The following is a 143,831-nucleotide window of genomic DNA, read 5'->3' as shown; positions in this document are numbered from 1 at the left end:
TCACAGACTCACTTATCCCAAACTGAATGGCTGCCAGCAGTGCCTGGCTGTGGTTTGCATTTTCCTGGAGGAACCGGGTGCAGTAGGGCTTCATCTGAAAGTGTGAAGTCTGATGATAGGAATTCAGGTACTAAGTAACACTGAGCCAGAGGAAAACCTCCGAAACCCCTTTTGAAAGACAGGCCTCGGAAGTGACTTCCAGCCAGGTCTAACTGTTCTCTAGAGCCGCACTGTCCAATCAAAGTACCGTGTGAGCCACATAGGGAATTTTGTATGTGTTAGGATCTATCTTAAAAATGAAAAAAAGGGGCTTCCCTGGTGGCGCAGTGGTTGAGAGTCCACCTGCCGATGCAGGGGATGCAGGTTCATGCCCCGGTCCAGGAGGGTCCCACATGCCGCGGAGCGGCTGGGCCCGTGAGCTGTGGCCGCTGAGCCTGCACGTCCGGAGCCTGTGCTCCGCAACGGAAGAGGCCACAACAGTGAGAGGCCCGCGTACCGCCAAAAAAAAAAAAAAAAAAGAAAAAAACAGGTGAAACTAACTTTAATGATGTTTCATTTAACTCAGTATATCCAAAATATCATTTCCACATGTAATCAACATATAAAATACCATTGGTGAAATAGTCACAGTCTTGATTTCATACTAAGTCTTAAAAATCGGTGTATAGTTTTCCTAAATGACACCTTGATAGGGATTAGCCACATTGCGAATGCTGACGCCAATGACTGCTGTGGGGCCTCATTTAACGGAGATGACCAACTCCTAGGCCAAACCGCCTTCTGACTCCACCCCACTTCCTTGGGCTTCAAGAGCAACCCCTTCCTCTATGGCCTGCTGCTTGCTGCAGACCCTGGCCCGACGGGGGCCGTGGGCAGGCAGGGCCAGTAAGGACCCCACCTACCGAGCCAGCAGTAGAGACAGGACACTGAGCCCAGCAGAGCCTTGCTCTAAGCCCCAGGATGGGAGCACTCAGCTCACGGCTCCCCTTGGGTTCCCCAGGGAGAAGATCTCCTGGTCAGGAGCTCAGAACTCATCCACTCGGGGGAGCTGACTCGTGTCACACAGCCACAAGCCAAGAGCCAGCAGAGGATGTTTTTTCTCTTTGACCACCAGCTCATCTACTGTAAGAAGGTACCAGAGTCACTCTTCCCTGCTAGATGGACCTGTTCAGAGCAGGAATGGAGGGAGTGAGGTCGAGGGCTGGGAGCAGCTGCCCAGAGAAAATGAGACACACATACACACACATACACACACACACACACACACACACGCATGCGCGCGGTAGGGGGCTGACTACAGAGTGAGCCTAGTGGCCCAGGGACCAGAGGGTGGCCCTCAGAGTCTGACCCGCACACAGTGCTGTTAAGAACACCCTCCTTCCTGAAGAGCCCCTGCTCGCTTCTCAAGCCAGCTCTTCTCTTCCTGTAAACCTCAGCTCCCCCTTCCCAACCCTGGGAGCCTCTGTTCCAGCTGCCTCCAGGCTTCCTCTTTGCTGCTGGCCTCTACTCCCCTTTGAAAACATGGCACAAGTGGCTGGGCAGCCCTCCTGAGCGCTGGCTCTGGCCTGGCCTCGGTAGACTGATGCTCTCCTTTGCTGCGCACTGTGGGCCCTGGCCTGCTGCCTGTCTCCATGGCTGCCTCCCTGTGAGGCTGGGGGTGTTCAGAGACCCCCAGGCCAGCCAGTAAATGTTAACTCAAGGAGCGCCTCCTTCGCCATGGGTTCAGCATGTGGTCGTGGGCCGAGCCAGGCTCGCTCTCCCTCCCGAGATCACTTTCTGCAGCCCGCTGGCCCTTCTGGTCACAGGGCAGAAGGTGAGGCAGGGCCTCGGACGCGGTCAGGAGGATGGTTCAGGCCGCGGGGCCGGGCAAGCAGGCGGGCCGGGGGGCTCACGGCGTCTCTGGCAGGACCTTCTCCGCCGGGACGTGCTCTACTACAAGGGCCGACTGGACCTGGATGGCCTGGAGCTGGTGGACCTGGAGGACGGGAAGGACGGGGAGCTCCATGTGAGCGTCAGGAACGCCTTCCGGCTGCGCTGCGGCCCCTCGGGGGAGAGCCAGCTGCTGTGTGCCAAGAAGCCCGAGCAGAAGCAGCGCTGGCTCAGGGCCTTCGCCAGGGAGCGGGACCAGGTGCGGCTGGACCAGGAGACAGGTGCGAGAACCCGCTTGGCCTGGCCCCACCGCGAGGGCCCACCCAGCCCTCCGTGCCCCCGTGCCGGGGAGCCAGCATGACCTTGGGACTGTGAGAGGCCGGTCTCACACGGGCAGAACCTCGGGGTTTGGCGAGGCTGCGGGACACGTCGTGGCTTCGGCCCCAGGCGTGGGTCACTTCCCCCCGCCACACGCGTGCACACACTCCATAGGGTGGGAGCCTCTGCTCAGTTGGAGTGGGAGGTGGGCGCCGGCCTCCAGAGGCCTCCCCCTGCCCCACGTGAGCACGGCATTCTCCTCCTGTCCTTGGGCCCCTGGCCATCACGCTGGGTCGGTTCTGCATCTGGCAAAGGAGCCGCCTCCACAGGTCCGAGAAAGGACAGTAGGCACCAGTCACGTCGGTGAGCCGGGCAGGGTGAGCGACGGGGCAGGGCGACGAGGCAGGCCGCCGAGAGGTGCACCAGAGCGCCCCTGCGGAGCACGTCCTCCGCCTGGGCGGCCGAGCCAGGCTGGTGGGGCGGGATGCTGAGCCCCCGAGTACCGTGGGCAGGGCCAGGTGCACAGAGACTGCACTGGTGCCAGGACAAGAGGACCGTGGCCGGGGGGAGGAGGGGGGTGTGGGAGGGCAGCTGTGGCTCTCATTTGTGGCCCCTTCTCAGGCTTCTCCATCACCCAGCTACAGAGGAAGCAGGCCATGCTGAACGCCAGCAAGCAGCAGGCTGTCGGGAAGCCCAAAGGTAAGCAGGTGGTGGTCCACCTCCAGCCACGGCAGCCCGGCCCAAAGCAGGGTCAGCTGGGCCTGGGTCCTCAGAGGTGCCCGCTGCCCTTTGCAGGTCTGAGTTCTCAAAGGCTGGCGGTGAGGGGAAGCCTGCTTAGGCACGCGGTGGGTATTCCTGCTCTCCAGCCCCGCAGGCTCCGGGGAGCAGCACACTGCTGTCCGGTGCCAGCTTTTCCTTCCCCAGGCAGCGCTGCTTCCTGGCAGCCGGCCTAGGCACCTCGTGGCAAGGAACTAACAGCCTGTTCGTACAGAAACGTTAAACGCCCCCCCAAGAGCAGCTCCAGGCCTCATGCCTTCCCACGCCCCCTGGCTATCCCCCCTGCAGACCACGGAGGGCAGCCCAGGCCCTTGGGTGTGGTCAGCCCCAGGGGAGCAAGGGTGGGTGTCGGAGGCAGCCCAGGGACGGCCCGCTGCCCCCACAGGCTCTGCCCTGTGCCACCCGGCTCCCAACACACCTCCGACCCCTGCTCTCTTCCCCTGCCCAGCCCTCAGCCGGCCCTACTATCTGACACGCCAGAAGCACCCAGCTCTGCCCACCAGCCTGCCCCAGCAACAGGTCCTGGTGCTGGCAGAGCCCAAGCGGAAGCCGTCCACCTTCTGGCATAGCATCAGCCGGCTGGCGCCCTTCCGCAAGTGAGCCCATGCCCCGCCGATGGCACCATCTGGACCTGCCCTGCCGGCGGGCCTCCAGCTTTTCCTCCCCAGCCTTCCTCTGCCTGTTACGCAGACTGGAGGTGGGAGGTGCGAGGTGCCCCCATTCCCGGTTTCCTCCCCACTACTGGGGCGCTGGAGACGCTGGCTGGAGAGGCAGGCCCCCAGCACGTGAACCTCCCGCCACCCTCTCGGCCTGTACGGGGCCTCCTGGGAGCCACAGCTCAGAACCACCCACCAGGCCAGCACGTGTGAGAATGCCGCTTTGGACCCTCTTCTCGGGACATCTAATCATCCCTCCTGCCCCTGGTTTCTCTGGGCAGGAGACGTCTCTGCCTTCGGCCACCTGCAGAGCCAGGCTGTGTGCCCCTCTGCCCTCCTGTTCTCCTTGCAGGCCCCCAGCTGGTAGACCAGGCAGCCTGCGTCCCTGGTGGGTGGGAACCAGGAATTCTGCACACAGAAACATCTGGCCCAGAGCCCACCCGTTTTTGCTTCCCAGCCCCTCTCTAGACACTCCTGGCTGCTGGACACCCTCTCTTCACTTGTGATGTGTTTGTTTATAGTGGAAAGAAAACCATAGTCAGCTGAATACTTCTGTCAGGGTTTGTGCCCAGTCCACCTGTAGCTGTGGGGTGATTCCAGAACCTGGTTCCAGTATTTTTTGTTCAGATTTTGTTTTTCTAACGGTAGAGAAAAAGAATTGTTAGTGACACGGAAAGACTGCCTTACCCTAAGTGAGCGTGAGAAGCCATAAGGACTGAATTCTGTGGCCCGGCACCCAGGACTGACCCACCCAGAGGCTGGTGGGCATGTGGGTTGGAAGGAAGCCTACATCCCACAGAGGAGGGGCACCAATGAGTGTGGCCAGGGCCTGGCTTGGGGCACGGAGCCGCCCCTGTGGCCCACGGGAATTCAGCAGCATGTACAGTCACTCTTGCACTACACCTTCTCCAAGCCAGAAACCACATTTAATTTCATAAAGAAACTTGTGAAAAATAACCTGGCTGCCGGCCCTTGTTTTCTGTGCATTTTCTCGTCCCCTCGCCACGTATCTGTTTCTACCCAAGGCCTTTCCTAAGACTAGAGGAATGAGCTAGGCCCCCAGGGCTTTGGTGGACAGAGGCTTCAGAGAGGCTCTGGGTAACTGGGAGCTGTCTCAGCACCTCCCTGCCTGGCTGCTTCCAGAGTCAGTCTGCTTAGCTGAAGTGAGTTTGGGGGACAGGCAGTCCGTAATCTTTCTGGGTCTCACCTTCCTCCATGGTGAAATGGGGAAGGATGTGTCTTCCTCCCAGGAGGACCCAGGCCACAGGACCACAAGAGGAGGAACAAGGGTGGCTTCCCTCCCCTTCCCCACAACCTGCTACCTTCATACACGTACACACTGCCCAGGTCACTGGGGCTGAGCCTGAAACCCCTGGACTTCCTAACTTAAGAGACGCTACACCTTCCATCCAGGCCAAGCCACCTGGAGACAAAACCTATGGGGAAAAATCATGAAAATCACAATATGCAACACAAGTCAATCTTTATTGAAAACTGCAGTATTAATACATAACAATTCTTGTTACAATAAACGTGCTTTTAAGAATTTTAAATCTGAGCGCATCTACTCATCAGATTGCGTAAAAAATTAAAATAGTACGAATTTACACACAATGGAATTGGCTCAGGATGGGTGTTCCACTCCTTTGTATTGATTGACACCTTAAGTTCAATGCAGAGGTGAGGGGGGCCTTTAACACTGGAAGACAATGCTGACTTAAGTTTTTAAAAAGTACTATGAGAACGGTCTAAAAAAAAAAAAAACAGTATTCCGAAATCGTTTTAAAAAAAACAAAAACCAATTTCCTAGTCAGTAACAGTGGCTCCCTGGGGTCTCTCTTGAGTGGCCATCACAGTAACCCCGCCAGGAACACATGAGAGCTGGCCTCAGGTCCAGCCCAATTAGTCTACCAACCACTGGTCTGCACAAGGACCTACAGGAGACTCCAACAGGGCTCAGGAGGCCAAGCCAAGACACTTGTCATCTCCAACACACCAATCCTGGGAGCACAGCATCCCCTGAAGCTCACTGCAGGCTCCCTGCACAGAGATGCCAGCCTCTCCTCCGTCTCCCTTGATGTTTGATCCCGGGGATTCAAATAAGATTACCCCAGAGGTTTTCTGTTCAAGTGAATAGGGTGGGGAAAGAGACAAATCCTCTGAAACATGTAAGATCAACTCTGCAACTTTCTACCTGAAAAGATCAGACCCTCCTTTGCAGCGTGTCCTCTGCAGGCTCCTTTCAGAAAGCTCAGGTTGAGTAACAAACAGCTCAGGACAAAAAAACACACCAACATGTGAAATGTGCTAGAGAGGAGAGTCACGCGGGCCACCCTTCCCCTATGCCAACCACTCCTCTCTAGAGACACACCCGTCCTTAGAAAGCACCAAGAGAAGAACCAGAAGCTGCCCCCCACCTCAAGCCCCACACCCTTAAGCCTGACCTTGCACGGCCAGAGGAAGTCAGGCAGGCGTCCCGTCTGGGCAATGCCCAGGCTGGCAAGAATGGGCGTGTCCAGCCGTTAGCTGCCAGATAGGGAGAAGGTGGCCCAACTGGTCAGAGTAATACTGTTTCCAAATGTTTACAAAGGACAGGTGAAGAAGTCTGGGTTTCCTTCTTAAAAAGCAGGCCCCAATACTGATGCGTCTGGTGCCTGCCATCCTTTCTCCACCTGCTGGTAGGACAGCACTACCAGAGATTAGTACATCCCAAGCCCCAAGAATCTGTTTCCTCTTGTTTGAAGTGCCGATGCCAGCAGATGGAGCGAGGCACTGCATGCCCAGCCTGGGAAGGGCAGGGCGCGTACCGACCAGTTGTCTAGCCCACAGCTCAGAACCACATTCGGCTCCTGTAAATACTACACTTGCATAGCACTCAAGAAACAGTCACATAATACAACTGGTAGGCTTAATAACCAAACCGATAAGAATGCTGAGAAAAGGTTGAACACAAGAGATGTAAAAGATTCTGGAAGCGCTTCTGTGCTTGTCACCATGAATGGCCCTGGCCCGGATGCTGGCCTCAGTTCTCAAAGGCAGCAGGATGACAGGACCATCACTCATCGTGAAACGTTCAGTCACCTGGCCCAGATCCAAACAAGATTTCCCTAAGCAGAGAAACATACCTTCTAAACCTTAGGGGAAGGCTGAAGAATAAAATTTCTTAAAAATATTCATGAAAAAAAAAATATATCCATGATGATACCTATGTTTATAGGAATTAGTTCCTTTACTTGCCTGTCTCAACTTCTAAAATAACTGTAATTTAGCTGAAAGACTCTCAAATTAGGAATGTCACATATAAAAAATGCAAAATTTCTCTGAATGTTCTACTATTGTGCTTAGGATATCAAATTATGCAACTTTATAACAGAAGCTCTATTCCTTAATTTTACTGGAACTAAATGCTGCTAAAATTACAACATATGATAGTTTTGTTACTATTCATTATATCCAGATTCTCACCTGCTAGCAAGATCTACCTTCCATATTTGGTAGCTGATGCCGATAGTTTCAAAATTAAAAAGATTTCCACAGAGATGTATTCCATAATGCAAAAGTATCTGATGAAGTCTCCCAACTCAACTTCACAAAAGGGAAATAAGATTTTTTAAGAAATTACAGGGGGGAAAGTGTTTATAAAGCTGATGTAAATGGGGAGAAAACGAAACCCACTCTTTCCTTTCTCTTGAAAACACCATTTAATTCAGTGCTCGTGAAAACACTCACCCTGTGTGTGCCAAGTCTCAGGCAAGCTGCAAGAAACAGCCTATATAATTTCTCATAACTTCCTCCTGAATTCAAATGAGTCCAATCCTTACAGGTAGTGGCATGTGTGTTTCTGTGTGTGCGCACACTGGGACGTTTAAAAAGCATATCCTAAACTCTTATTTTCTCCTATCTTATTAGGCTAAACTGGGGAAACCAACTTCTCTGTTCAGCCCCTGGAACCCTTAGAACATATTGATATTACAAACCGTCCACTATACAGATGGAATTACCAACAAAGAGTTGAAGTGGAGAGTGTGCCTGGGGTAAATGGCTGCTACTCACAAACACACACACACACACACACACACGAATACACACACACACACACACACACAAATACACACATACAAAGGTGGGTTAAGTGCTCTTGAAGCAATTTAAAGTACTTATCAGTAAACACACTATGTTAACAGACATTAGAAATAAATCTTCTGTTTACAATGATCCATGCAAAAATATTCCTAAAACTCTTATAAAATAAAATGTGAAAAAGAAAACTATGAAGAGTACTTACTATAAAAAATAAGGTTACCAAAGGTTCAGGGGTCAGGTATCCACTCACCATCCAGGGCTGAATGCCACCCCAGTGCCGGAGCCCTGACCAGCTGCTCAGGGAAAGGCGCCCTCCCCACCTGAGGCCCACAGCGCTTGAAACGACGACGGGGTGGAGCAGGGGCACCCCCACCCCTGACAGACCGCTGAACGGGAACGGCCCTCACCCCCCACCCCCTCCAACTTCATCTGAGGACAGACACACACACACACCCATCGATACAAGTTGGGCACATTTAGGCAAAAAATCCTCTTGGTTTCTTATGTACAATATTCAGATTTTAAACACAAAATCCTTTCTGTGATAAGTTCTGGCAGGCAAACACGTTCTGATGCTGCCTGGCCCTTTGCTGTCCACACGTGCTTTGTGCTGAGTGTCCCCAGCCACGAGAAGAGATGGCCAAAGGGGCTCACAGACAACAGGCGCCAGCCCTTTCCTCACACCTCCCCACAGCCATCTCCACGAGCGCCCTCCAGGTGGTCTCAGAGGACAAGTCCCCATCAAGTGCATGGGCCGAAACACAGCCACAGCCCTGCCTCTCTACAAGGAACAATCAATATCCAATAAAGTTCTGTTCCCTTTTAAAAGTTCTTAAATATACAACTTTCTTCATAACACACAGCTGAATGAAGTCTTTGCCTTCTTTGTGAGAGGGAGAACAACAATGCCTGCATATGTTTTCAGGTGACTCAGACATTTCCCGGGGGGGTGGGGGAAGGGGGGAAAGGAATGATTTTTCTAAGCTAAATAAAGGAGAGGCCAATATCTCCTCCAAGTGTGGCTGGTTCTCTTTCACATATCTCCCATCCCAGGAAAATAATTTAGCTCTACATAGGACTTTTCCATTAAACATATAGAAAACATCATCTCTATCTGTAAGAGATTTGTAATGAAAATTTAGATGGCAGAGAAAATTGCTTTGCTGATACATAAACCACCTTGTGTCCCTAACTGGATTCACGGTAATCCCTAAGGACGTGCACATCACACTGACCCCACAAGCCTAAATGGAGAGAAAGCCATTAACCTGGCTGCACCCCAAGCAGCGGTGGCCTCCCCACACTCTCCCCGTCCCTGCAACTCTCTCCCAGTGCAGTCCGTGCAAAAGGAACAGATGGGTGGAAACTAGAAGTCCACGTTTCCAACTGGCAACCCACGTCAACCCCAAAAGGCTGAAGAATCATCAAAGAGATTTCAGATGCTCTATGAAGAAATTCACTTTAACACTTATAACGTTAAGACTCTGCATACATTACAACAGTGCATTAGTGATACAAGTTGTAAAATACTTTTCCATTCCTTTGGATTTTGCATATGATGGTTCTGCATCAGTCACTGCAGGTAGATTGAGCAAGCTTTGTTTTTGTGTTTGTTTTTTTTAACATGCATTCAACTAGATATGATTCAGAACAGATTAACACTCCCTTTTTATCATTACAGTTAGCTAAAAAATTGCCTGGCAGCCCACCAAACAGGATTTGCTTTAAGACCAACCCACAGAGTCAGCTGGAGACTGAGGGTGCTAGGACCTGCTGGGTCGGCCGTAGTAGTGTTTAGCTAAGTGTCGAGAGCATTAAGAAGAAAGTCCTGGTTGGAGGCACAAGGCCTGCAGCACCAGCTGTGGAACCTCCATGATGTGACTGCACAGCTCCATCCACAAACCTGGGGGGTGGGGAGAAAGATGGACACAGTCACACACAGCTCCTCTGGCACCACTGCTCAGAAAAGGAGGCATTCAACTGGAGGAGGAGATCCACTAGGACAAGAAAGGGCAGCAGCAAGAGAGGCAGCCGTGCTGGTTCCCACGGACCCCAGAGACTTCCAATTACAACTGGAGTCCTACTTCCTGCAGGAGGCAGGCAGGAGACTAGAGCACAGCCCAGGTAAGGGACACAGTGCAGAGGATGCACAGCAAGAACTCAATGGTTTCCTTCTTCTTTCCTCTGCAGAGTCCCAATAAGGACAAAAATTTAAACGCTGCATTGCCTTTGGATCATCAGGTAGCATTTTTCTTGGCAGTATTTAAAATGACACAGATCTCCCATTCTCCTCTTAAAAAAATGCACTTTAGTCACAAGCTGGCCTCGGGCTTCACCACTCACTTACGTTTGCAGGGTGATCACCACTGGGGGGGCACATAGCTGTAGGTGGGTGTTCCTGGGGCCCGATACGTGGGCACAGTGACGGGGTGGGGGGCGACAGGAGTTGGGGAGTGGGCAGTCAGCAAGGTACCTGGAAGGAAGAGCAGGCATCTCAGTGGAAGGCAGCACCCCACCACTGCTCCCTCTTACAGGGGAGCTCCCGCCCAACCCCCGTGGCAAGGCGGGAGGCAGACAGGAAGAGGGGATGGCTCTGACCCACAATGCTCTCAGAACTCTTGATTATATACAAGTCAAAGCTGTATAAACACAGCAAGCTCGCATGGATAGCATGTCTGCAGAAGCCTTTGGGCCTCCTCTCCATAGAAGCATACCGTATTATTTTTCCAGATGAGGTGATAAAAAGAAAACAAAAATATTATTCGGCCTTAAAAAGGAAGGGAATTAGTCACATGCTACAACACGGATGAACCCCGAGGACATTATGCTCAGTGAAATAAGCCAGTCACAAAAAGACAAATTCCGCATGAGTCCACTTATACGAGGTCCCTAGAGGAGTCAAATGGACAGTGACAGTAAGGAGAATGGTGGTTGCCAGGGTCTGGGCCAAGGGGAAGGGGGAGCTGTTTAATGGGTACAGAGCTTCAGTTCTCCAGGACGAGAAAGTTCTGGAGATGTGACACCACAGTGTGATAACACCACTGACCTGTACACTTGGGTTGTGGTGGTAATAAATAACTGGAAGAGAGGGAGAGAGGGAGGCGGAGGGAGATTCCCAACTACACGAGCTTCTGAGTACCGTAAGCTAAGCATGTTTTCCCTGAAACTGCAGAAAACTCGGCTGTGTCCATTCACGGACAAGCACCACCTCGAAGCTACGGCCTCACCCGGCAGCCCTCCTCTCCCCCCTCCTTCCTGCCTGCACCCACACCAGGGCACCCACACCAGGGCCTGCCATCCCCGCCCTCCATGTGCCGCAAACACGCAGTTTCTATCTGTGCCAGACTCTCCTCCGCCTTCACGGGTAAGTATGGGAAAACCAAATAAAATAGTGACTCTAAGCAGAAACACACATGGTATCCTGAAACACCATTCTCTCCTGACACGTTTTCCTTATACTTAAGTCTAGGAAAACAAAGAGGGAAATATATATATATATATATATATATATATATTTTTTTTTTTTTTTCTAAAGACCCAGCCATGGGCAACCAAACGCATTGTGTGTACCTGGCCCCTCACCACAGACAATTCACATGCCCACAGGAGGTAACCTAATCCCTAGACATTCAGTCAAGCCCCCAAACACTCCAAGGTTCCATGGAGACAGGCCCATTTCAGCCACGGGTCTCTTCTCTCTGTGGTTTATTTTCCAGACCTAGGGGAAGCCTGGGGAGATAAAATCAATGTACGCCAAAGGATTTCTACAGGCAGCTGTTATCTCTATGAACACAAGACCGGCTTTCCTAGATTCACAGAAACATTCCCGTTCAGACAACTTGGCCTGCGCTGGTATCCCACACTGAAGGGGAGGATCAACAGGGCCAGCCCCCAGATCACAAAGTACCCCCCCTCTGCCCAAGCTCTATGTGCTCGCCATAGGCATCTGGTCACTCCTTGTCCCTACAGCCAAGTGACTCAGCTCTCCAAAAAAAGTGGCCCCATCCCATTTGGAGAGGGCTACTCAGTCATGGTCTATGGAAAAGGTACTTGGTTCATGGTCTAAACCCCACACTCCAGTCTCAACTGAAAGGAGAGCGAAGAGAAAGGAGGGGAGGTAAAGAAAAACACAACATGCCACTTCTTCCCAAAAGGATCAGATGTCCTTCCACACAACCCTAGCCATGAAAAGTCAAAGCCAAGGGTCAGAGTACTGGTGAGCTCTCCCTTTCCCCAGCCCTCATGCCATCACAGAGCAGGCACCCCAGGGTCAAGGACTCACCCGCTGACATGGCCATAGTGGTCCCCGCCACCATGCCCATGGTGACGCCGTTGCCTCTAGGCGGAGGGATGGCAGCAGGGTACACCGTCGCCGGCATGCCGTTGGGCTGCACCACTGTGGTGTGGTGGATGACGTGAGGGGGTGCTGCATACAGGGGCTGGGGGTAGTACGTGCCTTGCTGGGGAAAGAAGAGAGACGAGGGCCACAGGGTCCCACACCCAGAGGGTCAGAGCCCCGAGGAACCGGCCATTCCCACAAGCACAGTGCCCAGGAGACCCCGTAAGACACCCACAGCGCGCCCCAGGCCTACCTGTGCGTACGGGCTCTGCTGGGGGTAGGCACTTCGCACGGGGTATACAGCGGTCTGGTAGGGGTTGGGGGAGGAGGAGTACGGTGGCACCGCCCCGCTGGTGGGGGAACAGGACACTTTGTAAGGTGTGCCAGGAGTGTAACCTGAAACAAAGAAGCCCAAAGCCTTAATTCAAACCCACACTCGGCCAGACACAGGGGACGGACCAAGTGTGCAGCGAGGAACGAGGCAGTGTTCCAGCCCCAACCACAGTCATATCTGACACCTCTGCTGAGATGTGGTTTCACTGTTTAGACTTTATGTGCAAGTATTTTTTTTGAGGGGGGGATGGGGAGAAAGTTCTACCGAGTGCATACTTACATAGGAACAGGAAAGAAACACTTGTCCTGTCGGAATTTAAATTAGCACGCCCTTGCTGGGGCACAATTTGGCATTAAAAGTATGTGTGTCTTTTAACCCCACCATTCTACTTCTAGAAATTTGTTTTAAAGAAACAAGCACGGCACATAAAAAGATGCTCAACATAGCTCGTCATCAGGGAAATGCAAATCAAAACCACAGTGAGGTATCTATCGCCTCACACCTGTGAGAATGGCTATGAATAAAAAGAACACAAATAACAAATGTCGGTGAAGCTGTGGAGGAAAGGGAATCCTCGTACACCGTTGGTAAGAACACAAATTGGTATAGCCACTATGGAAAACAGTATGGAAGTTTCTCAAAAAACTAAAAATAGAACTACCACATGACTCAGCAATTCTACTCCAGGGTATTTATCCCAAGAAAACGAAAACGCTAATTTGAAAAGATACATGTATCCCAATGTTCATAGCAGAATTATTTACAATTGTCAAGACAGAAAGCAACCCTAAGTGTCCATCAACAGATAAAGAAGATGTGGGAAACACACACATACATATGGTCGCACAGGGGAATGTTACTCAACCATAAAAGAAGAAGGAAACTTTGTCATTTGCAACATGGATGGACATGGAGGGTATTATGCTAAGTGAAATAAATCAGAAAGAGACAAATACTGTATGGTATCACTTATATGTAGAATCTAAAAAATACAACAAACTAGTGAATATAACAAAAAAGAAGCAGACTCACAGATATAGAGAACAAACCAGCGGTTCACTGGAGAGGGAAGGGAGGAGGGGGGCAACACAGGGGTAGGGGATTCAGAGGTACAAACTACAAGGACACACACAGGGAATATAGCCAATATTTACAGTAACTATAAATGGAATATAACCTTTAAAAACTGTGCATCACTGTATTGTACCCTGGTAACTTATAAAATACTGTACATCAACTACACTTCAATTAAAAAAGAAAAAAAGAAAGAAGCATGGATTTGAACAAAGGCTGAACTGTAAGCATGCTCATCACAGTGCTGTTAATTCCAGCAAAAACAAAAGGAAAAACTTGTCAAACACCAGGGTTTTGCTAAAAAGACTTCTGGGTCTAAGGTACAGCAGGCTGAACACATACTTTTGCCTTTGTCCCCACCCAAAATGACAATAAAGCAGATTAATAAATAAAAAGACACAAAGCCACACAGATCAAGAAGAGAGAAAAGACATTTTAGAACCTAATAATTTTGGAATCTTTTTAAAAGTACAAGTGGAAAATAATTTAGCAGACTCAAAAAAGCTGTACTCTCAGCCAGCAGTGAAGAGGGTCAAGCAGCAAGCAGCCTGACACCTGGAAAGCCCCTTCCCCTAGACCTAGAAGCTGTCAGCATGTGTTGCCAGGAAGTGACGAAGGACCACGATCTGGAAGAGGGATTCAGAGGCTACCTGGTAAGCAGTAAGATGCCTGGCTCCCCTGACTCCCCATTCCAATGGAGGAGTTTTTCTCCAGGGAGGTTAAGAGAGGGTCCCTGAATTGCCACGTTCATAGCCCACTGATTTATACAGTCTAAACCACCAGCAAACTGTGGTACAACCATACAACAAAATACTACTACTCAGCAACCGAAAGGATAGAACTGCTGATACACATAACATGGGATAAATCTCAAAAAAAAAGAAAAATACAATATGCAAAAGAAGTCAGACACGGTAACACATGATATGAAACTCTAGGAAAGACCAACATAATCTACAGAGACAGAAAATCAATTAGTGGTGCCCAGGGGCCAGAGGGCATGAGGGCATCTTTCACAGGAATGAAGTCACTTGACTGTTTGTGGTGTCACACATCTGTATACATGTCCAAACACACCAAACTGTGCGCTTATAAAGGATGGCTTATATGCAAATTATACCTCAATAAAACTGCTTTCTAAAAAGTCTGAGAAGCCATTTCTCATTCACTAGAACGGCTGAGATGGCAGAGTGCTCACACGAGTTCCATGGAACAATACAACTTCTCATAAAGCTACAAATATACTTCCCATAGGGCCCAACAATTCACTCCTAGATACTTTCCCTATAAGAATGAAAACATACTTCCACAATAGGACTTGTAAAAAATGTTCACCAATCTTACTCATAATAGCCAAAAGATGGGAAATAATCCAAATGTTTATCAAGAGGAAAATGGGTAAATTATGATACATCCATATAAATACTACTCAGTATCAAAAGGCAAAAGCATGAATGAATCTCAAACCATGCTGACCTCTTAAAAGACATCAGACACAGAGCAAACACTGCATGATCTCATTTTCAACACTTAAATAAACCTAGCTATGGTGACAGAAGTCAGGGCGAGTGGTGTATGATTTGCAGCGGGTGAAAGGAAAGCCTAGGCGCAGTGGTTGAGAGTCCGCCAGCCAATGCAGGGGACACGGGTTCGTGCCCCAGTCCAGGAAGATCCCATATGCTATAGAGCGGCTGGGCCCATGAGCCATGGCCGCTGAGCCTGCATGTCCGGAGCCTGTGCTCCGCAACGGGAGAGGCCACAGCAGTCTGAGAGGCCCCCTTACCGCAAAAAAAAAAAAAAAAAGTGCTCAGTATTTTGTTTTGGGTGGTGGTTACGCGAGTATGATAATTGTCAAAATCCATCCAAATGAACATTTAATATGTGGGTGATTTGCATAAATTATATCTCAAACTTAAAAATGAGCTGAGTATTAAAAAAATGAAAGTTTAAAAAATTTAAACCACTTTATTAAACTGTGTTTAGCGGTGTACTTATATTTTAATCTAAAAGAGAAAAAAAGAATGAATGACTTCCAGGATATACACTAGTTTTTTTCTGTTGTTCTTTTTTTTAACATCTTTCTTGGAATATAATTGCTTTACAATGGTGTGTTAGTTTCTGCTTTATAACAAAGTGAATCAGCTATATGTATACATATATCCCCATATCCCCTCCCTCTTGCGTCTCCCTCCCACCCCTCTAGGTGGTCACAAATCACCGAGCTGATCTCCCTGTGCTATGCAGCTGCTTCCCACTAGCTATCTATTTTACATTTGGTAGTGTATACATGTCCATGCCACTCTCTCACTTCGTCCCAGCTTACCCTTCCCCCTCCCCGTGTCCTCAAATCCATTCTCTATGTCTGCATCTTTATTCCTGTCCTGCCCCTAGGTTCTTTAGAACCATTTTTTTTTCTTAGATTCCATATATATGTGTGGAGTCTCAGGATTTGGAAAAGCAACGTTAAAGACAAGAGCAACGTTAAAGACAAGGCAAAAACAAATACGGTATTTGTTTTTCCCTTTCTGACTTACTTCACTCTGTATGACAGACTCTAGGTCCATCCACCTCACTACAAATAACTCAATTTCGTTTCTTTTTATGGCTGAGTAGTATTCCACTGTACATATGTGCCACATCTTCTTTATCCACTCATCTGTTGATGGACACGTAGGTTGCTTCCATGTCCTGGCTATTGTAAACAGAGCTACAATGAACACTGTGGTACATGACTCTTTTTCATTTATGGTTTTCTCAGGGTATATGCCCAAGTAGTGGGATTGCTGGGTCATATGGTAGTTCTATTTTTAGTATTTTAAGGAACCTCCATACTGTTCTCCATAATGGCTGTATCAATTTACATTCCCACCAACAGATACACCAGTTTTAAATGATCTTTTTTTTGAACCACAAGTCCCCCTTTCCTCCAAGGGGCCAAGTCAGTCCTGGAGATCCACTGAGAACCATCATGCACTTGGTGTGCCTGGGTTCACTAAGACCTTAAATGCCATGTTTCTCATTTATTCTCCAGACTGTCCCTCATGGTGCTCATGATGAAGATGCTGGTAAAGGTGTTAATGCCCCAAAGTCACACACATCAGAGCAGGTGCTCAGACAAACCCAGATCCAGCTGCACTGAGCAATGACTCCTTTGCCCAAACCAGGTAATTCCCAAGCTCAGCTCGTATCTGTTTTCAGGAGAAAAGACCCTCACAGGTTTCCCTATTTCTGTGTTTTAGAAAAAAAATTTTGTATTGAAGTACACTTGATTTACAATATTGTGTTAGTTTCAGGTAGACAGCAAAGTGATTCCATTATATACACACACACACGGGTTTTTTTCACATTCTTTTCCATTACAGGTTATTCTAAGATATTGAAATAGTTCCCTGTGCTATACAGTAAATTCTTATTACTTCTCTATTTTATGTATCTATTTGTATCTGTTAATTCCATACTCCTAATTTATCCCTCCCCTCTCCCTTTCCCCTTTGGTAGACTGAAGTTTGTTTTCTATGTCTGTGAGTCTGTTTCTGCTTTGTATATACATTTATTTGTATTATTTTTTAGATTCCACATATAACTGACATCATATATTTGTCTTTCTCTGTCTGACTTACTTCACTTAGTATAATATTCTCTAGGTCCATCCACATTGCTTCAAATGGTAATTATTTCATTCTTTTTTATGGCTGAGTAACATTCCAACATACACACATATACCATGCCTTTTTAAACCAATCACCTGTTGATGGGCACTTGGGTTGTTTCCACGTCTTGGCTATCATAAATAGTGCTGCTATGAACACTGGGTATCTTTTCGAATACGAGTTTTTATCTTTTCCGGATATATGATCAGGAGTGGGATTGCTGGATTATATGGTAGCTCTATTTTTAGTTTTTGTTTTATTTACTTATTTGCTTATTTATTTATTGGCCACCTAGCACAGCTTGTGGGATCTTAATTCTCTGACCAGGGATTGAACCCAGGGCCCCGGAAGTGAAAGCGCCGAGTCCTAAACACTGGACTGCCAGGGAATTCCCTATTTTTAGTTTTTTAAGGAACCTCCATACTGTTTTCCATAGTGGCTGCACAAATTTACATTCCCACCAGGTTTCCCTATATTATTTTGAAATTCATTAACTATTATGTAAGTAAAAACAATGTCAAAATTTGAAGACACCAAATTTCAATACCAGTTTTGAGCTGGAAGAGAGTAGAATAAAGAGTCTCAGGATTTGGAAAAGCAACGTTAAAGACAAGAGCAGTTAAATCCCTCTCTCTAGCTGCTCATCTTCTAGTCTTTAAGAGGGACAGAAAAGGAAAGTGATAGTTTCACAGGTATATACACGTTAAAACCCATCAAATTGAAGCTTTAAATACATGTACTCAATTGTACACCAATTATACCACAATAAGGTGGCAAAACATTTTCTTTAATTACAAAGAAAAAGGTAATTATGAAAGCCACTAATTTCTAACCCTGCATTGACACTCCCAGGAGACGGCTCAGTGATAGCTCCTAATTCCCCATAAATGACTGACTACATCAGAGGAGGAAATGAGGCACTGGTGCCTGGACACACTTGTGACCAGTCATGGTGATGGAAGCACTGCACCAGGGCAGAGTGCTGCCAACTGCCAGAGTGCATCACCAACATCACACGCCATGCTTGGGGCCAACAGGGCTTGTCAAAAGGTCCAGCCCTCTTGACAAGGTGTTGACTTCAGGGGAAAACCACAAGGGAAGAGACCACCAAAACAGCAGCACTGACACAGTCCTGGCTGGCAAAAGCAGGAGCAGGTCTCAAAAACAGAAGCTTGTGGATGAAGGCAAAGTAGGTCTGGACAGCTCCCTCCTCCGCGAGCTACCCTCTCCTTCCCACTTCTCGCAACCCTGCAGCAGCGGCATCGTTGAGTTAACTCACAGGGGAACACTGCTAAACGTGGTCCCACTGGCCTGAAGTAAGAGAGCCTCACTGGAGTCACTAAACTCACATCTGACCAAAAGGATATCAGGTTTTTATAAAAATGTCGGAAAATCAAAATATTCACAGAATTAGCATATTTTGAGAACAAGTGCTAGACTTCAAACTTGAAAATCACGTTCAGAATTTCTGGTGCTAGCCAGTTTTCATAGGTTAAAAGGAATCAACAAGTCCCCCCCCTTTCTTCACTGTACAATTAAAAAACATCCATGACATAGATGAAACAACTGGAAATATAAATACTGATTGTAGTATTGATAGTATTAATTATAGTTATTTTTTAGGTGTGATGATATATATTTTTAAATTCATCTTTTAAAGATAATACTGAAAAACCGATGAATGTGATGTCTGAGATGGGCTTCAAAATAATATAGGGGAAAGTGACAGGAGTACAGATGGAAAAGATCAACTGTAAGCTATTAACTGCTAAGTCTAGGGCATGGGCAGGTGGAGCCCGTACTGTGTACTTGTGTATACATGTAACTGCTGAGGCTAGGGTGTGGGTAAGTGGCCATCATCCTGCTGTGTACTTATGTATTTTTGTTATTTCAAATTTTTCATAATAAAAAGTCTTTCAAGGTGTTTTATAAAGGTTAGGTAGATTTATGGATTAAGAGAGACAAGAGACATAACAAACTCAACTTTATAAAAAATTCAACATGTAAATTTTGAATAGATCCTATTTCCAAATCTTTTTAAAAATTTTTGGGACAAATGGGCAAATCTAAATATGAAGTATAAAATGAAATGAGAGAATTACTGCTTCTGAGTATGGCAACAGTATCACAGTCATGCAGAAGAGCATCCTCATTATCTTATGTTGAGGGTCAAACTGAAGCCCACAGGACAAGTGCCAAAAAAGGCTGTAACTCTGAATTGCTTCAAGAAAAAACAAACAACAAAACGTACACACACACTCATCTTTATATGGTAGATAAAGCACATATGGCAAAATGATAACTGATGAATCTCGGTGCTGGATATTATGGACATTCACTCCACTGTTCTCTCAATTTTTCTGTATATTTGAAAATGTTTCGTAGTAAATAAGGTGAAAAAATTATAATGCCTTCTGATGGTGACACACAACTGAGAGAGGAGCTAAGAAAACCTTCCAGGAAACAACAGTCATGCAGGAGCTAAAGGGACAAGGAAGGAAGCGGCAGGGGTCCCCTGCTACTAGGAGAGGAACATAAAAGCTTTCTGAGCCTTTAAAAAGGCCATAAGCTAGGAAGGCATGGCTCTTCAGCAATCTGATCTGAAAGATAACCTGGCAGCTAGGTACTAGCTGGAAAGGCAAATAAAGGTAAAATATGCCAATGTTCAATACATGCAGCCAACCCTCTATAGAAAGTCATGGTTCTACAGGATAAAGTGATTCAAAAAAGAATGAGAAGAGAAAGGAGAACCTGTCTGAGGAAGTGAAAACACACAAGCAATGCATTCATGACCTGAATGAAAAACTGGGAGAAAACAGAGCCTCTAAAAAAGCCATCAATATTCCTAATAAGAAAGTCCATGACAATTTTGTCTCTGTTCAAACTGCAGAAAGAGCCTGGAGCTTGGACTGAAGAGAAGCTGGAAGCTGTCCACCTGAGTAAGCTTCCCAGGACACAGTATGAAAGCAAAGTTAGGAAGATCTAAGCATACAACTCTCCAGAGAGAGGCCCTCTGATTCAGAAGCACTCTTCTGGCCCACCATATCCACTAAAAAAAAGGTAAAGTCCCTTATTTACCACATTCAACGATAGGCCAACCTATGATGTCGAGCTTTTCTTTTAAGGGAGGCTAGAGGCCTACTGCTGCAGAAACCCATCCAGCAAGCCTGCGATCTCTTAATCATCTGAGATATCTTTTTAACACCTGCCTCATATGTACACTTTATTGAAGATAAAGAGATGACTCCAAGAAGCTACCATGTGTATGCATTTGTCAGAATACAATGAATGGTATATTTAAAATGTGAGCATTTCATGTATGTAAATTTCACCTAAAAACAAAACCTAAAAGAACTGTAAACAAATATTAACAATATGCCCACTGAAGTAGATGGGGAAAAGGGTCCTGACATCCACAACTTACTTCAAAACACATGAAAAAACAAGATGGACTGAAGGATGGATGGAGTAAAATATTTAATTTTAGAAGTTGATTTTAGGGACTTCCCTGGTGGTCCAGTGGTAAAGAATCCGCCTTCCAATGCAGGGGACTGGGGTTCGATCCCTGGTTGGAGAACTAAGATCTCACATGCCACGGGGCAACTAAGCCCGCGCGCCACAACTACTGAGCTCGCGCACCTCAATGAGAGCCTGCGTGCCTCAAACTACAGAGCCCACGCACCCTCGAGCCCGCATGCCACAACTAGAGAGAAGCCCGCGTGCCACAACAAAGAGCCCACACACAACTCAGATCCTACGCAGCCAAAAAACTAAAGAAAATAAATTTTTTTTAAAAAGTCGATTTTAAAAAGTTTAATTATAGAATCTTGGCAGTCCATACGTAGATGTTTACTGTGAATTTTTTTCAGCTTCTCTGTATGTTGGAAAAATAGTCACCCACTATTTCTACTAATTATAGCAACAATTTTTAATATATATTATCTTACTGCTTATTCTTGTAACTGTGAGCTATGTCCTGAACTCTTGAGAAAATTGATTTTGATTTTTTGTATGGGCATGAATATTACATCACTTTCTATCCAACACTGAGACAAATCAATTTCAAGGAAAGCAAACATGTCCTCCAGTCAATTAAAAACCAAGTGTGTATAGGCACTTTCCTTTTTGTTTTATATAACACCAGATCCACTGTCTCACACCAGAGAACCTCAACAGGAATCTTACAAACTTAAAATTAAAAAATACATAAATAAATATACATACATCTCATAGTATCCAAACTAGACACTTTGTGAAATAATATTTAGATCTGCCAACCATTCACAATACAAAACCAAACACACGCATTGCTTGGTCTTTCAAAAACACTAACAGCTTTCCAGATGCTCCTTCCCGAAAGACAATGCATAAGGGTGCCACACAGACAACACACTGGCCACAGCCTTCTTCCCCCTCGCTCTCAGCAAACATGCATCACCACAGGCTGACCTCCTCTCTGGGCAGAACTCATGCACAGGGCCACTGCTCTCAGACTGCTGTGAGGGGCCAGAAGCTTTTTACATCGGAACAGATCATTTTTCCCCAAAAGTACCGCATACCACACAAATTACGTATAGTAACTTTCTGAGTATAAGACATTTATTTAGAAAATTTGGAAATTCAGAAACATATAGTATATGTGAGGAGGAACGACCTGCACCAAACACAGCATCATGAAATTTCAGAACCTGGAGACAGAATTACTACAGAGCACCAAAGAGAAGCCCAGCTCAGTCAACCAAGCATCAGAAAGGTACCGACATTCTCAGCAGCAGCAACAACAAAACTGGCAAACAGTTCGGCAATGTCCTCAAAATTCTGAGGGGAAATAACTGCTAGCCTAAAATTCTATATCCAGACAAACTAACAATGAAGTGTGAGTGCAGAATAAAATGTTTTCCGACATGAAAAATCTCAAAACTGTGACTCTCCCATATTCTCCTGGGAGATTACTGAAAAAGATCCTCCACTAAAACCAAAGAGTAAACTACGAAAGTAGACAAGGAATCAAGTGGAAGGGAAGAGGAGAGAACTCCCTGGGGTGATGGAGGAGAACGACCAGTGTAAGGCCCAGAGGACAAGCAGCCCAGGCCAGAGTAGGAGAGAGGGTTTCAAAAAGACACCACCAAGAAAAGAAACCACAAACACCTTACGTGGCCTAAAATGCTGAGAAGAGACCCCACACCTGGGGGGAAGCTGAGGGTTTAATTAACTTTGTGGTTACAGAAATCTAATAAAGGACACTAGGTCCAGGGAAGAAAAAGTAACTGCAGAAGAAAAGAGCCACTCGTTCACAGCAGTGAGCAATGCTCACCGGGTCACAGTAACAGGGGTAGGAAGGAAAATTAGGAATCTAAATTTAAACTATGTGAATGTAAACCTTTAACTTAAGTGAGAGAGAGAAACAGAGGCCATGACCCCACAACCTATTAACACACTAATGCTCTTCTCTCCTGTGTGGCCCGCCTTAAGTGAAACTTAATTTTTAAACAAACCTGGGATCCTTCCTCATGGACATAATTCTGAGCTTAAAAAGAAAGAAAGTGACATATCGTAAAGCATTTCCACTTACTAAGTATCCCTCATAAACAAGTAATAAGACCAGTTAAACACTGAAATAAACCAACAGTTTAATCAAACCATTACTTTACTAGATATATCTACACGTATACATAAATATTTGCATAACTGATTATTCTCATTTTTAAGCTTCTTTCTATTATATTGCCAAACTGTCCTCCAAAAATGTTTCCCCAATTTATCCGCCATCCAGTCATGCATGGCAGCAACCAGAGAAGCCTTTCCATCACTCCTAGCAACGTTTTCATCTTTTAAAAATATGTGCCAATGTAATATCTAAATCACCTCTTACATAGAGCTTACTAAAAAGAACTGAATGTTTTCCTGATGATTTCAGATGATCAATGCAAATATTAGTTACAGATACTCCTGGCTGTAAGCGGGAATAGAACAGAAGCCTGAATGTGCATCCTTGGTGCCTTGGGAGCTTGATTGCGTGCTTGCAGCTAGAATCCTCAATTAACACAGCTGAGGAGATATAATGATTCATTAAACAAAATGCCCAAAATGAAACATCTTTCCCAGGAGTGACACAGTCAGGATTTGAGCCATATCTTGCTAATGCTACAGCCCAAACTCTTTCCAATATACTGTTCTGATTCCAAAAAAAGACAGCCCTCTCTGGCTGCACATGTACTCAGCCTACTAGGCTTGTTCATGAGGATGAAATAAATATCACCTCCATTTCCAGATTCTGAGTGATGGAATCTTTCAGCAAAAGACATGACATCTCACAAGGTTCTCTAAAACCTCCCTACGTCACACTTGTAAGAGCTAAGAAATAAGCAGTGTTAGGGCTGCAAAAGTGTATGTATGCAAAAGCTACATACACAACCCCTATACTATACATCAGCTTTGTCCAAAAATCTGGTGGTGAGAGAACCAGAACATTGAGAAAGCAGCAGAAATGGAGAAAAATTTTGTTTAATTTTTCTATAGTGACAATTTTGGCTTACTCATCACATAAGAAAAAAAGCCCACTGAAAAAGGAAATTTAAAAATTCAAGCTATGAAAATGCTGAGGATCCCAGAAAAAGAAGGGAGCACAGCTGTAGCCTAGACTCAGATCAGGTGGCTGCAAGCACTTGCATGACACCGGCAGGACCTTCCAAGTGCCTTTTATCTTTTTCACTCACAAATTTCACATACATCTTTATTCCCAGCTTCTCCTAAAACTCTGAAGATCTGGCAATGCTGGGCGAGCAGTGTGGCAGCCGACCACTATCCAGCACCCATCAGTGGACACCCCTTTCAACAAGGCAGGCCCTCTTGGCAGCCACCGTTCCCACCAAGACCACTACTCCCACCTGCCCGCCCCAGCTTCTGGATTAGAGGAACAGCTTGAGAGCAGTCTTGGAAAAGAGGCAAGAAAGGGCCCATCTCCCTACAAGAAAGGAAACACGCAAGAGAAGAGGAATGGCACCTGTTCTACAGGTGGGCCAGAGGAGGAAACTATCAGACACCAGCACCATCCTGATAAACACCAAACTTTCCCTTCAGGGGAGCACTTCACACCCTGGGCAAGGAAAACGGCTTCACCAGCCTCAAATAAACCTGAGGCTCTTTTTGTAAAAGAATAAGAAAGTTGGAAGCTTTTAGTACATTTTTACATCAATTTGTACCCCATAGAGAAAATGAGTACAAGTGAGCTACGCTGGAGAATTCTAGAACAGTGACATTTTATGGTGGTCTGCAGCTTGATCACATACAATAAAAAACAACTAAGACTTACGCAAACATAAACTGCAATCCATTCCTACCACCATATAGAAAAATTAATCCAAAATCGGTCATACACCTAAATGTAAAACCTAAAATTATAAAACTTCTAGGAGAAAACCTTTGTGATGCTGGGTTAGGCAAAGATTTCTTAAAAACGATACCAAAACCGTGATTCATAAAAGAACAAGATGATAAAGTGAACTTCATTAAATTTAAAAACTCTTGCTCTTTTAAAGACACTGTGAAGAGCCACAGACTATGAAAATATATTTGCAAATCACATATCTAATAAAGAACTCTCAAACCCAACAAAAAAAAAAAACTTTAAAACTGACAGGCAGAAAAAGATGTACACAAACACTTAACCGAAGACACACAAGTGGCAAACAGGCACATGAAAAGATGTTCAACATTATTAGTCATTAGATAAGTTCAAATTAAAACTACAGTAAGATATCACTACATATTCACTAGGATGGCTGAAATTAAAAAGAATGACTATATCATGTATTAGCAAAGATATAAAGGAACCTGAACTCTCCTCCACCGCTGGTGGGAACATAAAATAGCACAACTCCTTTGGAAGAGTGTGGCAGCTTCTTACAAAGTTAAACATATGCCTGCCTTAAGAGCCAGCCACTCCACTCCTCTGTATTTACTCAAGGGAAATGGAAGGGTATGTCCACATAAAGAATGTACACAAGTATTCACAGCGGTTTCATGTGTGACAGCCTCAGACTGCACACAGTCCCAGTGTTCATCACCCGGTGAATGGGTGAGCAATTTGTGCTATTTCTGTACAATGCAATACTACCCAACAATAGTAAGAAACGAACTACTGACATACACTACAACATGGATGTCAAAAATTATCCTGAAGGAAAGCCAGTCGCCCAGAAAGGGCATTCAATATGATTCACTTATACAAAATTTTAGAAACTACAAACGATCTGTAGTGAGAGAACACAGATGAGTGATTTCCTGGAGCCTAGGTGAGGTCACAAAGGGGCAGGAGAAAACTTTTGGGGATGAGGGATATGTTCACTCTAGACTGAGAAGGTGGCATACATCATATCAAGTACCCTTTAAATATATGCAGTTTACTGAACGTCATTCAGACCTCCAGAGAACTGTTTTAAAAAAGTTAAACAAGATGAGATGTTTCACAAAAGGAGATGGTGGTGCCATGTGGCCCTTAAATAATCTACTGAGTAATAACGTAATACTGCTTGTCCCAGGGAAGGGATGTCCCATAACAGATCCCAAAAGATGGCACAAAGTAGCAGGTTCTCTAGTTCTTGGGGGAGAAAGAGTGTGAATAAAAGCTATGCAAAAACAAAACAAAATCTCTTTTGGAAAGAACAGGTCAATGTGTCAAAGAGCTAGGGATTTAAAGTTGGGACTCTAGGCTTGACTGTGTCTTAGTTGTGGGAAACCTTCATAACTGTGAACATTACTCTGGTGTAAGTGCAGGGAACGTGAAGTCAAGGAGAGAAAGCTTGGGAGCAGGAAGACCAAGCTAAGAAGGTCTTTCTCTGGGTGTGAGCTACAGGGTAAACAAAGGCAGTCAGAGTGGAAATGGAATGCGAGTCATGGACAGAAGGGCCACAGAAGGAAGGAAGAATTTTATGATTATCAAACTGGAAGAACTCAAGAAAAGGACACTGCTGCTGTCTCCTCTCCTGTCAAGTTAACCATGTGAGGCTAGGGGTTCCGAGGGACAAAGAAGCACCCCAGCAGACCCGTGAGGCTGAGCCTTCAGGTCAGAGTGTAGGCCACCATTGCTGCAGCAGAATCACAAAGTCCATCCTGGGTGAATAAAGCCTGGAATGAGCCAACACCAAAATGCAGGCTCAAAGAGGAAAGTCCCATTAAAAAAAACTGTCTTTACAAGGACCAGACCCAATCAAATTCCACTTTCAATTGTACCACTTGATTTCTAAAATCTGAAACTATTCTCATGCACCTTACATAGAAAACAAGACTTTCTTTTAAAGCCATAATCAAGGTGCTCAAGTTCTAGAGAGAAATCAGTTATCTCTAAAAATGTTAGCAACATGGAAATTCTACTTATTAACATGGCAACATGATCTTTAGTTTCTAATAATCAACACTATTTCATAAATACATACATGTTCTGGCACAACTAGTTACCTGTAACAAGCTATGATTGGAATGAAGATCCGTGTTGTGGAAGGACGCCAGAAATGCAATATATTGATACAAAACTTTACGTGCAATAAGAATTAAGCTTTTATTGTACTTATTAAGAAGCCTAATTTTATGAACCAATAAATCATTTCAACCCCAAATCCCAATTCTATAACCACCCTTCTCAAAATCCATCCACTTGACATTCTCCCCCAGCCACATAGACAAAGCACTTTTGCCACCCAGCACATACGGCCTGCATACCTGTTTGGAAGGTAGGATTCGCTCCAGGGTACATGTTGGGGGAATAGGCAGGAGCTGCTGCTGCATAGCCCATGGGGAAACCAGCTGGAGAAAAACAAAGAACAATGTGATTTTAAAACCAGGGCTCCCACAGACCCAGCTGTCCTCAGCTTCTTCACCGCAACCCCCAGACTGACTTCAGGAGCCCAACAGCGCTATGGGTGCTGAGCAGGTGGTCTCTACTTGTCTCTCCTCAGAGCTGTGATGGGTCACAACCATAGACGAGTCTTTTAAACCTAAGAGTATAAATGCTTACAACTTTCTAAATTAAAAAAATTTATTTGACAGAAACTGAATTAGAATGAAGTAAAAAATATATATATCCTCAGCTGAAGTCAGAAAACTCTCAATTCTTCTGGCAGTTTTATTTTCGATTCTAATCGCCTAATTTATTACTTAGCAAGAGTAATAAGAGTGTTGCAAGCTTCACATGCTAAACGGGCTCTAACCAGCACCATACACAAATGGAACTGGGAAAAATCTAATCACACATTCCGTTTGCAAGCAACCTGACCTTTATTAACACAAATGAGGAATCCTTAATAAGACTAAACTACAACCACTAATTGATCACGTGAACACAACAGAACCATCAAGAAAGACGTTAGTGTTTCAGCCAAAGCCAGAGGGGCGGACTTCCCTGGTGGCGCAGTGGTTGAGAGTCCACCTGCCGATGAGGGGAACACGGGTTCTGTGCCCCAGTCTGGGAAGATCCCACATGCCGCGGAGCGGCTGGGCCCGTGAGTCATGGCCGCTGAGCCTGCGCATCCGGAGCCTGTTGCTCCGCAACGGGAGAGACCACAACAGTGAGAGGCCCGCGTACAGCAAAAAAAAAAAAAAAAAAAAAACAGGAGAGGGGCCTCAGTTATTCGCTGCAGGTCCCTCACATCTCTCAGCTCGATCCACTCACCACGCGACAATGGGGCCTTAAAGAGCCTTCTCTACATTCAGGGCACAGAGCCAAGATGACCCAGGTTTGCTAGTCTTTACTACCTACACAAATGGTTGCGAGAAGCTGTAATCCCTCCAGAAAATTCTAACCTGCAGGGTTCCAAATCAACATGGTTGAGAACCACTGTTCCCTCCCACTCCTGTCCATCTTCCCAGTCACAGTACTGTCCTCCTGAAAATGCCCCTTGGCGAGTACCATGGACTGTCTCCTCCAACATCGACTCTACCTCCTTTCTGGCAGGCAGAGGCTGGCAAGCTAAAAACTACACTGCCCAGACTCCCCCTCTTGCAAGAGGTTGGAAGTGATCCCAAATCCCAATCACTTCATAAAAACAAAAACTTAAATACCACTAGCTGTGTAAAAAAGACTTAGCTTTTTACAAGAAATATACTTGCCAATTATTTAGACAAAGGGAAAATACACTTAATATATAAATAACTTTTAAAGTTAAAAAAACAAAAACCCAAAAGAAAACGGAAGACATGGACAGAGAGAACTGCCAACTACCATTTCTAACTTCAGGCTGGCACAAATCCAAAAGCTGAGGACACGCTTTCTTGGCCAGGTTGTGGGGTAAACAACAGTCTCACACCCTTCTGGTAGGAGTGCAAAGCAGTAAAAATCCTACGCAAGAAGGGAAATCGGCAGTACCTTTAAAATTACATCTGCGTTAGAAGATGTGGTATACCTACAACGGAGTATTACTCAGCCATTAAAAAGAATGACCATAATGCCATTTACAGCAGCATGGATGTACCCGGAGATTATCATACTAAGTGAAGTAAATCAGACAAAGAAAGACAAGTATCATGTGGTATCGCTTATACGTGGAATCTAAAAAAATATATATACAAATGAACTTATTTACAAAACAGAAACAGACTCACAGACTTAGAGAAAGAACTTAGGGTTGCCGGGGGGGAAGGGTAGGGGGAAGGGATAGATTGGGAGTTTGTGATTGACATGTACACGCTGCTATATTTAAAATAGATAAGCAACAAGGACCTACTATATAGCACAGGGAACTCTGCTCAATATTCTGCAATAACCTAAATGGGAAAAGAATTTGAGAAAGAAAAGATACATGTATATGTATAAGTGAATCACTTTGCTGTACACCTGAAACACAACATTGTTAATCAACTATACTCCGATATAAAATAAAAATTTTTAAAAAGAATAACAGGAAAAAAAAATCACATCTGCATTTACTCTCTCCACTGGCAATCCCACCTCAAGGAATCCACCCTGAAGATAATTTTCACAAACACTATCAACTGCAGTATTACTGGAATAGCAAAAGACTTCAAACAACATACCCATGCAAAGACCTGGTTGAATAAAACTATGGAAACCCCCACAAGATGAAGGGTTACGCAGCAGTACTATGTATTATAAAATACAAATAAGGGGCTTCCCTGGTGGCGCAGTGGTTGAGAGTCCGCCTGCCGATGCAGGGGACACGGGTTCGTGCCCCGGTCTGGGAGGATCCCACATGCCGCGGAGCGGCTGGGCCCGTGAGCCATGGCCGCTGAGCCTGCGCGTCCGGAGCCTGTCCTCCGCAACGGGAGAGGCCACAACAGTGAGAGGCCCGCGTAACGCATAAAAAAAAAAAAAAAAAAAAAAAAAAATACAAATAAGAACAAGGCAAACCTTTGTGAACCGACAGGGAACAATCAAGAAGCTGACAAAGCCAAGTGACCACCACCACCTGCATCTCGATTCCAGAAAACAACCTGCCATTCGGCTGGGGGGAGGAGGATGTGGGAGGAGAGCCTTCAGCAGCAGGGCTTTGCAGGGCCACTTCTGCCTGCCGAGGCCTCCTCTAACTGCCAGTGCCGCCCCAGGGCTCCCCAATGAGCCCGCTGACACTGCACGCCCGGATCAGGCTCCCACACCCAGTACTGCTTCCACCCCACCAGATCCTTTCAAGCGTTACCCACCCCTACAACGTCTGAACTCCTAACTCCATCTCAGGGTCCGACACCCTCGTGCAACAAAGGCGAAATTAGAATACATGGACATAGTTGGCCTGGGAGCATGATATGTCTGTGTCCCCTCCAAAATTTACATGTCGAAACCCTAATCCCCAATGTGATGATATGTGGAGATACTTAATCGTGGTAATCATTTCACTACATGTACATACATTAAATCATCACATACACCTTAAAAAAAACCCATGTTGTACAACCTAAATATATACGGTTTTTATTTATCAATCATACCTCAGTAAAGCTGGGGGGAAAAAAAGATCAAGCAATGTGCTGTGTGGTTAACAAAGGAAGATATCAACCTGATTACCTATCATTTTTAATACACTTGTTTATTACATTCCATGAAAAAAACACTAGGAATGGCAAGACACAGGACCTTATGGGTGAAACAGAAAAAGATAAACTGAAAATACAGACCATGGGTGATCCACAGACTGCAGTCAGCCAACAAGGTCTTTAAATTGTGTATTTCTTATGACTTAGAAAACTAGAGCTCAGGTTTGCTCCAAGACGCCCCTGCCGTTTAGAAGAGCCGTGCGGGGGAGCTTTGGTCCCTTTGGTCCCTCGTCTAACCCCTGCCCTCCAGTGCTCCGCCAGTGGGTGGGGAGGGGCCAACCTGTGCATCCGGCAGGGAATCCAGGAGGGGGAGCTGCAAAGGACTGGGTGGGGTTGCGGAGCTCCTGCTGCTGAAGTCGGGGAAGCGAGGGAGGGGATGTGGGGGTGCAGGGTCCCAGAGCTGGACCCACTGCGGTGGGATGCAGCCTCCTAGCCTCCCCTCCCCCACCTTACAGTAGGTTCCAATAATATTTAATTGCATCTCGGGCTCTCGGGCTTAAAACTAACCCACAGGCTCGCAGGTCCCTTGACTGCGCTCCTTCCTCTATTAGATAAAGTATGGGGGGGGGGGGAGGACGGGACACCACAACAACAGGGAGGGGACTGGAGGGACCCCTGAAGTGCTGGCCTCAGCTGACTAAAGAGGTCGGGACCCACACTGTCACAGACCCCTGTCAGAGGACCCCTTAGGGCGGAATTGAGGGGGACAGTTAGGAGGTGGTCTGTGTCAAGCGAGCATGGATCACCATGGGGTGGGGAGCACGCTGACCCCTGAGAAGTACTGTTAGAAAGATGCGTTCCTCCCTCCTCTTGAAGGATGTGGGTGGGCTTTAAGGCTCCAGTCCCCGCCACACACTCTTTCCAGGCCCGACTGCACCTCTGGCGCCGGCCTTGTTAGCCTGGCTTCCAGTCCTAGAACTTGCCAGGCTCTGGGGGAGAATCTGGGCTGCTGAGAGGGTCGCTGGGGGCTCAAGCTACCCCTGGGTTTCGCAAGTGGAGGGAGGAAGGGTGAAGGCAGTAGTGGGGTGGGGCCGGGAGGGGTGAGTGCCCCGGGAGACCCTGAGAGAGAAACACCCCCCCCAAGCCCCTGCCCCCTGCCGCTGAGCCGGATGCCCGAGGCTTTCCGTGTCTCTGGGAGGAGCCCTGCTTCTTCACCCCTGTGCTCAGAACCCTGCGGAGGCAACTCCTCACCCTCCGGCTGCTGTGCCACGGTTTTCCTTTAAATGTTGTTCTTGGCTCATTTGGCTTTCAGTTCCCTAAACAGCAGTTTTGAGGTCTCCAAGCTATTTAAAAGTGTTCTCCTTAAAGTGAGACTAAAGCCCACTCTTCTGGAAAAACTACCTTCACTTCAGAGGAGATATTTTTTCCTCCCCATTTCTTCCTTCTACCGCCCTCTGAACAATCAAGCCAAAGTCAAGCAGCTCTGTGAGCACTAAGCACTAACAAAGAAAATCACATCTAGCCATTTCACAGTAAAAACAAAGATATTTTAAAAGCAGCGAGGTCGGGGAGCAGGGGGGAGCGAAGGGATATACTAACTCCAAAGAAACAAAAATAATTCTGACAGAAACGGGAAGACAATACAACTGCCTTTAAAGTGCTGAGAGAAAATAACAGCCAACCTAAAACTGTATACTCAGTATGGTAGGCAAACCCCGCCCCCCCCCGAAGATACATCATCAAATCCCTGGAACCTATAAATGTTACCTTATTTGGAAAAAGAGTCTTTGTAGACATAAGTTAAGGACCTTCAGATAAGATCATCATGGATTACGGGTAGTGGAGGCCTAAACCCAACGCCAAGTGTCTGCATATGAAACACAGACGAGAAGGAGATGATGTAACCATGGAAGTAGAAGCCGGAGTGATGCTGCCACAAGGCTATTCATGTCACGGAATGCTGAAAGCTTCCAGAAACTTCCAGAGGCAAGAAATGATCCTTACCTCGAGCCTCCAGAGGGTATGAGGCCCTGCCAACACCTGAATTTTGGACTTCTGGCTCCCACAACTGTGAAAGAATAAGTTTCTGTGGTTTTTAAGCCACAAACTTTGTAGCAATTTGTTATAGCAGCCACAGAAAACCAACAGACTCATCAAAAATATGCTCCAAAAATGAAAGCAAAATAAAAACATTTCACAAACTAAAACAAAATTCACTGCTAGCAGACATGCAGTAAAAGGGGAGAGGAGGGGAGGGGAGGAGGGGGAGACGAGGGAGATGGGGAGGGGATGAGGGGAGATGGGGGAGGGGAGGGAGGAGGGGGAGGGGAGGAGGGGAGGGAGGAGGGGGAGGGGAGGAGGGGAGGGAGGGGGGAGGGGAGGAGGGGAGGGAGGGGGGAGGGGAGGAGGGGAGGGAGGGGGGAGGGGAGAAGGGGAGGGAGGAGGGGAGGGGAGGAGGGGAGGGGGAGGAGGAGGGGAGGGGGAGGAGGAGGGGAGGGGGAGGAGGAGGGGAGGGGGAGGAGGAGGGGAAGGGGAGGGAGGAGGGGCAAGGAGAGGAGGGAGGGGAGGGAGGGGAGGGAGGAGGGAGGGGAGGGAGGAGGGGAGGGAGGGGAGGGAGGAGAGGGAGGAGGGAGGGGAGGGAGGAGGGGAGGGAGGGGAGGGAGGAGGGGAGGGAGGGGAGGGAGGAGGGGAGGGACGAGGGGAGGGAGGAGGGGAGGGACGAGGGGAGGAAGGAGGGGAGGGACGAGGGGAGGAAGGAGGGGAGGGAGGAGGGGCAGGGGAGGAGGGGAAGGAGGAGGGGGAGGAGGAGGGGAGGGAGAAGGGGAGGAGGAGGGAGGAGGGGAGGAGGAGGGAGGAGGGGAGGAGGAGGGAGGAGGGGGAGGAGGAGGGGAGGGAGGAGGGGAGGAGGAGGGAGGAGGGGAGGAGGAGGGAGGAGGGGAGGGAGGAGGGGAGGGAGGAGGAAGGAGGGGAGGGGAGGAGGGGAGGGGAGGAGGGGAGGGGAGGAGGGGAGGGAGGAGGGAAGGGAGAAGTGGGGGAGGAGGGGAGGGAGAAGGGGAGGGAGGAGGGAAGGGAGAAGTGGGGGAGGAGGGGAGGGAGAAGGGGAGGGAGGAGTGGAGGGAGGAGGGAAGGAGGGGGAGCGGAGGGAGGAAGGAAGGAGGGGGAGCGGAGGGGGATGGGGAGGGGGGAGGGGAGGGGAGCAAAAAGTGCTATAATCTTTAGAGTCATCACTAAATAGCAAAAGAATTTTTCAAAAATTAAAAGAAGGAAAAATTTAATGAAAAATACTTGGTTAATCCAAAAGAAAGTGAACAAAACAAAAAAACCCAGGTGCTATATCAATTAGAAAATAACAGTAAGATGGTGCATATGAACCCAATTATTGTCATTCCTCAGTATCCTAGGGGTATTGGTTCCAGGTCACAATACCCAAAATCCACGGATATGAAGGGCTGACCACATGTCAGTTACCATATTACTACAATTAAAAGATGAAGTTGTTGGGAAGTGTTTCTTTTTTCCCATTAAATGTAAATTTTAGAAAGTTATGGACAAGTCTCTCCATTTACTAGTATAAAAGTATAATATGGTATAAAAGCACTTTCTTTTCTTGTAATGTCTCGTTAGTTTTTGGTACTGAAGTTATGCTAGCCTCAAAATTCTGTAGGCACATTATTTAACTCCCACTCCCATTCAAAATACCTAGAGTGGTTACTAGTTCCTACACTAAACCCTTGCTGATCTAGAGAGTTTTATGAAAGTCAAGGAGACTAAAATACTAAAACCAAGAAAATAGTTAAGACAGGTATAAAGAAATGGATAAAATAAGAAGAAACGATAACATTTTAAACAGATTTAAAGTTGCAGAAATTTTCTTTTAAATGTAATTTTAAGACCAAAAAACCCCTAAAAGAGTGCACATGGGAGGGAGACGCAACAGGGAGGAGATATGGGGATATATGTATATATATATGTATAGGTGATTCACTTTGTAATAAAGCAGAAACTAACACACCATTGTAAAGCAATTATACTCCCATACAGATGTTAAAAAATAAAATAAAATTTTAAAAAGTGCACAGAACTGGTATGACAAGCAACCAATGTTTCATTATAGGTAATGCTAATACCATCAGGTTTTGCCTATTCCCTGGTTTCAGATTTACACAGGATTCTCTTCAGCTATTTAGCCTTCTGTTTAAACTAGTGTTAATTCGTTAAAGACAGTAGGCCTTATCACTAAATCACCTTTTATCAATTCTGGAAAATTCTGGCACTCCTTTTCTTCTAGTCTCTCTACTTGGTCCTTCTGCACCTTTTAATTCTCCTCAAAACTTCTCATCCTAACACCTCTATTTCTTAACCAGTCTGTTTCCCCCTTTCCTTACACTGCATTCTGGTCCTCCCTTTAGCAGTGTTTTATCTGCAGCTTAACTTGAATTTTGTTCAAATGCCTTTTTTTTTCCATTTAAGTTCCAGGTGGTTCTTTTCGATATGATTCTTTCTTTTGCATCTTCAGTAATTCTAAACATACTTGTGTGATATGGTTTTTACCTGTTTTGTTCCTGCTGTCTATCATGACTGGTGACTCTGACATGACGAATAACATCACAGTGTTCTGTAATAATTTTGACTTGTAGGTAACAGGCAGAACTTTGTGGGAAACCCACACAACCTGGGTTGAGAACATCTGCCTCCACAGCAGTTCTGCACCTGCTATTGTCAGGTGCTCAAGGAATAGTGCCGCCTAGAGACTTTTTTTATGTTAGTTTCTCGATGTATGGACCTCCTGGGACGGACAAGTAATTCAAAGTAGAGCCTGAAACATCCCTGAATAGTTACAAATTCTTAGAAAAGGGTTCTCCCTTCCCAGAGCCCAAGCAGAAACTGAACTTCCCCATGGAGCCAGTGCATGGATTGTTTAGTCTGCCTCTCCAATGTGAGTATCACCCCCTGGAGCAATCAGACTGATGAGGGGTCCCACTCCAACTCCCAGCCTTACAAGGGCCAAAGGCCTCAATTTCTGTCCCCAAATAGGTTGCTAAAACCCACAAATAACAAATGCCCCTAGGACAGGCGCATCAACTCAATGGCCCAATGCTCTGGTTTTTATGTCGCTTTCATATTCAGCGGCAGAAATCTCTTACTTTCTTGCAAGTTCAGTTAAACGTTTTTGAAATGTTTTATTTAACTTCCCAGGGGTTTTTAGCAACGGGGTTTTAAGAGTATCTGTTCCACCATATCATCTAAACCCACAATTGTAATACTACAAATAACTATTCCTTTCAATTAGGACGACAATTTGCTATTTTTGACCACCAACTCCTATTCCCCCAAATTGTGCTTCACCCCCTCCATCACAGCCCATGTTGGACGAGCAGACTTCAGTGAGGTGGGAACACGACTCAGGCCTAAATTCATCAGTAGACTGCCCTCCTGGCCCCGGGTGCTGGCGTGGAGGGAACAAGATGAGAGCCAGAGCCAGAGCCAGAGCCAGGTGAAGAGACTCACAGCCAAGGGAGGGGCTGAGCACCACAGAACCACAATGGTCAGAATGGGACCCACACGGAGAGGACACTGAGGAAGCGGAGCTGAGCACAGGAAGCAGAGAAACTAGACGCCAATCCCCACCCTTGACGCCACCAGATCAGCCTTTGACCAAAGCCAGACCAAGCTCCTGATTTTTCAGTTCCGTGAGCCAATACATTTTCTTCCCTATCTAAGCCACTTGAGCTGGGTTTGTCCATCGAAAGCATTCTTAGTGACACAGAAATTCACCACGTGTTCAAAGTTCAATAATGGAAACAAAATTTTACTTGCTTACCTGGATAACCAATTCCTTTGGCATTTGCATAGGGAACCCCAGAAGAACCCGGGCTATAAACAGGATTCATGATTTCAAGAACTAAAAAGGGAAAAAAAGTGATTTAGCCAAGCACTTTTGTTCTCAGGTTTTTCTCCATCATCAGTCTCAAAAGAACAAGAGTCCTTTCTCTAGCATATAATAAAACAAGGCATTTCATGCTGCTGCCAACCAACAGAGAACAGAAAAGGAACGCCAAAGTCCTAATGGGTGCTCACCAGGACACTACAGGCTTTCCTTTATAACTCTCTTCGGTCCATCAGAGGCTAAGGGAAAAAAGTGTTCTCGGTGTCCCTGCTTAAAACTGTGAAAAAATATCTATAAATAATCTAAATGTCCTTATAACAGAGAACAGTCTTAACCAGATCTATCCAGAGCATGAAATAGCATGCAGCTGCTTTTTAAAGTGTTTAAAAATACAGATTGATATCATGGTAATTGGGGGAAAAAACGGTACAATACTGTAACGCAGTATGCTCCCAAATTTGCACCTACACATATGGGCATGTGCACCTCTAGCACAAACAGAAAAAAAGTCTGGGAGGAAATTAAAATATCAACAGTGATTGCCTCTAGATGGGGTGGTTTAGTGTTCGCTTTGCACTTTTGTCTATTTCTGAAATAACTTAGGTTAAATATATGTCTATTTCCTAAAAAAAGACAGATTAGCACAGCCCAGCAACTCTATTAACCCATTCTATAATTCCCAACCTTTTTTTTTTTTTTTTTTTTTTTTTTTTTGCGGTACACAGGCGTCTCACTGTTGTGGCCGCTTCCGTTGTGGAGCACAGGCTCCGGACGTGCAGGCTCAGCGGCCATGGCTCACGGGCCCAGCCGCTCCGCGGCATGTGGGATCTTCCCGGACCGGGGCGGGGCACGAACCCGTGTCCCCTGTGTTGGCAGGCAGACTCTCAACCACTGAGCCACCAGGGAAGCCCAATTCCCAACCTTTATTGCCTGAAAAGTTCAAGAACTTGCACAGCTACAACCATGGTTTTATCCCATCCTCTGAATTTTTTATCACCCAGTGTATTCTTAAAGTGTGAGCTAAATTAAGACTATTCAGTATTCCCTGACTTACGTGGCAGTAAGGACAACAGGGATCTTAAATTTAAAAATAAAAACAGCAATGGGGGGGGGGGCAGGTATATGGGAACTCTGCACTTTCTGCTCAGTTTTGCTGTGAACCTAAAACTGCTCTTTAAAAAAAGTCTATTTAAAAAGAAAAACAGGCAGTTCCCTGGTGCATAGTGGTTAGGATTCTGGACTTTCACTGCCGTGGCCAGGGTTCAATCCCTGTTTGGGGAACTGAGATCCTGCAAGTTGTGTGGCATGGCCAAAAAAAACAAAAGAAAAACATAAAATGTACATGTATTTGCTTTAGTGTCTGCCTTCCCCACCACATCCTCAGCTAGAATGTAGATAGGGAACTGGAACTTAGCCCTATTTGCAGTAACTTCAGCCCCAATAACAATGTCTTACACACAAAAAGGTGCAACTACCTGCTGACTTTCTAAAAAACACATGCACCTCAAAACACTCTAGGTATCAAATTCCATTACAAAGGCAAAATGCAAAAACAAACCACTTCATATTTTCAGCTCACCTGACTCAGAATATTTACAACCAAGCAGTTCAGTAGAAACTATACCTGGTCAAGTCCTTAGCCTTTGTAAAAAGTTCTAAAGTCGAAATAAATTGGGGATATCAGTGATTGATATTGATACTCATTACCTAAGTAATTATCTTATTTCTTTAACTTCCAAACCAAAGACAGAGATACTTTTTGAAGCCATGACATCCAGAACCACAGCTAAGAGAGAAGTCTAGATCAGTGCTGTGCAACAGTACTTTCTACAAGGATGAAGATGTTCTCTATCTGTGCTGTTCAATATACCATCCGTTAGCTACAAGTAAACACTGAGCACCTGAAAAATGTGGTTAGAACAGGATCCAATTTTTTAGTTTATTTAACTTCAATCTAAATCTAAATAGTCACGTGTGGCTAGAGGCTACCACCCTGGACAATGCAGATCTACAGAACAGACTACAAAGAAACAAGGATAGGAAGGCATAGGAAGTAGGCATGAGAATCAATTGTATCTTACACCACAGTTTAAGAATAAACAAATCGGTGGGCTTCCCTGGTGGCGCAGTGGTTGAGAGTCCGCCTGCCGATGCAGGGGACGCGGGTTCGTGCCCCGGTCCGGGAAGATCCCACATGCCGCGGAGAGGCTGGGCCCGTGAGTCATGGCCGCTGAGCCTGCGTATCCGGAGCCTGTACTCCACAACGGGAGAGGCCACAAGAGTGAGAGGCCCGCGTACCACAAAAAAAAAAAAAAAAAAAAAAAAAAGAATAAACAAATTGGTAACTGCCAATCCCCATTTTCCTGCACTTTTAACCCATTTTTGGTGGACCTACAACATAAGGATATGGAGGTCTTCACATATTTCATCTACTTCTCTGGTTCGACTCTCATCTCTGGAGAAGTGAATACTTCCCAAAACTCTATTTCTCTATTCTGTGCCAGGATCTAATTTCACTTTCTTAATTGAATTTAAGATAAGTAAAGCACTACGCAAAGGCCACAGGGGAGAAAAAGTCGCAGTCCCTGCTCTGAGTTTACAATCTAGAAAAGTATTGTCCAACAGAACTTTCTGTGAAGATGGAAATGTATGTCTGATCTGTCCACACAGAGTAGTCACTAATGGCTACTGAACACCTGAAATATGGCTAGCATGAACAGTCACATGTAGGTGATGGCTACTGTATGGACAACACAGGCCTGTAAGACAGAAGACATAAATAATGGTGATTCAGGCCAAAGGGTGTTAAGTGCCATAAAGGAATAAAGTGTTCTGAGGGTTGAGTGGGGAAAGCAAAAATTCAAGGAGGAAGAAAGGAATGGTCAGGAATAACTTGGATTACGGAGGTACTGTTTCCAATAAGCTCTAAACAGGCAGGATCTTGAAATGCCACAGAAATTAGAAAATGCAAGATGCACTCTTTAGGGACACTACAACTGGGCTTGTTGGAGATTAGGCTACATGTAGGGAATCAGCAAAGATGATTATGGAGACATAGGTGAGACTGAAACCATGTGGAGACCCTTAAATGTGGGGCTGAGCAGATGTCACCTGGTAGGCCATGAAGCTGAAGAACAGCGTAGCGTAGCAGTTAAACACAGGAATTACCATTTGACCTGGCAAATCCACTCCTAGGTATATACCCAAGACAAGTGAAAACATACATCCATACAAAAACCTGTACATGAAAGTTTATAACAGCATTATTCATAACAGCCAGGAACTGCAGACAACTCCAATGAAGCACTGAATACCACAAGGCTCTCCTTTCATGACCTGACTTACATCTAAAACAGCAATACAATCCTACTCCACATTTGCCACTAAAAAATGTATAAAATTGCATTTGAATTCTAAATACCATAAGTTCCAAACTAACCAGAAGTTACGTTTCCTGAAAGCACTTATACTTCCCAAGAGGCTAATAATAACTATTTCCTAAAGTGATTAAGAAGTCATAATTTAAAATTATGAGTTAAAAATATAACAGGATTAACAAAAGAAAATGTTTGTACAACTTCTGTGAACAACTGTCATACAGCTTTTTAAATTACTTGTTCATATGATGAGAGATTGCTCAAAGACTGTGAGCCTCAAGGGCAGGGAAAATACCTTATTCAGCCCTGTCCCTCTGCATCTCACTAGTGCTTGGTCCAGAGATAGCTCATAAATATTTTCTGAATGTTCTTTAATAAAAGAACTGTCCAATGGAAAATACAGGACTCTTCGTAGCAATAAATATGAAGTTGAGACATTTATTTAAAATCTAATTCAGAATTGTTGAAACATATCTGTTATTGATTCGTGGATATGAATGCTGAACCCACTGATCAATCTTAATATCACTAACAGTCAAACTATTTATTATCTGCATCCTCATATGATGGAATTACTCTGCATCATCTGAGGTGTATTGCGACTAAAACACTAAAATCTGAATCCAATGCAGCCTATACATCTACCTCCCAGGTTACAGAAAAAGGCAGGAGTTAGAGGAATATGCTGAACACCATGAAGCAAGCAGACAAAGCCAAAAGGAGGGCATTCTAGAGGACAAGGGGGTCCAGTTTCTTCACTAAGTCAATGGTCTGGGAAAAGGTGGAAGGTGAAGAGAAGGATAGTCCTAGATTAAGACAGATTTGATAAAGGCCATAAAACACTTTTGTTTGGATCCTTATTTTAAGACGGAAAAAACTGTAAAAAAGTTATTTTAAGGATTTGAGGATACAAATGAATATGGGCTAGGTATCAAACGGCATTAAACAAACATTAATTTTGTTACATGTGATAACAGTATTTTGGTTATGTAAAGATGCATCAATTTTTAGAAGTACGTATTAAACTATGTAAGGATAAAAATGACATGAAGTCATAATTTACAGTATTTCTACATAAAAGGGATTGAGATATTGGGTATATGGCTGTACGCTGTATTTTTATACTTTTTAAATAATGAAAAATTAAGGGAAAAACCCACCATCACCACTCTGCCTGGGATTCTAGTGCCACTGGCCACCCAAAAACCACCGATTTCCCAGTCTGATTCGGTGTAGGCGGAAGATCACGATGCCAAGGCTAGATCCTAAGAGTATCACTTTTTTTTTTTTTAAGTTTCTCATTTGTAATGACTCAAATGTCAGAATCCCTATGGGTAGTTTGACATCTGCAGCAAAATAAGTTAAGCCTCAGATTTACCCTTAATAAAGAAGATGACAGCAAAAACTTCTCAATTTGAAAATCCAATAATAATCAGAGGGAAAGACCCATTTAAGACCCATCACTGTACTACTTTCTCTAGTCTCAAAATACACCATGACCTAAACAAAGTTCCCACACAAAATAGTAATTCTAAAACTTGAAAGGCCTTGTCTTAGTATTTCATATCAAGAAAACTAATGTCGAGGGGCTTAAATTCTCTCTCAGCAATATACAAGATAAATCCCTTTAATACAATCTAAACTGGAAATTCTCGGTAACATCTGATAACATCAAGAATATATAATAAGATAAAATTCTAAACTCCCCCAAACTCTACCTTCACTATCAAGGTTTGCAATCTATTGCAAAATTCACATTTTTCTGCACAGAACAACTGGAGAGACTTCAGTGATACAGACATAAAGTGGAACACAGACACAAGAAAAGTAACCATTAACTCTAGTACACTGGTGTACTGTTGCTTTAAAATTGCTCTGAACTGACCCAGGAAAAGAAGCTGTTTACATAAAACAAGTCTGGTAGACAAAAATTTGCCTGTAAACTACAGAACCTAAAAAAAACTTAAAATATTCTTTAATTGCACTTGTTTTCTTTTTTAATACTTCTAATCCTCTACCTCTGTGGCATTACCCTACACCTTTTCCCCATGTTTGAAAATTCAAATAATTCTGACATCACAATTCTGTCTAACCTTAAAATGGAAATGAGCTGAAAGGCAGTTGTAGAGCAGAATACTAACTAAAAATCCTAACAAGTATATCAGGGCCTGATAGGAGGGCAGAGGCAGTAATAGCAACAGCAGCAGATGGTGCTTCCTCCTTCCTCCTGGGTTGCAGGCACTTGCCTTACACACAGCCCAATCTTTCCACTATTCCCAAGGGCTGGAGACAGGAAGAGGGGACGCTACCTGCTCGGCCTGTCCAGTGACTGCAGCACAGAACCTAGAGGAAGCCTACAGTCTCCAACTCTTAAAGCCTGCATTTAGTCACAAGCGCGACTAAATAAAAGTAACTATGTGAACACTCGTACTAAAGCAAGCCCGATTTATAAAGCTTAAGAGACAAAAAAAAACTTCGCAGTGTGCAGCACAGTACCTTCAACTAGAAAAATTAGCCTTTAATTGTTCAATTCTTGGCTGTCAAAGCAAAAATAACCCACTACTTGTTTATTTACCAAAGTTCTAAAATGTGTCCCTACTATTATTGTCAAGTTTTTCATAGACTATTTGAAAAAATCATCTGATATTACACAAGGATGATTTGAGAACTTAAGGAGAGGAAACTAGACAAAGCTTTTCATTTAAAAAAATTGTTTTGCTTGGCAAAACACTACAAAATACTTTTATGTATGACTTTAATGAAGCATTAACTCATACAACCCATTAGACACATGCTTATATACACTATAAAAGACGACGACCCCGTTTGGGGGTACGTTATAAAGGCGCATCTCTCTCTCAAAGTTAACCCAGAATGGGCCACGACACGTCCTTTCTGAAGAAAACACTGAACCCGTTCAAGCTAAGCTTCTGCCGGGCAAACTGAATAATGTTTACTCTGTGAGTAGACAAAGTGAATAGTTTACACACTGGAAATGATGAAAATCCTAAGAACCTTAAACCTAAGTTACAGAAACACCACCCCACTGCTTCCCCATTTCTTGTTCATTTTCCTGATCTGATCACCTGGACCTTAAAAAGACCCAGAGAACATTCTTGTGCAACGAATGCTCCTCTCACCGGCCCCCAGGCAGCGTCCCCGCCGCCCACGCCGCACCTGCCCTAGCGTCCGGTCGCCCAGCTCCGCCTCCCTCGGGCCTCACCAGCCCGCCCGGCCCAGCGCGGGACAAAGCACCGCCGCGGGCCCGACCTTGGCGCCGCCCAAGTCGGCCGCACAAAGCGCCGCACTTCCGGCAGCGCAAGCCGCTGCCGAGCCCCTCGAGTGCCCCGCCCGCACTCACCGCGCCGCGGCGGCGGCCTGGGCCTCGATGACCAGCGCTCGCCGGCCCGGGGCGGGCTCGGGGGTCGGGCTCGGCGAGGGGCGCGCGCCGCGGAGGCCTGCTCCGATGCGGGGCTGAGCCGCGAGGCCCCGGTTGCCGCCGCCGCCTCCCCGGCCCGCGTTCCCGCTCGCCCCGCTCGGTCCGGTCCGCCTCTTCGCAGCCCGCGCTCCCCGCCAACGCTGCGCAGCGGCCGAGCTCCAACCTCACTTCCGCCTAGAGCCCGCCGCGGCGGGGGCGCCGGCACGTGACCTCACGGCACCTTCCGGTGTCGGAGCTGGCGTGCGCGCTCCCGCTGGCGTCCGAGAAGCTCCCGGATGCGGAGGCAGCAGGGAGCTTCGCGGCGCGGAGATCCCCGGGCCGAGTCCTTGGGCTCTCGGAGTTTGGCGCTTGGAGAGCTGAGTGCCTGAGAGGTCGTCAGCGCCCGGGGAGTATCTGTTGACTTTTTCGAACAAACGCTCATATTTTCCTCACGCTATCTTTGCGCTCTTCGTGCAGTGTGGAAAGAACACAGTGGAACATAATTATAGGGTTTTATTAACTTCTTAAAAAATGTATTTTTTTTTTTTTTCAAACAGCGCCGCACTACAGGCACCCTCGTGTAAATGCTGCCGCGGCGAAGGGGCTGCGCCTCTCCAGACTGTCAGGCTCCGCGCCCCCGGCCGGGGTGGTCGGGTGGCCTCCGGCGGGGTGGTCAGAGGAGCGGGAAGGCCCCGCTGCCGGCCGGGCATCCTGGGGCTCGGCGCTGGGACCGCCCGGGCTCGCGGAGACGCCACGCTGGCCGCCAGCGCGCTCCGGCGCTCTTTGCGTTCGCTGTTTTCGATGCTCTGCATTCATTAAGTCACTTAATACTAATAATAAGTTGTTTTACAAATGGGGAAATTAAGGCACGAAGAGGTTGACAACGTTCTTCGAGAGCACACAACTCCTAGGAAGCCGACCCGGGATTGAAACCCCAACGTCTGGCTTCAGAGCACTTGCTCAGAAAGAGGGAGTTTTGGCTTTGCGCTTTCCCAGACCTGAACTTGCTGTCTCTGCAACGTTACTCGGACCCACAGGTTCCCTGCGTGAGCTGAGAGCCGATGGGTCTGCCTTGGAGAAAGGTGAAGGAACCCTGTGGCCTGTACTCAGCAGGAAGAGTCCAGGCAGTCTACCTTGCCCTGACCAAGCTGAGAACATCTGCTACGGTTCCTAAAGACTTTTTACTTGGCATCTCTAAGATTTCAGTGCAAGTTAAAATAGTTGCAAAGGACTTGATTTTTGGCACGCTGTAAGTGATGATGGTTTTAAATAAAACAGGATGTTATTCTTTAAAACATACCCACCATGGTGATTCGATTCCCACTATTTTCCATTTTAAAAATACATGAATTAGCTCTGGGCTTCCCTGGTGGCGCAGTGGTTAAGGATCCTCCTGCCAATGCAGGGACACGGGTTCGAGCCCTGGTCCGGGAAGATCCCACATGCTGCGGAGAAGCTAAGCCCATAAGCCAAAACTACTGAAGCCCGAGCACCTGGAGCCCATGTTGTGCCACAGGAGAAGCCACCGCAATGAGAAGTCCGTGCACCGCAACGAAGAGTAGCTCCCTCTCGCCGCAACTAGAGAAAGCCCGCCGGCAGCAACGAAGACCCAATGCAGCCAAAAATAAATAAAATTAATTAATTAATTTTAAAAAATACATGAATAAGTTCTGTAACAGTGTGAAATTCCATTCCTGCTTTTTCTCCTTAAACTCCTGCTTCCATAGCACTGCCCCTGGAGAATTTAACCCTAATATATTGTCTGTTGAGCGTCATTATTTTTTTTAAGTCACTTGTATCTGTCAGGATAGCTAGGAAATGCTGCAGTAACAAGCCCCAAATCTCAGTGTCTTCACACAATAGAGGTTTATTTCTCACCTAATCAACAGATCCAAAGCAAGTGGTATCATCTAAAAAACTACACAAACAGGAGAATCCAGCAGCAAGTGATAATTGAAGTGAGAAAAAAAAAGATAGCTATCATGTATCTAAATAACTAATTAGACGATAAAATAGAAGAAAAGATCCATTTTATACAAGGTTACTTATAGGAAAAATAAACCAATATATAAATATAACAATATAATACCTAGCAATAAACTTTCGTAAGAGTTGTGCAAGATCTATATGAATAAAATTTAAAATTACCACCAAATGGCACAAAAGAACACTTAAATTCATGAAGAAAAACATCATATTCTTGGATAATTCTTCTAAATTTATGAATTTAATACAATTCCTATCAAACACCAATAATTATTTTTAAGTAGATAAAGTAATTCTAATTTACACATGAGGAAAAAATCAACAAGAAAAATCGAAAGCAAGAATATCTGGGAAAATCCCTGGCGGCCCAGTGGTTAGGACCTTGCGCTTTTACTGCCAAGGGCCTGGGTTCAATCCCTGGTTGGGGAACTAAGATCCTGCAAGCCGTCCTGCGTGACCAAAACAACAACAACAAAAAACAAAAAAAAGTGCCAGGAAACCTTTGAAAATAAGGAGTAATAGTGAGGGGGCTACTAAACCTATCAGACAAGAAAACATATTTAAAATCTTCAATCAACGGTGTATCACAGATGCATAAATAGACCAATGAAATATAACAGAAAATTCAGAAATACAAATTATTTTAGGAAGATGGTATCTGGTAAATGTAACATCTCAAGTCACTGGGCAGAAAGATGGACTGTTTAATAAATGGTATTGGGACAGAAATATAGCCATCTGAAAAAATGTAAAATTGAATCTATACCTTACACCATACCAGAATAAAATCCAAATGAAAAAAGATATAAATGTAGAACCATGGAATCATAAAGAACAAGAAGAAAACATGGAAAATTATTTTTAAACCATGGAGTAAAGAAAGCCTTTTTAAACTGCCTCTCAAAATTCAGACACCATGGCTATGAAAAACTTTGGTTTGACAAAAATCGCCATGAGCATAGTAAAAAGACAAATGATTAACGAGGAAGAAATAGTCCCAACACATATCATAGTCAAAGGGCTAATCTCCTTAATATTCAAAGAGCTTCCAGAAGTCAGTAAGAGAAAGTCCTAAAACTCCATAGAAATTGAGAGTTCACAGAAAAAGAAATGTGGCTCATAAACCTATGAAAAAATTTCAGCCTCACTCATAAAAAGAAAAATGCAAGTTAAAACTCTTTGAGGTAGCATCTTTTCACCTATTTGATTGGCAAGCATCAAAAAAAAGTGACTATTGTTGAGGCTGTAGGGAAGCAGACACATTGCTGGAATGGAGAGGGGACCATTTGATGATGTGTATCAAGAACAAATATACAGAAAACTTTTCATCCAACAATTCCACTTCTGGGAGTTGCTCTACAAAGAAATTCTCTGAAGTGTAAAATGAAATAGGTTCAAGTTTATTCATTGCAGTATTGCTAAGAGTAGGAAAATACCCTAAGCAACCCTAGTGTTTGTCCTAAAAGACTGACTAATATACTCCATAACTCAAGAAAGAAATGAGCAACCTTTCTATATACTGAAAAGGAAATATCTTCAAGGTAGACTGTTAAATGAACAAAGCAAAGAGTAGAACTACTGTTATGGGCTGAACTGTGTCCCTTACTCTCAATTCATGTGCAGAAGCCCTAAACCCCAGTGCCTCAGAATGGAATTGTATTTGCAGATAGAACCTTCAAAGAGGTAATTAAGTTAAAATGAGGTCAGTAGGGCAGGCCCTAATCCAATCTGACTGCTGTCTTTATAAGAAGAGGAGATTAGGATACAGACAAGATAGATCTATGGACAACCATGTGAGTAGATGACCAAGCCAAGCAAGCCAAGGAGAGAGGCCTCAGGAGAAAACAATCTTGTCAGCACCTTCATCTTGGACTTCCAGCCTCCAGAACTGTGAGAACATCAATTTCTGTTGTCTAAATTGTCTTGTCTGTGGTATTTGTTACGGCAGACTTAGCCAAATGATTCAACTGTGCTAAAGAAGATTATGTAAAAAAAGGGGAAATGAAAATATATATTTGTATTTACTTTCATACAAACACAAATAATTGTAAAAATCCAAGAAAGTATTGGGTGGGCCAAAAGGTTCATTCAGTTTTTTCTGTAAGATGGCTCTAGTAGCGCTTAGTTGTCTGTAACTTCATTCGAAACAATTTAGTTAGATTGTATGTGACAGCTGTCATATCAGCATGCATTTAAAAAAAGACATCAAAATTGGTGAATTTTTGTGTAGCCATTTTAATACTGAAGATGGAAGAAAAAAAGCAACAATTTTGGCATATTATGCTTTATTATTTCAAGAAAGGTTGAAACGCGCAAAAAGATTTGCGCAGTGTACGGAGAAGGTGCTGTGACTGATCAAACATGTCAAAAGTGGTTTGCGAAGTTTCGTGCTGGAGATTTCTCGCTGAACTATACTCCATGGTTGGGTAGACCAGTTGAAGTTGATAGCGATCAAATCGAAACAACAATTGAGAACAATCAACATTATACCACATGGGAGATAGCCGACATACTCAAAATATCCAAATCAAGCGTTGAAAATCATTTGCACCAGCTTGGTTATGTTCATCACTTTGATGTTTGGGTTCCACACAAGTTAAGCAAAAAACACCTTCTTGACCATATTTCCGCATGTGATTCTCTACTGAAACGTCATGAAAACTTTCCGTTTTTTTTTTTTTTTTTTTTTTTTTGCGGTACGCGGGCCTCTCACTGTTGTGGCCTCTCCAGTTGCGGAGCACAGGCTCTGGACGTGCAGGCTCAGCGGCCACAGCTCACGGGCCCAGCCGCTCCGCGGCGTGTGGGATCTTCCCGGACCGGGGCACGAACCCGTGTCCCCTGCATCGGCAGGCGGACTCTCAACCACTGCGCCACCAGGGAAGCCCTAAACTTTCCGTTTTTAAAACAAATTGTGATGGGTGATGTAAAGTGGCTACTGTATAACAATGTGGAACGGAAGAGATCATGGGGCAAGCGAAATGAAGCACCGCCAACCACACCAAAGGCTGATCTTCATTCAAAGAAGGTGATGTTGTGTATATGGTGGGATTGGAAGGGAGTCTTCTATTATGAGCTCCTTCTGGAAAACCAAACAATTAATTCCAACAAGTACTGCTCCCAATTAGATCAACTGAAAGCAGCACTCAACAAAAAGCGTCCAGAGTAGTCAACAGAAAACGCATAATCTTCCATCAGGATAATGCAAGACCATATGTTTGTTTGATGACCAGGCAAAAACTGTTACAGCTTGGCTGAGAAGTTCTGATTCATCCGCTGTATTCACCAGACATTGAGCCTTCGGATTTCCATTTATTTCGGTCTTTAAAAAATTCTCTTAATGGAAAAAATTTCAATTCCCGGGAAGACTGTAAAAGGCACCTGGAACAGTTCTTTGTTCAAAAAGATAAAAAAGTTTTGGGAAGATGGAATTGTGAAATTGCCTGGAAATTGGCAGAAGGTAGTGGAACAAAAGGGTGAATACGTTGTTCAATAAAGTTCTTGGTGAAAATGAAAAATGTGTCTTTTATTTTTACTTAAAAAACTGAAGGCACTTTTTACCCCACCCAATAGCAGCAGTGCTTACCTGTGGTGAGACTAGGGACTGAGTGGACCTTGAGCAAATCTGGGATACAGGTGAGAATGATCATTTTCAAGGTTTGTTTTTCTTTTGCACTGCATGAATATATTACATGTTCTAAAATTAAATTAAAAATAAAAATCTTATATTTTGATGAGAGTATAAAATGGTATAATCGTTTTGGAAAAATGTACGGTCATTTCTTTTAAAAAAAATAAGCATACACCTATCCTATCACCCAGCAAATTGAAGGTATCTGCCAAAGAGAAATGAAAGCATACCTTAATGCAAAGAATTGTACAGGAATTTTCATAACAGTTTTTTAAAATATCTTTATTGGAGTATAATTGCTTTACAGCGTTTGTGTTAGTTTCTGCTGTATGACTAAGTAAATCAGCTATATGCATACATATATCCCCATATCCCCTCCCTCTTGCGTCTCCCTCCCACCCTCCCTATCCCACCCCTCTAGGTGGTCACAAAGCACCAAGCTGATGTCCCTGTGCCATGCGGCTGCTTCCCACTAGCCAGCTATTTTACATTTGGTAGTGTATATATGTCAATGCTACTCTCTTACTTCGTCCCTGCTTACCCTTCCCCTCCCTGTGTCCTCAAGTCCATTCTCCACATATGTGTCTTTATTCCTGTCCTGCCCCTAGGTTCATCAGAACCATTTTTTTCTTTTTAGATTCCATATATACGTGTTAGCATATGCTATTTGTTTTTCTCCCTCTGACTTATTTCACTGTGTATGACAGACTCTAGGTCCATCCACCTCACTACAAATAACTCAATTTCATTTCTTTTTATGGCTGAGTAATATTCCATTGTGTATATGTGCCACATCTTCTTTATCCATTCATCTGTCGATGTTCACTTAGGTTTCACAGCAGTTTTATTGTTAATAACCAAAAACTGGGATGAGACCACGCATCTACCCTCAGGAGAACAACAGCTAATCAAGCTCAGTGGTGTGCGGGGTGACTTTCAATGCCTACACTGGCCCCCGGAATCCAAGGGACACATTTTCAGGAATTTGGCAAGCCAGACTTTATTAAAAATTGAATTATAGGAACTTGATGTAAAGACAAAAGGAATAAATACTCAAAATTCACCCTTTCCTCATTACCGTCTTGCTGCCTGTGCCCCGAGGCTCTTGGCAGCTTTGGGACCTGCCAGGTAGAAACTTGGAGCTACGCTAGGCTGAGGGCTCCCTTCCTGCCTCCCTCCCTGGGCGTCACCTCTGGAGCCTGAAATCCGCCAGGGCAAGAATGCAACTCATGGGATAATAGTAATCAGGGCTTGATTTATTGTTTTGTTAATTTTATAGATTTATGCATATGATGGAGGTAATATTAATAATGCAGATTAAAATTTAAAAGGGGTGGTGTCTGTAGGTGTCACATTGTGAGTAGAACAAAAAATTTAGAAAATATTCTCCTAATATTAAAAAACGATTACTATCCTATTCAGCAAAGAAGTCACTCACGTCATTGACAAACAACTGAAGTTCCAACAAGGTTATTTCACTTTGATCTTACTAGTTAACATAAAGGAAATAGCAACCCAGAGTACTCTGAGACACGAGAACAATAAGGTGTTTAAGCTTTGCAGTAGTTTGGTATGCAGCAATAGATAATCAATCATGAGCACCAGCCCAACACCAGGCTCAGGTCACGAAATCAATCTAGTGATTCATTGTCTGTGTTTTTAAACATGGATTAGACTGGAAAATAAGAATGTAGAGCGTGTGGCACAAGAGTAAGGGTAAGTATTGTTTGGTAAAAAGTTATTTTTATATAAATTTTTTTACTCATATGTTATGTACTGAGTTATGAAGTAAATTTATTATTGTAGATGGGAGTCAAACAGTTTGAAAATACTGTGCTAAGGCACTTGCCTAGAAGCAGAATTGTTTGGTCATAGGGTACCTGCACCTTAAAACTTACTAGGTAGTGCTGAATTGTTCTTTAAAGTGTTTGTAACAAGCTACACTATCCCCACTAACATATGAACTCTGGTACCTTCACATATTTGTCACATTTACCATGAAGTTTTAGATTTTTGCCAAACAGGTAGGTATGAAATTGTATCTCAGGATTTTTTTTTTTTTTTTTAGTTGAAGTAGTTGGTTTACAATATTGTGTTAGTTTCAGGTATACAGCAAAGTGATTCAGTTATATATTTTTTTCAGTTTATTTTCCATTATAAGTTATTACAAGATACTGAATATTATTTCCTGTGTTAAACAGTAAATCCTTGTTGCTTATCTATTTTATATACAGTAGTGTGTTCAGGATTGTTTTAATTTCCATTTCTTACATACCTGACGTACACCCTTGTAAACAATTTTTGGCTGGAGTTTCTGTTTATTATGGGATAGTTGCCTCAAAGAATTACTGGTTTAAAGAGTATGAAGTATTTTTTTAAAATTTTTTTTGGTGGTGCCACGCGGCTTGAGGGGATCTTAGTTTCCTGACCAGGGATTTAACCCAGGCCCTCAGCAGTGAAAGTGCAGAGTCCTAACTATTGGGCCACCAGGGAGTTTCCAAGTATGAAGTATTTTAAACCTCTTGATATTATCAAATTTTATTCCAGGATTGTACCAATTTACATTTGCACAAGCAAGTGTATCACAGTGACCATCTCATTAAATCCTTCTATTGAGTATTTCACTAAAAATCCTTTAAAATTTCCCACTATCTTTTAGATAGCTGGTGGGAAGCTGCTGCATAGCACAGGGAAATCAGCTCGGTGCTTTGTGACCACCTAGAGGGGTGGGATAGGGAGGGTGGGAGGGAGGCTCAAGAGGGAGGAGATATGGGGATATATGTATATGTATAGCTGATTAAATTTTTAAAAAATCTTTTAAAATTTGATCACTGAAAATCTGTATTTCATTTGTTTTAATTTGCAGTTGCTAGATTGCAGGCAAGATTCATTAAAAATATTTGTTGCATTCACATTTTTTCTTTTGTGAATGATTTATTCATATTTCCTTTGTCTTTTTTTTTTTATATTTATTTATTTGGCTGTGTTGGACCTTAGTTGCAGCACACGGGATCTTTGTTGCAGCATGTGGGATTTTTAGTTGTGGAATGTAGGATCTAGTTCCCTGACCAGATATAAAACCCAGGCCCCCTGCATTGGGAGCGTGGAGTCTTAGCCACCGGACCACCATGGAAGTCCCTTTGCCTGTTTTTATATTGGAGTCTTAGTGTTTTTCTTGTCAACTATATATAAACTGAGGGTTTAATAGGAAAATAGCACTGTTTTCTGTTCACCATCTAGCTGGAGGCAAAGTTTTTGAGAGCACAAAACTCTGTTTTGGTTCTGCACATTGGGTTGAACACAGAGATCTATGTCTCTTCCCTTCCAAGGCCCTATTAAGGTAAAAGAAAACGTATTTGTAAAAGTTCTGGAAAACAAGTTAAGGGCACTGTCAGTTAACCAAACATTTTGAGACAATTGAGCATGAGAGAAAGCAATTGGGGTTGGAGGCTTCTGATTCAAGACGGCAGATCAAGAATACACTTTTACACTTCTATTTTCTCCTTAGACTTTTATGAAATAGATGATAGATGTTTAAAAAATAATAGGCAGCACAGAAAACTGAAGCAGTAGTAGAGGCCCTGGTTGGGTGGGGGAGGGAAAGGACTCACTTTCAAGTGGATGGTTCAAATAGGCAGAAAAACCTGCAACCCAGAGCAAGCGTGATGGGGGCAGAGGGGAAAGGTGGTGGGAAATGGACCTGTAAACAAGAACAGTAACTGCAAGGCTGCCTGTGCCACAGCTACACCCCATCTCTCTTCCCCATTCTTGTGTGCATTGGGAGTTTCATGCTTATAGTGGGCAAAAACCCGACTGCTCTCCTCAAAAGAAATTGACTCAACTGAAGAAAGCCAAGGCTTCTCAGCAGACGTCGAGGGCAAAATAAAGTCAAATATAAGTGCACAAAACTCATTGTTTCCTACCCAATAGAGGTAGTTCCAGCATTTCCTCATAGGAGGAACAAAGGTGTATCAAGCTCAGTGGAAGAGCTTCCTATTCCTGAGCTGGACTTTGCTTTGGCTCAACCCACACTCTGTTCTCACTAGAATTGTATGTCTGTTGGGATGGATTTGGGGTACTGATGAAAATTGTGGGGCTGTTGAAGTCCAACTGCTCTACCCTAAGTGGCACATCTGCTATAGATAGATAGAGAGATAGATAGATAGGTGCTGCAGGAAAATAAAAAGTAATCCAACAAAGAGAACATGAGAGCTGTGATTCATTTAGAAAAGGTAAAGGAAGCTGGAAATAAAAGGATGTCTATTACCTCCTGTTACTTGGAAGATTCTCATTCCAGATTATGGGGGATTGGCAGGGGGATGATATTTTACTTCATGTCCTATTTAGCTTTTCTTTTTTAACCACAAGAACTTATCGCTTTCTTTTTTGCAATAAAGAAAGAGTACTAGTAATTGGGAAGTGGGGTTAATCAGGTCATAATTTGGTTTGCCTGGGTTGAGGACCACACATTGTATGGAGCCAAGGAGTCAAGCAGCTGATGGAAGCAGAGACCCAGTGTGGTTCCCTGAAGCACACCTTTCAGTATTGGCCACATATTTCGTACTGGGAGATGTGTGGCTTACCCAACGTTAGCCTTCTCCCTACTGTAATTTTCTTGTCAGCAGGCCTGGACAGAAAGCCAATTTTATTAACCAGAAAACTTACTAGTGGGTGCACCTGCTCCAGTTCCCAGAACATCTACCTTTACCAAACTGGATTCAAGTATTACTTTTTCTTGTTGTTAAGTTGTTAAAGTGATTTTTAAGTTGTTTGAGTGATGCATTAAAGAAAATTTGGAAAGTACAGAAAAGTAGGAAGAAGAAATAAGTCATGCACAATCCCATCACTCAAAGACAATATGTTAGTGTATTTTTGGACACTCCAAATCCCTGAAAGATAGGTACCTAACACTGAAGGTAGTCAGAGTTAAGACTTGTAGCTCTACAGAGAGAGGTCAGTATCCCCCGATGATACCGAGGGACTATACCCTTCACTCAGTTTCCCCTAAAGTTAACATCTTACATAACCATGGTACACTTGTCAAAACTAAAAATAGCTAAAAATTACAATTAACTAAAATCAAGAATTTATTTGGAACTTACAATTTTTTTCACTAACATTTTTTTTTCCCTGTTACAGGATCCCATCCAGGACACTACACTGCATGTGAGTTTCTCAGTCTTTCTTTGTTTTTCATGACCTTCATAGTTTTGAGGAATACTGGTGAGGTTTTTTTTTTTAAATATTTATTCATTTATTTATTTGGCTGTGTTGGGCCTTAGCTGCGGCACGCGGGATCTTTTATTTGCAGCATGTGGGATCTAGTTCCCTGAGCAGGGATCAAACCTGGGCCCCCTACATTGGGAGCGCAGAGTCATAGCCACTGGACCACCAGGGAAGTCCCTGGTGAGGTATTTTGTGGAATATCCCTCAACTGGGATTTGTCTGCTGTTTTTCTCATAGTTAGACCGGGGCTATGCTTGTTTTGGGGAGTATGACTCCAGGAAAAGTGACCTTGTCATTATGTCGTATCAAGGGTAAATACTATCAACAAGACTTATTGCTGTTGATGTTAACCTTGATCACGTGGTTGAGTAGCGTTTGTCAGGTTTCTCCTCCGTAGAAGTTATTTTTCCCCTTTCCAACACTGCACTCTGGGAGGAAGTGACCATGCACAGCCCACGCTCAGGGGTGCGTGGGTGGAGATTAATACACCCTCTGTATGGAGCATGATTAATTAGAATTCTTCTATAAGGAAGAGTTAGCTCCTCTCCCCAGTAATGTATTTAATTATTTATTTACAGCAGAATGGACTCTAATATACTTATTTTATATTCTAAGTTTTAACTGTGCCAGGTTTGGGCACCGGAAGCTGTCTCAGGTTGCCTCCTACGTCCCTTGACAGGCCTACACGCATTATTTTTGAGCATTCCGCACTTCTGGCGCTACACGATGCTCCAATCAGCTGTACATTCCCCGAAGCAGTTCTAGAGTCAGTCGTTTCTCTAAAGAGCCCTGCCCGGCTCCTTTCACTGGAGGGTGGTACTTATAAGCAAGATCAGGGGGCCTACAGTTCCTCTTCAGGTGAAACTTAAGCCTGCGCACCCCGCACAACAGCCAGGCTTCCCCGGGCCCCACCGAACCTCCCGGCCTGCAGTGCGTGCCGTGCGCATGCGCGCCGGGGAGACGTGCCGTCGGACGGCAGCCAAGACGCTGGCGTGAGGCAGTCGGAGCCGAGGAGCCCGGCAGTGTCCTTGCGCTCCCGCCCTGCTTCGGTACGTGGCTGCGGCCGGAGGCTTTGCAGGTGAATGTTCCTGTTCGGTCCGGGCGAGCCAGACCCCCTCGGGCCGGGCTCACCCACCCCACGCCCTTCCAGGGAGACCCCAGGCCCGCGCCCTCCGTTCCCCACCCCGGGCGTCGGTCCCTCCGGAGCCTCTCCAGGAGACTCCGGTCAGCGCCCCCCAGCCCCACCCGAGTCCTTCCCCTCTCCTCTCCCCTTCCTTCCTCTCCTCCCCACTCCCCTTCCCCCTCGCCTCCCTTCCCCGGATCCCTCCGGAGCCTCCCCTAGAGCCGCCCGCTCGCCGCCCCTCCGGAGCAGACCCCCCTCCCTTTCCCCCTCCCCCGGTCAGTCTAGAGTCTCTCCTGGAGCCGCCCGCCCCGCCGGAGCGCTCCTGCTGCCGCCCCGCTTCCTGCAGGTGATCCCCGCCGGCACCCCGCCTTTCTGCCCGCGGGGCACAGGTCTTCGGCCCTGCAGTCCGTCTGGTCGAGGGGATTGGGGCTCTTTTTGGTTATCCTGCCGCCCGGAGGTCGCAGCCTCCTTAAGGAGTCCGAAATGGCATTGAAGCTGTGCGCTCTCGGGTGGGGCCCGCCTCCGCTCGTTTCACCTACTCTTGGTTTTGCAGTGTCGTTGGCTCTAAGTGCTTGGTGTTGTATTATAGGTTTTTTTCCACGTTTGATTCTCTCACCTAACTACATGGGGAACCCCGAAGGTCAGGGGTTTTCATTTCGCGTCAGAGTAGTGTTTTTTGTTTGTTTTTAACTCAAAAATAGAGTAATTTACACAGAAAAGTCTGCATAAATGACCGAATAGTAAAGTTCCAGGTTTTCAGCGTGAGTGGGGGAAAGGAATGAGGTGGGACGATCACAGTGTCAAAAGATCCAGGGGAACATGCATGGTTAATTCCAAACGCCGTTGACTCCTGAGAAGCTTTCGTTGTTTTAATACCTCCTCTGACTAGGACGCGGTGGAGCTTCTGCCAGGGGGAGCGGCGCTTAGTCTAAAGGGAGGGAAGTTCCTGGGTCTTGGTAGTCTTTGAGGAAACCAGCGCCAATGCAGGAAGTGACTTGTGTAAAAGTCACGAGGGGAATTAGGGCCCAAACTGGGACTGTTAACTACCTGTTTATTTACGACGCTTAATGTTTGTCTGACAAATTAATGACCAAAATATCTGTGTATGTGTGCGTGTGCTTCTGCGACTGGTTCTGTTGTGCTCAGGAGTGGCCCCTGGGCTGGGCTGATGGTTATTGATGGGAGGTGGGTATTGGGAAGAGAGCTGGGCAGGTGCTTGTCTGGGCTTCCCTTGTGCTTGGTGTTTACTCAGTGGGGTAGTGATTCCTTAACTCCCCCCATCTCTGAGGGCAGGAATCAAGCATATGTTGCAGGATTATCCTGGCAGATAAGAGTGTCTCGCACAGTGTAGGTGGTCAGTAAATGCTTCCTGAAGCAGGCTGCGGAAAAGAGCTCAGAACCTGACAATTGTTCTTAACTAGCATATTTTTAATGGTGTTAGCACATTCTGTAGGTAAATTTCCTCATAATCTCAGGGACTAAATTTGTGAAATGTATAGGTCAGTGGTATAGAAAGAACAGATACCACTCTTGAGGTAGTCATATTACTCCTTGGGGGAAGATAGAGGTTTCTTTTCTTTTCTTTTTTTTTTAAAATTTTTATTGGAGTATGGTTGTTTTACAATGTTCTGTTTCTGCTGTACAGCAAAGTGAATCAGCTATACATATACATATATCCCTTCTTTTTTGGATTTCCTTCCCATTTAGGTCACCACAGAGCACTGAGTAGAGAGGTTTTTCTTGACTCTCTCTAGAAGGTTTGCTATACTTCCTCGCTTGCCATCCTACATTAATATTTGGGTTCTTTCTCCTTTCCTCTGTCTTTTTTCTTTTTTACTGGATGTCTAAAGAAATTAAAGAATTACTTTATTAGTGTCAGTAACTGCCAAAAACTGCTGAGTAAAATAAACTATTAAAAATGTTACAAAAAGTGGGCTAGTTGAACCAGTCATGTTTTATTTGTTGTGTATTTGCTTCTGAACTTGATCATGAGGCCAGAGTTGAACTTTCTTGCCTCTTTGTTTTAGTCTGTCTGTCCTTTGATGAGTGCTTATTATTGGGCTTGTTATTAAGAACTGATTGCTACCTGAAATGGCCAACACCACATATGAACTGACTGGGATGGATCACCCAGTCCTTCTTGTCCCCTGTGTCGTTTTGGAGTCCTTGAAAAACAGAGTTTTCCTCTCTTTGATAAGGAAACAACTTTCACAGCTAAAATAATAGGTCTTCTAGTTAACACATTCTGAAAGTAGATTTCCTGATAATCTCAGGGACTGAATTTGTGAAATGTGTAGGTCAGTGGTACAGAAAGAACAGATACCACTCTTTTCTTTTTTTTTTTTTTGGCCACGCTTCGCAGCTTGTGGGATCTTAGTTCCCCAACCAGAGATCAAACCTGGGCTCTTGGCAGTGAGAGCACGGAGTCCTAACCCCTGGACCGCCAGGAAGTCCCCAGATATCACTCTTGAGGTAGTCATATTATTCCTTGGGAAGATAGAGTGCTAACTAGAGGAGCCAGGCAAAGTAGGTTTTCAGTTCAGAACTGTCAGATTCCAAAGGCAATATTCTTTCCACCTCTTAAGTTGGTCCCTTTTGGATTCAATGATTTTTACAGTGATTTGAGTTCATATTTTAAAATAACTTGAATTGGGGAATTCCCAGGCGGTCCAGTGATTAGGACTGGCTCTCACTGCTCAGTCCCTGGTTGGGGAACTAAGATTCCACAAGCCTCGAGGCGTGGCCAAACAAACAAACCTCAAAAACTTGAATTGTTGAATATGGTTTGTATTTTTAAAACTTTCTGTAGGTTTTATTGGCATGTGAGTAATGTGGGTATTTTGCAATTAGTTTGCTGGCATCCTCTAGAGACCAGCAGCAGATCAGACTTTAGTGAGTTTTAGTTTATGCATTAGATCCTGCTCCAGGGTATAAATAATAGTGAAAGGTTGAAATACGTTATGGAGAGTGGAGTTCAACAAGGTACGTCAAAAAGCTACTCCTGTTCCTTCAGAGACTAATTTAGTTATGTATTCTGGGAAGGTTTTTGGTTTGATTTTTTTTTTTTTTTTCCCCTTCTAGGTATGTGTTCCAATTTTGACTGTCAGGCACATCTTACTAAGCCTTCTAAGCCATTTGAGAAGCAGCCTGATGTGCTTCTGTCTTCTAGAATGTTTTAGGCAAATTTTAGTCAGGTGGATAGTGAGGAAATAATAGCAAAAATAGTAGTAATAATTGCTGTGGGAGCAGCTACCATTTGTTAGTTTTAGTAACTAACAGGTACTATGCAAACACAAGTTATTTCACCCAATTTTCCAAACATCCTATCAAGTAGATGTTAGTATTCTCATTGTATAGATGAAGAAACTAAGGCTTGGAAAAGTTAAATAACTTGCCCAAGGTAATTTATAAGTGACTGAGCCAGGATATAAGTTCTTTTAACTTCAAAGCCTGTATTATGAAACATTAGGCTCTATGAATTTTTCAAAGCATATTATCAAAATCATACTTTATGATTTTTGATTGCTAAGAATATACTAAGTTTCTCCCCCCATTTTAAAGAACTCTTAGAAGGGAGGTTCAAGAAAATGGTGTTCATCTAGGGATTTTTTTTTTTTGTATGTTTGAGGATAATTCAAATTATTGCATACATGTTCACATTTATCAAAATAATACATATACGTAGATTGAAAAGCCAAATAGCACTTTAAACTTCAGAGTCAAAAAATACTCACTCCCTTTCCATTAACTAGAGACAAACGTTTTCACCTTTTCTTAGCTGCCTTTTTTACACTTATATTCGGGACACGATAACATTGCTGTTGATTTAGATGTAATCTTTGACTTCTTGCCATAGAAGACTTCTGCCTCCTGTAATCACTCTTCTTGAGTCCACCAGACTCTCTTAGATGTCAGGCTCTGTCCCCTTCCCCTTCCCCTCCCCCACCCCCCAACACTGTCCTCCAGTCTGGACTGGTTTCTTTTCTAGGCTTGTGGCACAGCTGTCTCCCTGGGACTTTCCTTCGCCTGCATCCCCTAGTTCCTCTTGGTTTATGCTCTCATTTTGGTGGAATACATTCTTTGCTAGGCTCTGGAAACAGGGTAGGGTACGTGGAAGGTAAATCTTAAGTCTTTCAGCATGCGTGTAAATGTCTTTATTTTATCTACTTGATTGATAATTTGACTGGGTATGGAATTCTGGCTTGAAAATAATTTTCTCTCAGCATTTTGAAGATATTGATCCATTGCCTTCCAGCTTCCAGCATTGTTGATGAAGATGCCCTAATGCTTTGTTTATCCTTTATGTGACCTCCGTTTTGCTCTGGGAAGTTTTTAGGTTCTATTCTTTGTCCGTCGAGTTCTGAAATTTCAGTTATAAACCTTACCGAGGATCTTTTAAAATTCATCTTGCTGAACACTCATTAAATGTCTAGAAATGTGTCTAGAAATATATTGTCTAGAAATGTGTCTAGAAATGTATTGTCCTGTTCTGGAAAATGTTTGTATAGTACTTTTTTTTATACTTCTTTTGCTTGTTTATTTGTGAAACTCTCCTGTAAGCAGGATGTTTTATATCCCAGGCTTATCCTGTAATTTTTTTCGTCTCTTGGCCTTTTTTTTCTTTTTTTCCTTTCAGAGAGATTTCCTCCATCATGATCTTTTCAGTTCTTCTATTTTAAATTTTGGTTAATCACGTTTAACTGAGAGCTCTGAATGTTCCTATTTTAGAACATTTTGGTTTTGTTTTTTGGTTACAATATTGTGTATCATCTTTCTGATAATAGTAATTTTTTAAAAACTTTTCCTTTGCTCCCTGCAATTGTCTCTGATTCCTGTGAGGTTTTTGAGTTTTTTTACTTTTATTTTTTTCAGTCTCTTTAAGCTTCCTCAGATGTCTGAATATACGTGCTATCTGTTTCTGTTTAAGATATTAAAAAAACGGATTGAAAGTTCATGTGTTTGTTTAAAGTTTATCACTTGATGAGAATGCCTGTAGGGTTTTAGGCAGAGACCAGCTTTTTTTTTTTTTAATATCTTTTTAAAAATAAATTTATTTATTTTATTTATTTTCGGCTGCATTGGGTCTTGCTGCGCGCGGGCTTTCTCTAGTTGCGGCTAGCAGGGGCTACTCTTCGTTGCGGTGTGCAGGCTTCTCATTGCGGTGGCTTCTCTTGTTGCGGAGCACGGGCTTCATTAGTTGTGGCGCATGGACTCAGTATTTGTGGCTCGTGGGCCACAGAGCACTAGCTCAGCATTCGTGGCACACGGGCTTAGTTGTTCTGCGGCTTGTGGGATCTTCCTGGACCAGGGCTCGAACCCATGTCCCCTGCGTTGGCAGGCAGATGCCTAACCACTGCACCACCAGGAAAGCCCGGAGACCAGTTTTTTTATAGAAAAAATGTCAGTATCAATGAACCTTTGGCTGTGCCCTTCGTCCAGAGCTAGAGAGTCTGGGAGTTAAGTAAAGGAAGAGGACAGGGAGTTTAAGACATTCACTTACTCTGTTACTCCTCTAAGTTTGGCATCTCTCTTCCACTCTGAGCTACCCCTGGTGTCCCCAAGACTAGAGCCTCAGTGTTTCAGCCTTTCCAGAAAGACGATCCTCAGGATTGGGGAGGGTAGTCGCCTGGATGTGTAGAGGGCCTACTAACTCTTCTTAAAGACTTTCAGTAAATTCTGATATTCTTCCCCACCTTCAGCATTATCTCATACTTCCAGTTTCTGAATCTTTACAGTGTTCTGTGGCTAGAGTTGGCTTGCTGTGTTTTGGATTATTAGCACATGAAAAACAGAGAAAGCTTTTTATATTAGTTACTACTTGTTCATTTGCCTTTAAAACTTTCTCAGCATTTTTAGCATCTAATCTGCTTTTGTCTCTGCTGCGATTCTCTTTGTGTTTGTGGATTTATGCCTTGTTTTCCCCTTAACTGTCATTTTAGTTGCATTTCAGGAGAGAGCAGAGTTAGGTGTTTAATCTGTCATTAATGTTGGAAATAGCAAAGCAGTCACCAGCATGGGTGATCTTTACGTTATTCATAGATCTTTTGTCTTGGATTCTCATTTTTAAATTTTTAAAATATTTATTGATTTCTAGTTTTGGCTGTGTTGGGTCTTGGTTGCAGCATGTGGGATCCTCCGCTGAGGCACGCGGGCTCCTCGTTGCATGGTTCAGGCTTCTCTCTAGTTGTGGCATGTGGGCTTAGTTGCCCTGCGACATGTGGGGTCTTAGTTCCCCGTCCGGGGATCGAACCCGTGTCTCCTGCATTGGAAGTCGATTCTTAACCACTGGACCACCAGGGAAATCCCTGGATTCTCATTTTAATGTCACTGTTGTGTCTTCTGTCTTTGAAAATAACTCTCATGTGATTTGTAGTGTTTAGTATCAAGAAATCTGTATTTTCCAGAAATATGTAATATTTCTATATACTGTAGAGGGAAAAATGGGAAGATGGATTTTTTTTTTTTTTTTGCGGTACGCGGGCCTCTCGCTGTCGTGGCCTCTCCCGTTGCGGAGCACAGGCTCCGGACGCGCAGGCTCAGCGGCCATGGCTCACGGGCCCAGCCGCTCCGCGGCATGTGGGATCTTCCTGGACCGGGGCACCAACCCGTGTCCCCTGCATCGGCAGGCGGACTCTCAACCACTGCGCCACCAGGGAAGCCCGGGAAGATGGATTTTTAAAGTCTGCCTTTTTTACTTTTTCCCCTCAGAGCACTGGTCCTAGGTAACCTCAACGCAGGGCAGGCCAGCAGGATTCAGGACCAGGAATTGGTCTAGGCTAATGAGTAGGGTACCTGTTTTAGGCAGTGGCATGTGAATGCTCTATAAGGCTGAGGGCAAGTAGGCTGAGTGATAGGCAATGTTCTCTCCTCCTCTGCTTTGTGGTCAGGGTTCAGGATACATTGGAGGAGCTTGGCAGGGGACAGACTCTAGATAGAAGGATTTAAATGTGGTCCAGCATAGGTAAGGTGGGTCATTTGGGAGCAGATGAGGCAGCTGCTTATTTAAGTACTTGTTACCCTTGGTGTCTCTTACTTACACGGCCCAGTGTGGGGGTCTGTATTGTGTTACATCTTGCTTATGGGTTGGGAGCCGGAGGCGAGGGTGCTCTTGCTGATGAGGCAGTATGCTCCAGTGGTGATGGGATACCAACATGGTACCTGACAGCAGAGGCTGGTAGACACAAAGGACACATACCTCTTTAATGGAGATAAAGAACTTACTTTTCTGCCCTCAGAGGACTGCCCATCTTGCGGTCTCTGCTAGATGGTAAAATGTCCAGCCTCAGTCCCCCAAGAAGATGACTGTTGGCTGATAATGTTGCCTGATCTGAGTGAAGACACCACAGGTGCTTTAGGAAGCTCCTTTATTTTATTTTTATTTTTTTAAAATAAGTTTATTTATTTTATTTTTGGCTGGGTTGAGTTTTTGTTGCTGCGTGTGGGCTTTCTCTAGTTGCGGTGAGTAGGGGCTACTCTACGTTGCGGTGCACGGGCTTCTCATTGCGGTGGCTTCTCTTGTTGTGGAGCACGGGCTCTAGGTGCGCAGGCTTCTGTAGTTGTGGCATGCAGGCTCAGTAGTTGTGGTGCACGGGCTTAGTTGCTCCACGGCATGTGGGATCTTCCCGGACCAGGGATTGAACCTGTGGCCCCTGCATTGGCAGGCAGATTCGTAACCACTGTGCCACCAGGGACGTCCAGGAAGCTCCTTTAATATCCTCTTGGTTTCTTCTGACTTCTGGAGATTGGCTTGTAAGTGCTTGCCCAGAAAGTGCAAGTAACCAAACTCAGCGCATTGCTGAGGGTGTGAATCCAGGGTTCTTTTCCAGGAGTCATTTCTCCCCAGCAGTGTAAGTTTTAGGATGGTTTGAAACCTGTTCCTGCGGTCTTCTCTGCTGCCTATGTAGCCGTACACTTGAGTCCTTAACTCAGAAATCTAGACTTTTTGTCTTAAAAAAGAAATCCTGACGTCTTAGACAGTAAACAACAAACATCTCTTGCTTGTTAATTCAATAACTGTTTGAATTATTTACTGAGAGGAAGGAATTACACAAATCAAAGTGTTTAACCTTTTTTTTAACCCCCCCGCACCTCCCCCACCCCAGTTGTGAAATTGAAGTCACATTGGAAGGTGTGTTTCTCTAACACATTCTATAGTGATGTATATGGTTTTAATCATTTTATACTTAGGATGCCTTTTAGTCTCAGTTGGTTCTAATGAACCATAATTATTATTTTCACATTGGCACCCATGTTGTCACAATTTGGCCATTAGATGCCGTTTCTTCAGCTGGTTGACTTTTTTTTTTCCTGAAATCATCTTTGTTTTTTGACAGTAAGACAACTTAGGCACATCTTGAGGTGTCCTGTCCCTGAATTGTAACCAGCTCGTTTTCAAGGAGTACTGGCTCCTTTTAGAGGAGACCAGTATTAGAGATAAAGATCTGGACATGTGAGATTGTTTCACATAATGACTAATGGTAGACAGGATGATACCAGATAAGAAGCTACTTGAGCCCGCAGAACAACTACCCTTTTATAAAAAGTCGTGGGTTTCTGTTGCTAATTTCAGTTCAGGTTTCTTTCTACCTTGTAATCTAATTTTCTCTTTCTTTAATAGTTTGGAACTATTTTATATAGGCACGCCAGAGATACGTTTATAATGTTGTCTTCTCGATGGAGAAGGTTTTTTTTCCATTTTAAATTCTTGACTCCAGTGGCCTGAAATTGATTTCCAAGTTGGCTTTTCAGTTTTCTCTTTTCTTAGTACATTTATTTATTTTATTTATTTATTTTTGGCTGCGTTGGGTCTTCGTTGCTGCACGCAGGCTTTCTCTAGTTGCGGTGAGCGGGGGCTACTCTTCGTTGTAGTGCGAGGGCCTCTCATTGTGGTGGCTCCTCCCATTGCGGAGCACAGGCTCTAGGCACACAGGCTTCAGTAGTTGTGGCTCGTGGGCTCTAGAGCGCAGGCTCAGTAGTTATGGTGCATGGGCTTAGCTGCTCCACGTCATGCGGGATTTTCCCACACCAGGGCTCGAACCCGTATCTCCTGCACTGGCAGGGGGATTCTTAACCACTGTGCCACCAGGGAAGCCCCAGTTTTCTCTTGTTGACATCCCTTGAGCCACATCTACCTGAGAAGTAAAAGAAACCCCGCCTCACCCCAAGGAAATGCCAAAGAAAACATGGGTACAATATCTGGCAACTCAGATGCTGACCCATACAATTAGTAGATAACTGGAAAGCTCTAGGTCCTTAAGGAACTCTGTTTTTAACTCTTTATTCTCCTGGATGATACTGGTTGGTGGTGGTGTTAATCTTACAGCCACCTAAAGTTGTTGGACTCGGATTCTTGAAGACCTGTGAATAAATGAAGCTGTTCTTAATATCATTGTTAGGCTGAGCTGACATTTTGACTATTATGATTGTCAGCAAATAACAGCCAAATTAATATCAAGAATCATGAGAGATTTTAAAAAATTTACCACAGAATTTCGCGAGACTCCTTCCTGTTGCATCACATTTTTGCACTGTTCATTTGGTTCCATAACCAACTCAGAAGGTACCAGCAAAGTTGTATGACAACATTTCAGTCAGGTTTTAAATTTGTATTGTATCTAGGTAGCTCCCAATACATTCTACAAGTAATTTGTGATCTATTCCCAGCTATTTTCCAAAGAAAAATAAATGAGTTTATGTTATGATCGTAGGAAGTTTTAGTATAAATATCCAGGATTTGGCATGAGTTGAATACGTGTTATATACCCTTCCAGTTTTATGTTCTGGGGTAATAGTATCACTGCAGAGATGTGATGCTATCTATAACACTCCATCCTCTATCTTTTTAGCTTACAAGTTTAACCTGTTTCTTCCATTAGAATGTAAGCTAACATGAAAGCAGGGGTTTTAGCTTGGTCACTGCTGTATCCTTAGTGCCTGCTGCAAGGCTGGGCACACATTAGATGTTCAAAGAATATTTGTTGAATGAAAATATGTTGGTATTATTTCTCTGCCTCGAATCCTTTTGGAAGTAAATGATTGTTTTAGGATGTTTTAGGCTGCAAGTTGCAGGAAACTAGTTCAACTCAGTTTAAATAATGAAGAAACGCATCGTTTTGCTTAATGGAAAGCCTTGCATTAGCGGGAGATCCCTGGTTGGGTGAGTCAGTGACTCAGCAGTTAGTGCTGCCATCTCAACAGTCAGCTGCCCTCAGGCTCGTCCCTTCACTGTCAGCAGGTGTCTCGCAGCAGCAGTGAGCAGTGTGAACATGCACTGAGAGAAAGAGAAGAGACTGACTGCATCTAGTTCATCTGGGACTGTACGTTTGAGTACCTAAATGTGGGAGGGAAAAATGAAAAACGTCTTTCCTTTCTTGGTGAGGACAGACAGCATGAATTTGCAGAAACTGCAGGGAGACTAAGAACCTTCAGATTACAGGATTTTGGAGATGCTGGAATATAGGATGATTTGTGAGACTCGAGCCATTCTTAGACATGGGGAAAGTTAAATAAGGGAGAACTCATTTGTTCTTTTGAAGTGCCCACTTGGGCTTGTGCTCCATTTTGCTAACCTGCCAAACCTTTGTGCCTTAAAGAGAATACCTAAAACTGCTAAAGTAGAAAACAAAAGTGGCCCATAATCTCAGCCTCCAAATAATATATGTTGATTTCAAAAATAAAATGATACAATACTTGCAAATGTTTTTTTAAAATTTATTTAATTTTATTTTTGGCTGCGTTGGGTCTTCGTTGCTGCACGCGGGCTTTTCTCTAGTTGTGGCGAGCAGGGGCTACTCTTCGTTGCAGTGCATGGGCTTCTCATTGCAGTGGCTTCTCTTGTTGTGGAGCACGGGCTGTAGGCACGTGTGCTTTAGTAGTTGTTGTGGTGCGTGGGCTTCAGTAGTTGTGGCACGCGGGCTCAGTAGTTGTGGCTCGCGGGCTGTAGAGCGCAGGCTCAGTAGTTGTGGTGCGCGGGCTTAGTTGCTCTGCAACATGTGGGATCTTCCTGGACCAGGGCTCGAACCCATGTCCCCTGCATTGGCAGGCAGATTGTTAACCACTGTGCCACCAGGGAAGCCCCGCAAGTTGTTTTAAAAAACTTAAATAGTACAGAAAGGTGTAATAGGCCTTAATAGTCACCCTCTTTTCTGACACATATGCAGCACTGCCTCATTCCTCTCCTCAGAGGTACACGTTGTTAACAGTTTTTATGATTCCTTCCAGAAAATAGCTGTGTGGGTATCAGCTATGTGTGCTCATCAGCACATACTGTTCTACTTCATTCCTTTTCACATCCGCATAATATGCCATGGGTGGAGGTGCTCATTAAGCAGTCCTCTTTCGTGGAGCCCTTTGGTTGGGGCTAGTGTTATACATGTGTTGGTGAACCTGTGTATGTTTATCAATGAGGTATATTTCTAGTAATGGTGAGAAAGCTAGGTCAAAGTATATGAATATCTAAAATTTGGATGGATATTGTCAAATTTCCCTCCCAAAATGTTAACAACAGTTTTCATTCCTGCCATTATGCTTTCTCCTTTCTGGGTATCATAGTTTTTTTCATTTGTGGCCCTCTGATAGGTAATATTGTTAACTTGTGATTTGACTTTTGTTAGTTGAATTGAGAGAGAAATGGAGTAGCTTATGAGATTTTTGCCCATTCACGTTTCTTTTCCTGTGAACTGCCAAATGATTGTTGTTTCTGTTATAAGTGAGCTTTGTATGTGAAGGAAATTAACTCACTGCTGCCATATATATGGTTGTAAAACATAGTTTTCTTAATCTTTTATTGGTCTTTTTGACTTTATTTTTTGCCCCTCAGATTTTTATTTTTATGGAGTTAAATTTATCAACCTTTTTTTTCATGACTTCTGGTGTTCTGCTCTGACCTGGCCACTCCACCTGCTGACACCAGTGCGTACCTTACTGGGCTGTGTGCAGCTGTGTTCTAGGACTGCTTTATGTCTGTTAGATGTAAGTGGAGTTAGACTTAGTTAGGTGGACAGGGTGCTGAGGCTAAAGCCTAGGGTGAATGTGGGGGGTTGTATTGGCCGTATTAAGGAGGTACTGGGTAAATTCCAGGTGGCCAGTGAGGTAAAATGGCTTTGGTCCTTTCCTCAGCTGACACTGAAAGGGCTAAGGATAGAGAGACCAAAGGGCTGTGATTTTGTGCTATAATAAGAAACATATGAACTTCTAAAACTCTTGGAATTTCCTGAGAGATAGAGGTACTAAGGGTGTCTTTTTGTTGTCTTTTTATTCATAATAAACCCCTTTCAGCCATATCTAAGTTTATGTTAATGAGATGATGGGCCCCTAGATAACTTCAGGGTAGGGCTGGTTGCCAGAGGGACCAAGCTTGTGATGAGCAGGTTAGAACTTTCAGCCCCAGGGGCTTCCCTGGTGGTGCAGTGTTAAGAATCTGCCTGCCAATGCAGGGGACATGGGTTCGAGCCCTGGCCCAGGAAGATCCCACATGCCACAGAGCAGCTAAGCCTGTGCGCCACAACTACTAAGCCTGCGCTCTAGAGGCCGTGAGCCACAACCACTGAAGCCTGCACTCCTAGAGCCCATGCTCCGCAACAAGAGAAGCCACCGCAGTGAGAAGCCTGTGCACCGCAACGAAGAGTAGCCCCCGCTCGCCGCAACCAGCAACAAAACCCAACGCAGCCAAAAATAAAATAAATAAATGTATAAATAAAAAATAAAAAGAACTTTCAGCCCCATCCCTGGACCTCCAGAGATGGCAGAGAGGCTGGAGATGGAGCTTAAGGACCAGTGTCCAATGATGTAATGAGTCATGGCTACCTAATGGAACCTCCTTAAAAACCCGTAAATGACAGGGTTCCAGTGATCACATGGAGATGCTGGGAGAATGGTGCCTGGAGAGGCATGGAAGCTCTGTGCTCTTCCCCCAATCCTTGTCCTCTGCATCTCTTCCATCTTGCTGTTCCTGAGTTGTATCCTTTTATAATGAATAGGTAATAGTAAGTAAAGTGCCTTCCTGAGTTCTGTGAGCCATACTAGCAAATTATCGAATCTCAGGAGGGCGTTGTGGGCACCCCCAATTTATAGATCAGAAATATGGGTGGCCCAGGACTTGTGTCTAAAGTGGGAGCATTCTTGTGGAACTGAGCCCTTAAGCTGTGAGGTCTGATGCTAAGTCCAGGTAGTTAGTGTCAGAATCTAATTGAATCATTAGACATCCAGTTGGTGTCCTGAGAATTGGAAAATTGGTTGTTGGTATGGAAAACCCCCACACATTTGGTGTCAGAAGTGTTGTGAGTAAAAACAGCTCATACGGGTCATTCTCTTTTCTGGGTATAATTTTGAGCCTGCCTGTTTCTTCTTCTACAGGTGGAAAGATGGCGTTTGTGAAGAGTGGATGGTTGCTGAGACAGAGTAAGTACAGGACGTGAGCCCCTTGGGCTGGGTTTAGTGTTGTCTTAGGGCACATCTTTATTTCTGTGGCTGACACTGCCAGTATTTACAAACAAATAACAAAGTCTTACTAATGTTGTTGCCCTGGATTTCCTCTTGCAGATTTTTAGAGCTCTATGAACCGTTTTTCTGCAATGTGGAGCTTCTTGGTTGCTGCCTTGACAGGAACCAGGGGACAGTAATAGTCCCTGCTGGTTTCTCTTTTCTCACTAGCGTGCTATATTATTATTATTATTATTATTATTTGGCTACACTGTGCGACAAAGTTAGTTCCCCGACCACGGATGGAACCTGTGCCCCCTGCAATGGAAGCATAGAATCTTAACCACTGAATGGCCAGGGAAGTCCCTAGCATGCTGTATTATTAACGGCTGACCTGAGCTTCTTGGATCTACCCAAGCTGAGCTGATATATTACCATGGAGCTGAGCTAATATATTAGCATGGAGGTACTGCTCGCTTTGTGGGAAACACCTGTCTCATCTGGGGATTGAGCAGTGACCAGATTCTGAAATACTAGAGTCTTCAATTATAGATTAAGATTTGACCCGAGGGAACAAGTTTATCTAAAACCAAATCTTTTGTGTCCAAAAGGACTCTGGAGAAGGGACTCAGTTCTTTTTTTATGGGATTAAGTTCATTTTCTTAGACTCATCTCTATGGGCCTGCATATACTTAACTCTGCTTATCTCTGAGGCTGCCACCTTAAGTAGGATTCATAGTATGTTTTAAAGCAGGAAGAAGCAGCTCTATTTATTGCAGAAAGAGTAAGCAGATTATTCTGCTGTCGTTCTAGAAAGAGCAGCATTAAGGGAAAAGTGACTAGTATATTGTTTATGACTCCAGCAAAAGCTTGAGTGGTGATATATACTGTATTGTTCAGATATGAATTTGTATTTAAGGAATATTTTCAATACTTAGCTAAAATTGAGCCTAGCAATGAAGAATGGAGTTGCATACCTTAGACGGTTTATAAAAACTATTTATGAAGCTTGTTTGTGTTCCCATTGTACAGATTTTTATATCAATATAATTATCACAACAGCTCTGTGAGGTGGGTGGCATTACCCCAGCTTCCAGCTGAAGAAATAGAGGTTCACTGATAACTGGTCCAGATGTTAACTATGGGTGGCAAACCTACATTCAGACTCAGGGCTGTCTCGTTTCAACATCAACACCCTTTCTACCAGGAGACGAGCTTTCAGACTGTCTGTCCTGTTACTAGTTTTACGTTCTCAGACCTGGAGCTGAACAGGTGTCCTTTCAAGGTCTATGACAGTTCTGTAGTCTAAGAATAGATGCAGCTATTGTATTGTTGGCTTAAAAAAAAAAAAAAAAAATTGTGACATATTGGAATCTAGCCCCAGTGTTTGTGTAAGTTTCCTTGTTTTGGGTTTTGAGGATCTTGGGTGACCCTAAAATGGTCAGGGGACATGGAGAGCCTTGCTCAGACCTGGAGGATGTGCCTTCCCTTCCTGCACTCTTTGAGGGCAAGTTTCCTTTCTCCATCATGACTCAATGTAAATGCTCTGTCAACATAAGTGAACAGTGACCCTTTTGACAATTTTGTGCTTCCCATCAGCGCTTAGCATGATGATGTACACAAAATAGGAGTTCTGTAAATAAGTTGTACAGACCTTTCCACTGTCTTAGTTATGGTTATCTCAAAAGTGTGTATTCAGAAGACTTATTCCATTTCCCAGTCTCCTGATGTTGGGTTTATTTTTCCGTCTTTGCTAAAGCAGAAGTATCATTCATAATAAACTAAAATGAGGTGAGTTGTATTATATTCACTGAGTTGCAGAGCAGCAGAGATACACATGTAGTTACATATATGCACTGCTGTCTTCAGGTTTCCTTTTCTTGCCATTGGCAGACTCTTAGGACTCAGTATCTGGACTCTGGAGGACAGCTTAATTTAGGGTTCTGCAGTCAGACCTTTGATGGCAGGTGCGATACTTGGGTAGAACTCCCCAACCCGGTGATTACACCTGTCTGTGTTTGGGTGGCTCTCTTTGGTAGTTTCTGCACAGCTCAGGCACTGCCAGTTAAATGGATGCTGGGTGTCACTTATTTATCAGTTTGGGCAAGTGCTGTGGTTGCCTCTCAGCAAGGTGGGTGTTTGATAGTGGTAAAAGAAATGTGCAAGGCTGCTGGGATGAATATTTGGAATTTGTGCACATTGGCCATGAACAGGGTGGGATCTATAGGAACAAAAGACGCAGCCGGTGGCGTATGGATGTGAGAAAGGTGCAGGGGTAACTTTTAGATTTCCCTTTTGGCTGACAAGGAAATTAGAGTTTTATGAAGTTAAATGCCTAGTCCAAGATTACAAATGAATGGATGAATTCTCTCAAACTGATAGAGACGTGTGAGTTAGTAGGATGGATGCGTGCTGGGTAGGAGTCAGGCCCTGGGCCTGGGTCAGTGTCTGGGTGTGGATGTATCCAGTGTCTGAGCCTGCCTCTGCATAGTCTTAGGCAGGGAGACTCCCCACACTGTGGGCTGTAAGGGAAGGTGAGCATTAGAGAAGAGTGTATGTGAAGGCCCTTCAAGAAAAAGAGAAGTTTTTCCAGAAGAGGAAGGTATTACTGTTATTTGTGTGTAGAGACTTTACAGTTCAAAGTTTTCTGATCAATCTAGCAGTTAGATACTGCTGGGAAGGATTAGATATACCACATGGAGAGTTAAATGTTAGACATGTTTCATTAGCTCAAAATCAAAGTTTTATTGAACTTTCTTTTTTGTAAAAATATTTTGATACTTTTAAGTTGGCAGAGTTCTCAGTAAGATCGAAGTTCTCATCTTAGAGCATGCTGCATGCAGCCCTGGTACAGCATGGGTGTTCATGCAGTTCGGGTCTGCTTTCACTTCCTTTTTTTTTTTTTTTTTTTTTTTTGCGGTATGCGGGCCTCTCACTATTGTGGCCTCTTCCATTGCGGAGCACAGGCTCCGGACGCGCAGGCCCAGTGGCCATGGCTCACGGGCCCAGCCGCTCCGCGGCATGTGGGATCCTCCCGGACTGGGGCACGAACCGGTATCCCCTGCATCGGCAGGTGGACTCTCAACCACTGCACCACCAGGGAAGCCCTTCACTTCCATTTTGATGGACTGCTCTGGGCAATTGTATGCAGGTATACTTTTGGGACCAGAGGAAAGTTTCTTTTGTTTCTGTTACCGGTGAATGAAAGGACAAAGTCCTTGCTTTTCCACTCAAAGGCAACATTTCCCACTTTTTTTCAGGTACTATTTTGAAGCGCTGGAAGAAGAATTGGTTTGACCTGTGGTCAGATGGTCACCTGATCTATTATGATGACCAAACTCGGCAGAGTGTGGAGGATAAGGTCCACATGCCCGTGGACTGCATCAACATCCGCACGGGACATGAATGTCGGGGTAAGTGGGTCTGTCTTGTCCAGCTTCTGTCGCCTGCCCTTCTGCTTTCTTGATGGGAGTTGATTCTTCTTCCTTACCCATTCTGCTTTCATTTACAGACCAAAGAAGGGTTTCATCTGGGAAGAGGTAACCAGATGAAACCAGACACTTGGATTATGACCCATGTGGGTTGGCAGATTAATTTTCTCCTCTGAATTAGACCCATCAGTCCACATTTCCATTCTCTCTAATGGAGAAGGTGGTGGAAGACTAAGGAACCAGAGTGCTGGGAACCCCAAGAAGGATGGAGCTACCCTAGGCAGTATAGATTTTGTGACTCAGAAACTGGCTTATTGATAACAACTCTAGTCAGTTTCTTAAAATCCATGATGTCTTTCAATATAATTATCACAACTATTGAAGGAATAGTTTTTTTTTTGTTTTAATAAGCATAGACTTTTCTATTTCTAATTAATGACATATGTAGACTTCCCTGTTTGTTTTATTAGCTCTGTTGCTATTTGGAATAAAGAGGCTGCTGTAGTAACCATTGGTGTAATAATATCCTGCCCCTATAAGTTCTTGAAACACAAGCCTCTATGGACTAGCTATTGAAATCCTTACTTAAACCAGGCTCAGATATCATAGGTCTTAGTTCTTGGTACACAGAGATACTTTAAACAACCGATTTTCACTTTTAAAGCAGCGATCTAGTTTGATGCTTTGTGAATAAAAGCAGTAAGTATTCTGTTAACTGATGCTTTGCAACACTTTTCGTTGTGCTTATTCTTCTAATGTCTGGGCTATTTTGTGTATCACCATATGTGGATTGTGCTCTGGAAGAGGCTTATGTGTTTCTCCAGCAGGAAGTTTAATTAGAATGGAGTAATGATTCATGTGTTTGGTTCTGTACAGCAGAACAAAGATGTTTTATAATTGTAATGTTCTGAAGTTCTGGTCCTTTGCTTATCTGAGCTGTTAAGAAATCCTTAAAAAAAAAAACTGTAAATACTCCTGTATTCTATATATTTTTCATAGATATTCAGCCTCCAGATGGGAAGCCAAAAGACTGTCTGCTGCAGATTGTTTGCCGAGATGGGAAAACCATCAGTCTTTGTGCAGAAAGCACAGATGATTGTTTGTAAGTTTTTTTCCAGTGTGTTTAATTTTAAAAGTGTTTTCTGTTTCAATTTCCAGTTATGAGGAAGGGAGAAGAATGGGAGTGGCGTGTTCCTGTAGGCAGCAGAATAAGTGACTCAGAGGTTGTGTGAAAGAAATGTTAAGAGTCTTACTCCATGTCTGATAACCCTGATCCTCGTTTCTGCCTCTGCAGAGCTGTCCATGCAGGGTCCCATTGTAGTGAGTATGGCAGAAACTATTAGATACAGTCATTTTGCACTCTCTTTTTTCATTACTAGATGCACATTGGGCGATGGGCATAGTTAAGTGGATTCTTAAATTTTCCTTTTTTGGCCATGCCATATGGCTTGTGGGGTATTAGTTCCCCGACCAAGGACTGAACCTGGGCCCTCGGCAGTGAGAGCGTGGAGTCCTAACCACTGGACTGCCAGGGAACTCCCCTTAAATCTTGTCCTTTTTATGTAAATGTCTTTTTAAAAAGCACTGACATCTGTATTATATAGCCTTTCTCCTTTTGGTGGTTCTTATTTCCATCTGCCATCTCTGAAGAAGGGGTATGGAACCACAAAGAAGGAAAACCCAACTTTATTAATTCTCAGTCTGTTAACATTAGCATTGATGTAGGATCAGAATCTTGAAAACACTGATTTTTTTTTTCCTGTCCACACTGTACCACTAACAAAGGTTAACTCTGGACATTGCAGATCTCTAGGGTTTATTTTAAATCCTAGATGTAGTTTTGTTTTTACATTCTTCTCATTTATATTAGTGAATCTTAAATAGCACTTTCTGGAAAAGATGTACCTTTCCTAAAGACTAATGGAGAAATGAACACAGGTCAGGCCAGTTTGCTACTTTTTTATAAACTGGATCTATATTTTTACTCTAATAATTTGAACACTTACTTTGCACTGGGTACTGTGCTAACTGCTTTATGTATGTTGTTTAATCCTCACCATATCTTATAAAGTGGATACTGTTCTGCTGTAAGAAATTGAGGCATAGTGAGGTTAAGTAACTTTCTGTATCAGTTTTTAATGCTCTTGTAATAAATTACCACAAGCTTAGTGGCTTCGAACAGTACCCATTTCTGATTACATTTCTGGAGGTCAGAGTTTTATACTAGGTTTCAAAGTGTTGGCAGGGCCATGATCCCTTCTTGAGGCTCTAGGGGGGAGTCCGTTTCCTTGCCTTTTCTAGCTTCAAGAGTCCTCCTGCATTCCTTGGCTTCTGGGCTGAGCCCTTCTCCTGCTGTCATCTGTCTGATTCTCTGTAGCTGGGGAAGGTTATATGCTTTTAAGGATTTAAGAATAGTTTGAGCCAGCCTCGATAATCCAGTATAATCTTCCCCATTTCAAGGTCCTTAACCTTAAGTATAGCTGCAGAGTCCATTTGCCTGGTGAGGTAACATTTTCAGAGGTTCTGGGGATTAGGATATGGATCTCTCTGTAGGGAGGAGGCATCATTCTGCCTGCCATACTTCCCAAGGTTTTAGAGCTTGTAGACTAGACTCAGAATTTGAATCTTTGTCTTCATAGCCCTTTGTTCTTAACTGCTCTATTCTACTGTTTGCTGAGATGTCACATGTATGGACGGTTCCTTTAAGTACTAGTGGAAAAAATATCTAGAACTAAAATTTTAGAATATTTTAACAAAACATGGGAGGCTTTTTTTTTTTTTTTGGGGGGGCTTTTTTGTCATAGAGGAGGGAGAAGGGGTAAAAGTACACTGAAGGGCTTGCCTTGTTTGGCATGGAAGGCTGACTTTTTCTTAACCTTTATGGGAAAATAGAGGTTTATTTATGTGTCTAATTTTAAGGGTACAGTTAGGGACAGAGCAATGGAGGATAATACTAGAAGAATAAAAAAAAAACCAGCAGGTAAGCTTAATAAAGCATGACAGGAGATGAAGTAGCAGTAATTAGACCAATGATATCTGTGAATTCAATAAATGTGAGTTGGTTAAATTCTCCTTAAAAAGGATAAGATCTGAGATTGGGCAGAAAATACAAAGTCCACCTATTTATTCTGTTAACAGGAAACACACTTGAAATAAAATGACACAGCAAGGTAAAAAAGTAAAGAAGAGGAGACTGTTTGTTTCCTGGGGCTGCTGTAACACAGTATCACAAGTTAGGTGCCTTAAAACAACAGGTTTATTCTCTCACAGTTCCAGAAGCTAGAGGTCTGACATTACTGTGTCAGCAGAGCCATGCTTCCTCTAAGACTCTGGATAGAATCATTCCTGGCCTCTTCCTAGGTTTGGTTGTGGCCGGTTATCCTTGATGTTCTTTGGCTTGCAGCTGCACCACTCCAGTCTCTGCCTCTGTTATAACATGGTATTCTCCCTGTGTGTCTATGTCCACATTTCGTCTTCTTATAAGGACACCTTCATTCAGTATGACCTCATCTTAATTTGACTCCATCTGCAGAGACCCTATTTCTAAGTAATTCACCTGTACTGGGGATTAGGACTTAAGCTTATCTTTCTGCAGGGGATACAATTCAACCCATGCCAGAGACCTCTGAGAAAAAAGGGGGAAATGAATCTGTGTCATCTTCCTCAACTACCTAGTGAAATGAAGGGGAAGACATTCAGAAGTGACAGCCAAATAAAGAAGTTTAATTTCAAGCACAGAATACAAAGAGCAACAGTCAGAAAAAGAAATAGAAGATTCTGTTGAGATGTATCATAGTTTTTAACCCTACCCCAACTCCCAGAAGCAGTAACAAGATGAGCTAATTAAATCTTAAAAATTTTTGGTAGTACCCTGCGGTCTGTAGAGGTGCTGATACTTCTTGAAAAAGCCAAGGAAAAACCCTTGAGCCTATGATATCCTTGGGACCTTAGCAGAGACTGGAAGGTTCCCCCAGGGCTTGTCATTTCAGAACACTGGAAGGCAGAGAAGGATAAGCGAGCCCCGGCATAAGACATTCAAAGGAATTATGCTTAGAAGAGTGTAGAACCCAGATTTTTCAGAAAGGACTTACTCCCTCTCTTGACCAGTCACAAAAGTTAACTTGAAATGGATTGAAGACTTAAATGTAAGACCGTAAACTGTAAACCTACTAGAAGGAAACATGGGGAAAAGGTCTTTGACATTAGTCTTGGCAGCGATTTTGGATATGACACCAAAATTGCAAGCAACAAAAGCAGAAGTAAACAAGTTGGGACTACATTAAACTAAAAAACTTCTGCACAGCAAAAGAAACAATTAGAAAAATAACAAGGCATCCTATGGAATAGGAGAAAATATTTGCAAACCATTTATGTGATAAGGGTTTAATATCTAAAATATATAGGGAACTTGTATGACTCCATAGCATAAAAACGAACCAATTAAAAGATGGGGAAAGGACTTGAAAAAACGTTTTTCCAAAGGTGCTCAACATCACTAATAATAAGGGAGGTGCAAACCAAAACCACAGTGAGATCACCTCACACCTTAGAATGGCTGTTATCAAAAAGACAAAAGATAAGTATTGGTGAGGGTGTGGAGAAAAGGGAACCTTGTGCACTATTGGTGGGCATGTAACTTTGTGCAGCCACTATGGAAAACAGTATGGAGGTTCCTCAAAAAATTAAAAGTTGAACTACCATATGATTCAGCAATGCCACTTCTGTGTATATATCTGAAGGAAATTAAATCATTGTCTCAAAGAGGTAGCTGTACCCCTGTGTTTCTCGCATTATTCATAGTAGCCAAGACATGGAAACAACTCAAGTGTCTGATGATGGATGAACTGATAAGTAAAATGTGATACACACACACGCACGCACACACACACACACACACACGCACAGACCTGTGCATGCATGGGTAATGGACTGTTAATCAACCATAAAACAGGAAACCCTGCCTTTACAACAACATAAATGGACCTTGAGGGCATTATGCTAAGTGAAGTAAGTCAGACAGAGAAAGAAAAATACTATATGTTCTCACTTATATGTAGAATCTAAAAAAGCCAAAATCATGGAAGTAGAGAGTAGATTGGTGTTTGCCAGGGGTTGAGGGAAATGGACAAAGAGTACAAGCATCCAGCTGTAAAATGAGTGAGTTCTGGGCATCTATTGTACAGCATAGTGACTGTAATTAATAATACTGTCTCATATACTTGAAAGTTAAGAGAGTAGATCGTAAGTGTTATCACCAGAAAAATATAAAGGTAATCATGTGCGGGGGGCCTGGAGGTGTTAGCTCATTGTGGTAATCAATTCATGATACACGTGTCAGGTCATCATGTTGTATACCTTAAACTCACGTACGTTATAGGTCAGTTTCTCAAATACCAACATTATTTTTAATAGCAAAATATTGCTGACCATCTAAATCTCATATCATGGAACATTATGTAGCCATTAAAAAAATCAAGTAGATCTGTGTGTATGACATGAACAGATAACTGCTAGTTCTAGTATAGTTAAGCATGGTACATTGTACATTTATTTAAAAAGTAAAGGAAAAACTGTAGAGTAGATTATGCTTTAAATATTACATATGTACTATAGATTTATTTCTTTACATATCATATATTCCTAGTGCATGTCTTATATAAGTTGATTGAGTAGGTCTTGAGGCAAGGGCTTCAGATCTGTTCTTAAACAAGCTTTTTCAGAAATTCCGATGCCAGTGCAGGTTTGAGAACCGTTGAGATAGATGTTGGATTGCCTGAAATAAAGTACCTCTTTCTTTTCTTCAGGGCCTGGAAATTTACGCTTCAGGATTCCAGGACAAACACAGTAAGTTGCTAATGGCAGTCACTAGTAATGTTTTCACTTAGTCTTGCTGTAACAAACGGGAGAACAGGAGGTTAAAAAGGGAAATGGGGAAGAGGGTTTTTTTGCCATCCAGCCCAGGATGAGCAAGCAGAGATAGGCTGTGTTTCGCTGACAGTGAGGAAGCTGGATTTTGCCAAAACATTTTGGCAGGAGGAGCCCTCCTAACACAGGCACACTGGTCCCAGTGTTGTTTTCTAGAAATGTTTGTATCTCACAAAGATTTGCAACACTCTGAATTCTGCTGCCATTTACAGAGAAGGCACAAAAGGGACCACAGGGTCCTTTTCATGAATAGCATCTCAGCCTGTGAAATAAACATTTTTGGGACTTGTACTTGTCTCTAGTTTCTTCCGGCTTTAGGAAGTAACTGAGACAGTAAACCCCATTTGTAGAGGCTAGTGATACCATCTTGGTGTCTGTCAGGGAATCAAAGGCAATTCCCTCTGTGGTCAACATTTTCATTCTTCAGATAGGGTTTTATTTTTTCATTTATTTCTCTAGGAAGGAAAGAGAAAGGTAGATGGTGCTTTTTAAAGAATTTGTACAGGGGAAAAAGAAAGTAAAAAGACTTAATATCCAAATGCTGTTTTTTCCTACTTTTGTTAGCTCGGGACTGTTTTTCCTCCTAAGATTACAGGTCCAGTTACCTTTTCTTCGATGAAAATCCTTTACTTGAATGAAGTTAGTATTGATGATTCATATAGTTAGGGGCAAGAGCTAAGGTGATTCTTCATGTGGATATTTTTAAAAAGAGTACACATATTTTTGTTTTCCACTGGGGGGGTAATTTACTGAAAGATTTTTAAATTTTTTAATGGAAAAACCAGATTGTGAGTGTAGAACATATCCCTGACTGCTACGTTTTAGATTGTAGGATTTTTATTTGTGAACAGAAGGGATGTTGAGAGTGGTGTAACATCTTTTAAAAGGGCTGGGTAACAGTGGAGGCCCTGTGGCCTTCTTGGGCAGTGAGAACTCTACTTCTGCCCCCTGCTGGTGGCTGAGGAGGGCCACATCCTCCTGAATTCAAAGGACACTGGAGTGCTGGGTGGTGGGCAAGGGGAGGGTGGTCCTGCTAGTCATTGCTTCTCAGAGAGCTGTTATATTTCCTCTTCAAAGATTAAACTTTTCGGCTTTTATTACTTTTTTAATTTACTAAATAAAAGGGTATAGTATCATAAGAGCCTTTGGTTGCTTTGTGGCAACTCACTTGTTTTCATACTTTCTCTCCTCTCAAGGCTTATGTTGGCTCAGAAATCGTGTATGATGAGACTGCCGTGGTTTCCTCCCCACCTCCTTACACAGCCTATGCTGCACCAACCCCTGAGGTAGGGAGCAAATCTTTGCCTTATAGAATCCAAGTGAGGGAAACTTGGCGTCTCTGTGCTACTGTGCTTTTAAAACAAAAGAAAACTTTGAGCCAGCCAGTATCACAGAAATTAGAAATGTACTGTAAACCCTTTCTTCTTTAAACTTTTCTTTTTTAAATAGATTGTTGTCATCTTTTGCTTTCCTAAAATAAAGCAACTGCTTTATAATCTTCCTGTTCACATTTTCTTTTTAAGATAGACCTAAAAATGAATCATGGTAATATGATTTTGATGATTCAAGTTTATACTTAATTATTTACTTGAATACTCTCTATCATCAGAAAAAATGCTTTTTTTTTATTTTGAAAAAACAAAAACAAAACCTTAAAAAAAAATCACATGCCAAATACCTTGTGGTGTCCCCTAGTTAGAGGTGCCAGGCATTCAGTGCTACATATAGAAGTCTCTTGTGGGAGGCACTTTGATTTTTTTTTTACTTTTAATTTTGAAATAATTATAGATTCACAAGAAGTTGCAAAGGTAATATGGAGAAATCTCATGTCTCATGTACTCTTCACCCATTTCCCCAGCTGTTACATGGTAGATAAAATCAAAACCAGGAATTTGAAATTGGTGCAATGTTTATGTGTGGTTCCATGTCATTTTATCATATGTGTAGATTTGTATAACCGCCACCTCAATCAAGATATAAAACTGTTCATAATATCTTCTTCCTGCTACACCCTCTTATAGTCACACCCTTCTTCCCCTTCCCTAACTCCTGTCAACCACTGATTTGTTTGCCATCTGTATAACTTTGTCATTTCCACAGTGTTATATACATGGAATCATATAACATGTGATCTTTTGAGATCTTTTGATGTTTTCACTAAGCACAACGCCCTTGAGAATCATCCAAATTGTTGCATGTGTCAGTAGTCTGTTCCTTTTTATTGCTGAGTAGTATGCCATGGTATGGATGTACCACATTATGTATTGAACGTTTACCTATTGGGAGACATTTTGGTTGTTTCTAGATTTTGGCTGTTACCAATAAACCTTATGTGAACACTCATGTACAGGTTGTTAGGCAGACATAAAGTTTTATTTCTCTGGGATAAGTGCCCAAAAATGTAATTGCTGAGTTGAATGTGTGGTAAGTATATGATTAGTTTTTTAAAAAGCTGACAAACTGCTTTCCAGAGTTTCTCTACTATTTCTCTTTCCCATCAGTAGTGTATGTGTGGTTTACTTTCTCTGTATCCTCACCAGCATTTGCTGTTGTCGCTGTTTTTTATCTTAACTATTCCGATAGGTGTGTAGTGATATTTCACTGTGATCCTAATTGGCATTTCCCATAGCTTGTGATGTTGAACATCTTTTTATGTGCTTACTTGCCATCCATATATCCTGTTCAGTGAGATGTGTCTTCATGTCATTTGCTCATTTTCTACTTGTTTTATTATTTTTTTATTGTTGAGTTTTGAGAGTTCTTATATATATGTTTGAGATAGGAATCCTTTGTCAGATATGTGATCAGTAGCATATCTTTTTATTCTCTTGACAGTGCCTTTCACAGAGTTTTTAATTTTGATGCAGTCCAATTTATCAGTTTTTCCTTTTATGGACTGTGTTTTGTTGTCATGTTTAACACTTCACCTAGACCAAGTTTCCCAAGATTTTCTCCTATGTTATCTTCTGAACGTTTCATAGTCCTAGGATTTATACACAAGTCTTTTCTGTTGTCAGTTAATTTTTAATAAGGTGAGAGGGTTATGTTGAGGTTCTTTTTTTTTTTTTTTTGCATATGGATGTCCAATTGTCCCATCACTATTTGTTGAAAAGGCTGTTAATCCTTTCTGGAATTGGTTTTGCATCTCTGTAAAAAATCAGTTGACTGTATTTATGTGTGTCTGTTTCTGGGTTCTCTGTCTGTTCCATCCTCTGATACCACACAGACTTGATTACTGTAGCTATATATCAATAATAAGTCTTGAGATTGGGTAGGCTGATTCCCCCCACTTCATTCTTCCTTTTCAGAATTCTTTTAGCTATTCTGATTCCACTTACTTTCCATGTAAATTTGTCTAAATGTACAGCAAAATCTTTCTGGGATTTTGATAGAAATCAGGTTTTTGGGGGGAGCATTGACATCTTTATTATGTTGAGCTTCCAGTCCATGAAAATGGACTGTCTATTTAGATCCTGTTTGATTTTTTTTCACTAGCATTTTGTAGCTTTCAGTATATAAATCCTGTATGTGTTTTGTTAGATTTATACTTAAATGTTTCTCTTTTTTTTTGAATTTTTGTATATGGTATTTCAAATTTCATTTTCTCCATGTTTATTGCTAGTATATAGAAACACAGTTGATTTTTATATGTTGATCTTGTAGCCTGTGAGCTTATTACTAAACTCACTTATTAGTTCTATAAGTATTTTATTTTATAAATTTAGTTATTTATTGGCTGTGTTGGGTCTTCGTTGCTGTGCGTGGACTTTCTCTAGTTGCAGCAAGCGGGGGCTACTCTTCATTTGCCGTGCGCGGGCTTCTCATTGTGGTGGCTTCTCTTTCTTGCCAAGCATGGGCTCTAAGCGCGTGGGCTTCAGTAGACGTGGCTCGCAGGCTCTAGAGCGCAGGCTCAGTAGTTGTGGCGTGTGGGCTTAGTTGCTCCACGGCATGTGGGATCTTCCTGGACCAGGGCTCGAACCCATGTCCCCTGCATTGGCGGGCGGATTCTTAACCACTGCGCCACCAGGGAAGTCCAAGTATTTTATTTTAGATTCTTTGGAATATACTATATAGACAGTCATGTCATCTACAAATAGAGTTATTTCTTCCTTTGTCGTCTGTGTACCTTCTATTTCCTTGCCTTGCCTTACCTTATTGCCCTGGTTAGAACTTCCAATATTATATTGAAGAGCAATGGTGAGAGCAGGCATTCTTGCCTTGTTCCTGATTTTAGGGGGAATGTGTTCAGTTTTTCCACACTAAATGTGATGTTTTTTGTAGATGTTGTTTGTCAAGTTGAAGAAAGTCCTTCTTTTTTTTAGTTTTCTGAGTGTTTACCATGAATGGGTGTTGGATTTTGTCATATACCTTTGCTGCATCAATTGATTTGGTCATGTGATTTTTTTTAAAACCTTTTTTTTTTTAAACTTAAATATGGTGGGTTACATTGATTTTTGAATACTGAACCAGCTTTGCATCCCTGGAATAAATCTCACTAGGTTGTGGTGTATAATTCTTTTTATTTATTGCTGAATTCTATGTTTGCTAATATTTATTAGGAGTTTTTGCAACTGTATTCATGAGGGATATTGGTCTGTAGTTTTCTTTTTTTTGTACTCTGTTTTATTTTGTTATCAGGTGATACCGACTTTATAGAAGTTAAGGAACTGTTCCATGCTCTTGTATTTTCTAGAAGATATTGTGTAGAAGTGATGTTAATTCTTCTTTAATCATTTGGTAGACATTTCCAGTGAAACTGTCTGGACCTGCCTGGAGATTTCTTTTGGGGGATATTTTAAATTACAAATTCTGTTTTCTTAATAGTTACAGGACTATTCATTCTCTATTTCATATTGAATGGGTTGTGGTATTTTATACTTTTTGAGGAATTGGTCCTTTTCATTTATATAAGTTGTCTAATTTATGTGTGCAGCTCTGTCATTTGGTCCATACACACTTATATTTTTTTGGTGGATTAACCCTATTATCATTATGTTATGTTCTTCTCTGTTTCTGATAATTTTCTTTAGTCTTATGTCTACTCTGATATTAATGTAGCCACTTCTGCTTCCTTTTTATTAATGTTTGCATGATATCTCTTTTCCCATCTTTTTTCTTTCAACATACATATTACATTTGAAGTTTCTTATAGACAGCATATAGTTGGGTCATCCCCTCATCCCCCCATCTGACAAATCTCTATCTTGTAACTGGTATATTTAGGCCATTTACATTTTTTTATTGTGTAAGTTTAAGGTGTACTATATGTTATTTTGATACCTTTATATATTGTAAATGATTGCAAATGTAGCAATATTTATTACACTACATAATTACAGCATGATATTATTGTCTATATTCATTATATGATGGATTAGATCTCAAGGCTTATTTAATACTTGTTACAAGTTTGTACCCTTAAACACCATCACTCTTAACCTTCCCCACAGACCATTTGCATATGATGTAATTTTGATACGTTAAGTATGCCATTTTAGTTTTTGTTTTCCTTTGGTTCTGTTTTTCATTTCTGTATGTTCTTTTACTTAAGCTTTTTGTGAGTTACTAGAACATGTTTTATTTTATCTTATTTATTTATTTTTATTTTTATTTATTTTTTGGCTGTACTGCGCGGCTTGTGGGACCTTAGTTCCCTGACCAGGGAGCGAACCCAGGCCCTTGGTGGTGAGAGCGCAGAGTCCTAACCACTGGACTGCCAGGGAATTCCCATAGAACATGTTTTAGAATTACATTTTGATGTATCTGTAATGTTTTGAGTATCTCTTTGTATTGCTATTTTAATGGTTGCTCTAGTTGTTACATTATACATATACACATATTTTTCAAAGTCCGGTGTTCACATTTTACCAGGTCCAGTGAAGTATCAAACCATTACCTCTAAATTCCTTTTTTCTCTCTCATTTTATGGTATAATTGTTTTAAGTATTTCTTTTACATATATTGAGAACCATATTAGATGGTGTTATAGGTTTTGCTACAGCTGTCAAACATTAGAAAAATCAAGATGTGATTTTTATTATGTTTACATGTATTCTGCTTTGACTATATTTTTTTACCTCTTGATGTTTCAAGATTTCGTTTATTATTTACTGTTTAGTGAACTTCCTTTTGTCATTCTCTTAGGATAGATCTGCTGGCAACAGATCCTCAGTTTTCCTTCATCTGAGAATGTCTCAATTTCATCTTTGTTCTGAAGAATATTTTCAGTAGTATAGAATTCTGAGTTGACATTTCTTTCAGCACTTGATAAATGTGTGCTATTTCCTTTGGCCCTCCTGATTTCTGATTAGAAATCTGCTGTCATTTGAATTTTTTCCCCCGTATACGTAGTGCATTGTTTCTGGCTACTTTCCTTGTCTTTAGTTTTCAGAAGTTTGACTCTGATGTGTGTATTTGGGGATTTATCTTATTTGGTGTTCATTCAGTTTCTTGAATACGTAGGTTTATGTTTCTTGCTAAATTGGGGAAATTTTAACCTATTATTTCTGGAATGTTGTTTTAGACCCACCCTCTTTCTCTAATGAAACTGATGATGCAGATGTTAGATGTCCCACATGTCTCAGAGTTTTTGTTCACTTTTTCTTCAATCTGCTTTTTCTTTGTTCTAATTAGGTAATTTCTACTCTTTATATTCATGTTCATTGATTATTTGTCATCTCTATTTGTTGTTGAGTCCATTCATTGAATAATTTATTAGTTATTTTTGTATTTCTAAAATTTTCATTGGTTATTCTTGATATATATCTTTATATAGTTTTTCCTGATATTTTTCTGGTTTTGTGGAGACTTCCTGTTTCTTTTATGAATTTCAAACATGTTCTTAATTACTTATTGAAATATTTTAATGATAGCTGCTTTAAAATCCTTCCCAGGTAATTCCAACATCTTTGTCATCTTGGTGTTGGTCTCTTTTGTTGTCTTTTCTCATCCAGTTTGAGATCTTCCTGGTTCTTGGTATGATGAATTATTCTTTATCAAAACCTGGACATTTTAAATATTATAAGACTGAATCTACTTAAGTCTTGCATTTTAGCAGACTTGCTCCTAATGCTCCTCTGCTGGGTGAAGAGGGGGTCTGCTTTGTTCCTTCATGTAACGGTGGAAGTCCAGGTTGTCCCCTGGGTCCCATTGTCACTGCTGAGAGGGCTGGGAATTCAGGCCCTTCTCTAGGTCTCTGCTGACACCAGCCTGCCTGGGAGTTGGAGGGACTTGCCCTGCTGCTCCCCACTAGCCTTCACTGATACTATGGTTACTGATAAGAGGTTGTAGAAGTACTTACTCTCCACTGGGTCTCTGTTGATCCTACTCCAGCAGGACAGGAAGGGGCACCTTGTTTCTGCTGGGCAGAGATGGGAGTTCTGGCTCCTTGCATGGTCTCCACTGACACTGTGGTATGGGACTGGAGGTGGCCTGTTTCCATCTGGTAGCGATGAAATTCCCAGCTTCCCACTTGGCCTTCTCTGACACTGTTTGAGATGGGGGTGGGAGAGCGTCTTTCTCCATACCGAACTTTGCTGGTGGGAGTAATAGCCACAGCTATTTTTGTGTTGTTTGGCTGGAGTGGAGTAGTTACTGCCTGAAAATGGTCTCTCTTGCCAGATTGGCCTTTTCCTTCTTAGGCTCTTTGGGTAGAGACAGCAGGCTTTCCTTGAGGCAGACCGAGAAAGGTCTGCACACGTTGGCATTTCTTGGTTGCTGCTTCTACATTATCCAGTCGGATGTAGGAGGCAAAAAGAAAACCCAGGGAACTCACTGTGTGTCCTTCTTAGGGTCATGAAGTCCCTAGACAGTCACCTGCTTTCTCTCCACCTTTCAGAGTCTCCTTGTGTTTGTTGTATGTATAGTGTCCAGGGTTTTCAGTTGTACTTAGAAGGAAGAATAGGGAAAACAACATCTGCATCTATTCTGTCTTACAGAAGCATAAATTCTGTCTCCTGCTTTTGTAAGATAACGGGTTTAGATCTACATACGTATTTGCCAGGCCATAGCTCCCTGTTCTCCCCTGTGTATAGCCTTCGTCACATAATGACAATAATTGTAGTTGTCTGTAAACATGTCTGCCCTGTCACCACCTGTGAGCTCATAAAGAAGGTCAGGCCTTTCATCTCCGTATTTCCCAGTATACGGTAGTCCTTTACTTGGTCAGTGGAGGCAGTCGACTGCCCATTTCTGGCAATGCCCTTTCATAGGCGTGTCCTTGTGGAAAACTGCCAGTTACCTGCCCAGGCCTCAGACCTCAGACCCCCCAGTATCAGTCTTTTATATTCTCCTGCCAGGAACTGCTGGTAATTGGGCTGGGAGGGTTTTGCTGCTAGGCTGGCTTCACCAAGAGAAAACTGGCTTTGGATGAATCTCGTTTATCACCTGGTCCAAACTGATCATTTTAGAGATGAACAAAACAAGGCCTACAGTAGTTAGATGACTTACTGAAGGTCAAGTTAGTGGTACAGCTGAAATGAAATTGGAATCTCTGGCAAGTCCAGTTCTCTTTTTTGTTGTGTTTTCCACCTACTTTATTTTACAGCCTGAAAGTAGATTACAGTTGTGGGTTTGTTTTTTTAGGATATTAAAATAAAGGGCATAAGCACACTGTCTCATGTTCTTTATTTATTGTTATTATTTTTAAAATATTTATTTATTTATTGGGCAGCACCAGGTCTTAGTTGCGGTGTGCGGGATCTTTAGTTGCAGCATGGGAATGATCTCTTAGTAGTGGCATGCGTGTGGGATCTAGTTCCCTGACCAGGGATTGAACCTGGGCCCCCTTCATTGGGAGCACGGAGTCTTAGCCACTGGACCACCAGGGAAGTCCCGTCATGTTATTTTTTTAATAGAGTGTCAAACTTTATTGACTGCAACTTGGAGAACCAATTTTAATATATTCCCAGTGGTTTCCAAATTGTATTTTTCAAAATTGAGGTATTATTGACATGCAACATTATATTAGTTTCAGGTATGCAACATAATGATCTGTATTTGTACATATTGCAAAATAATCACTGCACTAGGTCTAGTTAAACTCTGTCACCATAAAGAATTTTTTTTCTTGTGTTGAAAATTTTTAGTACATACCCTCTTCGCAACTTTCAAATATGCAGTATAGTATTATTAACTATAGTCACCATGCTGTATATTATATCCCCATGATTTATTTATTTATTTAATTTATTTAATTTTTGGCTGCATTGGGTCTTCGTTGCTGCACGTGGGCTTTCTCTAGTTGTGGTGAGTGGGGGCTACTCTTTGTTGCCTTGTGCGGGCTTCTCTTTGTGGTGGCTTCTCTTGTGGAGCATGGGCTCTGGGTGCACGGGCTTCAGCAGTTGTGGCTCACGGGCTCTAGAGCGCAGGCTCAGTAGTTGTGGTGCACGGGCTTAGTTGCTCTGTGGCATGTAGGATCTTCCCGGACCAGGGCTTGAGCCCGTGTCCCCTGCATTGGCAGGCGGACTCTCAACCACTGTGCCACCAGGGAAGCCCCCAAGATGTCCTTTTTTAATGGCAGAATAATATTCCATTGTATATTTGGACCACATCTTCTTTATCCATTTGCTGATGGACACTTAGGTTGTTTCCATATCTTAGCTATTGTAAATAATGATGCAGTGAACATGGGGATACAGATATCTTTTTGAGTTAATGTTTTTGTTTTCTTTGGATGAATACCCAGAAGTGGAATTGCTGGATCAACTGTTAGTTCTATGTTTAATTTTTTCAGGAACTTCCTTCCATTACTGTTTTCCTTTTTGGAGGCACCAATTTATATTCCTGTCAGCTGTGTATGAGGGTTTCCTTTTCTCCACATCCGTGCCAACACTTGTTATTTCTTGTCTTTTTTTTTTTTTCTTTTTTTGCGGTATGCAGGCCTCTCACTGTTGTGGCCTCTCCCGTTGTGGAGCACAGGCTCTGGACGTGCAGGCTCAGTGGCCATAGCTCACGGGCCCAGCTGCTCCGCGGCATGCGGGATCTTCCCGGACCGGGGCACAAACCTGTGTCCCCTGCTTCAGCAGGTGGACTCTCAACCACTGTGCCACCAGGGAAGCCCTCTTGTCTTTTTAATAATAGTCATTCTAACAGGTGTGAGGTGATACCTCATTGTGGTTTTGATTTGCATTTCCCTGATGATCAGTAATGTTGAGTATCTTTTCATGTGCCTGTTGGCCATTTGTATTTCTTCTTTGGGAAGTTGTCTATTCAGTTCTTCGGCCCATTTTTTAATCAGGTTATTTTTTTGCTGTTGAGTTGTATGAGTTCCCTATATGTGATTTGCAAATATTTTCTCCCATTCAGTAGGTTGCCTTCTCATTTTGTTGGTGGTTTCCTTTGCTGTACAGAAGCTTTTTAGTTGATGTAGTCCCACATTTATTTTTGCTTTTATTGCCTTTGCCTTTGGATCCAAAAAGATCCAAAAAATCATCACCATGACCAATGTCAAGGAGCTTATCACCTTTGTTTTTTTCTAGGAGTTTTATGGTTTCAGGTCTTACATGTTTAATCCATTTTGAGTTAATTTTTGTGTATGGTATAAGATAGTGGTCTAGTTTCATTCTTTTGCATGTGGCTGTCTACTTTTCCCAGCACCATTTATTGAAGAGACTGTCCTTTCCCCATTGTGTTCTCTTGGCTCCTTTGTTGTAAGTTAATTGACCATATACACTTGGGTTTGTTTCTGGGCACTCTCTTCTGTTCCATTGATCTGTGTGTCTGTTTTTATGCCAATACCATACTGTTGTGATTACTTTGTAGTATAGTTTGAAATCTGGGAGCCTGATGCCTCCAGCTTTATTCTTCTTTCTTTGGCTATTTTGGGTCTTTTGTAGTTTCATACAAATTTTAAGATTGTTCTGTTTCTGCAAAAAATGCCATTGGAAGTTTGTTAAGGATTGCATTGAATCTGTAGATTACTTTGGATAGTATGGACATTTTATCTATTCTTCCAATCCGTTAGCTTGGAATATCTTTCCATTTATTTGTATTTTCAGTTTCTTTCATCAGTGCCTTATAGTTTTCAGTGTACAGGCGTTTCACCTCCTTGGTTAAATTTATTCCTAGGTATTTTATTGTTTTTTTGTTTGTTTTTCTTTTTAATTTTTATTTTATATTAGGGTATAATTGATTTACAATGTTGTGTTAGTTTCAGGTGTACAGCAAAGTGATTCAATTATACATACACATATATCTATTAGTTTTCAGTTTCTTTTCCCATATAGGTTATCACACAGTATTGAGTAGAATTCCCTGTGCTATACAGTAGGTCCTGTTGATTATCTATTTTATATATAGTAGTGTGTATATGTTAATAATTTATTGTTTTTGATGCAATTGTAAATGGGATCGTTTTCTTAATTTCCCTTTCTGAACGTTTGTTATTAATGTATAGAAACGCAACAGGTTTCTGTATGTTGATTTCGTATCCTGCAACTTTACTGAATTCATTTATTCTTACAGTTTTTTGGTGGAGCCTTTAGGCTGTCATCTGCAAGTAGTGACAGTTTTACTTTTTCCTTTCCAGTTTGGATGGCTTTTATTTCCTTGTCTAATTGCTCTGGCTAGGCCTTCCAATAGTATGTTGAATAAAAAGTGATGAGAGTGGACATCCTTGTCTTGTTCCTGATCTTAGAGGAAATGCTTTCAGTTTTTCACCATTGAGTATGATGCTAGCTATGGGCTTGTCATATATAGCTTTTATTATATTGAGGAATGTTCTCTTTATACCCACTTTGTTGAGAGTTTTTATTATAAATGGATGTTGAAATTTCAAAATTGTATTTCTAATGGGCCTATATCTTTTCAGCAGGCATACGGCTATGGTCCATACAGTGGTGCATACCCGCCAGGAACTCAAGTTGTCTATGCTGCAAATGGGCAGGCTTATGCTGTACCCTACCAGTACCCATATGCAGGTAACTTATGCCAGCCTTTCATTCCTTGTTTCTCTTCATTTAGTGAGTAGATCAATAAAGCCTGAAGAATTTTTATTTCTCAATTTAAGGTGAGCTATGTTTCTTCTGGTTAGACTAGAATCACTCCACTACTTAAAAAAAAAAAGAATCATTATATATCTTCACACTGCTTCACAAAAGTTAGAGTGGGCTTGATTTTTAAAACCTCACTATTGTATCCAGATTCATCCCCAAGAAGAGAATTTGTACTTACTGAAATTCCTTTACATTAAGAAGCAACCAAACTAAGAGGCCCATTTTAAGGGATAAAAGGTAATCTTTCTCTTTTTTTTCCTTCTGGTAATATCCTTCAAAAATTATCACTATTTAGGTGTGATGTTCCATTTTGCAGGTGAAGTAGAGGCCTGGGAGGGCTTATGTTTATTCTGGGCTTTTAATGGGTTCCTTTCATCTTCCACCTCACCCGAAACAAGTTGTTAGGTATGAATGACTGGCCTGTGTAGGAGGCATCAAGTCCTAGGTGCAGCATGGTCAGGGGAAGCCTACAGGGTGGAGGTACAGGAATACGCTGGTGCCTACAACCAGGGCAAGAGGGACCAGAGCTACGTGCCTGATGGCCTGAAGATTGAGGCCACACCCAGACCCCAATGAGCAGGTGAAGTCAGCCAGGGGCAGGTCACAGTGGGTATTGCTTGTCAGAGCGACACACAGAGAGTGAGTTGGTGAATAGACTGGAATGGGAGCCCAGAGCTTTCCAAGAGATCAGAACTCTAAGTGGCTGTGAGCAAACCTAGCACAGTGCCTTAACGCAGAAGCAGTAGAAGGAGAGTGTGTTACCAGAAGGATGTGTGGTCACTGATATTAATGTCGCAGAGAAGCCAAGGGGGCTGCCACGGGGTCTCTGGATTTGGCCGGCCCCAGACCCAAAGTGTTCTTTTGGTTAGTGGTGGTTACTTTGGTTTCTCATGCATTAGCACCTAATACAAGAGAGTTTCTCCTGTTATCTGTGTCTGGAATCTGATGCAGTGCACTCATCTAGCATAGACTGAAGGATTCTGCCTCGCTTGATTTTTCTTTTTTCATGTCAAGTTGAAAACTGATAAAATAATGATGCTGAAAAATGAACTATCTCTCTATCCTGTAATTCTAGCACAACTATTTTTGTTTGAATTATTTTCCCCATGTAAAATAATTGTTTCATCTTTGTTATCTTACATTACTTTTTGCATTCTATTCTCATTTTATCAATAAAATTTTATGTATTTTGTCCAGAGTGCTACATAATCTTCTTAAGTATTTTTTTTTTTTTTGCGGTACGTGGGCCTCTCACTGTTGTGGCCTCTCCCATTGCGGAGCACAGGCTCTGGACGCGCAGGCTCAGCGGCCATGGCTCACGGGCCCAGCCGCTTCGCGGCATGTGGGATCTTCCCGGACCGGGGCACAAACCCGTGTCCCCTGCATCGGCAGGCGGACTCTCAACCACTGCACCACCAGGGAAGCCCATTAAGTCTTTTTAATGATTGCATACTGTCATGTGGGTGATGTATTATTAGTTAAGTCTTTACTTTTTTCTTTTCATTTTTACTATTGTAGATATTGCTTTGAATATTTCTAATCATTTTCTTTTCCATTTCTGTTAAATATGTCTTAGAATACATTTCTGATTTCTCTATATTAAATTAATATGTCAAAGGGCAAAAACATTTTTGTTTCTTTTGATACCATTAAAAAATTATAAAAGTTTTCAAACATACAAAAGTAGAGACAGTAAATGAACTGTCAAATTTGCCTGTTACCAGCTTCAACAGTTACCACATCTTGTTTCACCTGTACCTTCTCTCCCCACCTCTGGAATGTTTTGAGGGAAATTCAGACTTTATATCATTTCATCTGACAGTATTACAGTAAGTCTTGATACCATTTACCAAGTTAATTTCCAGAATAGTTCATCAGTTTATAATGCCACTAGGAGTTAGTGATGTACTGGTTTCTCTGTAGTCCCATAAAGATTGCCTGTTGTGCTCTGAAAGTGTTTTTTTTTTGTGGTACGCGGGCCTCTCACTGTTGTAGCCTCTCCCGCTGCGGAGCACAGGTTCTGGACGCACAGGCTTAGCGGCCATGGCTCACGGGCCTGGCTGCTCCACGGCATGTGAGATCTTCTCGGACCGGGGCACGAACCCGCGTCCCCTGCATCGGCAGGCCGACTCTCAACCACTGCGCCACCAGGGAAGCCCTGAAAGTTTTGATAAGGTCTTAACATGGAGTCAGGTTGCTTTAGTTTACATTTGTATGATGACCGGCAAAGATAAACATTGTACAGTTGTTTACAAATTAGATTTTCCCTTGTATGAATTATTTTTTTCCCCATTTATTTTGGGGTTGGTGGTCGGTTTTTAAGCCCTAGCCTAATCGTCTGATGAGAACCAGTCTTTTATTCAGCCCCTAGGCCACAGACTGGGATAATCCCAGCTGTTTCTAATTCTGTACAAAAGCAGAAGTTCTGTGCTTGTGCTTGTGAAGGGAATTTCTGTACATAGGATTCCATCCTTGCCTTTGACTTCCATGATGAAAAAAGAGCACGCTTGGGGCCACCTCAGAATACTTGCTGCTGAGGGCTGAGTGCAGTCCATAGGCATTCAGCATTAGTGCTGTGACCAGCTAGCAGTGTGCTTGCTGTGGAAGGGCTGCTCAGTAGTGGTCGTCCCACTGCAGCATCGTGCTGGTAACCAGACAGAGCTCTTCAGTCAGCCTGTCTAAGATACTCCGGTGCTTTGCCAGCTTCATGACACACTGCCTTGCAGTGTCCATAGAGGCCCTAGTCATGCAGAGAAGGTTAAAGGCCTTCTCTTTAATATGATTGGGGACTGGTGGACGGGCAGCCAATTTAAAAGTGCTCAGAGTGCTGTGTACACACTATAAGTATTCTGTTTTAATTTTCCCGTGTTAGTGGACATTTGTTCAGCTGTCTCTTGTTGTGGGCTTGAGGTCTTTGGTTTGAGTTGGCTCCTTTGGTTGGAGTCCTCTGTTTCTCTCTTACAGTGATGGTACTCATGTGACACATAATTGCACTACAGTTTCCAGGGCCGAGTCTGAGAGCAGACCTCTAGATTTTGTGATTCTTGGTGTCTCCTCCCCCATCTTTTATTATTTACTCAATTCGTTGGTTTGATGATAATTTGTAAAAGTAACTTGCCTTTATTTAGACTTTCCTAAAGTATCTAACTTAATTGTTATAGAAACAGTATCTGCCTTTTCTACATTCATGTTTCGATCATTTATGTAAAGTTTAGTTAAATTAGATAATTAAAATAAGTACAACTTGGAAATGTCCCTAGTTGCCTTTGTTAAGGACTTAGCTCCTGGGACTTCCCTGGTGGCACAGTGGTTAAGAATACGCCTGCCAATGCAGGCGACACGGGTTCGATCCCTGGTCTGGGAAGATCCCACGTGCTGCGGAGCAGCTAAGCCCGTGCGCCACAACTACTGAAGACTGCATGCCTAGAGCCTGTGTTCTACAGTAAGAGAAGCCACCGCAATGAGAAGCCTGCACACCACAACAAAGAGGAGCCCCCGCTCGCCGCAAATGGAGAAAAGCCCGCATGCAGCAGCGAAGACCCAATGCAGCCAAAAATAAATAAATAAATTAATTAATATTTTTTTAAAAAAGGACTTAGCTCCCTGGTAGAAACAGAAGGAGAAGCTGGCTCCTGGACATGCATTGAGGAGATCCCTCTGGGGGTCTAACAGAGGGAATGCAGATTTAGATTTTTCACGGGATCTCTTTTTTTTTTTCTTTTTTTAAATGTGGATTAAACATTTTTTTTTACATCTTTATTGGAGTATAATTGCTTTACAATGGTGTGTTACTTTCTGCTTTATAACAAAATGAAACAGTTATACATATACATATGTTCCCATATCTCTTCCCTCTTGCATCTTCCTCCCTCCCACCCTCCCTATCCCACCCTTCCAGGCGATCACAAAGCACCGAGCTGATCTCCTTGTGCTATGCGGCTGCTTCCCACTAGCTATCTACTTTACGTTTGGTAGTGTATATATGTCCGTGCCACTCTCTCACTTTGTCACAGCTTACCCTTCCCCCTCCCCATATCCGCAAGTCCATTCTCTAGTAGGTCTGTGTCTTTATTCCCAGCTTACCCCTAGGTTCTTCATGACATTTTTTTTTTCTTAGATTCCATATATACGTGTTAGCATATGGTATTTGTCTTTCACTTTCTGACTTCACTCTGTATGACAGAATCTAGGTCCATCCACCTCACTACAAATTACTCAATTTCATTTCTTTTTATGGCTGAGTAATATTCCATTGTATATATGTGCCACGTCTTCTTTATCCATTCATCTGATGATGGACACTTAGGTTGTTTCCATCTCTTGGCTATTGTAAATAGAGCTGCAATGAACATTTTGGTACATGACTCTTTTTGAATTATGGTTTTCTCAAGGTATATGCCCAGTAGTGGGATTGCTGGGTCATATGGTAGTTCTATTTGTAGTTTTTTAAGGAACCTCCATACTGTTCTCCATAGTGGCTGTACCAATTCACATTCCCACCAGCAGTGCAAGAGTGTTCCCTTTTCTCCACACCCTCTCCAGCATTTACTGTTTCTAGATTTTTTGATGATGGCCATTCTGATGGAGTGAGATGATATCTCATTGTAGTTTTGATTTGCATTACTCTAATGATTAAGGATGTTGAGCATTCTTTCATGTGTTTGTTGGCAATCTGTATATCTTCTTTGGAGAAATGTCTATTTAGGTCTTCTGCCCATTTTTGGATTGGGGTGTTTGTTTTTTTGTTATTGAGCTGCTGCTTGTAAATTTTGGAGATTAATCCTTTGTCAGTTGCTTCATTTGCAAATATTTTCTCCCATTCTGAGGGTTGTCTTTTGGTCTTGTTTATGGTTTCCTTTGCTGTGCAAAAGCTTTGACGTTTCATTAGGTCCCATTTGTTTATTTTTGTTTTTATTTCCGTTTCTCTAGGAGGTGGGTCAAAAAGGATCTTGTGTGATTTATGTCATAGAGTGTTCTGCCTATGTTTTCCTCCAGGAGTTTGATAGTTTCTGGCCTTACATTTAGGTCTTTAATCCATTTTGAGCTTATTTTTGTGTATGGTGTTAGGGAGTGTTCTAATCTCATACTTTTACATGTACCTGTCCAATTTTCCAAGCACCACTTATTGAAGAGGCTGTCCTTTCTCCACTGTACATTCCTGCCTCCTTTATCAAAGATAAGGTGTCCATATGTGCGTGGGTTTATCTCTGGGCTTTCTATCCTGTTCCACTGATCTATCTTTCTGTTTTTGTGCTAGTACCATACTGTCTTGATTACTGTAGCTTTGTAGTATAGTCTGAAGTCAGGGAGCCTGATTCCTCCAGCTCTGTATTTCGTTCTCAAGATTGCTTTGGCTATTAGGGGTCTTTTCTGTTTCCATACAAATTGTGAACGTTTTTGTTCTAGTTCTGTGAAAAATGCCAGTGGTAGTTTGATAGGGATTGCATTGAATCTGTAGATTGCTTTGGATAGTAGAGTCATTTTCACAATGTTGAATCTTCTAATCCGAGAACATGGTATATTTCTCCATCTATTTGTATCATCTTTAATTTCTTTCATCAGTGTCTTATAATTTTCTGCATACAGGTCTTTTGCCTCCTTAGGTAGGTTTATTCCTAGATATTTTATTCTTTTTGTTGCAATGGTAAATAGGAGTGTTTTCTTGATTTCACTTTCAGATTTTTCATCATTAGTGTATAGGAATGCCAGAGATTTCAATGCATTAATTTTGTATCCTGCTACTTTACCAGATTGATTGATTAGCTCTAGTAGTTTTCTGGTAGCATCTTCAGGATTCTCTACGTATAGTATGTCATCTGCAAACAGTGACAGCTTTACTTCTTCTTTTCCAATTTGGATTCCTTTTACTTCCTTTTCTTATCTGATTGCTGTCGCTAAAACTTCCAAAACTATGTTGAATAAGAGTGGTGAGAGTGGGCAACCTTGTCTTTTTCCTCATCTTAGTGGATATGGTTTCAGTTTTTCACCATTGAGGACGATGTTGGCTGTGGGTTTATCATATATGGCCTTTATTATGTTGAGGAAAGTTCCCTCTATGCCTACTTTCTGGAGGGTTTTTATCATAAATGGGTTTTGAATTTTGTCGAAAGCTTTCTCTGCATCTATTGAGATGATCTATGGTTTTTCTCCTTCAATTTGTTAATATGGTTCGTCACGTTGATTGATTTGCATATACTGAAGAATCCTTGCATTCCTGGAATAAACCCCCCTTGATCATGGTGTATGATTCTTTTACTGTGCTGTTGGATTCTGTTTGCTAGTATTTTGTTGAGGATTTTTGCATCTATGTTCATCAGTGATATTGGCCTGTAGTTTTCTTTCTTTGTGACATCCTTGTCTGCTTTTGGTATCAGGGTGATGGTGGCCTCGTAGAATGAGTTTGGGAGTGTCCCTTCTTCTGCTATATTTTGGAAGAGTTTGAGAAGGATAGGTGTTAGCTCTTCTCTAACTGTTTGATAGATATCGCCTGTGAAGCCATCTGGTCCTGGGCTTTTGTTTGTAGGAAGATTTTTAATCACAGTCTCAATTTCAGTGCTTGTGATTGGTCTGTTCATATTTTCTATGTCTTCCTGATTCAGTCTTGGCAGGTTGTGCATTTCTAAGAATTTGTCCATTTCTTTCAGGTTGTCCATTTGATTGGCCTAGAGTTGCTTGTAGTAATCTTTCATGATCTTTTGTATTTCTGCAGTGTCAGTTGTTACTTCTCCTTTTTCATTTCTAACTCTATTGATTTGAGTCTTCTCCCTTTTTTTCTTGATGAGTCTGGCTAATGGTTTATCAATTTTGTTTATCTTCTCAAAGAACCAGCTTTTAGTTTTATTGATCTTTGCTATCGTTTCCTTCATTTCTTTTTCATTTATTTCTGATCTGATCTTTATGATTTCTTTCCTTTGCTAACTTTTGGGGTTTTTTTGTTCTTCTTTCTCTAATTGCTTTAGGTGCAAGGTTAGGCTTTTTATTCGAGATGTTTCCTGTTTCTTAAGGTAGGATTGTATTGCTATAAACTTCCCTCTTAGAACTGCTTTTGCTGCATCCCATAGGTTTTGAGTCGTCGTGTCTCCATTGTCATTTGTTTCTAGGTATTTTTTAATTTCCTCTTTGATTTCTTCAGTGATCACTTCATTATTAAGTAGTGTATTGTTTAGCCTCCATGTGTTTGTATTTTTTACAGATCTTTTCCTGTAATTGGTATCAAGTCTCATAGTGTTGTGGTTGGAAAAGATATTTGAAACAATTTCAGTTTTCTTAAATTTACCAAGGCTTTATTTGTGACCCAAGATATGATCTATCCTGGAGAATGTTCCATGAGCACTTGAGAAAAATGTGTATTCTGTTGTTCTTGTGTGGAATGTCCTATAAATATCAATTAAGTCCATCTTGTTTAATGTATCATTTAAAGCTTGTGTTTCCTTATTTATTTTCATTTTGGATTATCTGTCCATTGGTGAAAGTGGGGTGTTAAAGTCCCCTACTATAACGTGTTACTGTCGATTTCCCCTTTTATGGCTGTTAGTATTTGCCTTGTGTATTGAGGTGCTCCTATGTTGGGTGCGTAAATATTTACAATTGTTATATCTTCTTCTTGGATCGATCCCTTGATCATTATGTAGTGTCCTCCTTTGTCTCTTCTAATAGTCTTTATTTTAAAGTCTATTTTGTCTGATATGAGAATTGCTTCTCCAGCTCTCGTTTGGTTTCCATTTGCATGGAATATCTTTTTCCATCCCCTCACTTTCAGTCTGTATGTGTCTCTAGGTCTGAATTGGGTCTCTTGTAGACAGAATATATATGGGTCTTGTTTTTGTATCCATTCAGCCAGTCTGTGTCTTTTGGTGGGGGCATTTAATCCATTTACATTTAAGGTAATTATCGATATGTATGTTCCTATTCCCACTTTCTTAATTGTTTTGGGTTTGTTATTGTCGGTCTTTTTTTCTGTTGTGTTTCTTGCCTAGAGAAGTTCTTTTAGCATTTGTTGTAAAGCTGGTTTGGTGGTGGTGAACTCTCACCTTTTGCTTGTCTGTAAAGGTTTTAATTTCTCCATCAAATCTGAATGAGATCCTTGCTGGGTAGAGTAATCTTGGTTGCAGGTTTTTCTCCTTCATCACTTTAAATATGTCCTGCCAGTTCTTTCTGGCTTGCAGAGTTTCTGCTGAAAGATCAGCTGTTAACCTTATGGGGATTCCCTTGTGTGTTATTTGTTGTTTTTCCCTTGCTGCTTTTAATATGTTTTCTTTGTATTTAATTTTTGACAGTTTGATTAATATGTGTCTTGGCGTGTTTCTCATTGGATTTTTCCTGTATGGGACTCTCTGTGCTTCCTGGACTTGACTAACTATTTCCTTTCCCATATTAGGGAGGTTTTCAACTATAATCACTTCAAATATTTTCTCAGTTCCTTTCTTTTTCTCTTCCTCTTCTGGAACCCCTATAATTCGAATGTTGGTGCGTTTGATGTTGTCCCAGAGGTCTCTGAGACTGTCCTCAGTTCTTTTCATTCTTTTTTCTTTATTCTGCTCTGCAGTAGTTATTTCCACTATTTTATCTTCCAGGTCACTTATCCGTCCTTCTGCCTCAGTTATTTTTCTATTGATCCCATCTAGAGTATTTTTAATTTCATTTATTGTGTTGTTCATCATTGTTTGTTTCATCTTTAGTTCTTCTGGGTCCTTGTTAAATGTTTCTTGCATTTTGTCTATTCTATTTCCAGGATTTTGGATCATCTTTACTATTGTTATTCTGAATTCTTTTTCAGGTGGACTGCCTATTTCCTCTTCATTTGTTAGGTCTGGTGGGTTTTTATCTTGCTCCTTCATCTGCTGTGTGTTTTTATGTCTTCTCATTTTGCTTATCTTTCTGTGTTTGCTTGTCCTTTTTGCAGGCTGCAAGTTCGTAGTTCCCATTGTTTTTGGTGTCTGTCCCCAGTGGCTAAGGTTGGTTCAGTGGGTTGTGTAGGCTTCCTGGTGGAGGGGACTAGTGCCTGTGTTCTGGTGGATGAGGCTGGATCTTGTCTTTCTGTTGGGAACGTCCACGTCTGGTGGTGTGATTTGGGGTGTCTGTGGACTGATTATGATTTTAGGCAGCCTCTCTGCTCATGGGTGGGGCTGTGTTCCTGTGTTGCTAGTTGTTTGGTATATCGTGTCCCACACGTTAGCTTGCTGGACATTGAGTGAAGCTGAGTGCTGGTGTTGAGATGGAGATCTCTGGGAGATTTTTGCCGTTTGATATTATGTGGAGCTGGGAGGTCTCTTGTGGACCAGTGTCCTGAAGTTGGCTCTCCCACCTCAGAGGCACAGCACTGACTCCTGGCTGCAGCACCAAGAGCCTTTCATCCACATGGCTCAGAATAAAAAGGAGAAAAAGTAGAAGGAGAGAGAGAGAAGGGAGGGGAGAGAAAGAGGGAGAGAGAAGGAGAGAGGGAGAGAGAAGGAGAGAGGGAGAGAGGGAGAGAGGGAGAAGAGAAAGAAAGAGGATAAAATAAAATAAAGTAAGATAAAATAAAGTTATTAAAATAAAAAATAATTTAAAATTAAAAAAACGTATAGAACCCTAGGACAAATGGTGAAAGCAAAGCTATACAGACAAAATCTCACACAGAAGCATACACATACACACAAAAAGAGGAAAAGGGGAAAAAATCATAAATCTTGCTCTCAAAGTCCACCTCCTCAATTTGGGATGATTCGTTGTCTACTCATGTATTCCACAGATGCAGGGTACATCAAGTTGATTGTGGAGCTTTTTAATCCGCTGCTTCTGAGGCTGCTGGGAGAGATTTCCCTTTCTGTTCTTTGTTCGCACAGCTCCCGGGGCTCAGCTTTGGATTTAGCCCCGCCTCTGCGTGTAGGTCACCAGAGGGTGTCTGTTCTTCTCTCAGAGAGGATGGGGTTAAAGGAGCCGCTGATTCGAGGGCTCTGGCTCACTCAGGCCGATGGGAGGGAGGGGTACGGAGTGCGGGGCATTCCGTGCGTTCTCCCGGGGAAGTTGTCCCCGGGTCCCGGAACCCTGGCAGTGGCGGGCTGGACAGGCTCCCCGGCAGGGAGGTGAGGAGAGTGACCGGTGCTGCGGCTTGCGCCCGTCTCTGGAGCTCCTTTAAGCAGCCCTCTTAATCCCCTCTCCTCGTGCACCAGGAAACAAAGAGGGAAGAAAAAGTCTCTTGCCTCTTCGGCAGGTCCAGACTTTTCCCCGGACTCCCTCCCGGCTAGCCGTGGTACGCTAGCCCCTTTAGGCTGTGTTCACACCGCCACTCCGACCGAAGCCCGAGCTTCAGCTCCCAGCCCCGCCTGCCCCGGTGGGTGAGCAGACAAGACTTTCGGGCTGGTGAGTGCCGGTTGGCACCGATCCTCTGTGATGGAATCTCCCTGCTTTGCCCTCCGCACCCCTGTGGCCACACTCTCATCCACGGCTCCGAAGCTTCCCTCCTCCGCCACCCGCAGTCTCCACCCACGAAGGGGCTTCTAGTGTGTGGAAACCTTTCCTCCTTCACAACTACCTCCCACTGGTGCAGGTCCCGTCCCTATCCTTTTGCCTCTGTTTTTTCTTTTTTCTTTTGCCCTACCCAGGTACGTGGGGAGTTTCTTGCCTTTTGGGAGGTCTGAGGTCTTCTGCCAGCGTTCAGTAGGTGTTCTGTAGGAGTTGTTCCACGTGTAGGTGTATTTCTGGTGTATCTGTGGGGAGGAAGGTGATCTCCGCATCTTACTCTTCTGCCATCTTCCCCCTCTCCTCTCCAGAGGATCTTTTAATTAGGTCAGCTTACAGGTTCCTACTGTATTACATTTCACTAGTTGGAGTTGCCTAATTGAAATTATTTAAATTTCAAGGCTGTGATAGTGAATGCTACAGTTCACCAGTTTTGTAGTTTAAACATACTGCCCTCAACCCCCGTGTGCCTCACTTTTGCCTGTCTATAAAATAGGGATAACAGGAAGCTCGACTCATAGGGTTCTTGTAAGGATTAATTGAGTCAATGAATGTAAATGCTTGTAATACTATAAGTGCTTAGACTAGTAAGCACTTGTAGATGTTAGCCTTTAGTGTCACTGTTACTTTCACTTCCATTCTTCACCTACGTGGACATATCACTATTGGATTAATCTTTTTCCTAGGGTTGAACTGCTAAGGGAATAGTGGGTCAAGGAGGAAAGTTAACACTATATGTGAGCAATTTTAAAGCTAATTAGCTATTGGACAATATATTGTGAAGCATAGAAGAGAACACGCAATACATTTCCAGTTGTAAACTCTAATTGTGCAAATAAATTTTAAATTTGTTTAAAGTTTGCTTTTTAGAAGTTTTCCCCCTAGCATAAATATTTTTCCCCATAAAGACATAAGGTTAAAAATGAAGAGCAGGTTAGGTTAGCAGATTAAAGGTTTAATTTAAAAACGGTTTGCATGAATACTAAGAAGCTAATTAACTTCTAGGTGGGTTTTTCTTCTTAGCTGTCAGTGGGGATTCTTGACTCTTCCATTGTCTCTAGGCTCTGTGTGTCTCCCACACTCCTCGTCTGCCTGCCATCCTGACGAGCAGAATGTGCGGGGCTGAAGTGGACATTGGAGGCTGGGGGTTGCTGCTCCATTAGGATTCTGCTCTCTGCAGTGTCTGGGACTGTGGACCTTGGGAAGCTGCGCATCTTGATTTTCTCTTAGTGCCATCTTAGAAATGGAGGTGTCCTCCTCACTTGGCCAAGTCCAGTCACCTTCGTCTGTGGTGGAGGAGATCTGGGGAGCACTCACTGCAGTCACCCCACCAGCGCTCCGAGGGAGGGGTGCAGTGCATGGAGAAACCTCAGGAAGGGTCCCAGTCAAGTGAGCCATCTTTTTGAGTGAATGTTGGACTTCACAAACTGCTCCTATTTTTTCCTTCTTTTCTAGGACTTTATGGACAGCAGCCTGCCAACCAAGTCATCATTCGTGAGCGGTATCAAGACAATGACAGTGACCTGGCGCTGGGCATGCTGGCTGGAGCAGCCACAGGCATGGCCTTAGGGTCTCTGTTCTGGGTCTTCTAGAGTCCTTGGAACCTGGATGTGCATAGCTTCTGATACCCTGTGTGCAATAATATAATTTGCAGGGCATTTCTGTTTGTTATAAATGTTTTTAATAATAGTTTTAGTAGTTCTTTTGAAAGTAGTGACATCATACTTATAACTAATCCATATATGTACCATGGAGAAGGCTTTGGAGTGCTGTTAAAACGTGGACTGTTTGGGGGCACTGGCTCATTCTAGGAGTTTTTTTATGGAACTCTCAGAATACCTTATTTGAACACACCTGTTTGGAAAGGGCATTTTCCTTTTAGAGTTAGGCCTTAGTGCTTAAGGGGTAGTTATTTTAGTGTTACGCGAGTAACGTCGTGATGTATGAGTGGTGAGTGACTGTGGCAAGAAGAACTGCAGCTGTTTTGGTTTAATGCCAGACTTTGAAACCTCAGACCAGACCTGGATGCACGTTACTTCAGGAGTCGTAGGCTGGAACCTTCCTGAGGCAAAGGTGTGATATCGCCACAGCCTCTGGGGCTCTGCAGGCTTCCAACAAAACCGACTGCTTAGGCTGATGGGCGGGATGGCAGATCCCCCACTTTAAAATGATGCTTTTCATTTTATTGTTACTAGTTTGTTTTTGGTAGTGATCCTTGGAAAACATCCCAAATTAGGAGTCGGCTTGAGTCTCAGCGTTTTAGGGCTTTATCATTTAAAACGTGAACAGGACAAAACAATTACAGACAAGTGTGTAGAGGTAGATTTGCTTTATTCAGAGGCATCATGTTTTAAGTGTTTGAGTATTTTTATTGCCACTTCAGCCTACCTATAGCTTATTTTTCTACTTGTTGAGAAAGTAATACTAAGAGAATGGTGAGGAAAGTGGAATGAGAGCCATAGTTAACAGTGTTACTGTTTCAGGGGATTGGGCTGCACTGAGGGTCCTCTTTCCCACCCTTCTGAAGGCTGCTAAAGAGCCCGTTTCCTGTCCTGTGCAGGACTGGGGCACTGTGGCTGTCCCTGAGCACTGGGGTGCGTGGAGCCCTGGTGGTGGCATGGTGGGGGAGACTCAGGTTACAGATGGGAGTTGCGGCCTAAGGACATGAATGACGTGCTCAGGGTATTACTCCACCTGACCAGGACACTGGCCTTGTTTTCATTCTTGACTCAAATGTCACAGAGAAGCTTAAAACCATTTAATTTGAGCCCCAACTATGTGTGAAGCTCTGGAAGACTTCGTGCATTTTTCTTATTTCTTTCTTTATGTAAATTTTAAAACATCAGTTATTCCAGTTTTCTGTCCTGCATGCTTTTAAAAATGTACTTTTACAAAGGCAGTTTAGCGCATTGAAGGTCTCTGCTCCTGTACTCCATGTGACCCGATTTTCCATAAAATACACTCCTAGTAGCACAAATTCCGTTTTTATTCTATGTGGGCAGTTACATACATAGTCTTTTGTTTCACTGATCAACCCACTCCATCTCTAAGGCAGACTTAAATAGATCTATCTCCGTATGAAACCAGATGCCAAATGAACTTTGTGGTGACCACAGGTGTGTTTTCCTAGCCAATTCTATTGCACTTGTTGACACTGGAGAGTCTGTTTCCAGCTGAAAAGAAGTATACTTGGCTGTCATCTCTTTGGATGTTTGACATGGTGGAAAGTTGCCAGATGTGATGTGTGACGACACTGGCTTTCATGGTTAAAAATGTTGCTTTAGTTATTTTACGTCGTATGTAGTAAGAATGGTTCTTTTCAGATGGTAATCATTATTCGAGCTGTATGTTTTACTTACAAAATACTAAACTCAGTTTTTAATGTTGCATCATTTTGAACTTGGAGTTACTGGAACCACCGGTACCGAGTTACGTCAGTGAAACGCCCTTGAAGCAGATGGTCTCCTTGTGTTTCCCTGGCTTCCCTCTGACAGAAGGGGGAGAGCTATGGACTGAAACTCGTGCACACGTGTGCCCCCCATCTTCAGTCCCTGTCCCCAGCGGGGCCAGCCCCACTGGGCAACTGTAGTTGAGTCTGGAAGTTCACTGTCACTAGTGACTTGATCCTGAGAGGAAATGCATACTCTGTATAAAGATGGGCTGAGATACTTCATTTCCCTGGCCCCAGCTCTCATAGATGCTAGCGCTTAGGTAATCCCAAATCAAGAAGGTGAGTTGGAAGGAACTTGTTCAGGTTTAGTCAGTATTTTACTTCCACGTGTACTTTTAACTGGTTGGCTGTTGACATTGCACACATGCCAGTTGGCTTGTTTCTTAGCTCTGTTCTTTTAATTCCTTGAGTTAACTTCAGGGTCTTAGATGTAAAGAGAAGGGAGAGACCCGTGGTTGTTTCAGATCATCATTCATAAAACGGGCCAGACCGGGACAGAAGATCTGGATCATGGGAGAAGTTCCTGCCATTGAGACAGAATGACCCACATTTATTTTCTACATTACTTGTGATACTGTGTGATCTTTCTCCTTCCCAAGTTTATGTAGACACCAGCATGGGATGCAGTTCCATTTTTTTCTCCTAGGGTTAATCTTTTTTTCTGATTGCTTGCCTGTCTCTAGTATTCTGTTGTGTCCTCAGAACCTATTTTTCCCTGTATATGCAAATTGTATGTTTATAAGTGAAAATGTTAATACATTAAATGATTGTTAACCTTAAAGCATATTTCATTGACTTCTATTTTTTTTTAATTCAGTTTATTTAAACTATAAAGATAAAAACGGTTCATGCGTTTCTCCCATCCCCCACCCCCTCACTCTGACAACCATGAATCTGGTTTTGTTTTTTTTTTTCATTTATTTTCTAGTAACACAGTCAGCTTTTTCTGCTGCATCACAGGCAATAAGAATGCCATTTATTGAGCATTCCATAAGTGCTAGGGAATGTATTGTCACATCAGAAAACAATAACATTAAATTCCTATATTAACTCCATAAGGGATGTATTATCCAAGTTACTCTGGATGAAACTGAGGCTCAGAAGTTAAATTCTTTTCTTGGGAGCGCACAGGTAGTAAATGAAACATTTATATCTGATATTAAAACGTATTCTTTTTCCCTGTGCCACGTGTATATGAGAGTAATTTCCACAAGAACATCACAGGGGTCAGTACTTCTAGGATGACTATTAAAAAACTGACAGTATCTTCCTCAACCAGATCTACTTGGCCTTGTGGGTTCAGTAACTTCTGCAATATCTTTGGGTACACGACTTTGTGTTTTTGTTGTTTTGTTTTAAAAAATTATTTACATTTTTTTTTCATTTCTGCATTACCTCACTCTCTTCCAGGCTAGCTTTTCTGTTTATCTCGCCTGTTGCAGACTTTGATTAAATTGTGATGTGTGGTTGCCTGTAATAGTTTAAGATTAGGAATCTCATACTAGAAGCTCTGGGTCTGTTGGTTTCATTTCTTTAGGGGAGAAGACTCTAGTATTTTGCCTGGGGACACTTATTTCTGGATGTCGGGTAGGGGAGACACTCCACACAGCCTTTGTAAGCCCTTCTACTTTTCAGCTGGACTTTATTCTCATCTTCCATCATGCTGGCCCTTGCTGCCTCTGGCTCTTTTTTTTTTCAGTTTTTGAATAGGTTATACACACACACACACACACACACACACACACAGCTTCAAAATGAAAGAAAGGATTCAGTAAAGTTTCTTGCATCTGCCCATTTCCTATCTTCTCTTTGCTTAACCACTCATACTGGTTTATTTATCCTTCATGAGTTTTTCTTCATGCATATATAAGCCAGTACAAAGATAAATTCTTATTTTTCTTCCTTTTTTTACAAAATAAGGGTAGTATATACACCAGTGGTACTCAGACTTCTTAGTCTCAGGATCCTTTTACAGTATTAAATTTTTGAGGCTTCCCAAGAGGTCTTTAAGGTGAGTTATATCTATCATTATTTACCATATTAGAAAATAAAATTGAGAAATTTGAAAACTTTCTTAAGAAATGGTAAACCCATTATATTTAAAAAATAGACTTGATAAAAAATATTTTCCAATACAAAATCAGTGAGGCAGAGTGTTTTCACGTTTGAAAAACTTTAACATCGGGCTTAATAGCTGGATTTGCCTGTTTGCTTATGCGTTCAGTCTGTTGTTACTTGTCTTTTGGTTGAAGTATAGAAGGAAATACAGCCTCACATAGATACATAGTTGGAAAGGGAGGACCTTGCAGACCCTCAGAAAGGGTCTTGGGTACCCTCAGGGTTCCTTGGATCATACCTTGAAGACTGCTGATGTATGCTGTTTTATCCTTTTTTTTTTTTTCACTTAACATATCTGAGGTATTTCTATACCAGCACGTAAGGAACTTGCCCATTCATTTTATTTGTCCTGTAATTCATCCAGTACCCTTTTACTTTTGCTAAGAATGCTATAATGAAGGATACTGTACAAAAGTGACTCATCCCAGCATGGGACTCTTGGAGGTACTGTGTTCTCTCTGATAGTGTGCAACTAGTGGACGACAGGGCTCCCTGGAGCGGAACTGTCTTGAGTGCCTCCAGGATGACACCAGGGCCTGGGACTGGGTGTTAGAGAACTGTATGCACAGAGGCTGACTGCTGTGATAAGCCACCGCAGGAGCTGAAGGCCACAAGCTCTGCTGCTCAAGCCGCGTCCACTGTGGTTTGCTCGGGAGGGAGATTCTGCCCCAGGTACTCATTTGGAGACCGCAGCTGCTGCTCTCGGGTGCCTTGGAGTCCTCAGGGAGCTTCTGCATCCTGCTGGCAGTGAAAGATGGTGAAGACACAGCCCGCTCCTCAGCTTGGCAGCGGTGCCCGAGGTTCTGCTCTCATTCCGGTGGGGAGAGCTAGTCACGTGGCCCTGGTGCCATGCAGGGGGTCTGGGAGGTGTAGTCTGAGCTCAGGAAGAAGTCGCCCTGGCCACAGCTGTTGCTGAGCCACAGTAAATGGTAAATACTGATGGTCCACTATCTTCAACACTCAGTGCCAAGTCAGGCTGCTATTCACCCTCATTTGCACAGTATTTACTGATTAGTGAAGTGGGTGGTAGCAAATTCCATGTAAATTGTTGGTTCACATAACACAGATGTCATTTGGTCACAGAGTATTTTTGTTGCTCAGTTATTTCTTTCCCTACTTACCAACTGATGGGCAGGTTTGCACCTAGAGAAAGACATTCACCCTGTCCAGCAAGGAATATAGTCATTCCAACCATTTGTTCTTTAATAAATTAAATTTGCTCATTCCATCAAGTATTCACTGAGCATCATGGCTCCTGATTATTTCCACCACCCCCCCCCCCCCCCCCCCCCCCCCCCCCCCCCCCCGCCACTTCCCTGTGAGTTACACATTCTTGCCTGTTGCTGTGTGACCTCCAGGGTCTCCTCCCCCACTGGGAAGAATAGACCTCCCTGCCTCACTTGGGATGTGGGGTGTGGCGTTCTTCGGCTCAGGAACATCGAGGTTCAAACTCTGGTGCCTAGGTGCTGACGAGAAATGCGTATTCCTGGGACTCAAGCCCAGAAAGTCCTGAGAGGGTCCACTGTGGGCTGGATTCTGCAGTGCCACCAGCCCCCAGGGGTTTGTGTCCAGGCTTGACTCTCCCCTGGTCCTAGCTCCCCCAAGCCCTACCTGTCCTGAACACTTGTTCCTTCCTTTACCTCTGCCAGGAGCATCTCCCTCCTGCACTTGCAGTGCCTGCTGACGGCCTAGGAAGACTTTCTCCCCTTGCAACTCAGCACTGTGATGAGAGGAACGACACAATGGGGGACGGGTGTCCGGCACTGGCTTTTTCTCTGCCTGGCTGGTAGGAAATCAGGTCAGAAGTGCCTCCCCCTGGACCCCAGGTGGGCTGGTGACTCTGTGTCATCCAGGTGACATTCCTTAACAGGGTCACCCCCCAGTGGGCAGTGAGCCTGGGGTGCTCGAGTGGCCTCTCTGGCAGGGCCTGCCTGGTCTTTTTCAGTTACCTGTCAGAGGCCAGGTGAGCACCTCCTGGGCACAGGGAATGTGTTCTGGGTGCAGTGGGAGGCTGAGGCCTAGGGTCCCTGCAGGGAGGTGTCCTGGGCAGTGTGCGTGGAGGCTGTTCATCCCAGTTTTCAGGAGCTGCCTCACCTGTCTAGATAGGCATGGTAGGTACCAGGGTGGGCTGCGACGGCTCCACAGACATGCAGGAGGGACCACAGGGAGGACTTGGGGCCACACTGGGGGAACGTAGACAGCATGGGCTCTCCAAGTCTCAGCTACTTCTTCCATAAAGTAGGCGTAATAATGAGAGTCCCGCCCTGGAGGACACACGGTGAGCAGTCATCCCCTTTCTTCCACTCCACTCCTAGATGGTGGTTCTCTGTGCTCCCAGGCCACCAGCAGCCCCTGGGAACCTATCAGAAACGCAGATTCTCTGGCTCAGCTTGGACTTTTGAGTCACCAACCAGCCCTCACGTTGATTCCAGTGCAAGTTCAGATCTTGAGAACCACCGGTCTAGAATGGACTCCCCCCCCTCCCCACCCTCTTCCATCCTCTCCTCTTCCCTCCCCCGCCTTCCTTCTCTCCCCCTTGGGAGCAGCTGCACTTCATCCTTGCCACAGCCGGATCTGAGAGTCACCACTGGGTGTCAGAGCAGCCCCAGGAATGTCCCTGCTGTCACACCTTCTCTCAACCCCCGCCCCCCACCCCCCAGTCCCTGCTGTGTCTCCCAGGGCTTCCCAGACTGAGCCCAGAAGAAGAGGAAGTGATGGATTCGGGTCTGGTTGCAGTCCCAGAGCCCTGCACCCGTGCTCCCGCTTCCTCGTCACGGGCTTGGGCTGGGCTGCCTGCTCCACGGCTCTGCCTCCAGTGTTCCTAGGGGCCTCAGGCGAGGTCCTGAGAGGCTAAGGGGCCTGCCTGAGGTCACCCCTGAGCCTCTATCAGGGCGAGGGCTTGGCCCGGTCCTTCCCTAACTGCCCTGGGTGAATCGTCTGGGCACCAAGGTAACTCACCTGGCAGCACCCATGTGGTAGGGACCAGGGCAGCCCCTCCACCGTGTAGGCTGTCATGAGGGGCGTGAGGGTACAGACAAACCCCACTCCTGCCAAACTGCCTCTCGCTCCTTGTCACAGCCTGTAGAGGGTGTGGACGGCGGCGTGGTCAGGGGAGGGGGCAGTAGAGGGTGGCCACTGGGTTTGGCAAGTGGCGGTCATCAGTACCTTAACTTGCTTCAGTGGAAAGTGGAGAGGATGGGAGTGAGTTTGGGGCAGGGCCTGCACACAGCCCACACACCCTCCTGAGCTTTCCCTCCCCAGGCCCGTCATGGCAAGGGCCTGGCTTCAGGCATCAGGGCCTACCAGCCGGCTCTGAAGCTCCTCTTCCTGGGGATGAAGCCTCTGAGCGCACTGGGGGATGCAAGCTGAGCATCCTGGGCAGTGTGGTGCATGCGGGCTCCGTCTACTTTGAGACCCTCGCTGTGAGGAGGGGCCTGTGGTGCACAAGGAGGACGAGGGGTCCAGGTGGGCACACCTTAGCCTCAGGGAGCTACACACGGACACGCGCAGCTGTGCACACACGGAAGGGGCACGTGTGCTCTCCAGACGGCATCCTCCAGGAGAGCTCCACATCCAAGACTGGAGGGAGTTATCACCATTATCGTCACCTGCTGCCAGGTTCAAGTCTGGCCCTGAGCTGTACCTGCTCTGTGAGCGTCTGGGCCAGGCAGTCGCTGGTGCCCGTGTGCCACGTGCCACAGGGTCTGTAAGAGAAGCCTGATCACCAGTGCAGGGAGGCGAGTGCCTGCTCAGTGGGGACCGGGAGAGAGAAACCTGGAGAGAGTAGGGCCCGGTTGTCTTCTTTCCTCCCCTCCTGCCCTCCTGAGACTCAGCAACCTCATCTGTAAAATGGGGACGTGGCCGCAGCCACCCCAGGGGGGAGCTCAGCTTGTGGAGTTAACACACAGGAGACACTTTGAAGGAGGGCCTGGCACAGGTGAGTGCCCTGTGTGCTGCTCCTAGGACTGTTTTCACAGGTGAGGACACTGAAGCCCAGGAGGGTAACCCAGCAGGGGCTCCTGCGACTGGAACTCCTTCCCTCTCCCAGAAACGGCTTCCAGCATGCTCTTGTGGCTGGCATGGAGCTGGGTGCTCAGCAATGGTGGAATTCACTAATAACATTCTGTTGAATATTCAGGGTTGGAAAATAGCATCTTATTAGAACAGCACTTGGGCCATCTGCAAGGGAGTGGCATCAGCTTGCCCTGGGCTAAAACCTTGGCCAGTATAGACTGGCTGGCCAGTTTTTCCAGGCCACACCGTGAAGCAGCGGAAACCCTGGTGTCATGTAATGGGAAAGGCCTCTTGTCTTTCCCATTAGCTGTGGAGTCCTCAGGCGCTGCAGAATCTTCCCATTTCTCGCAGCATTCAGACTGAACACCTTCCCAGCACTGGACCGGCCCAAGCCTCCCTTCTCTTCACCTACAAGGGGCTTCTGGCCTCTGGTCCTTTGCAATCACTCTTCCCTCTGCATGGATACTGTTCCCTGCTCCAGAGTCCCCCCCCTTCCCCCCACCCCACTGCACTTCACTCTGCACCTGCTGTTCCTCACCCATGGGCATTGTTCCCTGCCCCAATATCCTCCCTCTCTCTACCCAATTCTGCACCCTTCACAGCACACATCTGCTCCCCAGTTAGTTCTAGCTCATCCTTCAACTCTCAGCCAAAGGAGCATTTTCTCAGGGAAGCCCCCTGACCTTGGAGACAGGCCTCTCCTTTCTTTGATGGTGCCTTCCTTTTCTTTCTTCTTCTTTTTTTTAACTTTATTTTATGTTGGAGTAGAGCCAATGAACAATGCTGTGATAGTTCACAGCAAAGCGACTCAGCCATACATATACATGTATCCATCCTCCCCAAAATGGCGCCTTCCTTTTCTTCACCGCTCCTCTGTGGCTTGTCCTTTGATACGTGCATATTTGTGTAATTAACCAGTCAAGGCTCTCAGCCAATGAGTGGCATGCGTCTCTGTTCCTATTCTGCCTTCAGGCCTCCTGTGGCACCTGGGGGATGGGAGGTGCTGAACGAATGACCTTCCATTGTTTATGTCTCAACTTTCTCCCTATCACTTGCAAGGGGAAGCCGCCAGAGAAAAGAGCCCAACAGGACATTGAGGCACCCTGAGGAAATTTGAAGAAAGCTGCTTGATAAGATCTCTTTTGGGGCCCTCCTTCATGAGGACTACCCACAAGGGGGCTTAGTCTTCACAATGCCAGACTTGTGTGTGGTCCGAGTTCCTTCCGTGCCCACTGCATGGCCCCCTTCCAGTCTGGGAATAGCTGGCACTGCCCCAAAGGCAGGGGGCAATCTCTGCCTTCTAATAGGAGAGTTTACTTATACTTAAAGTAATTTACTTTAATGAAGGATTTACTTCTGCCATTTGCCTATTTGTTTTCTCTGTATCTTACATATATTTTTTTCCTCCATTGGTTTTGTGTGTGTGTGTGTGTGTGTGTGTGTGTGTGTTTAGTTGATTTTTTTTGTAGTGTACATTTTGATTCCCTTCTTTCTTTTACTTTTCTATATAATTTTTAGTTATTTTTAAGTGGTTATCTTGGGGATTGCAGTTAACAATTGTTTCAATTAAACACATTTTGTTTGAATAATATCAGCTTAGCATCAACAATATAGAAATACTCTGCTTATATACCTTTCCATCCTTTACCTTTTATATCATTATTGTCACAGATTACATCTTTATACATCATTTTCCCATTGACATTGATTTATAATTATTGCTTTATGTATTTGTCTTTTAAGTCATTTAGGAAAAAAGAGGTGTTACAAACCTAAAAGCAATAATATCAGCCTTTATATTTACCTATGTAGTCACCTTTGTCATTGTTCTTTATTTTTTCTAACTTTGAGTTAATGTCTAGGGTTTTTTCATTTCGGCATGAAGGACTCCCTTAGCATCTCTTGTAGGGTAGTTCTACTGGTAATTCACTCCCTCAGTTTTTGTTAATCTGGAAATATCTTAATTTCTTTCATTTTTAAAAGATGGTTTTGCTGGATATAGAATTATTGGTTGACAGATCTTTTCTTTCAGGACTTTAAATATGCCATACCATGTCTTCTGGCTTCCATGGTACTGATGGAAAAATCAGCTGTTAATCTTATTGAAAATCTCTTGTACATGATGAGTCTGTTCTCTCTTGTTGCAGTAAACATTCTCTATGTTTGGGCTTTGATAATTTACTATAATGTGTATTGGTGTGGATGTCTTATCCAACTTGGTATTTGTTGAGCATCTTGAATGTGTATATGCATGTGTTCCATCAGCTTTGGGAAATTTTTGGCCATTATTTCCTAAGAATTCTTTCTGTCCCTTTTTGTTCCTTTCTGTCTTCTCTTAGAATTCTATTATGCATATGTTGGTATTTTTGATGGTGTTCTACAAGTCCCTCAGGCTTATTAACTGTTCTCCATTCTTTTTTCTTTCTGTTCCATAGACTGGATAATTTCAGTTGCCTTATCTCCAGGTTCATCAGTCCTTTCTTCTGCCTGCTCAAATCTGCTGTTGAATACCTCTAGTGATTTTCATTTCCAGAATTTTTGTTTGATCCCTTTTTATAATTTTATCTCTTTATTTATATTCTCATTTTGCTCACATAGTTTTACTGATTTCCTTTAGTTCTTTTCCATGGTTTCCTTTAAGTGACTGAGCATATTTAAGACAGTTTACTTAATGTCTTTGACTAATATTTCCAATGTCTGGGCTTCCTCAGGGATGGTTTCTGTCAAATACTTACTTTCCTGTGAATGGACTATTCCTCTGTTTGGTTTGTAATTTTGTTGTTGTTGAGAGTTGGGCATTCTGAATATTATAATGTGTTTACTCTGGAAATTTGATTCCTCCACTCATTAAGGATTGCTGAGTTTATCTTGTTGAGGGCTGACCATCATTTAGTGACTTTTCTAAATACACACAAATATGTATATACACACACATATATAAAGATAAATGGAACTAAATGGAAGTAAGAAAGTATGTTTCACTTGAAGTGGTAAAATGTTAATACCTATAGATCATAAGTATACATCCTTACTTCCTTTTAGTTCTATTTACCTTCCCTATTTAAAAAATTGTTGTTTTTGATATCAGATCATTTCTGTTTTAGTCATCAGGTATGATTTATAAGTTCTTTAGAGAGAAGTATAATCTATTGTATATATTTATATTTCTGCTCTTACTGTTTTTCTTTTTTACTTCTTCTTTGATCATTTTTTTGATGTTTGAAGTACTAGCCTTAGTCTATCTTTAAGTTTAGGTCTGTTAATGACAAATTATTTTAGCTTTCTTTCATTTACAAATACCTTTATTTCCACTTTGTTCCTGAAGGATAGTTTCACTGAATATAGAAAATTACATTTGGGAGGAGTTACATCAGCATCATGGCATAGTAAGATGCTCACTTTGTCTCTCCCCCTTCAATCTATAGGCAGTAAAACATACATAACTCATAAGTCATAGGTGCCTCTGCCCAACACACCAGGATGCCAGAGAATTCCACACATCTGTACATCTAAAGGTGGGTGGATTGGAACACATAGAGGAAGTGGAATCAGGGAACAGTGGAGGTGGTACCTGCAATCCTGGTCCCCTGGCTATGGCTGCTGAACCACAGTCCTAAGGAACCCAGGAGGAGCAGGGGAGGTGGTTGCACAGGACTCTGGCCTCCTGGCTGCAGTAGCACTTGCAGCTTTGGTAACTGGGTAACAGCAGCAGTTGGGCCTGGGACCCTATCCCTTCAGCACCCCCACCCCCAGTGGTGGAACCTGTGAACCTGACAACACTTGACACAGCAGAGGCTCCTATGACTCGGGCTACCCTCCCACGCTCCCTCTCCCCTCATGGAGGTGGAGCCTGCGACACAGGAGATCATGGATGTGGTGGAAGAGCCTACTGTCTTGGTGCCCCAGGCAGTGACACCAGCGACACTGGCAGTGGCAAGGCACCAATTACCCCAGAGCAACAAGCATTGATGAAGGCTCTCCGTGACACCTCTGACCCAGATGGTGGAGAGCTGGAAAGTGCGACTCTCAATTATAAGCAGAGGTGGCTCAGGTAAGAGAAACCAAAACCGTGTGCTACAGCACCACCTACTACAAAACAAAAGAAAGGCCTTTAATTTCTAACCTGTTGAATCCTTAGAATCAAGTTAAAAAAAAAAGCTTTATCTAAAGAAGAAAGATGTTCACTACTTCGGATGTGCTGGCAGACAACTCACCAAGCACCACAAAGAACCACAGGAACACTATACAACAAAAAGAAATTGACAATTCTTCATAAATCAAACTTAAAGTCATGGAATACTGCGATAAAACTGTTAGAGAATTCAAAACAGCTGTCATGAAGCTGTCATAGTTGTCAATGAGCTACCAAAAAACCAGAAAGATAGCCCAATGAGCTCAGGAGTAAAATTAATTAACAGAAGGAATAGTTTACCAAAGACTCTGAAACTCTAAAAAAGAACAAAACAGAAATTCTGGAGCTGAAACTCTCAATAAGCAAGATGAAGAATATATTAGAAAGCACTAGAAACAGAGCAGACCTTATGGAAGAGATAATTAGCTGAGCTCAAAGATAGAAATCTAGAAATGATGCAAGCAGAAGAGGAAAGAGAATTAAGACCCCCCCCCAAAATGAGAAAATTCTACAAGTGCTATCAAACTCTTTTAGGAAGGGTAACATTATGGTAATGGACACCCCAGAAAGAGAGAGAGGGAGAGGGAAGGAGATAGTTTATTTAAAGAAATAATAGCTGAGGACTTGCCAAACCTGAGGAAGGAACTAGATATACAAGTCCATGAAGCTAAGAGAACACCTAATTACCTCAGTGCAAAGATAGTTTATTCAAAGAAATAATAGTTGAGAACTTCCCAAACCTGGGGAAGGAACTGGATATACAAGTCCATGAAGCTAAGAAAACACCTAATTACCTCAATGCAAAAAGACCTTCTCTAAGATATATTAAAAGTATCAAAAGTCAATTACAAAGAAAGAATTTTAAAGGCAGCCAGGGACCAAGGGATGGTGGCCTACAAAGGAACCCCCATTAGGTCATCAGCAGATTTCTCAGCAGAGACTTTACAGGCCAGGAGGAAGTGGAATGACATTCTCAAAATACTGAAAGATAAAAACTGTCATCCAAGAATACTCTATCCAGCAAAGTTTTCCTTTAGATATGGAGGTGAAATAAATAAACAGAAACTGAGGGAGTTCATCAACACTAGACTTGTCTTACAAGAAATGTTGAAAGGAACTCTTCTATGAGGGATGAAAAGGCAAAAGTACACAAAACTTTGAGTAAGGTGATAAATAGGATCAGAACATTGCAACTCTTTAGCAGAATAGGTTTTTTAAACACTTTATTATAGCATAAAAACTAAAGGGAAAAAAAAGCAGAAAAAATAACTGTAGCTATTTCAATTTTGTAACAAACTCACAACGTAAAAAGGAATAATTTGAGACAAAAAAGGAGGGGAAGAGGAAAATGATGAAACCCATATAGATGAATGAACATAAGATGTTATCAGCAGAATCCGAAACAATTAAGAAAATGGCAATAGGTACATACATATTGACAAGTACCTTAAATGTAAATATATTAAATGCTCCAAACAAAAGATATAGACTGGCTGAATGGATACAAAAATAAGACCTGTATATATGCTGTCTATAAGAGACCCACTTCACACCTAGGGACACATAAAGACTGAAAGTGAGGGGATGGAAAAATGTATTCCATGCAAATGGAAATCGAAAGAAAGCTGGAGTAGCAATACTCATATCAGACAAAATAGACTTTAAAATAAAGACTGTTACAAGAGACAAAGGAGGACACTACATAATGATCAAGGGATCAATCCATCAAGAGGAAGATAAAACAGTTGTACATATATATGCATCCAACATAGGAGCACCTCAATATATAAGGCAAATACTAACAGCCATAAAGGGAGAAATAGACAGTAACACAAAAATAGTGGAGGACTTTAACACCCCACTTTCATCAAGGACAGATCATCCAGACAGAAAATCAATAAGGAAACACAGGCTTTAAATGACACATTAGACCAGATGGACTTAATTGATATTTATAGAGCATTCTATAGATAGATTACTAACAAAATTCTGAAGATTCCTTTATTTATATTTGTCTATTTTTCATTGAAGTGTAGTTGATTTACAATGTTTTGTTAGTTTCAGGTGTACAGCAAAGTGATTCAGTTATACATACATATACATCTATTCTTTTTCAGATGTTTTTCCCTTATAGGTTATTACCAAATATCAAGTATAGTTCCCTGTGCTATACAGTAGGTCCTTGTTGGTTATCTATTTTATATATAGTAGTGTGTATATGTTAATGCTAAATTCCCAATTTATCCCTCCCCCCTTTCCCCTGTGGTAAGCATAAGTTTATTTTCTATGTCGTGAGTCTGTTTCTGTTTTGTATATAAGTTCATTTGTATCATATTTTTTTTAAGATTCCACATATAAGCAATAGCATATTCTAGCATATTTGTCTTTCTCTGTCTGGCTTACTTCACTTAGTATGATAATCTCTAGGTCCATCCATGTTTCTGCAAATGGCATTATTTCATTCTTTTTTATGGCTAATATCCCACTATATATATATATATATATATATATATATATATATATATATATATACCACAACCTCTTTATCCATTTATCTGTTGATGGACAGTTAGGTTGCTTCCATGTCTTGGCTATTGTAAACAGTGCTACTAAGAATATTTGGATGCATGTATCTTTTTGAATGAGAGTTTTCTCCAGATATATGCCCAGGAGTGGGATTGTAGGATCATATGGAAACTATTTTTAGTTTTTTAAGGAACCTCCATACTGTTCTCCATAGTGGCTCTACCAATTTACATTCCTACCAACTAAAAAAATTTGAGAAAATTCTCAGCCACTTTCTTTCCAAAAATTGTGTCTCCTCCAGTCTGTCTGTTCTCTCCCCTGGAACTTCTGTTCAGCGGATGTTGGACCTTCACATTCTCTACCCCACGTTTCTTAACCTCTTTGTCATACTTGCCATCTTTTGATCTTCATTCTTACTTTCTCCAGTTTACTACTTTTCTCTTCAAATATATCTAGTTTGCTATTGAACCTGTCTTTTTGGATTTTTGATTTGAATTAATATATTTTTCATTTCAGGAAGTTCTATTTGCATACCTTTCAAAATTCTATACTTTAAAAGAATTATATCATCTCCATATTTTTGAGTCCTGTGTAGATATAAAGACTTTAGTCTATCTAATTAGCTGGATCTAAAAACCTCTTAACCCACTAATCGGACAGTCACTGCATCAGCTTATATACTTCAGGGTGCAGTTTTTTAGTTCTCCTTTTGTTTCTGAGATGTAAAGATTTTCATTTATTTCTTATGAGCCCAGTTATGCATTTAAAAATTGTTATACTTAATCTAGTATTTCTTGATTTTTGTATTAGAAGGGTTTCGGGATTATTCTAGTCCACCATCTTATAGGACCTGGAAATCAGTGTATTCTGTTCATGTGTGGAGACTGAGTGGGGAAGTGGCTTGGTCAAGATCAACAAGAAAGACAGTGAGAGCTTGAAAAAGAACTTGTTATCTCCTAGCATATAATACATAAAACGATGTTTCACTTTTTGGATCATTGAGACTCAAAGACTTAGTTTCCCGAGAGTGAGTAACTGGGCCCATCTCTTTAAACTTTTGTGGTTTATATTATCCATCCATCCCTCCGTCTATCCAGCCCTTCCTTCCACAAGCTGTGGCATGCTGGCCACGTGCCTGACTGTGGCAGAAGGGAGGCACTGTCTCTCTACTAAAGGAGCTCACGGTCTGGTAGTGGAGAGAGAGAGAGTAGTAAGCAGAGTCCAGGACCAGACGAGAAAGGCTCTGATGCGTAAGCCCAAGGGAGTGCTGAGCGCCAGGGGAGGCCCAGGATCAGGAGACGGTTGGGAAAGGTGGTCATGACTAAGGTCAGACCTGGAGAGTGAGTTCGAGTTGTTCAAGCACAGGAGAGGTGGGGAGAGTTTTCTCACCTGAGCCCGGGGACTGCACAACCCTGAGTGAGGACGGACCTCCAGGTGTGGATGGGGAGTGAGAGTAGAGAAGATCAGGGAGGCCATCGGAGGCCATCAGAAGACTCTAGATTTTATCTGAGGCCCAGAGGACCCACTGAAGGATGCGAAGGGAGTGGAGAGGGTGACTGAAGCGAAGGCCAGTGAGCTGTTGGGTCTGGGACGGGGGCCCGTTGGGGGCAGGGCCAAGTGGGGGGGCATGCTGGGGGCAGAGCGATAGTACCAGTGGAGGCAGGCAAGGCAGGGCAGGGGAGGGCAAGGCAGGGCAGGGCAAGGCAGGGGATGGCAGGGCAGGGCAGGGCAGGGCTGGGAGGGGAGGAGAGGGACGTAGCCCCGGAGACTGCAGGTTTGTGCCTGAGCGCTCTCTCCACCACAGTGACCGGGTGCTCTGCTCTTTTCGCCAAGCATCTCCACACTGTTGGCCGGTCACATGGCTGGTTTCCCACCTTGTCTGCAGTGTCCTCCCAGCTCTCCTCACCAGGCTGGGAGGAGGGCACGTGACTGTCTTCCTTAACCTTCGTGGAACCTCCCTGCCAGGATCCAGAGAGGGGTTATGGTGGGGCTTTCCAGTGCTTTTCCCAGGGAACACAGAACAAGCCTTCGAGCCGAGCTTAAGTCAGTACCATGGCTGACACACCTATGCCGGCAGGGCTACCAGTGGCCTGCTCCCTCGGCCGCCTTCTGTCCCCATTTCCTGGCTGCCCAGGATCAGCACTCTCTTCTGTGGGAGAGAGGCCTGTTTTTCTTTCACCTGGGTGTCTGAAATTATGGCCTCTCCAAGTGGGCAAGACACAACATGACGGGTGCTCTCACTGGCCATGCAGTTAGGGACCGGCCGTCAGCCCGTGGCTGGGTTGGGGAGCCCTTCTGCTGGCCCATCAAGGGGACTGAGAGACGCTTCAGGGATGTGGAATCATCTACAATGAAAACAGATAAATTAAATGATGTTTATGCTTGTGTTCATTTAAGCTCCAAAGATGAATTGCTTAAAAAGCAGCCACATACATGGACATATATACACTACTAGATGTAAAATAGCTAGCTAGTGGGAAGCAGCCGCATAGCACAGGGAGATCAGCTCAGTGCTTTGTGACCACCTAGAGGGGTGGGATAGGGAGGGTGGGAGGGAGGGAGATGCAAGAGGGAAGAGATATGGGAACATATGTGTATGTATAACTGATTCATTTTGTTGTAAAGCAGAAACTGACACACCATTGTAAAGCAATTATACTCCAATAAAGATGTTAAAAAAAAAGAAATATATGAAAATACTCAAACAAAAGGAACCTGCTTCACAGTGATTAATTTGCAGATATTTACATTTGCAATAGTTGCCAATATATGTTTAAAATCTTAATCCTTGGAATATCAAAGTATGTACAGAAAGAGCTATTCAGTTTCCCCCTTCATGTTGTGGTAACAACAGGCTCTTTCTATGTGGCTCACTTTCTGGAAGCAGTTGTAAGCAAACCCATAAAATTTAATAGTTTGTTCTATTTTTTATTTATTTATTTATTTATTTTTTTGCGGTACGCGGGCCTCTCACTGTTGCGGCGTCTCTCATTGTGGAGCACAGGCTCTGGACGCATAGGCTCAGTAGCCATGGCTCACAGGCCCAGCCGCTCCGTGGCATGTGGGATCCTCCCGGACCGGGGCATGAACCCATGTCCCCTGCATCGGCAGGCGGACTCTCAACCACTGCGCCACCAGGGAAGCCCTGTTCTATTTTTTAATCCTATAAATTAATTCATGGGTCATACACATTTTATGACAAACTACCACTGAGATTCAAAAATTTTGTAATGTGGCAACTTCTTAGATGTACAGTCTTCTAAACTGTCATTAAAATCTGGTTGACTTTTTACGTCTTAAAAAAAAAAAAGCAGCCACATAAATCTTGGAAGAGTCAAGATTAATTGAAATAGTAAATCAAATTATGGGCGTGCGGGAGAATGCATTTCGAGTGCGTTAGTCACTTGCTCACTAAAGAGGCACTGTTTAGGATGCTGACTTACAAATGGAAAGGGGGATACTGGGGCATCAGGTTGCTTCAGTGTGCTACCAAATTAGAAGATTCCTATGAGAAAGAGTCATTCTTTGGCATTTGTCTAAGTGTAGAATCAGCTGAGTTCCTGTTTTTCCCAGTTCTCTTAATCTGAAGCTATGGGAGCTGTGCTCTGGCCAGCTGGACACGCAGGCCAATAGCAAATGCAGGACTCCCCAAAATATCATTTCATCGAGGTGAGTCCACAGAAGGCCCCAGTGATAGATGGGTGTTTACATCTGAACCCCTTCCTGTGCCAGTGTTCCCTGCCGTATATTTTCTTCTTAGGAAAGACCTTTTAACATGCTTAATTTTTAATTTATTGCCTGTTCAATCTCACTGGAAGGTAAACTCCCTGAGGGCCAAGAGTTTGTCTGTTTCATGCCCTGCCTGGCACTTTCCCTAGATAGGCCTGGCGCATCACAGATAGTGCCTGAGTGTTTGTTGACTGACTGACGGAGCACAGCCCCTGCTGTGAGGACCTGCCCTGTCCATCGCTGCCCTGGCCATCGCTGCCCTGGCCTCAGCACACTCTGCTCTCACTGCAGAGGCCGCTTGCCTGGGTTGGGCCAGTTTACAATGTCACTCCATAGGGATTAAGGGATACGCCTGGCTGGGGGCATTCACATAGGCAGGGAAGAGAATAGAAGAGAAGCCAGAAAAGAGGAGGCCTGGGTCCACTGATCTTCCCATTTCTCCATCGGGGCAGGTTCCAAGGCCAGGTGCTGTTGTGTTTCAGTGGAGGGAGCCCTGCCCTGCCGATGTCCCTCCCGTAGGGCAAGCGTGAGAGCAGCCTTCTCCGTGGGTGTGAGCAGACACGCTTGGCACCACCACCGCGTGGTCTGGGCTGGGCTGCTAGCTGTTGACAGGAGCTGTCTGGGAATACCACCACCTGGAAACTGTAGCCTGGCAGGAAGCTGAGCGGGGCTAATCCCCTCCCACAGGGATCTGGGTACCTGGTGCCCCCTGGCTCACTGCCCAGGGTCACCTTTGGAAAATCCTGCTTGTTGCCCCGCGTTTTGTGGTGAGGAACCGAGGCGCAGAGAGCAGCACACTTTGCTCGAGGTTGTGTAACTTCAAGTGGCAGATGTGCGGCCAGATTTGACACCCAAGACTGTTGCCGTCTGACTGAGCCATCCTGCCCAGACTCCTCCAAGCTGCTCAACAATCTTGGGAGAAACGCGATGTCACCACTGGGTTACCTCTTGGGGCTCTCGGGTCTGTGGTCTGGACACATCTGCTGTGGGGGAGGGAGAAATGTCAGTGTCTGCCCGGGGCCTGGGGTTCTTCCTGCCCCCTCTCATTTGCTCCTGGTGGCTGTACAGCTGAGGCTCAGCCACTTGCCTGGGTTCACGCAGCGAGAGATGGTGGGCCAGGGTCGATCTCAGGCCCCTGCCCTGAGAGGCGTCTGCTTTGCACTTGCGTTGTCCTGTGGCAGGATGCTGCGGCTTCTGCAGGTTTTCATGTCACTTGAGCTCCTGCACGGTGATGCCTCGTGAGCACCGGCAGGGCCACGTTTTCCTCTGCCTCCACCCACTGGGCAGTGTCCAGGCGAGGCTGCCACATGCAGCCTGCTGTCCAGATGTGACTGACCTTTGGTAGTTTGGGGCTGACGTCTCAGCTTTGACACCACTGGGAACTAGGCCCTCCAGCACAGCAACAGGCTCATGGACCAGCTTCTCCACTGAAGAAGCCAGAGGGGCTAAACATTAACGGAGTGAGGCACAGGGACCAGCAGTGCCCACATGAATGCATGGCACACGCGCGGGGGTCATACGCACACACGTCAACACAAGGACGTATGCGTGCCCTGTGATTAAATACATGCTTAGATTCACGCATGCCGGGTGCCTGTGTCTGTGCATGTAGACACACACACACACAGCCAAACCGGCATGCACAGAAGGAGCATTGTGTGGAGATGATCTCGTTTGGTTCCTGTATCTGTTGACTTTTGATTCCTTCCCTTTGGAAGTGCATCAGACCTTAATGCATGATTGAGCAAAATGCGGCTGGACTCCAGTCCTGAGAATCGCGTTGGCCTTGGTCGGGGTTACCCACGTCCAGGGAGTTAAGCTGCTCAGGCCCCGGGCCACCAGTCCACTCTGCAGTGTGGGTCCATGCTTCTGCCTGGGGCCTGCCGCGAGCCCCTCCCCCTCCTCCCCCAGGCGCAGCCCTGGTGGGTCCCGCGGCCTCCTCCCCTGTGCCGCCACGTGGGTTTCCACTGTGCAAACTCTTCAGAGAAGGGGCCGTGCTCCCCATGGGTTGCTTTCCCGGCTCTGTGGCCCCTGGGTAAGCCCCTGGGCACTCTGCCACAGTTTAATCTATTCTAAGAAGCAAATCATGACACCACGTCCGTGGAGTCATGGTGAGGAATAAACGGAAGTCCTTTTGTAGAGAATCATAAATCCTCTGAGCTTTATGAGAGGCGGCAGGTCCCAGGAAGGGACTGCTCTTCTGAGGAGGCTGTTTCCCTTACCCCTCATCGTGATCCCTCCTGTCCCCTCTGTGCCCCACGCCGGGCCTGGGAGGGTGGCCTCTGCACACACCCCGGGCGCCCTTGCCTGTTGGCTTCCAGGTGGGTTTGGCCATCGAGGGACCCAGACAGGCGTGATGGTGCGAGGAGGGAGGGTAGGGGTATCTCTTCCCCATCTCCTCCTGCCCGCCCCGCTCTGGTGCTTCCTGCCTCCCCCTCCCCCTGCCCCGAGGGCCAAAATGCCGCGCCGCCCACCCCCCACCCCGCCGTGGTGGCCTCCGGGGGCGTGTCCTGTGCATCCTCAGGCCCACAGATGGGAGGAGCTTGCTCCCGCTGGGATGGGGAGAGCGGAGCCCCGGCGGCGGTCGGGGCTGGAACGATGAGGTTCGAGGCGCAGGGGCTGTAGCGGGACGGGAGGTCAGAAGGAGGAGCCAGTCCTGGGACGTGGCGCTATTGTACTTCTTTGCATGGGGTGGGCTGGTGTGAGCAGCTGAGCGGCTCCCCAGCTCTTGCTGGGAATCGCACAGGGTTCTGGACGGGGCCACGGGGCAGCAGGTGGTGAGAAGTGGAGAAGCCATACCCCTGCTGGGCCACCTTGCCCGAGGGGAGTCCAGTCCTGTATGGAGACCTGGGAGCTGACCCCTTCTCTGCGGGGGTCTTCCCATGGCCTCTCCTGCTTTGACAGGTCCTGACCAAGCCCTGCTCTCCGGGCAGCCTGCCACAGGGATGGCACGCCCCCAGCGCTACGTGCCCAGGGCCGGAGCCCCTGTCTTGAGACCTCCTTGCTGCACCAACAGCGAGGCCTCTGCCGTCTCCCTTCTTCACGAGGCGTGTTGTGTGACGAGGGTGGGAGAGACAAAGGAGCTGAACTCAATTCAGAGATTATAAAAATGTCGCGATGGGAGATTATATTTCTGCTTTTAAATCCTTAAACAAAACGGACCTCCTTGAGCAACGGGACCCCGGTCCGTCCCTATGGTGCCAGCAGGCCTCAGCGACATAGGGGGGCTGGACCGAAGTCTGCCTCCGGGGTGGGGGGCCCTTGGTGCCAGCCACAGTGTCCCAGGAGTTAAAGCCAAGCAGGTGCCTCTGTGTGTCTCTCTGGACGGCACCCGTGCCATCACCTCCCACGAGGGATGCAGCTGCATTCCTGGGACAGGCCTTAGGCTGCCCAGTTCACAGAGCCCCAGACAGCGCTGCAGCGGACAGCAGGCCTGCGGGAAGGGGCAGGAGCAGAGAGCCTTAGGGGTCCCCCTGCTGGCACCCCGAACCGCCACACCCACTTTATCCAGATCTGTGCCGCTCATTCCTGTTTCATATGTGGTGCTTCCTTTTAAATCTTCATATGGAGAAGAAGTCCGCCGCTGAAAGTGCCCAGAGCACTGTGGGCCCCACGGGCAGGCTGCCAGCCAATCCCCAGTTGAGCCACGTGAACATCACTTCTCCCCGTGCCTCCGGGCACCAGAACTGGCAGCACCACATTTGGGGCGGAAGGCCAGTGCCCTCGGTTGACCCACATCGGCCTGCTCTGCCCTCATCCTCTTCCCTTTCCCCCTTCCTGCTCTGCTGGGCCCAGTGGAATGGGCTGCCTGGGGACGTGGGAGGGCCACTCGTGGGGCAGGCACGACACGTGGGGTTGGATGCCACGGGGTGGATTCAAAGACTGTAGAGAGCCTTTTGTGGGAGTACCTTTGAGGCTCCCTCTGTGGATAAATGTGGAAAAGTTGCTTCACGAGTTTGCTAATCAGGTCAGAGTCATTTTTCTGTGTAGCCAAAACTGTCTGCATCCACAGCTTACTATAAAATATAGGTATCGGGAGGCAGGCCGTTTCATATTTGTGACTATTTCTGTATCACCTTGTGGCAACCTCATAAATACTGTTGAAGGATGGCAGCTTGACTGAAAACTTCTTCACGTCATGGTAAATGGTCCTTCCCTGACAAGCATAAGACAGCAGAGGGTGGAGTGTCTGTGCGGTCAGAGCGGGGCTCAGCCGCTTACTTCTGAGGGAGGGGCCTCAGAGCTGGTGGGGATGGATGCTCCCTGGGGTGGAGGTGCTGGGGCCCTGGGAGCCGGGTGAGAGCAAGCTTGGGGTTCAAATGGTGCCTGCCTGATCCTTGGGTCCCGGTGCTCTCTGAGAGTTTGCCCAGGGAGTGGGGAGCCCAGCTGCAGCCAGGACCCTGCAGGGTGCGTCTCCCCAGGACACTGGGCTGCATGCACCCTCCACTGCCTGAACGTGGAGCTGTGAGGCTGAGCCACGGCCATAAGCGTTTGCAGCTGTGGTCGCCTGCACTTTCCTGCTAAAGTTGCTGGAGGAATAGAGGAGGAGATTGCTGCACGCTTAGACAGTGACTGGTGAGTAGGAACAGCTCACCACGGTCACCGGCTGCTGCTGCTCTGCTGCCCGTGTCAGCGAGTGGACCCTGCTGTGCTCTCTTGATGTCCTCTGGGCGTCACAGTCGTCCTGGAGGGTCTGGCTCCCTTAACTCCATCCCTGGGCCCATCCTTGCCTCCCTGTGGTCGGGTGTCTTGACCGCTCTGTGCAGGCTTAGTCGGGGTGGGGCCTGGCGGTGAATGGAATGGGCTGGAGCTCCACATTCGTGAGTTCATCTAATTTCACTAGCACCTGTGAAGTGGGCTCTCTTATCCCTTTCCACTTGAGGATCAGAGAGATGAAGTAGCTTGTCAAAGTCACAGAATTTGAGTGGGTTTCCTAGTTTTCCTCGAAAGCTGTATACTTACCGCATTCTGTTGTGCTGTACCGTGTTGCACTGTGTGGCCTCCTGTGTGCGTGGTATGAGTTAGGACCTTTTTGAATTGGTGTGACCTGAGGACCCATTTCTGTGCCTGTCCAGGTAACCTACTGGCGACCTTCTGGGCTGCTGGATGTGGAATGAAAGACAAAGTTTGGGGGCACAATAAGCACGGCATGGGCGATGGAGACTGATTTTCGGGGTCTCTGAGGGGCCAGGTCCTGCCGTCTCTGGCTCATATTTGCCTGGAGGGAATGAGCCCTGGTGATTATGAGAAAAGAAAGTGACTTTGTCACTGTTAGCCTGGCCACATCCTGCTGGGCTGTCCTTCTCTGTTAGTAGAATCCAGTAGCTTTTCCGGGAGATGGAGTAGATTAACGTCTCTGGGCTTGGGGACACACACGCATCTGGATTAGCCTGGGCAGTGTTTGCAAGCAGCTGAGGGTGGCAGTGGTTTGTGGGTTGCTCTCTCAGTCACTGCCCAGTGAGGGAAAACCAGATCCCACTGTCCCCTCCAAGGGAAGGCTTGGGTCCTCCAGTGGAAGGCAGCTCGGCTCTCTGGCACACCCCTCTGCAGACCTCGGCACCCTTCACCTGCCTCTTTCCTGCCCAGCCCTCTTTGCCTGTGGCACAGGCATTCATCTCTGTCTTCAAAATGGATCCTAGACCCAGCTGCACCCGCTTCCCTACCATTGGCCTGGCCCAGGGTCCTCCTTGAGCCTTGCTCCTGCCTCCCGCCTGTCTGTGGGGAGGCCCTTGGAGTTTCCTACACGCCCTGCCCTCCAGGGGCTCCCTAAGGCACCACTGGATCTGCTCTTGGTTGTCTGCCCCCCTGTCTCCTGCTGTCACCCCAGCCCTTCTCCTGTGTCCCTCACATGCAGGCACATGCCCCCTGTCCTGGGGTCACTGCTCCCTTTCCTGCCCTCCTGCGGCGGAAGGCTTTCACACTCTCTCACGCTCCTGTTCAACGTCACCTTGTCAAAGCTCTCACTGCACACCCCTGCGTTGTTTATTACCACCAGGCAGGAGATGATTCACTTCCTTGTTTACCGTCTGTCTTTCCAGTCAGCCCGCCTGCTCTGCCCACCGTGACGTCCCTCCCACCTGGGTAGGCAGGGACCTGGCTTGTGCTTGGGAACACTGCTGTTGGAGGAGCACGGACAGGAACCCGCGAGAAGAGACAGGGAGCCCAGGAGACCCTGGATGGGCGCATCTCTCATGAGGGCAGAGTCTCTGGTTCTGGGCCCTGCACTGGACAGAGAGATGGACACACAGGAAGTGGGACAGCTCATCAGCCTGGGGTAACCCTTCCATTTACTGGGAGACCGCTCTGGGTCTGCCCTCCACAGGCCCTGGACATGCACTTTCACCCTGAGGGGTCAGGATGGTGCTGGGCTCAGAGAGACACAGGTCCTGCTGGGGATCTCCTCTCCACCACCTGCTCCCCTTGGTCAGGCCCTGGTGCAGGGGAGCACAGGGAAGGTGGGGCAACGCCCTGCACTCCCAGGCTCACCCCCTCGTGGCTGGGGCCTCCTGGCATCTCATTTACTTATTCAGTAAATGCTCACTGATAACATGGGGCCAGCGGCTGGGCATACAAATGTGGAAAAGACCCACTGTTGTCAGGAAGCGTGAACAAAGCCAGGAGGGAGAGCTGTTCCCTCCTCAGCGCTCCACGCCCGGGTCCCAGTCCAAGCTGAGGCTCATGTGAAAACGAGTGCCCTGCGTGTGAGTGAACTCATCCTTGCCCTGAGGGCACTGCCCAAAGGCGGAGTCAGTGCGCATTTTATTGCAGAAAACGATCCTCGGAGGCAAGCTGTTGGGGTGAAGCTTGGATAGTGGTTTTATTTTATTTTATTTTACTTTATTTATTTTTACATCTTTACTGGCGTATAATTGCTTTACAATGGTGTGTTAGTTTTCTGCTTTACAGCAAAGTGAATCAGCCATACATATACATACTTTCCCATATCTCTTCCCTCCCGTGTCTCCCTCCCTCCCACCCCCTCCATGCCACCCCTCCAGGTGGTCACAAAGCACTGAGCTGATCTCCCTGTGCCACGCTGCTGCTTCCCACTAGCTATCTACCCCACGCCTGGTAGTGTATATATGTCCATGCCTCTCCCTCACTCTGTCACAGCTCACCCTTCCCCCTCCCCATATCCCCAAGTCCATTCTCTAGTAGGTCTGTGTCTTTATTCCTGTCTTACCCCTAGGTTCTTCATGACGTTATTAGCTATGGTGACGTAACGGACACCTCCGAAATGTAACTCAAAATAACAACAATCAGCTTATTATTATCAATGACGGTTCTTGGAGTTGAATGGGCTCAGCTCAGTGGGTCTCACCCTTAGAGTCCCTCATGTGTTTACAGTCAGATGGTGTATGGTCATTAATTGTATGTGTCACCTTTGCAAGGGTATAGTGCCCAGATGCTTGATTAAACTCAAGTCTAGATGTGTCTTTGCAGGTATTTTTTTAGATGTGATTGACATTTAAATCAGTAGACATTGACTAAAGCAGAAGACCCTCCATAATGTGGGTGGGCCTCATCCAAACAGTTGAAGACCTTAAGAGAAAACGCGGAGGTTGCCTGGAAGAAGGAATTTTGCCTCCAGACTGCCGTTGGGCTCAAGACTGCAATGGCAACTCTCCCCTTGGTCTCTGGCCTGCCTCGACTGCCCTGCAGATTTTGGACTTGCTAACTTCCACAATCTTGAGAAACAATTTCTAAAAATAAATCTCTCTCTCTCTGCACGCACACTCTGGAGAACCCTAGCACATGGTGTCACCTCGAAGGCTTCCTCTTGCGTGTGTGGTGTTTGGGGTGGACTGTTGGCTGGGCCCTTGGCTGCGCTGCCAACCAGACACCCACACGTGGCCGGAGCTTTCTTACAACATGGCGCCTGGGCTCTAATAGGGAAGGTCCCAAAAGAGCCAGGTAGGAACTCTCACCTTTTATGGCCCAGTCTTGGAAATCACATGGCGCCTTCCTCCACAGTCACAGCCCCACTGAATTCAAGGGAAGGGAACCTAGAGCCCCTCTCGTTGGGAGGCGTGTCAGTGGCACACTGTGAAGAGACCCCATGAGATGGGAGATCTTGCCGCTTCCAGGTTAGAAGATCTGGTCGGCCCCTGTGGAGGGGGAGAGAGGAGTGGAGATGCACATGGCAGCACGAGGCGTGAAGGAGGCCCCTCACCTGGAGCACAGGCCCTGCGCCTGTCTGGCCTGCAGTGTGGGTCTGGGGACAGGCCCTCTGGATTCCAGCAGAGTCTCTGCCTTCAGACAGATGGGTTTGGAAGGAAGGAAGGAGGGGGTTCCTAGAGAGCCGGGACTGGAGTGGAGAGAGGGAGCTGGGGGTGGAGCCCGGTATCCCCCGAGGGAGCATGGGGCTGGGGCAGCTCAGGGGATGCAGGGTGGGGGGGGCCCACGGAGGGCATCATGCAGGGGACTGGTGGTCAGATGGGCTCTGAGGGGTGGCGACGGGGGGTGAAGAGGCAAAGGGTGCATAGAAACTGTCCACCGGGGTGGGCTTTCCGGGCAGGATGGAAGGAAGGGTGGGCCTACTGCTCTCCAGCCCCATTCAAGGCAGCGGGTGTCTCCCAGGGCCCGGGGTGCTCTGACACCTCATCCCCACCCCCCAGGCGCAGAGCAGGGCTGCCACAGCTCCCGCACACGCTCCCGCACACACGCAAACTCACCCACTCACTTGCTCTCGCCCACCCATTCTCACACTCCCACTCTCCCTTTCATACACTAGCAACACACTCACTCATTCTCTCGCACACACACACACACGAACTGTATCGCCCACACTCACACTCTCACAATACCTGCACTCTGTCTCTCTCTCTTTCACACACACTCTCTCGCACTCCCCCACCCTCCAGCTCCCCGAGGACAAAGGGCCACCTAACCCTCTGTCTCCTCATGTGCAGGGTGCAGCCTGAGAGCGTCTTTTATTTTCCCCCAGACTTTTTAGAGTGAGTCTTCTCAAGTGCACAGAACTGGAAAAGGCAGATTACAGTGAACATCTGTCTACCCACCACCTGGCTTCAACAACTGTGAACATTCTGTCACATTTGCCTGACGATATTAAATCTTATTTTTGCCAGAGCGTTTGAAAGTTTATCTCGAATCCCCTAACCCTGAAATTTCTCTCTTCTCTTTCCCTCTTTCTCACATCATTATGGATTCAGATTTTTATTTATTCTCTCTTTTATAATAAATTAAATTACATATACATGTTAATTTATATTATATAGTTTAGATTATAAATGAGAATCATTATTCTTTCCGAGGCTCACATTACCCCAAATCTGTCCAGCAGAAGCCCCTTCAAGTTGCCTTCTGAGTCTCTTTTTTTTTTTCTTCTTCTTCTGAGTCCTGTTGACCCACATGTTTCCTTGGTTTCCGTCTAACGAAATGTCCCAGGGTCATCCTGTCCTTTCCCCGGCTTGGCCTTAGAACGAGTCATTTCTCCAAGGAGCCCTGGTTTCTTCTGGTGAGGGGATTTGAGAAACCACAGACTGTACTCTGAGTGTGGTCATTCCTCCTGGGGTATCAGTTTCTAGGCCCTTTCAGTGGATAGAGGTAGGAAAATTATTCTTAAAATCACAAATTCTTATTAATATTTTGAATTTCAATTTCACATCACAGGGTTTTTTGTTTACCTTCTCTTATTTTTTATTTGCATCTCATGTCTCTTTACAGTGAAAGATTTGATTTCTAATTCTATTAACACTAATGTCTCCCTCGATTTCAAACTCAGTCTTGGCCTCTGTTTGCCCACAACCCACACCCTTCATTGCCTGCCCACTGCTCACTCTGCCACCGGGGCCTCTAGTAAGCCTGGCTTTGTGGAGACACCATGTCCCCAGCACCCAGCAGCCTTGCTGCCTTCACAGTCAAGCCCAGGGGTATTTTTTTTTTCTTTTTTCTTTTGGTGGTACGCGGGCCTTTCACTGTTGGGGCCCCTCCCCTCTGCATCGCATGTCCCAGGCCTCCCTCCAGACTACAGGCTGAGTGCTTGTCTGCCCAAATTTCACTCCACGGTGACACACAGAGCTCTCTCCTCATCTCACGATTTTCACTTTGGATACCAATGCTCATCAGCAATTAGGGAGCTTCCTCACTCTTTTAGTTAGCTGCATAGTATTCCATGCCTGAATATATCAAAATGTATTTAATCAGTGCCTTGTTGATGGACAGTGAGGTGTTCAAACGTATCGCAACCACTGACAATATTGCAGTGCGTGTCCTTGTACAAATGCCACTTCCCATGAGCAACTCTGTGGCTGCAGGACAATTTCTGTGCAGTTTCACTTTGACAGATGCTGCCGGAGTGTCTTCCGCAGACGTGGGCCAGCCCCACACCCGTCCACTGACATGAGAGAGTGCACATCACCCCACAACTTGCCAGCAAGGAACCTTAACAGGCATCGGGCTCCTGGAAATGGTAGCTCGTTGTACTTTTTTTTTTTGTGGCGGTACGCAGGCCTCTCACTGCTGTGGCCTCTCCCGTTGCGGAGCACAGGCTCCGGACGCGCGGGCTCAGCGGCCATGGCTCACGGGCCAAGCCGCTCCGCGGCATGTGGGATCTTCCCGGACCGGGGCACGAACCCGCATCCCCTGCATCGGCAGGGGGACTCTCAACCACTGCGCCACCGGGGAAGCCCTCGTTGTACTTTTAATTGTATTTCTCTCATTATGAGCAAGGAGTGAAGTTGAACAACTTTTTTTTTCAGTTTGACAGCTATTTGTTTCTGCTTTCCCGTAAAGCTTTTTTTTATCTCCTCAGCCTTTGCCCGTTTTCCTGTGGGTTATTGTAGGAACTCTTATATTAAGGACATGAGTACTTTAGGTGACAATATTTACCATAGTTTGTATTTGCCTCTTGACTTTGCTTATATATTTCTGGTTTCCCATGTGGAACTTCTTTTTGCAGAAGGAAAGCTTTTATTTATTTTTTAAATTGAAGTGGAGTTGATTTACCATGTTGTGTTAGTTTCAGGTGTACAGCACAGTGATTCAGTTATACACACACACACACACATATATATATATATATATATTCTTTTTCAGACTCTTTTCCCTTATAGGTTATTACAAAATATTGAGTGGAGTTCCCTGTGCTATACAGTAGGCCCTTGTTGGTTATCTATTTTATACATGGTAGTGTACATATGTTAATCCCAAATCCCTAATTTATCCCCCCCCTTTCCCCATTGGTAACCATAAGTTTGTTTTCTGTGTCTGTGGGTCTATTTCTGTTTTGTAAGTATATTCATTTGTATCTTTTTTTTTTTTAGATTCCACATATAAACAATATCATATGATATTTGTCTTTCCTTGTCTGACTTACTTCACTTAGTATGATAATCTCCAGGTCCATCCATGTTGCTGCAAATGGCATTATTTCATTCTTTTTAATGGCTGAGTAATATTCCATTGTGTATATGTGCCACCTCTTCTTTATCCATTCATCTGTCCATGGACATTTAGGTTGCTTCCATGTCCTGGCTATTGTAAATAGTTCCATGTGAAACTTTATAAACTGTCTTATAGTCAAATCTATCACTTTTCATTTATGGTTTTGTGGTTTTCATGCTTAGAAAAGTTTTCCCTAAAATATGATTACCGGAAAAGAATTTTTTAAACTCTCAATTTTTTTCTAGTTATCTTTATGGGTTTCTATTTCACTTTTAAAGCTTTGGTCTGAAATTTACTCTGGTGTACAGTGGGAGGTAGATAAATTCACCTTTCCCCCAGATATCTGTACAGCTGTTCGGATATCTGCACATTTCTCGAATGGCCCTGTCTCCCTCGCTGATATGCACTGGCCTCCTCATCCGATACCAACTTCCCATGAAACCCAGTTCTGTCTCTGGAATCTTCAGCTAGAGCGAAAATCATCTCTCCTGACTGGCTCTACCACCAGAGTTGGCACAATGTAACCAGAGCCTGCAGGTCACCAGGAGGAGTGGCTCGATTTACTCTGGGAGGTGAAACTGTGCTTCCAGCGCGGCTAGGACTGCATTTTCCCGAGGACCTGTCAGGGTTCAGCCTGCACTCAGGGTTTCACTGGGAAGAAGGATGACTCATGAGATAGAAGTCTGTGGGTGTTGCTGACAGCACCTCCTGACACACACCCCGGAGCCCAGGGTCTGGAGGTCAATGTGCTCTGCATGGGAAGCGGAGAGCTCGCGGCCCCTGTTGGCCGCCGTGCTCCGGGTATGACAGGACAAGCAGGCTCCGTGGCCCCTCCCCAAGCTGGACCCCGTGACCAGCAAATGCAAGCTCAGGTGAAGGATGTCGGCCACCTCAGCAGCCTCAGCGGTTGCCCAGTAGTCACACTGGACGCCCGCGGGTGGTACCATGTCCCCAGCCCTGTGTCAGCTCCTCACACGTCTTAGGCCACTTGGTCACTTGCCTTTCTTGTGCTCATGCAGCTCCTTGCTCTGGAGGTTTGCAAACACTAGGATGTGGGGTGGCCAGGACCTATGTGGCAAAACTGAGAGGGCCACCAACCCTCAAGGCCACTTTCCTCGACTCTGTCTCAGCAGCACGCCAGAAGCCCAGGCAGCGGTCCTCTTGAGGAGACCACGTTGCCTCTGTTCTCTTTGGGCAGCCCCACCAGCAGCCCCTCTCTGCCTCTCTGGTCAGCTCCTGCTCACCCTTTAGCCACCCTAAGAAGTGCTCCCGACTCTTCAAACTACCCAGGTGCCTTCCCTTGTGTCCCTGCAGCCCAGGCGCTTCTCTACCTCAGCTCATCACGTCCTAGCATCACCAGCTGATCGTGTGAGCCTCCCAGCCCTGACGGGCAGGGTCATGCTGTGGTCACTGCTGGGCGTACACACTGGACTCCTGGGCTCCATGGACACCCAGTAAGTGAGTGCACACCTGATGAGGTGCACCAGTGGGCTCCCAGCCAGGAACATTCCGTCCTGGGCGCACCTCAAATGGAAGAACACATGAGTGAGACCCACATGAGGGCATCACAGAGCCTTGTCAACAGGTCATTGGAAGAACAGAAACTATTCTCATGTCCAGGAAATGGCCCCACAGGGTGGCCGTCCTCCCCGCTGCACACTGGCCTCACTGCTCTGTTGCTATGACAGTCCTGTGGGCTTTTCTAGGCGTCGACACAAAAAGGAACAGGAGTTGCTGAAAAAGGATAAATGTTAATTACCTCTTCTAATAGTTTAAAGAATGAAGAGAGCAAGTAGATGTGGACTTCACACGTCTGCAGCTGCAATACAGAGAAGTTCAGAACCACAGCCGGTGTCTGGGATAGGAGAGCACAGACGGCTAGAACCTCACGAGCTCTCCACCTGTTTATTTCTGGGCCCACTCCTCCCACCTCCAGCCTCACCCCTTCTCCCACAGTAAGCAGCAAAATACCCCTGGGCTGGGCTTCCCTGGTGGCTCAGTGGTTGAGAGTCTGCCTGCCAATGCAGGGGACATGGGTTCGTGCCCTGGTCTGGGAAGATCCCACATGCTGCAGAGCAGCTGGGCCCGTGAGACATGGCCACTGAGCTGCGCGTCTGGAGCCTGTGCTCTGTAAAGCCTTTTGTATCTTTTGAACTTCTCCATGTTGACGTTAAAAATAATTTCTTAAACATTCCGTTTAGAAAATAATTTTAAAAAATTGCTGGAGAGAAAGTTGTCTGGTTGATGGTGGTAGATTTCTTCCAGGGAACCCTGTGTCACTCCCTCTAGCCAAGAGGAGAGGTGGGAATTTCTGAGGCCACTGCTAGCCTCAGGAGATGTGGGGATCTGTGGTCACCAGCCTGGGACATGACGATTAACTCACGTCCTGGAGGAACTGCTCTCTGCCTCAGTCAGCTTTTGCTCTGCAACATGCGTTGGCAGCAACTCTGTGTTTTACAGCCTCCAGCAACTATTTCTTGCTCTCAGGTCTGTGGGCAGCAGAGACCCAAAGTGCTGGCAGGAGTGCAAGAGGGCACCTGACCACAGCAGCGTGGCTGTTGCATCTGCTGGCACCCCATCTGTCAAAGCAAGCCACACGGCCTGGCCCCGAAGCCACAGCGTGGAGGCGCACGACGCACTGAGTGTGAGTCTGCAGGATGCAGCCTAGAGGCCCATCACGTCCACAGCATGCTCCCTTCTACACTTAATTCATGTTCCCTCCCAACAATCCGTAGGGCACACAGCGGGTTTAAGGACAAGTCTTTCTTTGTCCATCGCATCTTCTTTCCAAAGGTTTCTTAGTCAAAGCTGGGGGAGTCGATAACAAGACTCCCTCCTCCACTTGACAGAAAACATGGAGGGGGAGCGGAAGTGACAAGAATGAAAAGGCAGTGTTGGTTTAGCACGTTCAAGATTAATCCAACGACTAGAAGTTTGGCTCAGCTGCAGACAAAAGTCAGCAGCTAGAATCTGGCCACTGTTTCTGTGAACATCTGACTGAAAGCCTCAGACGCCAGCGGAGGTGCAGGGCTGGGAGGGTCTGACCAGCGCACGTGGAGGCAGACCTCTGAGGACCCCAGAAGCCTTGGAACCCGGCGAGGGCGCTGGAGTGACGCGTTGTCTCTCACAGAGGCTTGCCAAGTGCGCTGGCGGCACAGGGACCTCCCGAGTGATTTGGAGCTTGGTGGGGGCCACGCTTTCTTCCCAACGCGTCTGGAGGTGACTCTAGTCCTCTAGCCACAAGTGCCTGGCTGGCCCTTATGAGCAGCGTGTATGAAAGTCCTAGCAGCAAGTTCTTGGTGTGTGGAAATGATGTAGCGTTGGTTCACCTCTGCCAAAGAAGATGCCCGGGAAGGGTGCCGGCCAAAGATGACAAACACAACTGCATGAACATCGTGTCCACAAAAATGGCTATATCTGCAAAACTGAAGAAGGCCTGGTTGTCCAGGGAGGAGGCCAGCCCACAGGATGCTGAGCAGAAAGGAGGGAACTTCCTGGAAAACCTCGACACAGCCTTCTCACATGGCGAGCTCTTGGGCCAGGGCCAGGTCGTCTGGGGCGCTGGCCTGCTTGAGGGTGACGGGGGCCAGCCGGGGAGGGCCTTCCCGGGTGGAGAAACAGGAGGGGTCAGGGCTGCTGCATGTGTGTGCTGGAGGCCCTGCTCAGGCGCTCCACAAGTACAGGCTCTCCTGCTACTTGAGCAGATCTCAGTGGGTTCCATCGGGTCATCAGGGGTGAGCCTTGCAAAGGAGCATGTGGCATCCATGGCCGAGCTGTGTGGGGACTCCGTCCACAATGCATATAGATTCTGGGCTAACTGTAGTGACATTTTGTGGATGGCAGCTTCACAATCCAGAGTTGGCCCCATTAAAATTATAAGACCATTAAAGCACAAACCTGACAGCCAGATGGGTCTGACTCGGTTGCACTGGGAGGGCCATCCTGTCTGGGATATAATTTGAGGCATGGTATAAGGAGGGAGGAACTCTTTTAAGCATCGCTCCCCCCAGTGTTGAGGGAGGCGAGCTCTGTGTTAGCATCCACACCTGGTGGACGCTGGCTGAAGCCCTTCTAAGGGGATCTGCTGGCACCTGGTGTGCAGCCATCCTATTTTGTTCCAGCACATCTCCTGACACAGGGTTAGGCCAGAGGGGTCTGCTAGCAGCCCTTTTAACCAGGCTATACACAGTAATAGTAACAGCCACCCAAGGAGAGCATTGCATTGGGTTAGTGTGCGGGAGCCTCCCTCTGGGCATGTAGTCTGGACTCCGACTAAAGGCCAAGTGTTGTTGCTTTGAGACAAGAGGTTGCTTCCCTCTTTGTCGAGGGTGGGCTAGGGGCCTGGCCTGGGGCTGCTGACAGAGGCCACTAGATCCCGGGGTTTCGGTTTGCATTTCATTTCCTAGTGTGTCTGGCATCCACTAGGTGGAGGGCCTTTTATCCTTGCTCTGAGACCCACACAGTTCTGCTATTTGTCCTGGAGCTATAATACCACTCTCCTGCAAAATTTGTGATGAATTTGGTATTATTAGCCAGTCTTTATAACCCGAAGGGTGAGGCGACTAAGGGAGGTAGTTAAGAAGTAGTTAAGAATCCACCTGCCAATGCAGGGGACACGGGTTTGAGCCCTGGTCCCGGAAGATCCCACATGCCGCAGAGCAACTGAGCCTGTGCGCCACAACTACTGAGCCTGTGCTCTAGAGCCCGCGAGCCACAACTACTGAGCCCGTGTGCCACAACTACCGAAGACCACGCACCTAGAGCCCGTGCTCCACGACAAGAGAAGCCCCCGCAATGAGAAGCCCGCACACCACAATGAAGAGTAGCCCCCGCTCGCTGCAACTAGAGAAAGCCTGCGTGCAGCAACGAAGACCCAAGACCCAACGCAGCCAAAAAAGAAAAGAAACAAGAAAAAGGAAAATCAGTATGTAAGGGGAACATTCATTTGGTGAGCAGATGTGTATGACATCCTTTCTGATGTCGAGGGGGGGCGGTCCCTGTAAATACTAGTGGGGAAGTCTTTGCAGGATATTGGTTGTACTGTGGGGTTTTGGAGATCCAGGGGCCAGGAACCGAGCAGTATTAGAGTTTGGAGTGGAATTTCTGTCCATATGGGGGAGCCACCTATTGTCTGAACGTGTGAGGAGCACGTCTTTGAGGACAGTCAGCCAGGTGGAAGTTCTACAAGATTCCATGTTCTAGAGCCTATGATTGAACAACCTGGTGAAATGGGTACACTGATGTGAATCTATGATACCTCGTGGGCCAACGGGGATGAGCACATACCTGGTTAAGGAGGTGAGTTGATGGCAAGCAGCTTTTCTGGAAGGCGCGGATAGTGAGAGTCCAGGGAATGTGTTGCTGAGGCTGGGTACACACCTTCTAGTTCCAGCAGAGGGCAGCAGCTGCCCAACAAATTTGATTTGCCATCGGGGTTCAGTTTGTGACCCTGGGGACACATGTCCCCACACGAGAGCCTTCCGGAGTTTTGTTTGGGGTTGGGGACTTGCGTGTGGAGCCTAGTAGGCTGCCGAGATTTGTCGCTGAAGTGGCTGCTCTCTGGGGCAGACGTTTGGTCCAGAGCCCCATGCACAGCCAGGTGGAGCTGTGCTTAGTTCATCGACTACAAGAGGCGTAGTCAGGTGTCACCAGTGATTCAACTCGGACACCTGAGCCGGAGGGACTAAGGGCAGGGCGTGCTGTGTGGCCGGCTGGCCCCTCGTAAGGCAGTTTGTCAAGGTCCTCCCCAGTGGAAAGAAGCTGATTTTCGTGTCCTGGCACAAATAGCCTAAGCAGAATGGTAGGTGTGGAGAGGTGTTGCCTCTAATGCAGGCTGTGTCTGTCGTAATGTGGTGGAGGTTTGATCGCGGGGAGCTGATGTTTTTCAGTGAGAGGAATTTCACGGCCCACGGCTGACCACTCTATGCCCAGAAGCTGGACAAATTGGTGATCCTTGGATCTTATGGCGGCAACGGCCCATCGTCTCTGCTGTAAATGTTGTGTAACTAGGTACAAGCCTTCTCGGATGGCATCCTAAGGGGGCCTGTGTAGTAGAATGCTGTCCATATAATGCCAAAGGTGGCAGTGGGTTAGTCTGAGTGAATTCAGATCTTGTTGGCAGGGATACTGAGATAACCCGTGGGCACCCAAGTAAAGTGGGGGCCCTTGAAAGTGAAAGCAAATTAAGGCTGTGAGTCTTCAGTTATCCAAACCGAGCACACCATGTTGGCTAGATCTAGGGCAGCAAAGTGGGGACTCTGAACCTTATGGATGACATCTTCTGTCTCTAAGATGCTGGGCATGGGAGGCTTAATGGTGGAAACCTGTGCATCTAAGTATGAATAGTCAATTATTAATCTCCTTCACTGATGGTCAGTTTTGACTCTGGCCAGATAGGCTATTACAGGGTGAGATGGTGGCTTAATGACCTGGTGTCAAACTTATCTCCAATGATGGGCCAAGGGCCCTCTGCCCCTTATTTTAGCCTATATTGTGGTGCATTTACTGTTTACACTGGAGAAGGCGGTTGGACAGGCTCTCATTTAGCAACTCCTACGAGGAAGTCCAGGGTTTATTCCATCACGTATGTCTCTGGATGAGGGCATCTGTACAGTTAATAGGAAAAGAGAGGGCCAGAGGAGGCCACCACCACTGGCAACTGTTTTAGAAATATGGTCCAATAGGCACATCCAGCTTCACTGGCACTCTTATTCCAGTTTTACCTGCTGTGCCTTCTAGGCTGTCTGAGGTTCCCTTGGGGGATTGAGAAGGGTTACCTGAAATGATAGTGACTGATAGAGCCAGGAAGAGAGTCTGGTGATTGCCTTTGTCCCAGTGAACCACCAGAGTTGTAAACGGACAACCATCTCTGGCAGGTGGGACAAGCTCCGGGGAGCTGCTAAGCCCCCAGGGGAATGTCCTGGGGGGGCTTCCAAACCTGCAGGTCAGGAAGTGCTTGGGGCAGAGGGGTCCTCATGACTTCAGGCCTCTGAGCCTTGGAGATTGGACTCTGGGGTGAGGTGATGGCTCATTTTAAGGAGAGAAGCTTGCACCAGGGCTGGCCAGATATAAGACCGTTGGGGACCCTGATTGGCAGAGCTGCCAGCTTAAGTCCCTCTGCCGTTTAGAATCATCCCAGGTGCTGCCTCCTGACAGTGTTGGCACGAGGGCTCTAGGGCCAGGAGCCAAGAGCCTGCTCTGTGAACTGGGTTGTGGGGCCTGGCCCCCGAGGGCTGTCCTTGGGGTTGTGGACTGCCTTGGTGCTGTCAAATCTGGGAGTCTGGGTGAATGGTTCCTTCGTGGCAGGCCAGCATGTCTAGCCCCTCCAAGGCCTCCTGAATAATATGGGAGGATCCCACGAGGTAGAGGAGCACAGCCCTGTAACTTAGGAGGGCTCTCTGTAGGAATTCACTGGATTTGGGGTTGACTGGGGCCCCTTCAGTGTTGAAGATAAAATCCAAGTCATCTGGTTTGCTATGTCTGATAATAGCCCCTTGGGCCACACCAGTCTAATGGAGAAGGAGCGGGGCTTCATCTAGTGTCTCCACTGGCTTTGAGCCTTTGTGGTAATAACTGTGATGGTAGGGTGAGCTTGGTGCCCAGGCAGACAAATCCAAGTGGGCAGGGGAGGGCTTCTCCCTCTGTACATTAGGGCTGGTGCCTTTGGGTAAGACTCTCCCTCATCACTGGAAATCTATTCCCCCACTGGGATTATCTGTGGCAGCAGCCTTTGCTTTGATTCTGGTTGACTTAGTCATATGGGTCTTGGGTGGCCCCTCGTGGGTGAGGGGGTCAGGGTTCCCCACGTCTCTCAAGAATTTGGCCCTCAGCTCGGGGGACTTTTATAAGGGTATGCATTTGGGGTCTCTGGAAGTACTGATAGTTGCCTCATTTCTGTGGTGGTGACAGTAGCTTAGAGTTAGTATTAAACTCTCTCAACAGCCAGTCAGCCCCTTTTCTACCCCAAATTTATTAAAATATTTTGAATCTTGAGACTCACCAAGTCCTCAGTTTCAGTTTCTAATTCTCCGTTATCCCCCACTGATTTTTTTAACATCTTAATTGGAGTATAATTGCTTTACAATGATGTGTTAATTTCTGCTGTATAACAAAGTGAACCAGCTATACATATACATATAATCCCCATATCTCCTTCCTCTTGCGTCTCCCTCCCATCCCCCCATTCCACCCCTCTAGGTGGTCACAGAGCACTGAGCTGATCTCCCTGTGCTATGCGGCTGCTTCCCACTAGCTATCTATTTTATATTTGTTAGTGTATATATGTCCATGCCACTCTCTCACTTCGTCCCAGCTTACCCTTCCCCCTCTCCGTGTCCTCAAGTCCATTCTCTACGTCTGCGTCTTTATTCCTGTCTTGCCCAAGTTTCTTCAGAGCCATTATTTTTTTTAGATTCCATATATATGTGTTAGCATATGGTGCTTGCTTTTCTCTTTCTGACTTACTTCACTCTGTATGACAGATTCTAGGTCTATTCCCCCACTGATTTGACCTTCTGAATCGGGTGTGCAGCCCCAGAGGGACGGGGTTGGGCGTAGGGTGGGGTGGAGTGGGGTGGAGCTGGAGGGATGGGGAGGGTGGCCACACTGACCTGTGTGAGGAGGTGTGCCTTCCCGATCTTGAGGTGTCCCTATTGTTCTCGTCAGGACTTGGAGTGCTGGGAGGTCAGGGATGGGCTGTCACCTCCTCTTCCTTCCAAGGCCACCTCCTGGCCCTGTATCTGCTAACCCACAGTTGGGCCGGGGGTTGCCACTGGTGAGTCATGGCTGTTAACTAATGCTATGAGACCTTTCGAAGATCTTAGCCAGTTCTCCTAACGGTCGACAGCTACCTCCATCCTTAGAGTCAGGAAACACACACAAAGTCTTACACCTGCTGGGGGGCTTCATACTCTGTGGGGTGTTAACAGGTGGAGGACACATCCGAGGCACCAACCAGCTCTGATGAGTGATGCTCAAGGTGCAGCGGGACTCTGGTTTTCCTTTCACAGCTCGTACTTTGGGATGGGAAGCCAAGGCAACACCTCCGCATGGGCGGTATGCTGCAGGGCAAAGCAGCGCAAACCAACACCCACGAGTGTGGACCCTCCCAGACAGAATCACCTGCCTGGAGGGCCAGTCAACCATGCAAGCTAAGAGGCATCCTCCTGCTTGCAATGCCAATGTTAAATTAACTTTCCTTAAGCGGAGCACAGACTGCTGGGTGATGAGCACAAGAGGAAGGGCGATAGAGAAGTCCTGAAAAGGTTCACCATAAGCCCGGGGTGGGGTGGGCACCCTGGGAGGTCCAGGCAGAGTAAGACAGAGAGTGGGGTTGGACCTGGGGCATGTGCCTTTGTTAGAGTCTATGCGGGTGTACTTTGTGGTTTCCAGGCTAAGGCTGGATTGGAGTTTTGGTAAAGCTCTGCTGGGTCTTACCTAAGGGGCCCACAAAGGGAAGCCCTGGGAGGCGGGGGAGACTGTTGGTCACAGGGGTCACTGGGGGAATCCCACCAGGAACTTACATTTATTTGTGACTCTGTGGGCTGCTATCTAGGACAGCTGCTTGCACGAGGGGCTAAGCCAGCTGAAGGCCCTGCGGACCACTTGGCCAAACAAAATGGATGCCGAGGCAGGAACGCCATGGAGTAGCTCAGCTAAACTCTCGACGAGACCCAAACAGGTAATGGCTCAATACGACAAAAGTTTGTTTCTTGTTCATGTGGCTCTCCTGGGCTGCTGAGCAGATCTCTAGGGTGGTGATTTTCCACGTGGTCACTCAGGGACAGAGATGAGAGTGGTTCTGCCATTTGGACGCGTGGCTTCCAAGGGGAGGAGAGTGGGGGCTTGGACGGTGGCCAGGGCTCAGGCACAGGCGTGGAGACCGAGTACAGCCTGGCTGTGTGTCGAAGAGGATGAGGGCGTGGAGAGAGATGCCCAGCTAGCCGCTATCTGCCGCACTTAGTAAGGTCGCTTTAGAGCTGCAGAAACTCTCTGTGGACATGGATTGGCACTGTACTGCTATTTGCAGCAGGTGAAAAACTGGAAACAACCCAACGTTTAGCAGTGAGAGACTAGCAAAGATATCTACTCAGCGTGACATAGCACTGCTACTAGAGGTCATGTTGTGGGGACTATTCAAGGAGGTAAGAAAATGATAGTGTAAAATATTAACTGAAAAAAGCAGGGTACCAAGCTGAATATTCAATACCTCACCTTTGAAAAACATAGATCAGTAGGAAACGCTGAATTATTAACAGTGGTTTTCTCTGGGCAGCAGAATTATGAATAGCTTCTATTTCTTCTTCATGTTCCCCCTCCCTCCCCCAGTTCCTAATTTTCTGCAATGAATACAGATTTATAATCAGAAAAAAAATGTTACAAAATTATGTGCTGATTTACAAGGAGCAGGCATGAGGGCCCTCCCCTCCTCTCATGACCCGGTCTGTGTTGATTGATTCCTGCAATCGGCCGATTTGGGAGGCCTGCTGCAGCCTGGCAGAACTAAATCAGCCGCTGGCCCGGCAGGCCCAGCAGGAGATGTGGGCCTCCGCCATCACATTCCTTGGCTTTCTATTCACTGGAGGATCTACCTTTTCTGCTCTGATTCTCACGAAGCAGAGCGTAGGCTCACACTGCAACCCTAGGCCTTTGGAGGAGGATGGGGCAGGTGCCAAGGGGCTCTGACCCATGCAGACCCCGCCCTCGCATCACGGGGCTCTTGCTGCTCTGAGAGGGCCGTGGAGAGAGCGTGCTCCCCACACTTTGCCTGCGTGACGTACTTACCGCACAGACCAGCTCTGAAATCATGTTTGCTCGTCCAACAAATGAGAAGACAGTGCCAGAGGGGAAAGCGCCCAGCCATAACTGGTTGAGAATGAATGCAAAGAGGCAGCTGATTGCAAAGCCCTGGTGAAAGTCTGCTCTGCTCCCACTGAGCTGGTAGAAACGCATGAGTTTTCCTTTCCTGAGGAAGGGCTTAAAGAAGACAGTGCTCTCCTCTGTGGCCTGAGCTGTCATGATGGAAATCCTGACTTGTGGCACGTGGGTTTTGGAGGCACTTCTCTGTTGGAAGCTGGTTCAGTAGTGTAGCCTGGATGCAGAAGGATTAGCACCCAGGGGTCTGGTAGACTTGCCTAGAAGCATGAGCCCTCCAGCCAGAGCCCAGGGACAGGCGATGCTGGACTTAGGGTGAGCTGAGGGGCATTGCCAGTGAGTCAGGAGCAGCCCACAGCCAGAGGGTCTCTGGGCTGGTGGCACCACTGGGGCCTGGTCTCAGCTGTGCTGTGCCCAGTACTACTGAACATTTTTTTTTTTTTTTTTTTGCGGTACGCGGGCCTCTCACTGTTGTGGCCTCTCCCGTTGCGGAGCACAGGCTCCGGACGCGCAGGCTCAGCGGCCATGGCTCACGGGCCTAGCCTCTCCGCGGCATGTGGGATCTTCCAGGACCGGGGTAAGAACCCGTGTCCCCTGCATCGGCAGGTGGACTCTCAACCACTGCGCCCCCAGGGAAGCCCTGAAGCTCATTTTCATTGCGATTTCAGTAAATCTCATACTGGATCCACCAGGAAGAGACTGCCTCTCTCCATCTAACACAAGCAGAAGGGTTAAAGGATTTAAGGGCAGGTGTTGGGCCCAGGACATGGGGCTGGCTGGGTGCCTGGCCCCAGAATATAAGACTCCTGTCCTCTGCTCTCACTGTGTGGGCCCTGGCAAGGCACACGCCCTTCTCCAGGAACTGGCAGGGAGTTTCCAGAGATAAGGACCCCAGAGGCTGCAGCAGGAGTCCAGGGCTGATCTCCTGGCTCAGAGCTGCTCCAGGTGTGCCCAGGGGAAGGCAGGCCTTCCTTGGACTGCAGCCAGTGGACCCCATAGGTCACGGTGATCAGAGAAGAGTGGTCATATTACCCCCAAACTGGGTAACCTCTTGGTGGGTGGGAGCCAAAAGACAGAACCAAGCCAAAGCTCAGGAGAAGGAAGGATTTATTACTTGCAGCAAGTAAGGAGAATGCCGGGGATCTTTCCCAAAGCAGTGTCTCCCAAAAAGCAAAACTGGGGACTTTTTAAGCTAAGGGTACATGTGTATTCATGAAGGGGCTTGAGCAGAGGAGAATTCAGCATAGAACTGGGGCAAAGGCCGACAGAGTCCAAGCTTTAGTTGACTGAAGTCAGGAGGGCCACATCATCTTTCCATCCTCCACCTGGGTGGGGACCTTGGTTCCTGAAGAACTCAAAGATTTACTATTATGTATAGTCCTTGAGGAGGAACTAGGACTCTGCTTTACCACTGCACGATGGTTTGACTGCCTTTTCTCTGTTCCTGCATTCCTTTGTCCCCTTAAGATCATTAATTACTGAGACCTGTTCAAGGGCAAGCTTTGTGGCCAGGCTTAGATCCCAAACTGGCTTAAGCCAAAATGGCTTCTCTTATGTCAAGAAAGCCATGCCTGGGGCTTCCCTGGTGGTGCAGTGGTTAAGAATCTGCCTGCCAATGCAGGGGACACGGGTTTGAGCCCTGGTCCGGG

At 44.9% G+C, this 143,831-nt stretch overlaps 3 protein-coding genes across 8 annotated transcripts in view; 2 read left to right on the top strand and 1 right to left on the bottom strand.

Moving 5' to 3' along the window:
• ARHGEF4 (Rho guanine nucleotide exchange factor 4) overlaps positions 1-4,577 on the top strand; it is a 12,926-nt gene extending 8,349 nt beyond the window's left edge. Inside the window, exons 7-10 of one of the 2 annotated variants that reach the window (XM_032638550.1) lie at positions 1,001-1,132; positions 1,907-2,150; positions 2,809-2,886; positions 3,413-4,577. In XM_032638550.1, the coding sequence (XP_032494441.1) occupies positions 1,001-1,132; positions 1,907-2,150; positions 2,809-2,886; positions 3,413-3,564 (606 nt within the window). In that variant the 3' untranslated portion in view covers positions 3,565-4,577. The remainder of the gene's footprint in view (positions 1-1,000; positions 1,133-1,906; positions 2,151-2,808; positions 2,887-3,412) is intronic. The other variant, XM_032638549.1, reaches the window with a different exon arrangement.
• A 509-nt stretch (positions 4,578-5,086) lies between these two features.
• On the bottom strand, positions 5,087-42,939 carry FAM168B (family with sequence similarity 168 member B). The gene is made up of 7 exons (XM_032637414.1): positions 42,707-42,939; positions 35,903-35,983; positions 26,818-26,901; positions 12,296-12,438; positions 11,986-12,163; positions 10,051-10,176; positions 5,087-9,606 (listed from the first exon to the last, which is right to left on the bottom strand). The coding sequence occupies exons 2-6, from the start codon at positions 35,970-35,972 to the stop codon at positions 10,064-10,066; spliced, it is 588 nt and encodes a 195-aa protein (XP_032493305.1). The 5' UTR covers positions 35,973-35,983; positions 42,707-42,939; the 3' UTR covers positions 5,087-9,606; positions 10,051-10,063.
• An 11,599-nt stretch (positions 42,940-54,538) lies between these two features.
• On the top strand, positions 54,539-104,171 carry PLEKHB2 (pleckstrin homology domain containing B2). Of its 5 annotated transcripts, none has more exons than XM_032637718.1 (8): positions 54,539-54,681; positions 68,080-68,124; positions 71,406-71,558; positions 72,576-72,678; positions 77,381-77,420; positions 78,698-78,787; positions 89,314-89,419; positions 101,390-104,171. In XM_032637718.1, the coding sequence occupies exons 2-8, from the start codon at positions 68,088-68,090 to the stop codon at positions 101,524-101,526; spliced, it is 666 nt and encodes a 221-aa protein (XP_032493609.1). In that variant the 5' UTR covers positions 54,539-54,681; positions 68,080-68,087; the 3' UTR covers positions 101,527-104,171. The 5 variants fall into 5 exon arrangements, with proteins under 5 accessions (XP_032493609.1, XP_032493610.1, XP_032493607.1 ...); XM_032637716.1 differs by having other exon boundaries at positions 54,540-54,681; positions 89,311-89,419; XM_032637717.1 differs by having other exon boundaries at positions 54,545-54,652; positions 89,311-89,419.
• The last annotated feature ends 39,660 nt before the right edge of the window (positions 104,172-143,831 follow it).

This window comes from Phocoena sinus, chromosome 7, assembly GCF_008692025.1.
Source record: "Phocoena sinus isolate mPhoSin1 chromosome 7, mPhoSin1.pri, whole genome shotgun sequence".
Classification (NCBI taxonomy): Eukaryota; Metazoa; Chordata; class Mammalia; order Artiodactyla; family Phocoenidae; genus Phocoena; species Phocoena sinus.
Note: the sequence above shows the minus strand (reverse complement) of the source record. Positions and strands in the feature narration are given on the sequence as shown.

Excerpts from the sequence above, each read along its gene's own strand:
- FAM168B (XM_032637414.1), bottom strand. The coding sequence starts at position 35,972 with ATGAATCCTGTTTATAGCCCGGGTTCTTCTGGGGTTCCCTATGCAAAT. Across the intron at positions 12,439-26,817 it reads GAATCCTACCTTCCAAACAG|GTTACACTCCTGGCACACCT; the intron begins GTATGCAGGCCG and ends TCTTTGTTTCAG. Across the intron at positions 10,177-11,985 it reads CACTATGGCCATGTCAGCGG|GTACCTTGCTGACTGCCCAC; the intron begins GTGAGTCCTTGA and ends TCTTCCTTCCAG.
- PLEKHB2 (XM_032637716.1), top strand. The coding sequence starts at position 68,088 with ATGGCGTTTGTGAAGAGTGGATGGTTGCTGAGACAGA. Across the intron at positions 71,559-72,575 it reads CACGGGACATGAATGTCGGG|ATATTCAGCCTCCAGATGGG; the intron begins GTAAGTGGGTCT and ends TATTTTTCATAG. Across the intron at positions 72,679-77,380 it reads GAAAGCACAGATGATTGTTT|GGCCTGGAAATTTACGCTTC; the intron begins GTAAGTTTTTTT and ends TCTTTTCTTCAG.